The 144179-nt window shown below is 39.5% G+C and overlaps 1 protein-coding gene across 1 annotated transcript; it reads right to left on the bottom strand.

Moving 5' to 3' along the window:
• Positions 1-23106: 23106 nt before the first annotated feature.
• LOC129514554 (neurexophilin-2) lies at positions 23107-134598 on the bottom strand. The gene is made up of 2 exons (XM_055333234.1): positions 134464-134598; positions 23107-25523 (listed from the first exon to the last, which is right to left on the bottom strand). Exons 1-2 carry the CDS (start codon positions 134512-134514, stop codon positions 24780-24782), a joined length of 795 nt encoding a protein of 264 aa, XP_055189209.1. The 5' UTR covers positions 134515-134598; the 3' UTR covers positions 23107-24779.
• Positions 134599-144179: the final 9581 nt, after the last annotated feature.

Raw genomic sequence — 144179 nt, 5'->3', positions numbered from 1 at the left:
CAGGGCCCCGAGATCATGACCTGAGCTGAAATCAAGAGTCAGACGCTTAACCAACTAAGCCACCCAGGTACCCCTCCAACTCAACTTTCAATCCTTGCCTCAGAGCTTCCCTTCAGAGACCACCTAGTGAAAATAGCCCATCATGCCCTATTGCTCTCTAACCCATTTCCTGGTTTCTTTCCTCCCATCTCTCAGCACTATCCCAAATTATCTTTTGCCCTATTGGTTTTCTTACCGTTTTTCTTCTTCCCACTAGAATATAAGGTTCATAGACTCAGGAAATTTGTTTGTGTTTTTATTTGGTATTTCATCGCACCAGTGCCCAGAACAGCATTGGGAACACAGTATTTTCTGTTCATTTTTTAAAAATTGTATTTTAAGGACATATCAATTCACAACCACTTGAAAATTAGAAAAACAAAAAAGTATAAGACGCAAAACTGGACCTTTACCACAGATAGTTTGAGGGTCACTGATCTAATCAGGCTTATTTGTCATTTCCACATATACACAAACTGAGTCCCAGGATCGTTCAGTGACTTGCCTAAAGGCTAACAAGTGGCCGTATCATAGGACTGGCATAAAACCCAGATTCCTGGATCTGAGCCTTGTGTTCTTCACCCCCCTCCTGCTGTGGCATCCCTTGCCTTTAGCAGGATAATGTGTCCTTGAGCTTCTTAGATCCTTCAAGTGTGTGAGTTGTCAGCTTTGGCTCACAGGTGACCAACAGCATGCCCTTACTCTGCATAGTGCCCCCAGACTGCTGCAACAGATGACACCCCAGAAGTTGTGCTGAAACAGCGGGGTTCTATCCCTGACTGGCGAGCAAGGCTCAGAGTTTCATTAGTACTGGATTCGCCTTGCTAAGTAAACATGCTTATTTGGTTTTAATATATTAGGCTTTGCTATTCAGAACTATATTAAACTGTCAATCATCTCCCCCATATTTCATATTGTTTCCTCTGGGCAGGGGCATGTGTGATGTTACACATGTCTCGCCAATAAAACAGCCCTCTGGATTGAAATCTGTTCAGGACTTATAGCAAGATGTCAAATTAATTGTACCGAAATAATGAGTTAGCACCAAATGCTAATTAAATATTGATGAAAGTCATACTTTCAATTATCTTCGTTATGGCCCCATGTTTTATGTAGGCATTAAATGCTTGCAGTACGGCTACGTCTGGTAATTAGCTCTGCACTATTAAAAAAAAAAAAGCCCAAGTTATTGCCCTCCATATTAAAAGCACTTAGAAACCACTTGGAAAATGGTAACTCTGAAAAGAGGCAGTACTTTTTTTTCCTGAAAACGAAATGCTATGAATCCTGTACTTCCTGTTCACAGTAATGGATGCTCTTTTTTTTTTTTTTCCCAACTAAGCGGGTTAAAAGTCAGAGAGTCCCTCAAAGTCCCCACTGAGCTCTGCTGAGTCATGACTTTTTCCACTCTGGTTAACCTCCAGCAGCCTCTCCTTTTAAGCACCCACCCTGCCTTTTACCAGTTTCCTGCCTGCAGGTGCAACGGCTGCCTCTGGCAAATACGACCATTGCTCCCATTTATTGAATTGTGCTTCCAGTGATTCTCGGAGCACAGTCCTTGCACTGCTAGCACTGGAATCACTGGCTTACTATTTAACATATAGACTCCCCGGCCCCCCACAGGTGACCCTGTGGAGAGGAGGAGGAGGAGACCAGGGGCGTGGATGATACAGTTTGACAACTGATACCTCACAGCATTTTGCATCGTGGCTGTAAAGTAGAATAGACCTGGGGTCTTTTAATAATGACTTCACTGATCTAAGGGCCACAGGAAATATGTGTATATGTGAACATATGCACACACACAAGCACCTCGTACGTGATTCTAATGTGTAGTTAGGGGGGAACCAGTCGAATGGGTCTTTAAACAGTATGTATTCTCTGCATCCTTTCTGCTGGGAAAGTTCTTCCCACTTCTATGCTTGAGGATTTCTTTTTCCATTCATTGTTAGTAGTGCACTTCTTTTTTTTCAAAATGCTAACATACTATGTGCTGGTTTGTCATCTGCCAGTTTTCAGATCCATTCCTTCTAATATAAAACACCCTCGGGTGGGGGATTCCAGTGCCACTGGGACATCTTATCACTGAGCCGTGCAAGCAAACCTTGGGCACATTGGGAAATCCTGACTCCACCATCTATTGGCTGTGTGACTTTCCATAAGTTATTTAATTTCTCTGACCCTCAGTAACCAAAGGGAAGTAGTAAAATCCATTTCCTCGGTTGACATGAACACCAAATGAAATGCTGTGCAAGCACATGAGCCAAGTGGTTGATCTCCAGCAAAGGTGTAAATGCAAGGAGGCTTCTATCTGAACCACTTAACACATGTGAAAGGGCCTGGGTGATTCACAGTAAATACTCCATAAATGTCATTTAAAAAAATTATTGGATTCTATGGCTGTTCTTTTTTTTTTAAGATTTTATTTATTTTTATTCATGAGAGACAGAGAGACAGAGAGAGAGAGAGATATAGGAAGAGGGAGAAGCAGGCTCCATGCAGGGAGCCCGATGTGGGACTCGATTCCGTGACTCCAGGATCACACTCTGGGCCGAAAGCAGGCGCTAAACCACTGAGCCATCCAAGGATCCCCTCTACAGCTGTTCTATATTCATTCACGGAGTTGGGGTAGAAATAGAAAAAATAAAATAAAAAGGAGCACTAGAGAGAGCTGGTCCTATTGATGAAGGCTTCTGCTTCTGGCATAGGCTAAAACATTCTGCCCTGGAGAGCACGGCTTTTGTCACTCCCCAGCTCACAGTCCTCCAGCAGCTTCCATGTGAAAGCCAGAGTCCAGCTGTGGTCTCAACTCCTACCAGGCGCCCCTTGTTCATTGATTTCAAGCCACACAGGTCTTTATGCTGGCCCTAGAACCAACCAAAGGCCTCCCAGGGTCTTTATGATTTTCAGTCCCTTCTGCTGGGACCCCTCTTTGCCATCATTGCATTTATGGCTGGCTTCCTCATTGCACTCAGGTCTATGTTTAACTGTCACTTTCCCAGAGAGACTTCTTTGGCCACTCTACAAAAAGCAGTCCCCAGCTCTCCTCATCACCCTGCCTTATTTATCTTCCTAGCATTTGCCTAGAATACCGTCTGCTTATTTTATCATCAGTCTACCCTTCTAGGAAGTAAACCCCATAACAAGGGTTCGCTCATGTGTCTAGAAGCCTGCTTGACAGGTATGGAATGAATTAGTGACTGAAGGCAGGAGGTGAGAAGGGAAAGAACATTTGCTCTGGTGGGCCATGCACCAGGCTTATAATCACTCTTTAGGTTAGTCCTGTTCTCACCATTGCACACATGGGCTCATAAGTGCTGCCACTTGCGAAGTTAAAATGTCCCAAATCACAATTACAATCTTTCCCCTTAGCCTGTCTTGCTCCCAATGGATCTTATCTTAGTGAATGGTGGCAGCATCTTTTAAGCTGCTCAAATTAGAAAGCCAGGAGTCTAAAAACAAAACAAAACAAATAAAAAAAACCCCAAACCAGGATTCTTTCTGGGGGCACTCCTCTCCCTCACTACCTATGCCAAATCCATCAGGAGACATAGTGACTTTGCCTCCTAAATATCTCTCAAGTCCATCTGCTTCTCTCCATCTTTATTAACTCTAGTCCAAGAAATCATTACTCTTTACTTCGATACTGTGGTTCTTACTACCTAGTTGACCCTCTTTTCCATGCTTGCTCTCTAACAACCCATCCTCTTCGCAGAGACCTGAACAATCGTTACAACATTCAGAACTGATTATGCCCTGCTGTCTTTCCCTAGCTTAAATGTTTCAATGATTTCCCATTGTTCTTAGCACCATATTGAGATCCTAGATTTGGCCTACAGTTATGGTACCATCTTGCCCTTGCTTCCCTTCCATGGGTTTCCACTCTGCTCACCGTGTACTGGCCACTCTGGCCTTGGGCCATGTTTCTAAATAATCTAGGGGCCTTCCTGGGTCACCCTGCATACTCTCATCACCCTCCTGCCTTGTCACCTGATTTTGTTTGTTTAATCCTTCATCCTTTAGGTTTCAGCCCAATTATATTTCAGAAATGTTTCCTGATCCCACAGGCTATGGACCAACGTCAACCTTTGCAGAACAAGTAGCTTCTTCATCAGGGAATTTACTACAGTTGTAACCAAGAGATTGTGAACTCATGCCTGTCTTTCCTACTAGGTTATAAACTCCTAGAGGCATTCTATACACTTATCTTGTGGATATTTTTCCATCACTTAGTATAGAGTTGCACATGGAATAAATAAATATTGTTCAATTAATGAGTATTACCTCAGTTTGAGTGGCGGACTTGATGGGGTTAGAACTTGGTTTGAACCTAAGGCTGTCCAACTCTTAACTGCACTAATGTTCTTTCAACCAAGGGGCCGGGGACTAGAGGAGGACTAGAGGTTCTGATGGCCCGGAAGTTCTCATTTACTCATTCATTCTCCAGAGAGGAGAACTGGGACGCACTTACTGTGGGGGCCCTGGGGCTACCGTGTTCTTCTCTGTCCCCATCAGACTCCTAAACGGTTTAGAGTCTCACTCTTAGAGTTTCCCTTTGCTTTTTCACTTTCACTTTTAAAGCCATGACAGGATTTCACCTTTCAGGAGGCACACTGCCTCATTTGGAGCTGTTCAGATAAGGGAAGCGAGAGCTTAATTGATGGAGAGTGACGAGGTAGGCGCTGCTGCATATCTGAAAATGGGGTGTGTGAGCAGAAATTGGATTTGTGGGGATAGTAGCAGCTGAAACAAGGCCATGCTGCTGAAGAGCTGCTAAAATTCCCTCATTTACTCATTCATTCATTCACTCATTCACTCCTTCAGGTAGTGAGAGAGCTCCTATTACTCTCCCCTCCTGCACAACACACACACACACACACACACACACACACACACACACACTGAATTCCTTTCAAGCTGTAACAAAATACAGTTGCCTCCCTCAAAGATGCCACACAATTTCCAGCTACTCACCTTTGAATACACCATCCTGATCTAGCATGAGATATACAACAATGACAAAAAGAGAAAAAAGCAGCTGGTACTGTCTTCATGGATCCTCTATTGTAGTGTGAGAGAGCCAATAAACAAATAAAAATGAAATACATAACAGTGAAACACATAACAGTGTTAGGTGATGATAGGCATTTTGAGGAAAATTAGTGTAATGTAAGAAGATAATAGACAGGGAAATAGGGCTAGGTTAGTTTGGATGAGTAGTCAGAGAAGGCCTCTTGGAGGAGGTGACATTTAAGCAAAGATCTTTTTTTTTTTTTTAAAGATTTTATTTATTTATTCATGAGAGACAGAGAAAGAGAGGCAGAGACACAGACAGAGGGAGAAGCAGCCTCCATGCAAGGAGCCTGATGTGGGACTCAATCCTGGGTCCCCAGGATCACGCCCTGGGCCAAAGGCAGACGCTCAACCACTGAGCCATCCAGGCGTCCCTTAAGCAAAGATCTAATGAAATAGGCCACATGAACACAGAAAGAAGTTTTCAAGCAGAGGAAGTAAGTGACGCAGGAAAAAGTTTGGTTCATGCTTTAGTTAGGGGAGACTAAATGTTTTAACAGATGTTGGAGGAGGTTACTTAATGTATATGAACACTGGATAACCTTGGAACTGGACCCCAACAGTCAGAGACTCCTCACTCCCCTCCCTATCCTTGAAATGTGCATTCTGCTTGCCCCTTCTGGTCCTGGAAACTGTCCCAAGGATCCCGCCTCAAAGCAGTGATGTAGTCCTGAGACTATCTGGATGGTATACACAACGGAACCCAGTTAAGACCTCTATGTAAACTTCTAAGATTTGACAAGTGGATGAAGAGATCTACTTGTCATGTGGCCACCCAAGACAAGCCTCGTAAATAAGTTCCCTTGTTTATTAAACCTGCCACCTATGAATCTGGAGTGGCCTGCCTCTCTCTGCCCTACACGTGGACTGGTTTAAGTTATACCTGGGATGCTCTTGGAAAGATTGGGAACCAAACTAATACCACCTGTGCCCATTATGGAAACTCAGTGGTTTAACACAAAAGATGCTTATTCTCTTTTAAAAAATATTATTTATTTATTTGACACAGAGAGAGAGAGAGCACAAGCAGGGAGAGCTACAGGCAGAGAGAGAGAGAGAGAGAGAGAGAGAGAGAGAGAGAGAGAGAGAGAGAAGCAGACTCCCCACTGAGCAGGGAGCCTGATACAGAGCTTGATCCCAGGACCCGTGGATCATGACCTCAGCTGAAGGCAGCCACTTAACCAACTGAGCCACCCAGAAGCCCCCAAAGGATGCTTATATCTTGCTCATGGCAGAGGCCAGTGTTGATTTAGTGGATGTGCTTCCCCATATTGTTTCAGGGACCCAGGACCCTTCTCCTGGTAACTTTACCACTCTAGCATCCTGAGTCCTCTGTATTCCATTGGCAGATGAGGGAAACATGTTGTGGGGGATTTTAACTGACCAGGTTTGAAAATGGCACATATCACTCATTTTGTTATTTTGTCAGCAAGAACCCAGTCACATGCCACTTCTACTGGCACAGGAGGCTGGGAAATGCAACCTAGCTGTGTGCTTGGGAAGAAGAGGGTCCAGGTTTGGGAAGCAGCTAGCCCATCTCTTGCCAGCATACATAAAGAGCATAGACGAGCCAGACTGCTGCTGAGAGAAGATGAAATTTGAGAGGTGGGGATGTACTAGGGCAGGTAAGGCCTTTAGGTCATAAAATGGACTTTGTATTATTTTCTGAGTATATTGGCATGCTACCGGAGGATTTTAAACAAGTGAGTGATATGCTTGGATTTCAATTTTCAAAAGAACTTGAAAGCTCTTTGGAGTCTACAAAGTAGGGACAAGGGAGGCTATGATGATGATTCACGGGAGACGTGATGATAGCTGGGACTAAGGCATGCCTGTGGTGAAGTGCTGAAGAGTGGTCTGATGGAACATAGTTTTGAAGGAAAAGCAAACAGGAGTTACTGTTAAATTGGACGCAGAGCCTGACAGAAAGTGGAATCAATGAAGTTTGCTAAATTTTTTGTCTGAGAAACTAGGTAAATGGTCCTGACCTTTACTGAGACGGTGGAGACTGGAGAAGGAGGAGGGGACAGAAATGGAGACTTCTCTTCTAGACATTGTGTGTGTAACACCTATTGAATAGCCAAGTGAAGATATCAAGTGGGCAACTGCAGGTGGGAAGCTCACAGGGGGAGGATAGGAAGGATAGGGGCTGGAGGTACAAAATTTGGAGTTGGGCACCTGGGTGGCTCAGTGGTTGAGCATTTGCCTTCAGCTCAGGTTGTGATCCTGGGGATCCTGGGTTTGAGTCCAGCAATGGGCTCCCCTCGGGGAGCCTGCTTCTCCCTCTGCCTGTGTCTCTGCCTCTCTTTCTGTGTTTTTCATGAATAAATAAATAAAATCTTTAAGAAAAAAAATATTTGGGGTTATCAGCATGTTAGTGAATGAAACCGAGAAATTTCAGGAGGTCACTAAAGTCAGTAAAGAATTTTGAGAACCACGTTCAGGAGCATTTCAATATCTAAAGCTCGAATCATAGACTCTGGACTCAGTAATAAAAAAGCTCTAAGAAGTTATTAGGTCAAACCTACTCGCCCTCTGTGGTTCCTCCTCTATTGTCCACTTTCTTCACCTGCAGAACCACTTGCCAAGGCCTCACTGTCACAACTGCCACACGGTGCATGAGAGCTGCCGGTCAGGAGCCAGTGTCGCTCAGTGAACACCCTGCAGCCATGGGGCACAGTGCCCACCTTCACTTCTCTGCCTTTGTCTACCTCTTGGCCCCAAGGCCACTCAGCTTGAACTCAGAGGTGCAGGGGCTCATCAGCTTCTGGCTCTCACCAAAGCCCTGATGACTTTTCAATACTTTCATTAAATAACAAACACTAATGAAAACAGTCCTGTCTCTTCTTGCCTTTATATTTTGTCATAGAGACTCAAGTGTAGTTTTTTGGCTGAATGGGGAGTGATGTCCTTCTGTTCCTGGTTTTCTTTCTCTTTCTTTCTTTCTTTCTTTCTTTCTTTCTTTCTTTCTTTCTTTCTTTCTTTCTTTCTTCTTTCTTTCTTTCTTTCTTTCTTTCTCTTTCTTTCTTCTTTTTCTTTCTTTCTCTCTTTCTCTCTCTCTTTCTTTCTTTTCTTTCTTTCTTTTCTTTCTTTCTTCTATCTTCTTTCTTTTTAAAGATTTTATTTATTTATTCACAAGAGACATAGAGAGAGGCAGAGACATAAGCAGAAGGAGAAGCAGGTTCCTCACAGGGAGCCCAATGTTCGACTCAGTCCCAGGACCCCGGGATCACGCCTAAGCCAAAGGCAGACACTCAACCACTGAGCCACCCAGGCATCCCTGCTTCTGGTTTTTAACTTCCCCCTCAGGTTTTCCCATCCACTCTCCACTCTTATAGCATTCAAATTCTCCTGTCTTTTCTGAATAACAAAATATATGCCAAGTATATTGATGAATGTGAACAGATCCTGGAAGAAAGATGTTGGAGGGACATCTAGTCTAGAGCTTGGCCAATCCCCAGTCAGGTTCCCCATTCCTTGACTTGATGATCTCTTCTGCTTTTAATAATCAAGGGATAGGTGAACAACAGCCCTTAAAGAATGGGCCGGGTAGCTTCTTATAACTGGCGGGGCATTGTGGAACTCTCAAGAGAAACACTCTTCTCCACAGCTGAGCCAGCCATACGTTCACACTAGAACCAGGCTGAATGGAACAACAAAGGCGTGGGGATGGACAGACCATCCTTGGGTCATACTACGATGGTGGTCAGTTTCCATATCTTTTTCACTTAAAACATAGCTCTGCGTGTGTCCTACATTTCAGTTAGGTGGTGAGGTTACAGAGTTGAGTATTTATACTACCACTATTCATAAATCATCCTTTTCCTAAATAATAATTCACTGCCTAGTTTAAGAAATTAAAAAAATGAACAAATGATTGCAAAGCATTGTACTTGGTGAGGTGCCAGGAGTGTGATAGAAAAGTAGAACAAATAGGAGCTGGCAGAGATGAGTGAGAAAACACTTTCAGGACGAGGTCAGGAGCATTAGCCCGTGTTCAATAGAAATAACTAGAACACACACAATATAATAGAATATAAACGGTATACAATAGAAATAAAGTCATTGAGGTGAGAGAGAACTTGACACCTGGAGGCAGGGGGGTTAATTAGCAAGAGTGTTAAGAAACAGCACAACACAGTCATACACTGAGGGTCTGTTGTACAGTAAAAATTGCTACACTCTTCCTGGAGGTAATTCATATTTCAACAGTCTTCACCTGTGACCCATCAATTCTGCCATTATGAATTTATCCTAGGAAAATAATCAGAGAGGTAGAAAAATATGCACAAAAATGTTTACCTCATTATTATTATTATTTTATTATTTTATTTATTTTTTTCATTATTATTATTTTAATAGCTGTTTATAGTAGAGGAATTAAGTGAAATGTTGGGTGTTTCTTTCTCTGTTTCTTTCTGCTCCAGGCTCAGACTCTGATGTGTCTTCATCCTTTTATGGCTTCAGCTCTTATTTAATGTCTTTTTCTGTAGTAGTTCTAACTCACTGGGTCTCTGTAACAGTTTCCTTTCCTTCCCCTTCAGGCCTAGGAATAGTAGGGATTTCCCACAGAGGCTTTCCCTGGGTGCCTCAATATCCCTTGGTACTCCCTTTATTCTTGCAACAGCTCTAAAAATAGTCCCTTTATTAAATTTTCTTCAAAATACTTCTTCAGTGTATCTTGTGTTTCCTGTTAGAATATTGACTATCACCTTAGCTTTTAGAGAATCATTTTGAAAGGTGGACTTTTAATAATTTTATGATTATGGCCCTAAATGGATGGACCCAAAAGGTAGTCTCTCTTATTCTCAATTGAATACCACACAAGTAAGTGAGCATACCAGGAGTCAGGAGCTTTGCTAAGTGATAGGGAAGAACAATGAATGAGAACAACAAAGAAAAGATCAGTGGTCCAAGCAAGTGGGCAGTCTAGTCAAAAGGACACTGTTTTGCTTAATCAAATAATTTATCTGTTCTTTATCATTGCATCCACATTGTATCCTGGCCAGACATCGTGTAACTAAGGCTGCATCTCAAGAGAATATCTATCAACGAGCACATGGCCTCTAGACAAGGCTATACTGCCATAGACTATGTTATATTCATGAGCACCTCATAAGAAAATTAAATAAAAATAATGTTTAATGATTTGTAATTTTATGGACCTGTCCTTGGACTAAAGTGCTAATATTCAGCATGGGACCTTCTATGTTGATACTCAGACAGGATCTACATAGGAGTCAGTAGGGAAGGTTTGGGGATGAAAGAGTTAAAAATTTTCAGTTGGGGTATGCCAGGATATGTTTTGAAATGTCTTCTCCTTCACTTGTTTCTTACATACATTATTGGTGAGTGAGTTAATTGCATTTTGCCTGTTTTCTTCCCGTGTCTCACTGCAGTGAACAGAAAAGTAACCATTCTTTCTTTCTTTCTTTTTTTTTTTTTTAAGATTTACTTATTTATTTTAGAGAGAGAGAGAGAGATCATGCAGGGGGAGGGATAGAGGGAAGGGAGAGAGAGAAAATCTCAAATAGGCTCCATGCTTAGCATGGAGCCTGGCACGGGGGCTCTATTTCACAACCCTGAGATCACGACCTGAGTCAAAATCAAGAGCAGACATCCATCCAATCAGTTGAGCCACCTAGGTGCCCCAAGGTGACTATTTTTTTATTTGCAACCGATGGGATTTTATTATATGGAGTTAGAAAAGACTTGAAACAACTCCTTGATTTTTGCCAGAAAGAAAGGCTATAGTTTCTTTTTTAAAATTTGTTTTAATTTTATTTTTTAAAGATTTTATTTATTTATTCATAAGAGATACACACACACACACACACAGAGAGAGAGAGAGAGAGAGAGAGAGAGACAGGCAGAGGGAGAAGCAGGCTCCATGCAGGGAGCCCCACACGGGACTCTATCCCCAGTCCCCAGGATCACACCCTGGGCTGAGGGCAGTGCTAAAATACTGAGCCACGCGGGTTGCCCTATAGTTTATTTCTTAACTAAAGTTGTTCCTTGTGGTAAATGTCCTCCACGAGTAAGAATGCCTTATTGCAATATATTGAAATATAATAGAGTCACACTGGAACTTTAGGGCCAAAACACATGGAACTTTGGGGCCAAAGCAAATGGAACTATGCGTGTTTAGAATGGGGGAAATATATGAAAATCTGGGGGGTTTGTGTTGATAGTAAACCTGACATGATTCTATGTACATGATTACTAAGAAAACTGGTGTGATCTTAGGTGACAATAACTGAAGGAGAACATCGAAGAATAGGGAGGTAGTTCTTTTGCTGGACTCGTTCCTGGTCCATCCCAACTTGATTGCTGCAGGGAAACTTTTAAAGGAGAAGCACAAATAAATTGTACTGCATTTGGGAAACAGCCTGGGAATGGCTGAGGGGGCCTGAGAGCACATAATATAGGGAACATGCATTTGGCTGCTGCTTCCCTCAGGTCGCTCCTCCTCAGAGTTTCTCCTTGCCTGCCGTGGGAGGTGTTCAGACGTTGTCCACTGTGTGGCAAGTTTTACCTTGGTATGTTTTGGTCGGCTTGTTAAAAGAAGCTAGACCTTATTTCCCCTAGAGTTGATCAGTAGACTTGATGTATGCCAGGGGTTTGTGCTGGTCTTCTGGGGAAGGGGCCTGGTGTGCTAATTTTAGGTGGACCTGCCCTAGTGGAGATGCACCTTCAGGGTGCTGGGGGTGGGGCTTGGTGTAAGTGGCTCCAGCCTCCAGGGTTTTGGGGTGGGGGGGGCTGTGTTGCTCACTGAAGAGGGTCAGTAGGGAATGTGTGAAGGACAAGCAGAAAAGACAAATTAAAGAGAGCAAATAAGAGAGAAGTCTGAGCATCACAAAGGTGGTCATGTCAAAGGCTCTGCAGATTTATAGTGTGGGAAGCAAGTACCATGACCACTGGGTGAGGGCTAAAGATAGGCAGAGAGGTGGGAATAGAAGGATTGTTTGTTGAAAAATAATTTTTTTTTATTTTCCTTGGCATACATTTTGAAAATAGTTCATTTTGTATACTCTTATCAGAAAATAGTACTGCTGAAAGGTGGGCAATTGGTGCCTTATTCAGTTTGTTTGGGGAAGGTCAGCTGTCTGGTTTCCTCTGCCTTAGAATGATTTTCAGGTTCTAACTATTGTAACCATGCTTGTGGAATAAAATATTGAGGATCCCAAAGCTCACCATTTTATGTGCTGTAAAGAATTAAAAATAATCTTTGTAACCTACTGTTCACCTGCCTTTGATGAACTTGTCCCAACAGGATCTTCTTTCATATCATCAGTTTAGATGACTGCACAAAATCCTATTGCATAGATGTGCCTCATTTTTTTTAACCAGGCTTCTGTCTGAAAATCTCAGTTGTTTTAGTGTTTCATATTAGTAATGGTGTTCCAGTGAATATCCTTGTTGCTCAATCTTTGCTCTCATCTTTGACTTGCTCCTAAGCAGTCCGCTAGCAGGGTCAAAGAATAAGCAAGACCATAAAGGCTTTGAAGATATTGCCGAATTGCCTTCAAGAAAGGCAGACGATGCATAATTTTCTTCCTTGTATACTTTTGACTCGAATATCAAAATATTTTTTAAATTTCCAATATGTTATGTGAAAAATACCTTAGTTGTATTATTTTGATTAATGATGAGAAAGAAAACTGTTTTCATATATGTATTAGCCATTTTTCTTCCTAACCTTCCTCCTGCCATCTCTCTTGAACTAAGTTTTTTTCTCCTTCTTCCATCCATCCTCCTTCCTCCCCTCTTTCTTTCCCTCCTATAGTTTCCTGGTCCCTGTTGGCAAGATTACATCATGAGGATTCCATAATAGCCCAAGAGACCTTACCTCCAGATTTGTATTACATGAGAAAAATAAAATCTCTGTGTCCTTAAGACATCATAATTTGGGTTTTCTATTAGGTGCAGCTGATAATATTCTCTTTCCATATTTAATTGTGAAGACCATAATTTGGTTATTGATCTAGAAGAGGTCTTTAAACTTAAAGGGTATGAATGCTTATTTTAAGTATTATCAATCGATAATACTGTAATAGAGCTGTAATGGGACAGATAGTACCTATGCTTGTGGTGAACATAGCATGATGTATAAACTTGTCAAATCACTAAGGTGTACACCTGAAACTATGTATTGTTGTGTATCAACTATACTCCAATTAAAGAAGAAAATATTGTCAAATATTTTCCAGTTTCTAATTTATTTTTATCTTTTTTGTGTAGTCTGTTTCCATATTTAAAAATTGAATTATCAATTTTATTAGTCTTTTGTTCATGGTTTCTGCCTTGGTGTCATATTTGGGAAGACCTTTAGTACATGATCAGTTACTTATATTTTCATTTGAAGCTTTGCTTCATTTTCTGCATTGAAAAACTAGGATGGGGGCAGCCCGGGTGGCTCAGCAGTTTAGCGCCACCTTCATCCCAGGGCATGATCCTGGAGACCCGGGATCGAGTCTCACGTCGGGCTCCCTGAGTGGAGCCTGCTTCTTCCTCTGCCTGTGTCCCTGCCTCTCTCTCTGTGTGTCTCAATATATAAATAAAATTAAAAAAAAAAAAGAAAAACTAGGATGGCACATCCATATTTTCCCCTCCTACACTCATGGCAAACTTTGCTCACTGAATGTCACTCTTCTTTATTAGCCATTTTATTAGTCATTAGACCTATTTAGACCTCTTCTACCAAACAATAAAGTTTTATGAAGCATAAAACTCAGTTGTTATTATTGATTTATAACAGTTCATATATATATATATATATATATATTAAGTCCATTCCTATAAGCCACCTGAAACAATTTCTTGGATAAGATGGAGCATCAATATCTTAAGAGATATAACTACTTGTATATTAGCAATATTGGTCAGGCACCACTAAGAGCAGATGACTGCTGTTAATATTTCATAGACTAGAAAAAATTGAGAAGAAACTTTTTTTTTAATTGGGTAGCTTCCAGTTTAACAAGAAAGCCAGAGCAATTCAAATGATGATATCCCTCAAATGATAAAATCACTCTTCCATCTAAGGGAATCAAAAGCAATTATTTAGACAGATACATTTTCTTTTGGCCTCTTGCTTCTACTATATAAACTAGTGTCTGGGTATTCTAAGTGTTTGTGGAGGACTCCAAACACCTGGGGTATTCAGAACCATGCCAAGCTCATGGGAGGATGTAAAGGGGACATGAGCATTTCTGTATCATAGTTCAGAAATAGGAAGCAGTGATTCATGAATTAGAAACAATAAGTGCAAATCTTTAGGGAGTAGAAAGTTTTTTTAGCAGGATTTGAGAAACTAGCAAAAAGAACATGGTCAGTGGACCCTAGAAGTAAATTATCAGGAGCACCGTGTATTTGAATCCTGGAGATTTTTCTTTATCCTTAATTTTGGCTCATTCCCTTTATTCTTCCTCTTGTAACCCACCAGCCTCCTATTTAACATACAATTGCTGATGTCTACTATGATTTTCCTTCTTGCTTTTCTTTAGAATTGCTAACAAAGGGCAATGCAGTTGTAGATAGACATGAAATTTAAAGGAAATAATTTTTTAAAATATGCATTCTATAGTTATTTTCAAGGTTTAATTTATATTATTGGGTCCTGAGAGGAAATGCCTGGACAACCTCTAAAACCTCCTCTCTAGCTAGTATCTGCCAGTGCTGCTCACTGAAGATGAGTGGCTGGCTGCTCTGATGTTATCGATGGTGATACCACAGCATAAAGTAGGAAGAAATAAATGGGACTGGGCTTCATTGGTTTAACCTCTAGAAGAATCATGGAGCTAAGAAGAGAGGTTGTGGGAGGGGATCAATAGTTGACAAATGAAAAGAGTCTCGGTCAGTTGGAAAGGACATTTATTTTCCCATGACGTAGTAGAATAAATCACTAGTAGAATCTCACATCTTGGGGTTGTCTTTTGCAAAATAATGCTCTCCATTTTTCTTTACCTAAAATCTTTGAGTACTGTAGAATAAAGGTTTTTTTTCTATGTTGCATAATTGGGAAAACAGAAATACACCACCTAAATTGATGCTGGAAGGAAAGCAAATCTATCATCATCATTATTGCCCTAATCAGGTATTTATGTAACATACGAAGTATGTGGAACAATGCTAGGTATCATGTAATCTGCTTAATACAGTATGATTCCTGTTCCCATCAAGTTGTTTTCTTCCAAGAAAGTAGCTTATAGCCTAGTAGTAACATGTGGTCTCTCTGGTCTTTTTTTTATCGAGAGATTTATCTGAAATCATTATGTTTCTCTCACTTATTCTTTATGTAAGTCAAATTTATCTTTCACATTAAGAGAACTCTTGATTGCACATAATATAAATCTATTTGAGCTATGTCTTGGTTTATTCTACACTTGCCATTCCCACTCTCTACCAATCCACTGGCTATATTTTGGCTAGTGATTAGTGTCTGCCGTTGTGTTGCTTTATGTTCCGGGATTCTGAGCCCTGGGGACTCACTCATTCTCTTGGACTGTCTTGTTAATCGACTCCTGGTTGGGTTTGGCAATGTGAGGTGCTGTAGGATATGAATGAGGGCAAGAAGAGAGAGAGATCTGGATGTTCACTTCTTCCCTCTGCACTTCTTTGAGTGGTAGCTGCATTTTTTTGACCACAGCTCCCACCAGCTACATAGTACTTTCTTTACTACTCCAGCATACTCTTTCTTTCCTTACTTTTTTAGCATAATAATGGTAATGGCTTCTAGCTGTTGTACATCTATTGGTGCATCACAGTATTTCTCAGCTTTTAGTGTGTTGTACATCTGTTGGTGCATCACAGTATTTGTCAGCTTTTAATGTGACAAAAAGCAACTGCAAAATTTTAGCAGCTTAAAATGAGAGACCTTTGCTTTTTTCCAACATGAGGGTTCTGGATTAGCAGTGGCTCAGGTCCTGGGTGTCTTCTGATTCTAGATCCCTGGCTGAAAGGATATGTTTTCATGATACAGGGCAGAAAACTCAAGGGAGAACCCAACCCAAACCCCACAATTACATTTAAAGCTTCTGCTTGGATAGGGCAAAGGTCAAGTCTACTCCCATTCAAGTGGCTAAAGCACCATAACTTAACCAAGCCTAAAGTCAAACAATAGGCTCTTCCCACAGGATTCTCCAACTGAGTGATCTCTGTTTTCTGCAGGAACTCGAATAATACAGTTATCTCTAAGGGGAAAAAAACGACATTTATTACAATGAAATATAGAGTAGTCTTACTGAACCCAAAGGCAGAGATTGCAGTCTGCCCTGGAAATAAACCAGAATGAGAGACTTAAGTAGTCTCCGGACTTGCCTTTTCTATTCTCTGTTCCTTTCTGTTTGCTTCTCTCTTTCTCTTTCTGTAGGATAGCTTCATTTGTTTCTTTACCTGTATGTTGGAAAACATCATGGGCAACGGTCTTTAAGTGTAATATTCCATGATGAACTGCCTCTTGATCCTGTCCTAACTCAAATCCCTAGAGAAATCTTCAGACTGGCCCAACACGCAAGAGATGCTTATTCCCAGTGCTGCTGAAACAATCCAACAGGCAAGGTCATATTGTATGAAATAGCTGCTGGAATCTAGCAATGTCACTTGGTTGATTATATGAAAATAAAATCATTAAAAGAGGGAGCTGGCAAGATTACCCACTAGGTGCCCACTATGTCTGGACATCATTTTACTTATAAATTTTCCTTCGTGATGATTATTTTGTTAAATAAAATTTGTTAATTAAGTACAATTGGTTTACTTTTGTTTAGTACAATATCTATTCTCTGCTTAAAAATAAATCTGAGCTTTAGATTATGAATATTATGAAAAGAACTATTTTTTGTTTTTAAAATCTTCTGTTTTCTTTATGCAAGACACCATGTCTACATTTTAAATTTTTATTTAAAAAAAAAAAGAATACTCCTTAAGTAGCCATCTCTCTGAAGACACTTGAGAAGTCCAACTACTGGTCTACCTGTGTATACAGCTTTGAGCTCCATTAATAAGAATGATTTCAGTGGTTTACCAGGTAACTTTAGAGATTGATTTTGAATAAAAAATAATGAAATCTAATTATTTGCACTGACTTTGGTATATCCACAATGCATAAAAGTATGGATAGCAAAAAAATAATAAAAGTCTTGTGCTTTAAGGTTCTTGTCATTCGTTATTGTTTACAATATATGTGATATTTACATTCACCTCAACACCACTATGAGCCAAGTATGTAACTTCATTTTGCAGATAAAAAAAAATCAAGCTCAGAGAGGTTGAGTAATTGGTTCAAGTTCACACAGCTATGTGCAAATTTGCTGGTGGCAAATTCAGGTCATAAATCCAGGTTACATCAACTCTAACCTCTGTGCTCATTTGTAAAGCATCTAGGATGGTACTGGGCCCATAGTAGGCTTCAATGGACAGTAGCTCTCTTTATCTATAAAGACTCTTTTACTCCTATACTTCTGTGCATGGTTCTTTCAGAAAGTGAGTGGAGTGGGATTGGGATAATGATAGGCTCCACTTACCATGTGAGATGTCACAGGGGCTCTGATAGTGAATTGGCTTCCTAGATTCTACTGTGAGTGGGATCCTCTTAAGATTTGTAATATATTTTTTGATACAGCAAGTTCTGCAAAACTATTTTATGTTTCACAGACTAGAATCATTCTACACTCTATTTGTCATAGGATAGATGACAAAACGAGAGAAAGCAGAGGGCATCTCATTACACACATAGTATCAAGGTATCCCATTTTTGAGTTCACACCTAGCCATACACTAATTTCTACATACTTTCTTCAGGAAATGTTCTTAGTGTCTTTTTATTCCAGTCAAGTGTTATATTTATACATGAGATATACTGCTCTATTTATTAATTACCATGCTGTACGTAATTACAACTACATAAAAGCTATGCACATTTATACACATATATCTATATATATGGATAAAGACAAGACAGAAAATATAAGAATAAATAGATTTATCAGTGATGGAATTATGAATGGCATTTTTAATTTTTAGAATTTGGGTATCTGAAAGTGATAAATTAAATTAAAAAAGGAAACAACAAATAAATGCATCATAATGCTTCAGCTAACCAGAATACACACCAAAGGGAGCATGATGGAAAACTGAAGAAAATATTTGTAATCATTTAAAGCACTCCAAAATATATTAATATATCTCTGCCAGTAGACATGAGAAGTATAAACTATGATTTCCTCTTGAGATAGGAAAGGCTTGGCTATAGAAAAGGGGTGGGAAAGAAATCTTGCATTGGATGCTGTGTTGGTAAACTGGGAATTATGAATCTATGTAAGTGGCAAAAAATAAAATAAAAAACAGATACACCTCTTTCCCATCTCAGTAGCTGAAGTGGAATTAGCATGACTCTTAAATTGTGTTTTCATTCTCTTTTAAGAATTCCCATCACTCTTTTATATAGGTCATTCTTAAAACCAATTTTTTAAGTAAATAACTTCCTATGTTATCTTTGAATGCAACTTACCATGTATATACCATTTAAAAGGCAATGGCTTTATCTGGGCATTGTGGGACTTTCAAATTAAGTACAAAATGTAATCTCTGGCTTTCCCAGACAGATTTTCTTTCTAGGACACATGAAGAAGTATAAATAATAAGAGAAGCTAAAAACGTGTGTACAGAATTATTACTGATGCCTAGCATAGACTGGAAGACACAATTTAAACAGATGGAGATCAGAGTGGGCTCAAGTTCACAGAGAAGATTTTATGCAATGTTTGTATTTGTTAGGTCAGGCTGAGGTGCAGCCACAAATCCATCCGAATAATTCAGTGACTTCAAGAGGGATATATTTTTCTTTCTTTCTTTTTCTTTCTTTCTTTCTTTCTTTCTTTCTTTCTTTCTTTCTTTCTTTCTTTCTCTTTCTTTCTTCCTTTAAAGACTTTATTTATTTGAGAGAGAGAGAGAGCACAAGAAAGGGAGATGAGGAGAGAGAGAGAGAAAGAGAGAGAGAGAGAGAGAGAGAGAGAAAAGGATATTTCTTGCTGAGGGAGCCCAATGGGGGGGGGGGGGGCTTGATCTCAGGACTCTGGGATCAGGACCTGAGCTGAAGGCAGACACTCAACTGAGTGAGTCATCCAGGCACCCCTATATTGGTTTCTTTCTTACATAGCACTCCAGGTAAGCTTTTGTTAGCTGGGTGGCTCCCCTCCATGGTTGGAAAGGCACTCAGACTGGCAGTTGCTTTTCCTCCTTCATGGTATTGTATCTCAGGACACTCAGGTCAAGTCTCTGAGACAGGCAAAGGGAAGGGAGCACAGAGATGCTGGAGTGCACTTTTATTGAGTCTACTCCTGGAATGAACACCTGCCTTCCTCTCATATTCCATTAACTGTAGCTCCCTGCAAGAGAGGCAGGGACATGCAATCTAGTTGGCCAGGCACATACTTGACCTTCTATTGCAGTAGGAGGAGGAAGGTCCATTTTGGCAGGCAGCTGACAGTCTCTAGTACGAACGCGGGGAACATCCGTGATTGGGAAAAATAAAAAGAATGAATAGCTTTACCCAGGCAAGAAGAACAATAACAACCATGCTGTTAAACCTCATCAGGCCTCCATTTCTTTATCTAAGAAACAAGACTTACTCCATGTGAGTTTTAAATTGTTTCTAGCTTTTATGTTTGTAGGTTCTGGGAGCTAGCATTCAATGGGTATTGTGTTCAGCTGAAGCAATGTGTTCATGTTGGAAATGGTGCACAATAATTCTTACGGTATATGGGTAGAGTGGGTCTTGATTAACCCTTGTGATTGCACTGGAATTTTTTTAAAAATCAAGTGACAAATATTGGTCAAGTAACCACTCCATACCAGACACTTTGAGCCAGGTGCTGTGCACGACAATTGACTCATTCTTATTGAGAATAGATTATATACTATTTAGGAAAGAGCTGAGCTAGACAATGAAGAGGAAGGATTATAAATGAAATAGAAGAGGTTACATGCCCAGGATTCCAGACCTCACATTTGGGGTAGGAGATGAAGACAAATATGAAATGACTCTTTATCTTCTATAAGATTTTTGTGAAGAAAAATATATCTTATAAGAGTTTGTTTCCCTATGATTTGTCTCTAACTATTGGACATATTACATTTTCATTTATTGAGTGCTTACTTCAGCAGCACATATACATTTCCATTCATTGAAAGTTTTGATTAATTAAGCTGGGGTTAACTAGTTTTACTGCAAGTAAAAATGCATGATTCCATTCTCTATTTTATAGACCAATTAATTTAAGTTTCTTTATAAGATAAAATTGGACTTTCAGGCAATTAAAGTATTCCATACAATTTACCTAATTCTATGAAAATATTTTTTCAGGTGTTATAATCTCTGGAAAATTCTGCCAAATGTGGTGCTTTACTGCTGTTAATTCTTAGCCAGTCATACCTCTAATATATCCCAGGGCTCTCATCTTTGTATATAATTGCTCTGTCCTGACTTTATTTTTCTTTTCTTTTTATTTCTGACTTTATTTTTCTATAGTGGTTAGTTTTTAAAAACTTTATGTTCATAAGGAAATTATAACCCTGAAGGTTTTGGAGAGAGAGCTTTGCCAGTCCTGTTCATGTTCAGTTTGCCTTCTGGATCATGACTTGTTATACACTTACTGCACTTATTTTTGTTCTGTCTTGAATCTCTGTTTCAATTTACTTTCCTTATGTAACACAAAACCTGGGATTAGGAGTCAGGATACCTGCATTTCAATTGGGTTTCCCACTTACTCCTGGGCATATTATGTTCTTTATTGTGATGGTGCTTCAGTCTACTTGTCTGTCAAATGAGGGAGTTGAACCAGAAGATAGGTAGGTTGCACTCTCTTTGAAACATTACTTTTTTTTTTAAGATTTTGTTTATTTATTCATGAGACACACACACACACACACACACAGAGAGAGAGAGAGAGAGAGAGAGAGAGAGAGAGGCAGAGACACAGGCAGAGGGAGAAGTGGGTTCCATGCCCAAAACATTACTCTTCTATATCTTAATATTAGGTTGATCACTTTTTATTTGGTTATCAATCTATTACTTTAAGTTTTGTTGTTAAAACAGTCCTTTATATCTTTTTTGGAAGGTATTTTCAGAAGCTTATTTGAACCAGCATAACCTGGGATGCTTATTAAGATGTAGATTCCTATAGTCAATGATACTGTAACAGCATTGCATGGTGGCAGATGGTAGCTACACTTATGGTGAGCACAACATAACGTAGAGTGAAGTTGAATCACTATGTTGTACATCTGAAACTAATGTAACATTGTGTGTCAACTCTACTTAAATAAAAAAAAATAAAGGTTTTAAAAAAAAGATGTAGATATCCTATAAAAAAGTGTATAATCCCTAGAGCACAGTCACTAAATCAGACTTTCTATGGAAATACTCCTTAGTCATTAAATGTGTGTACAAGTCACATGGGGATCTTGTTATAAAGGAAAACTCCTAATTTGGTATGTCTGGGGCTAGGAACCGAGATTCTGTGTTTCTAATAAGTTTAGAGGTAACACTGCTGATATGCTCACACCCTCTGAATAGCAGGGCTCTGGAAGCCGGGACTGCAGCTCCAAGAGCAGGATCATGTCTTGAATGAAGACAGAATTAACCAGATTGTGGAGTGTTTAAAATGTAGCAATCATGCCTAAAATGTAGCATGTAGCATCTGAGTCATATAAAATAAGGAAGAAAGGTGTTGCAGAATAAAGATTAAGAAGGTAATGCAATATGTATCAGTACTCTTATGGGTGGCCATATCCGAGAACTACACTCTTTGTTGCTGCTATTCTAATCATGAGAATGCATTAAAATTCCAAGTACCAAGCAGTAAGAAGAAAATTGTTCCCTTTTTACTGATTGCTGCTTTGCTGCATGCTGTCCACAGGCTCTTCCTCTCATTTCTTTTCCACAGATCTTAGAGACTCTGTGGCTGGTGTGATCACATTGTTCTTAGTCATGGAAATATATGGCCTCTTTCCTGATTCAGTGTGATGAGTAAAAAGATTGTTTTTGCTGAGGGTGAAAAGGTCTTCAAACTAGTTTGCTTTCTAGTAAGCAGCAAGCCTGGAGAGATGCCTTACAACTCCCTTGTAAGAGGATTAAATTTCTGCTGAATTTTTTTTAACTTAAAGAATTTTTTATTGAAGTATAATTGATATACAACATTATAGTAGTTTCAGGTGTACAATCATTAAATTTTAATTTTTAAAAGGGTCTATAACTTTTGAAGAATTTGTAATTGAGTGTAAAGTTAGCTTCCATGAATGTCCTTTCCCTCAACTGCAATATTCAAAGGCAAAAATGGTTTTGTAGAAATGTATGCATTTGCATGTTTAAATGGAATCTGATTGATATTGTGCCAAGTACCATTACTGACAATTATGTAGTCTTTGAGATGAAATTATGACTTAAAAATGTATGTGGCATATGTTCTACTCCAATTAAAAAATATGCCTAGAGAAACTTTCTTTCTTTTTTTTTAATTCCACAAACCCTGCTAAAATCTAAGAATTGTGTAAACCGATCTCCATTTTTACTCTTTGCATGGATATGTTTATATCACTCAACATTTGAACATCAGAGAGTTTTTAACATATATTTCATGTTGTAATAATAAAAATTAATATCAACCATAATGGAAGCTTACACTTGTAGTGTTCTTACCAGGTGCCATGCTATGTGCCAAATACTATATATGAATTATTCTTTTACTCTACATTAAAATCTTCATAGCCAAGGTGCTTTGTTTAATACGTACATAAGGAAAAACTCGATGCCCACTTGGTGTTACACACATACACAAATCCTCGTGAGAACGAAACCAAGAAGAGTCTTAAAAAAAAAAACAACCCTGAAGTCATGTGACAGATTTAGCAAATTCTTTTTATTTACATAGAAATGTGTACACATACTTTCTCTGTACACAGAAAATTCTAAGTATATATACATATATGGTTCCCACATATTTTACAATAAATAGTATTTTAATCTTGTTTCTAGATGAAAATAAAAAGATGCCTCAAAATATGTCACACCAACCACAAAATTACAAAAGCATCCGATGAACTCAGAGCAAAAATTTCAAGCCTGTACTACCACACACTAATCCTAGTACAATTTTTACAAAAGACAAAATCAAACACTGTACAGAGATCACCAGTAAAAGGAAAGGAATGGAGATGCAAAATAGAGAAAGAGCTGTTGGCTTTTTAAACTATGTAGTAAGAACATTTTTGTTGGTTGGATTTGTCTTCTTTTAATTTAAGGTTTTACTCCCACTGATATTTTACAGATAAAGGGGCAAAAGTGAACACCTGTTGTAAAAACAGTAAGCATTCCATAAGTCTGACAAGTTCTAGGAACCTTATTACTGGCCAGTCAGACCCTCTTTCTGTGCTGACTCAGAGATCATGCAGCTCTACGATGCAGGATGACTGTCCACAGGCCCTCAGAGAAGATGGCAAGGACTCGGACTGTGAAGCCACATTAATTTGGAAGTGATTTCAAAAGCCTGGTGATAAGTCAGGTATCTTGGTTGTTAGCATTTAATAATAACCAGTCATGTTTAAATATGCTCTTTATTTCCACGGAGGATTTGATCCCTCATTCAAATAATTAAATACATGCAAAGAGGACTTAATCTGGGAGGCTAGAAATGATGAATCCATAATCCTGAAATTTTGTCAGTCCACTTCCAATTTTGTTCCCTATTCTTGCCTAGGGAACAATCACTTTCTCTCAATTTTGGAGTTGTTCTAGGCGTGTATATAAAATCACACTATCGAATAGAATGGGGTTATAGGGTGAATACAGATTTTTTTTTTGAATACAGATTTTATAGTATTTTTGGCAATGTCACACCAGTGAATTTAGCAAAAGAATCTAAAAACATCATGATCTTCATTATTGTGGGACTGACTTAAAAATACATCTAGATTAGCTTTCCCAACGTACCAATATGACTACTCGGATGAGAATCCTAAAGATACTGATCAATACAGGGCTAAGTTAAATCACATCCCATCCTAGCTCAGACAATAATGTTTTTAGTTCCACTGTGGCACTGTAACTGCACACATGAGTTTTGAAACAAATTTTACCCCTTCATCTCTCATATCAGTAACAGCACAGATGTGGAGGTAGGGGGGAAGACAGCAATAAAAAAAGAATCTGATGTCAGAAATGTGATTCATCTATCAAATACAATCTTTTCAGTTACTTGACTGAATCTGCTATTTTTAAGGTAACCTTCCAAAACATATTTCAAAGGCAGGCTCATTTCAAGAGCAATGTTTATCACATGCATAATTCGGTTCTTTCTCATTACATGTTGCTACCACGGATGCTTCTTTTAGAGAAACAACAATATTTCTAGGACTTAGCCATCCTATGTGAAAGTGATGGCTTCATACACAGTTTGACTTTTTAGATTAAGGTATGACCAAAACAAACACATTTCACATTTAAAGATGTTTCTTTTTTTTTTTTTTCTTTTTAATTTGAAAACCTAATGGGGAACTAAGGTTCACTGCCAGAAACAGAAGGGATCCTTTACCATGAAGAGCTGAGCTTGGTTCTTGGCCATTCTAATTAAATATATATTCAACCTTCATTTATATCACTGTGGACAGATTCAGCCAGAAGATAAGTATGGAGTCTCACTATGGTAATTGTAGTCAGGACAGACTTTCTGCACAAGTTTATAATCAACACTGTAAAAGGCAATGTAAATGCAAATGACCTTGAAGGGTTTGGAGCACAACCAAGACACATGGCTCTGAGTCTGCTCCTGGTAGCAGATCTTGGATGGGTCAAAATTGCACAGGGCAGTCTTCTTCGCCCGATCTGTTTTCTCGTACTCAATGCGACAATTGAAAGATTTTGATTCCTTGGTCTCCAAGGTAGACTGTGGGGAAACTTCAAATTCCACCACTTTGGAGGGGGGTACCAAACTCACTGAAACATTGCCTAGGCCTGTGGAATTATGTCGGAAATAAACACTGAAGGTTCCATTTCCATGATCAACAATTTTCCCTGTGATGAGGAGGTTGAGTTTAACAGTTTTAATGTTGGAATGGAAGTCACCCCATCCAAACATCTTCTTGAATTTTCCCGTCTTTACTATTGGCCTCCGTTTAGTTCTTGCCAATGGCTCCTGAACCTCCGTGACATTGGCCAGCCAATCCCAAAAGTTTTCCATGCTGTCCCCATAAGCCAGGTGTCCAGACTTTGGGACTGGAGACTGTTTAACAAACAGGCGCAGAGGATTGATGATCCTTGAGTGCACCACATTTCCGACCAAAGTCCCTGGGCCATCTTTGTCTTCCCAGTCCAGCCCCTCTGTGGCATGCACCACCTTCTTACTGTCACAGAATAGCTGTTCGAAAAGAAGAAAGAGAAATACACCTCAGGTTAGGCTTTGAGCACACATACTAAAGCCAAAGCACAGGGGAAGTGCTTTCAGTATTATTTCGATTCTTGATAAATAGCATTTCGACGACACACTTGGGCTCAACAGTGTAACAGGATGAGCATCTATTCGAGCAATGTGAAGTTGTGAGTACAAAATTCAAATTAGGAAGAAAGTATTTCATTTTAATGGGCTGATGTGGTTTTAGTCCTTGCTTCCTAATCTTTATGATATTATCTTTCCAGATTGGAGGAAGCAATATATTTTGGAATCTCCTTTGATAAAAACATTCAATTTGTGAGGTCTTCTCTTTCAGGTGAGGACAACTCTGGAATGCTGAAGGTTTCTACCAAGAAGCTAGAAACCGTCTGAATATAAAATATTGATTAATCTCTTAAGTGTAATATTGGAAATATTAAGAGTATTATTATACTCAAAGGCTTAGGTCAAATAATGTCATAGCTTTTGATATAACTCCATCTCAAACTCTGTAACAAAAAAGGAGTGTGCATAGTAATAGAAAGTTCTACAAAAGCTTCAGTTGAAAAAAAATTTCAAATTTTGTGGTGTTTACAGCAACAGAAACAAACTGAAAATGTCTATTTTGAATTAATAACAGACTATAGATTATCCAAAAAATTTTATTATAACTGAATTATATACCATGAAGGAATTGCTAAGAAAGAATGCAAATGTTTTATGGATTTCACAAAATGTGGTTCAGATCACACTCACTGAAACACAGTACTACATCTGCATCTGATTTTTCTTTTTATTCTTTTTGTAGTGTCAGACTCCCCTTAATTTCTAAAAATCATTTAGTTAAGTCAACATTGATTTTGAGGAACAGAATCATAATATATGAAACTGTTGCCTGGAGTGAATATTTATGGATGAGTTATAAAGTCCGGAAAATAGAGGTTTCTAGTGGAAACACAGATAGCCTCTTATCTCTAATGGCACAAACCACTCTGGTAATGATTCTCCAGAAAACTGTCAGCATGATGAAAAGGATGAGAGAGAAGTGAAGCTGTATTTATGAACTGTTTCCCCAACCCTTTCAAACTTGGCAAAGCACCTGGTAAAACTAGTCTCAGTATTATTACAAAAATTATTGCTTTCAATCCAATTTTGAGGAAAAAAAAAAAGAAGACACAGCTTGGATCATAAATATTGCACTCGACCATATGGTAGAGTTTAATAACATGAGGTTATCTTCTATATATTCATAAAAGTTTAGAAGTTAAAGTTCTAATAGAGCTTCGTGAAAAGTATTTTCACCTACACCTCATCCCCAAGATCACTTTAGAGTTGGAAACTAAGGACTTCAATGGATGTGTGGGTTTTTTCTTTCTGTGTATGTTGGGCAGAGGGTTCATAATATATATTTGCCTTTGATTAAATTCCTGAAGGCTTTTCTTCCTCATGTCTAGTATTTTTAAGAATTCTTTTCCCTTAAATTACTGAGGTTTTGCAGAAGGACAAAGTGACACGAAGCACATTCTTACTGTTTTGAGAACCTAAATCCGTGCCACCTTCTTAGGGGCTTGGATATCCTGAGTTGATATTTCTTTCCTCTGTTGGTGTGAAAGGTGAATATATTCCCCAAGAAAAGAAGAATTCTTACTCTAGATTCCTGGCTCAAGATATTCTGAGTATGTTTGACACTGCAACTAGCTTTCTGATTTTGAACACTCTTAATTATGATGTGCACAAATCTCACTTAAATCCATTGGTACTAGCCCATGGAGTTCAGTGCTGGTTTCCGTTATGACTTGAGTTTCCTGAGAACTGACTGATGCAGCCTGGTCCAACTGACACCACCAGCCTCTTGCCTAGTGAGATGTCCAAGGACACACGGGCAGATAAGAACCCCTTGCTGATCAAGGTCCAATTTCTCTTTTTTTGTGGTTGTGATTCTTGTTGTCCAGGGTTTACTATCTATTTTTCAGCCATTTCCAGTATTGCAAGAGATGTGCCTTTCGTGGTCCATGCTGACAGACACTTTCTACTTGCTGAGAAGCTCGTCCGCAAGAACTTTACCTCCTGATCGCTACTTCCCTACTTGGTACAACTTACAAACTTCTTTCCTCACTCTTGCCTTCCTTCCTATCTCTGATAGGGTAAATCCCTTCTGATATTTTGCCCTTCTAAATTGTTTTTAAAAAATCTCAGTTCTTACCCTTATACATCATGCTGCCGATCAATGCTTTTCTAGAACTAAGACCCATTTTCCATTCGGAAATATTTTTTTGCTCAGAAGTATGAGAACATTCTTTGTTCCCAGCAGCAACATGATCTTTCTTCTTCCCCCCTTAAAAATGTGTGCTTTACATTATACATTTTCCTGAATTTTTTCCACCTGGATCATTTTTCCTCATTTAGTGCCTGACCTGATTTTCTCCTTACTTTTCCATTATTGAAAACCTATAAACAGTGAACCCATCATTCAATGACAAGTAAGTTTGCAAGTTAACTGATATTGGCCTTTTACTCATCATAGACCCCATTATGAAAGATGTCAAGAAATCCTCTTATCTCTAGGACTTCTGCTGTGCTGGTTCTGAGATTAGTCAATGATAATAACAAAAACGGGAATAATACTACTAAATGATCATTTACTGAGTGTTAAAAGAAAATATTTTCTTTGTAGTCATTTCTGCCATGAATAATTTGATCCAAACATATGTGACTAACCCTAAGAAATGAGACTATTAAAACAAAACAAACTTAAATTTATGAAGCAGATAACTTAGATGTAACTAATTGCTTTTAGAAAGGCTCTTCCACTCTTCAGAAAAGATTTTCCACATGAGAATTTAAGATATAATTTGATTTCTAAAAAATATATTTTAATACAATACAGGTTCAAACTGTTCAAGGAGCTTTTGATTGTAAAGTAAGCTCATATAAAAAATAAGAAAATTTAACTAATAGCACAGATCTATAATTGCCTTCTGTTCTCAGGAAAATACTAACAATATTTTAGATAATAGACATTTTCAGATAAAAAGTAGATATATATATATATATATATTAATTTTTTTGCTTTGCCCTAGATCATGTATTTTTAACTTGCTTTGACAACAATATTAAACTAGTTAAGAAAAGCTGTGTATAACTTCATTTGTTTATTACTTTATTTTTTTTAAGATTTTATTTATTTATTTGAGAGAGGCAGGCTATGAGTGGGGAGAGGGGCAGAGGAACAAGCCAATTCCCCGCTAAGCAAGAAGCCCTGGTATGGGGCTCAATCCCAGGACCCTGTGATCCTGACTTGAACCCAAGTCAGGCACTTAACTGACTGAGCCACCCCTGTGCCCCTGTTTATTACTGTAAAATAAATACATGACCATTATCACAAATACTGATTTCCAAATCTAAACGCAAATCTCAAAAGGTTATCAGATAATGAAGTATGGGCAGAAGAGTGTAATTAAATGTATTGCTAATTGTCCTAGAAAGCTGACAATTGTGCTTCCTTTCCCAACTCACTCTCTCTTTGGTATAACTTGTTTGGCCTTCTCCCTGGAATACTTTCTTCTTCTTCTTCTTCTTCTTCTTCTTCTTCTTCTTCTTCTTCTTCTTCTTCTTCTTCTTCTCTTTTTTTTAAAGATTTTATTTATTTATTTAAGAGAGAAAAGCAAGCACAAGCAGGGGGAGTGGCAGGAATAGGGAGGGGGAGAAGCAGGCTCCCTGCTTAGTAGGGAACCCAATGAGGGGCTTGATGTGGGGCTCCATCCCAGGACCCTGGGATCATGACCTGAGCTGAAGGCAGATGCTTAACGCACTGAGGCACCCAGATGCCCTTCCTGAATACTTTCTTAGAATGAACGCATCACTGCTGAGAGGGTACCCTCTCCTAGACCAGGTCTACAGAGATGGTTGTGCAATCTAAGTCCCTAAGCCTCATGCTTAACCTCAAAGATCTAATCAGGGATGCCTAGGGGTTGGATGATCTATAGCCCTGCCCCACACTCATTTATATACTCCCAGTATGGAAGCAGCATGGTGGAAAAAGCCAAGGGATCCGGTGCCGGATGACCTTCTACCTCTCACTTGAGTGTTTAATCTGAAACCATTTTCTCATCTATATCTTCTTTGCTGACTGATTGCAAGGACCAAATAAAAGAATGGATGGAAATTACTGAGCCCAATCTCTGGCAAAAGGCATTCAATGACTGATGGCTCTTACATGGTCCAATGGATAGTACCATGTTTCCTATTCAAGAACTGTCTTCAAAGGGTTGTATGAACTCTCAGGCCTCCAGGAAACTGATTAATGGTTAATCAAGCAACTTGTTCAATGCCATAAGATAAATTAATGATTGAGTAGAGAACACCCTTCTCAACCCCACAACATCAATCAATCATTTCCTCATATTTCCAGTCTCACTGGCATCTGAGTCATAGCCAGATCATAGATCACAGGCACAGGTGAGCTCTCTTTGCCAACAAAATGTGTTTGTGGCTCTTTGATTCTGACCTACCAAATGAGTCAGCAAAAAGACCTGAAAGTACAAAATGTCTGGCAGGCGCCCTCATTCCTGAACAGACAATTTCCATGATACAACATGCTGAGAGACTGTAGGTGGTTCTGAACCTGTTGGCAAACCACTCTGTCCAAGACAACGTTGTTAGATGTTATCTACAAAACACATGGCTGTATCCCCCTGGTTACTTTTGTACTTGCTGGAGCTCTCTATTGGTTTCTGCTGTCTTTTGTCCCATCGTATTACAATAATAATGCAAAAACATTTCACCGCAAGCACAAAATGGAGTTTAAAAACGGCAGAAAAAAGAGGAATTGCTGTGCTTTATCTGTTTGAACATCCCCTGATTTCCACACATTTATCAAAGTTTAAGTAATTTATGTCTTGGCAGGGTGTATCAATTTCACAAAGCACACACATTAGCAAGATACAATGATATCATATTAGCTTTTTCTGCATCTTACGGAGGAGCTCAAAAAGATTAATAAAAGCTCAAACCTTCATCAATTAAATGAAGCAGGTGGAAGGAAGGGAGTAGAGAAAGAAGACTGTATTTCATTCCAGTTCTTTGTTTTTAGAGGGAAAAAAGCTGACAGGTTCAAATCATTCATCATAACAAGCTGGAGTTGAATTTCGCTGATAATTAAATGCATTTTTTTCCCAAGAGGCAAAGAAGCTGCAATGAATTTTATAGTAGCAGATGTGAGAACTGTCACGAATTATGGAAATAATTTATAAACGAAAAAGCATCTTCCTCTGCAAATACTATATCAGAAGATCCTTTTAAAAACTACATCTGTCATATATTTTTCAATAAACATTTTATTTTAGAGTAATTTTAGTTACAGAAAAATTGTGCAATAGAGAGAGTTACTATACACCCTACTCCCCATTTCCTATACTGTTAACATCTTAGAGCACAGTTGTCACAACTAATGAGCCAATACTGACACACGATTATGAACTGAAGTCCATACTTTACTCAGGTTTCCTTTGTTTTTCCTTAATGTTTTTTTTAATCTACCAGAGGATCCCATCTAAAATCCCACACTGTGATCACCATGAATCCTTAGGCTTGTCTTGGCTGTGACAGTTTCTCAGTGTTTCCTTTTTTTGTTTTTGTTTTTATTTTTAAGACTTATTTATTTGATAGAGAAAGAAAGCAGGAGTGGGAGATGGTGGAGGGAGGGAAAGACTCTCAGGCAGACTCCAGGCTGAGCACGTAGCCTGACACAGGGCTCGATCCCATGACCCTGAAATCAGGACCTGAACTGAAACCAAGAGTCTGACGCTTAACTGAGCCACCTGGGAGTCCCAGTCTTTCCTAGTTTCTGATGACATCGAATGTTTTGAAGAGTACTGGTTGGGCATTTCATAGAACGTCCTTCAATTTGAGTTTGTCTGATTTTTGTCTCATGATTATAGTGGGGTTACAGGTCTGGGAAGGAAGACCACGGTGGTGCGTGCCATTTTCATCACTTCTTCTCAAACGCACGTTAGCAACACACTTCAAGACTGTTGATGTTACTCTCTGTATTCTGGCGCAGGGAGAGAAGATCCTCTTTTTAAAGGTTTCCTTTCGGAATTTTCACAAGGCTAGTTCATTTTTGTTATCATAAACTTAATTTAACTTACATTTAATTCGGCTGCACTTGGTTTAGGATTAATTTTTTTTTTTAAGTCGGGAATTCTCAAGCCTTTCAATTTATAGCTATTGCATTACTGAGTTATCTAAAATAACTGCTGAGTTGTTTAGGAAGTCATACATTACTCATAAAGTACTTCAGCAATACTGTACACTATAAATTTGTCTGTTCTCATTATTATTTTTTTATTTAACATCAATTTTTTAAAAACTGGGTCAATTTCCATCACCGGCAGCTCATCAGAAGAGCTTATTCTATCAATATCTTACATAGAATTAGATGCTGACTGTATTAGAGTCAAATGTCCCTTTTCTCAATTTTGGAGTCAGTCCATCACACTTGATTCTACATACCCACTGAGTCAGTATCAACTTGTGGATGGGGTTTTCTTTGCACCTGTTTAGCAAGGGGGAAGGGAGAGCTAATGAAAGAAAGGCCATTCTATAGTCATAGTACTCTGGGTGCTACAGGATCATGAATGCTACTTGCTCTCTCCTGGGCTCGGGGGACAGTGAGACTTTTTCCATAATTATGGGATAAGCCTTTACTAGATGTCCATCATTGTGACAGCTTTGCTTTTTCTCTGAAGCTGCATGCTGTAGGGTTGGGGAGCGAAGAAGAGGGGAGTTTTCTTCATACACAGTGAATAACAGAAATGAATTGATGGGCATTTACAGCTTTGAACTTCTGGGGTTCAAATTCCATTCAATATATGCCATGTCATTATCAGTCCAGGGAGCTCTATCTTATAGCGATTTTAACAGATGGTGTTTTTATTTGAAGAAATGCCAATGGATGAGATACCTCGACCAGCCTTGCTGTCCCAGCCCAGTGTTTAACAATTATAACTGACACGTTTATTGAGCACCCACTGACTCTTCACTTTCGTGACAATAGTGGAGTATGAAAGGCTTGAATTTCTTAAGTAATTGAAGCTCAGCACTTTAAGCTCACTGCCTCTATATATAGTTCTCCTGACTTAGCAAGACCAGACTGGATGGCATTAACACACTTTGTTTAAGAAAGTAGGAAGCCTGAAACAGCTTGGAAATATTTCCCCCCAAATTATTTTGCTTTTGCAGGAGTAAATTTATTGCTTCACTGACTTTTGCCTATACCTGCAATCAGATGAATGTGACTGTACTCCCACATTGCACTTGCAAATGGCTGGACTGGGAGAAAAAATGGGGAGTCCCAAACAAGTGCATGCATTGTAGAAAAGAATCTGTTGACACAGTCTCCAGGGGCTGAATTTACCCAAACAGAAAAACTTGCAAGAGCGATGGAATGAATGAAAGAAGCAGGCAAAATGAACTCAATCAGAATAGGTTAAAAACCGCAGCACAGAAGAAGGAGACATGGAAATAGCAGTGCTTTGATTTGCTGGAAGGAGTTGGGGTCAGAACACTGGGATGGTAATCTGGCACTGCCACTGTGGTCCCATCATCCTAGGAGTCATAACCATTTTCTCAATGGTAAAACAGGGGCGAGGGGCAAGGGGAGGAAAAGGTTAGAGTTCACTTGAGAGAGAAAAAGGAGGTCGCGAGGTAGAAAGTGACTCAGAGTGAGGCAGCTCTGCGGGAGGGACACATGTAATGAGGTGAGTTCTGTAGGCCAGAGGATTGAGGTGACACAGAACATCTTTAGTCACTGACTCAACACCTATTTATTGAATGCCTTCCAGGTTTAGCATTTTTGCTCCAGGGATTGGGAGCACATTTCTCACGGGGCAGATAGAATTCTTGCCTTTGTGGGATTTGTAGGAGAGAAAGGAAAAGAAGCATTAATCACACATAAATATCTCACTTATTTGTAGTTGTCATAAAGGATTGGAAACTTATATCTATATCTACATCTGTACAGATATCTATATCTGCACACATCAGCACAACAGGATGTAGAGAGTGCTAGTCCTAAAGAGGGGGAGCAACAGTGCAGGATGTGAATAGAATGGAGTAATTAATACCTTTATTCTAATGAGAGAAATGAAATCCAAGATTCACTAGTTGACAGTTGATAATGAATGAATCAGTGACAAGGAAAGGAATCGATCTTGGTATTTATACTCCTTTTTTTCCTGTTCCAAATTGTGTATCGATTTGTTTATAATTACTAATGAGAGTGTGATAACATTATAAGACAATAGTTATATTTCTTCTCGTGAAAGGTTAATTTTTTTCTTTTTTCTCCCTGCAGAACTTTACCGAAGTATAATTGACAAACAAAATTGTAATATATTTAAAGTGCCCCACGTGATAATTTGATACATGTTTACGGTGTAAAAGGATCCCTAGCATCCAGTTAATTAACACATCCATCACCTCACAGTTACCTTTTTTGGGGGGAGGTGGGTGAGAACCCTTAAGAAAGGGTTCCTGGCAAATTTCAATTATAGAACACGGTACTATCAATTACAGTCATCAAGCTGTACATTAGACCCAGAGAACTTATTCATCTTATAACTGAAAGTCCACGACTGCTTCTATTAACCATAAGTGGACTCTGACGTTGGTCAGGGCTGAATTCCTGATCAGGAGGTCTGGTGCTCGTAGGTGGCAACCCTAGCAGGCCTGGTCTTTCACCCTTAAGACCTGCGAAGGTTTATAGTACAGTTGACCCTGGAACAACATGGGTTAGAACTCTGCGGGTCCATTTATATGCAGATATTTTTCCATAAATAGCATACAGTACTGTAAATGAATATCCTCTTCCTTATGATTTCCTTAATAATATTTTCTTTTCTCTAGCTTGCTTTATTGTAAGAATACAGTATATAACACATATGATGTACAAAATATGTGTTAATAAACTATTTATGTTATGGCAAGTCTTCCAGTCAATAGGTTATTAGTAGTTCAGTTTGAGAGGAGTTAAAAGTTATATGTGGATTTTTGACTGCATGGGGGTCAGCACCCCTAACTAACTCCCTGTATATATTGTTGGGTTCTGGGAGAGCCAGACCTTTGCCATGATTATGTTACAACCCTTTTCTATCATACTATATGATTAATATGATATATATTAATGCTGATTGATAATGAACTAAGTATGCTCTAGATAAATAACAATATTTTGAAATAATGTAGGTTTGTCTTTATGTTTCTATGTGTGTGAAAAGATGCTAGTAGACAACAAATTTGACTGATATCTATGGTTTTCACAAGAACTAGTGAATGTTTTAAATAAAAGGTAAAATAAAACAAACTAATTTTTTTCATAACCATAGCACTGAAAAGACATCTATACCTCAAGAGGATGTTTTCAGTTTTATGTGTTTAAACTGAATATAAAATATGTACAGCCTATACTGCTTTACCATAAAACAACATAATGTATGTAACACACATTGTACAGATTGAATAGATCACCTACCATTAACAAGGAAGGCCACACCCTTAACTGTTTTTTACTACTGCATTAAAAATATGTAGTCCTCTGTCCACTAAATATATATATATATATATATATATATATATATATATATATATGACTTTCCAGTACTAGACAGAATGAACTGAATGCTCCAGACGTGTGGATTTGTACCAAGCTGGGAGGGCTGGCTTCTTAATAATAGGAGTGGCATGTGCTACAAGAGATAAAGTGATACTGATCTGGACAGATTTTTTTTTTAATTTTTAATTTTTTTTATTTTTTAAAGATTTTATTTATTTATTCATGAGTGACATAGAAAGAGAGGCAGAGACACAGGCAGAGGGAGAAGCAGGCTCCTCTCAAGGAACCCGATGTGGGACTCGATCCCGAGACTCAAGGATCACGCCCTGAGTCAAAGGCAGATGCTCAACTGCTGAGCCACCCAGGCATCCCAGACAGATCTTTTTTAAAGGCAGCTAGTTTGCCCCCCTTGGATATGCTGGAAGCATTCATTAATGTTTGTTGAGAATGACCATCACTGCTAAGTGCCAATTTGGAAGAATAACTGGTGTGTTTAATAGATCTGTTTGTAAGTTGCTCATGATGGAATCCATGTAGCTAGCCAGTAATTATTTTACTGGGGGTATGAGTTTAAGCCAAGAACCCCCAAAGTGACCACTGTTATGTGATCTAGAGGTGGCCTGCAGATCCCATTAGAGCTGAAGAATTACAGAGCCAATAATGAAGGAGGCCTAAAACCTCATTTTTGTTGCCTATATATATAGCTTATATAATTGGATTGCTTAACAATTCTGTCCTGTAGCCTGTAGTTAAAACTAAAATGACAACCTATTCGGCAGAAAAAAAAAAAAAATCCCTGTCATGATCAAACTCAGCATCCCATTAAATTTTTTGCTTGTAAAGGAATCTTGGAAAGCATTTTCTAAGTAGACATTTTACAGATTATCATTGTTGCCGACAAAACAGGATGGACAACACACAATGCTATATTGATGATTAGTAGTACGGCTCACCCTAAAGTCATATTTCTGGGGCTCCATTACTGAACTGTCACAGCAGATTAGAAGAAGAACGACATAAAGGGAATGAAGGATGGTAAAATCAAACATATATCAATATATTAATTGTGCCTATTAATATTTTGTGGCATAATGTGGCATTGTTTCAAAATTCATTTTGCAAGTTGAAAAACAAATGATCGCTTAGCAGAAAAAAGCTACACAGTGGACATCCTTCCTTTCTGCTGAGAGTAGCAAATTCATTTTACCTTCCAGATATCTTTTAATAGCTACCCTTTACATTTTTCTAAATTGATACAGGAACTAACAGGAAACATAAATGTGAAGACAGAAATCTTAGCAGTGAGAGCCAAAAAGCTAGATTGCAATGCTTGGCAGTAGTTTTATTGCTAAGGTTAAATATGGCAATTCCTATTTTATCCTGATGACAGTAATCTGGAAAAGCAATGACACAACCTATGCAAAAAAAAAAAAAAATCACACACAGACACTCTGATACACAGAAATATCATAAGTATAAATACACATGTGCATGCACATACCATAATTTCTGTAAACATTTAGGGGAAATGGTGTGGAAGAAAATTTGGATTCCATTTTGTATTAGCAAGCTGAATAATAGGGGCTCTTAAGCATGAACAGGCTAGAAACAAATGTTGAGGATGCCTTGTGGTAGGGGACTGCTAAGTGTTATGAGATGACCATGTTTCCAGAATGAAACGGGGTCAGATTGCAGTCTCATTTACTGCACGTTTTGCAAAGTCAAACAAGGTAAGGTTTTTTGTTTTGTTTTTGTTTTCTTTTAATAATCGAAGAGAATAAAAAATAGTCCTTTTGTAGTTAGAGACTGTAAGTGGTAAGTGGTATGGTCTGTTTTCACCCTTGTGTCCTTATAAACCCCACCCAAGATTTTAATGAGAGAGAAGAGCTTCACGTGATAGAAACAAATAAATACTTCTCATATAATGCCTGGGAGGAACAACACACATCTGTGTCTTGACCTCTAAAAGTTGGCATTTGAAAAGGGAAGTTACAACAGAGGGAAGAACAGTTGAATGAGTGGAAATGCCAGTTATTGTTATTTCTATGTCAGTTTAGGCAGAGTTTCAACATGGGGTGGGTGTTGCAGACAGAGACAGGAGATGGTGGTTAGGAGGAGGGCATCAAATCCTGGAGGGATTTTCCATCAAATCCATTTGGCATTTCAATCTTCAGGTACCATTAGTCTGGCAATTAGCGTATACTGCCTGTGATGGTTAGTTTTTTAAAGGTCTTATTTATTGTTTGTTTGTTTGTTTGTTTTTTTTTAAGTAATCTCTATACCCAACGTGGGGCTCAAACTTAATGACCTCAAGAGTAAGACTCACATACTCTACCAACTGAGATAGCCAGGTGCCCCGTGATGATTAGTTTTAAGTGTCAACTCAGCTAGGTGATGGTGCTCAGTTATTCCAACACTATTCTAGGTGTTGCGATGAAGGTATATTGTAGATATGGTTAACATTCATAATTAGTTGACTCTCCCTTTTTCAGTTCAGAATGTCAGTATTTATTGGTTAACTTCTTTCGACAGACCTGGCATTTATTCATTTAAAATAAATCTTCAAGTGGTTTTAGATACATAGTATGATATTTCACTTAAATGCAAACATTCGGTCTATTGGGGATTTTTACATGAGTCTATATAAATGTAGGCTATTTATATGACAATTTCCATATGATAAAAGTCCTATTCAATAAAAAACACAAATGCATATACTTGTGCAAGTGAAACTGATAATATTGTTCAAATTATTTTTTGCAATAATTATTCCTAACATTTATACTGAGAATTACAGTCTTCATAAATAACTTAATTTGATTCTTACATCTATTTTGTGAGGTGTGTAGGGCAAGAAATAGCCTTAGAGACTTTAAGAGGGCTTGTCCAAGGTCCAAGTATTGAAAGGCAGCAATAAATCTGGAAATCAGGTCTTTTTTATCAAGTCACTGATTTTTTTCCACACTGATATTCTAATGGATTTGACACCAAAAAGCAACTTGATTAATAGAATACAAATAATAGGATGTAATATAACATAACATATTTACCTTACAAATAAAAAATTTCTTTTCATTACAAAATGAAGTTTATTCTAGAAAATGAAACTAAGAAAACCAAAGAAAATTAAAGTCAGATAACTATGACTATTTTAATGTGCATTTATATTTTCTCTGTTTAATATAAATAATACATCTTTTGTATGTTATTTTTAGTTATTTTTAAGAAAATATATTGTATTCAGGGGCATCTGGGTGGCTCAGCAGTAAAGTGTCTGCCTTTGGCTCCAGGCGTGATCCCTGGTAGAGGATCGAGTCCTGCATTGAGCTCTTTGCAGGAAGCCTGCTTCTCCCTCTGCCTATGTCTCTGCCTCTCTCTCTCTCTCTCTCTGTCTCTCATGAATAAATAAATAAAATCTTAAAAAAAAGAAAATATATTCAGTTGCATAACAGTTTAAATGCTTTAGAAGAAAAAAAAATCTTACTAAGAATGAAATCTAAATTCAAATCCAGGTCAATTTTCTTTAGACTCCTCCCTAAATCTTTGACACTTTGCTGTTCCATCATTTGTCATCCAAGTCCATATCAGAATCATTTGGATCATTTGGGGCAAGAGCAAACACGCTGTCCTCTGGGCTGGCTCCACCCTTGAAGCCCAAGGAGGTCTTGGGGGCTCTGGTCTCCGATCCATGACTCTGCCCTCTTGAGTCTTTCTTCATCTTGTCCTTTCCCTGTACTGTACCTTTCAGTCCAAGCCGGTGACATTTCTGGTGGTATAAATTCCTTAAAACCTCATCAGTCTCCTGTGTCATTCACTGGGGTCCAAGCCATTAACAAGAGTGCCCTCCACATATCTTTTTTGGATAATTCTATCTCTATTCCTGGTTTCTACTGAGATAGTTGATTGGATCCATGAGTCTTACACTCAACGTCTTTAGCAAAAGTTGTCCAGCCACACCTTTGGTGTTTTCTCCACAGCAGATGAGTTTGACTCTAGGTAAAGGAGATTACTTTTCTTGTTGTGGGTGGGCATTATCCAATCAGTTGAAATGTCTTAAAGACAAAGTTGTGTTTGAGGAAGAAGCAATTCTGCCTCAAAACTGAAGCATTAACTCTTGCCTGAAAGTTTCTGGGGCCTGTCCTATGGATATTGGACTTGCCAGCCCCCACAATTGCAAGAAGCCATCCCTTGAAATATGGCTTTTTAGGTTTCCACTTATCTACCCATCTATCCATCCATCTATCTTTTTTTTTTTTTTATCATCTGTCTATCCTATTGATTCGGTATCTCTGGAGAACTCCAATACTGCCTTTTAATTTTAATAATTATGTTCATGTGAGAATATCTTATTTTGATGACTCATTTATGCCTCCCATTTTCTTATATTCTCCATAGGACCTAATAAGGGAGATGCTTGATTGTGATTTCATCATAGGTTCAGATTTAGAGTCAAATGTCTCCATGTTCTTCCAAGAGTAAACTGTGGAAGTTCAAATTGCTTCACTTGTCATGTTGTTTTATTATTATCATTATTATTTATTTTTCACTTGACTCTTCTTCTTGTAAACTCCTTGAAGGCAGCTACTATATCTTGTTCGCCTTCATGTCTCCAGTGCTTATCACTGTGTTTGATTCACAGTAAGTGTCCAATAAAAACTGCGTACATAAATCTGACTGGCAGTGTGTAACATCCTGAACCTTTCACAACTTATTATTTCCTAGGCTCTACTCTTAGGCCACTTTGGAAAATGTTCTAGATCCTAAATAAAATGGAGTCAAAAAAGTAGTCAAGTAGAAAAAAATAGTGGAGATGCGGAAAGAGGAGTCGCATGTTTGTAGAACAGACCTAAATAAGCAGTAATGACAATCCAATAGAGGGATAATGAAAACTAAATAGAAAAAAATTCCAAGATAATATCTGAAAGAGTTAGAAGTAATGATTGAAAAACTTAATTTACAGAGTGTTATAAAGAAAGACTAAATTCCATTACTCTCAAGGGGTATTCATTCCCGTGACTTCCTCTTCCATCTGGAATCTGAGATTAACTTGCTGGTCTTTACTGTTAGCCCCAATTTTACCTGGATTTCAAGATCTATGGATCTAGCTTTCTAGCAGATGAGTTCACTTTAATGGAAGACAGAAGAAAGACAGGCAGGGACAAGGGGCTCCGTCCTAAGAGGAAAAGTATCCTTAAAAAGAAAAAGACCACATCCTGTTGTTTTAGGCTTTACTCAGCACCCCAGAGTTAAGTCTTCCTATTGGGACGACTTCAGACTTGTACGTGACAGAATGGGAGGGAATGGCCTTGGGCGTCCTAACCCAGGCCTGGGGCCAGCTCAACAGCCAGTGGGATTTTTAAACAAAGAGCTTGATCTGGTGGCTTGTGCTGGCCAGCGTGCCCTCGGGCAGTGGCGGCCACTTCCCTCTCGATCCTCAAGGCTAGGAAACACTACCCTGCAAGGAGCCCTCTGCCTTTTCCCATGTGAACATTCCCTGATAGGTAGGACCTGATTGGGTAACAGGTGCATGGAAGATTAATCAGATTAAAACAGCCCATACCACAGAGCCCATAAAAACTCCTGGATTTAAACCCCAAATTGGCAACACTCTCAGATCCCCTCCCTCTTCGGGAGCTTTGCACTCTAAATAAACTTTGCTTCATTCAATAAACCTCGCTTTGCTACCCACCACCCTTTGTCTGGTCTACCTTTCATTCTTTCAAGAGGGGTGACCAAAAACTGCAGGACCTGAAGGAAAAGAGATCCTGCAACAACTTGAACCATGGAAAGCACATAACACTGGTTTCCCAGTTTGTAAAACATGACCTGATTCCTCTGTGACAGTGTAAGTAGCAGTTAAATATGAAGATAGAAGGTTTTTTTTTTTTTAGGGGCGGGGGGGCTGGAGAGCTCTTTGTTACAACTCAAATGATAGCAACATTGCTTCATGTAGTCTCTGCTGGGCTGAGGTAGTGTGCCCATGGCCCCATGGGTTTTTGTGACTTCCTGGCCACTGGCACAGCTACGCATACACCTAGGGAGCTATCTTTCAGTCATCTGATACCAGCTAAGATCTGTCATGGCTTCTTCCTCAGTGTCTGTAATCGTTTGCAAATAAGATCAAGTCAAAGTCTTTTCTGTCTTTCTGCAAACTCTTGAGTAGCCTTCCCTCCGTTCTCTGCCCCCCTTCTTCCAACATGTGGTTCAGAAGTCCTGGGAAAGGTCGAACAGGATTGTCCTGGGATTAGGAACTGGTTCAGGCCCACAGGCAGTGGCCTTGGCTCTTGCAAACATTTCCTGTCAAGCCACACCCATCAGGCATCTGGCCCAGTGCATTTTCTAAGATCTACTGTGACCTGATCATGAGACTTTAAAAAGCTCCCTGTTACCTAGGGCGGTGTTTTCACAATAACAAAGCAATAGAATCTTTTCCCCCCCTAAATGTAAGCTTTCGTAGAATTTTAGTATATATAAGAGACATCAATGCCATTTATTAATGCACGATTTTATGTGAGTTCAAATGTGTAACAATTACTATAAGCTTCATGAATGAGAGCAGTAAGGATCTTAAAACAAATATACAACTTGAAATCAGAGGTAGTAGATGCTTGTTGCAGTTATATCAGCTTCAAAATAGTTCATAGCAACATCCCCATCATGGAGCGTCTTTGATAATCTAGTGGACTTGGTCATTCCCTACCCATTGGTGGGCCCACCATTATACTCCTATAACAGCACCTGAGTTGGTGTCCCTTCACTAGGCTGAATGATTTTAAGATACATTTTCTTATTCTTACAGTTTCAAAGCCCAGCATTTATTTTATGTCCAAATAAAGTACACGTTTAGTAAGTATACAATTATACGCTGCTGAAAAAGTGTAACCCTTCCCATAAAATGCCAACATAATTTCAATATTAAATGACATGGTTAAATTTGCCCAGGAGATTTTACATATTGTAAAATCATTCCTGGGCTATATCCAAATAACCATTTAACATTTTTAAATTATTGGGGATCAAAATCAAAAAGTATAACTGTCTGTGGTTTTGTAGGAAACCTGGAGAGAAAAGCCATACTTGAAATAGGAACAAAATGATATGCTACAATTTCTGATGGGATCCTGGCCACTCTGTGCCTTGGAGAGTCAAGCATAATTCCAGCCTTTGGATTCAGAAGGCAAGGATTGTTGGACTTAGTTCAGGAGTATGGTCAGATTTAGGAAGGGATCTGAAAAAGGGATGTTGTGGCTTACTCTGTTTAAACAGGGAAAGAGAGACTACATGAAGAATGTCCTCCAGTGACAAGGGGAGAATTAGTGCAGCATCCACTGACTTGCTAAGGAGAGAGGATACTTTTCTAGGAGTGCTCATGTCAAAGTAAAGGACCAGGGAAAAAGATATTTAGATATGTTACAGTGTTGTCGAGAGATCTGATTTTTTCAGACTAAAAGTGCTCTGGACCTGAACCACATAGATAATATTCCATTTCTCACTGTACTGCTCTTGGCTTTTGTAGACATCTTTAGCAATCGACTAAGTAAGCCAGAATATTTAATAACCAGTGGACACCTTCCCAATGTGTTATTGGGAAGGAGGAACAATCAGTGATTCACTAGGTCTTTATATACACATAAGTATTAAGACCTAATCAACCTCTTAATTAAACTTTTTCCCTAATATGTCTCCCTCCACCAGTAACTCAACCTGGATCCTTGTGTTATGCTTGAAGCCCTCCCCCATTTTCACTATCTCACATCTAATTCATCCATAATTCTTGTATTCTGTTCCCAAATCTATTCTATTTTATTTTTAGAGAGAGTGCATGCTCGCATGTGGTGCGGGGAGGGGCAGAGGCCAGAGAGAGAGAGAGAGAGAGAGAGAGAATCTCAAGGAGACATCCTGCTAAGCATGGAGTCTGACTTGAGGCTCGATTTCAAGACCCTGAGATTATGACCTGAGCCAAAATCAAGAGTCGACGCTTAACTGACGGAGCTACCCAAGTGCCCCCCACCCCAAATCTATTTTAAATCTGTCTCCCTCTATTCACCTCTACTGTCTCCTCCATCAACAAGCTGGTCTCTCTCCTGGACACCTTCAGGAGAATCCCTTGTGTCTAATCTTGACCATTTACTCACTCTCTACATGGTGACCTTTGTCCTGTGTCCAACCTTGACCTTTTACTTACTCTCTGCATGGTGACTGTTACATGGCCAAGAGATGTCCCTTCACTGCTCAAACTCCTCAGCATGTTCCACTGCATTAAGAATAAAATTCAGCCTCCCCAAATGGTGAGGAAGGTCCTCTGGCTATGGCTCCTTCTGCCTTCCCAAAGTGCACCCTACTTTCTCCTGGGCAGACACCTTCTGTGACCGACCTTCTGTCTATTCCTCTTGAAAACCAACAGAGAACTTGGCTCATGGTTCTTATCTTAAGGCACATTAATATGCTGCCTCATTTTGCCTTCTCTCGCTAGACTGCAAATTTACTTTGTGTCCCTATAACATCCATTCCACACACATTTTAGGAGCACCGTGCATTGCAGGCCCTGGGTTGGGCAACAAGATGCAGTGGTGAGTAAATGGATCCCACTATCTGGAATGTGATGTCTAGTGGGGAAGATGAACAGGAAATGACATTTACAAAACAGATGCAAACTCTGGGGGACTGTGGAGAAGAAAACCAACAGAAGATGCACCAGAGAATGGGGTAGGTCACTTTACAGGGAGTGGCCTTTAAGCTCACGTGGCCAGAATTATAGGGACAGTACAGAAGGAGTGCTGTGGGCAGAGGGGCAGCTTGTGAAAGGCCTCATGACCAGCTAAAACTTGGTGAATTCCAGGAATTATATGAAGGCAGTTTAGTGGCAGGAGAAAGGGCACAAGGTGGTTTTGAAGGAGCGGGCAAGGGTCAGGTCATCTGGGAACAAGTCAAGCATCTTACCTGGAAGTGTTTAATATTTGTTGGGTTTCCATGAGTTGACTAAACACCAACTGCAAAATTCTATAGGTTAAGAGACTGAGGCCCTTAAAATTAAGAAAATCTGGAACTCAGGTCTCCTCATTCCCTGTTGAGAGCCTGGTCCAGTATCAGTATAGACTGTAAAATATAAATGAAGACCCAGAAGTAGTGTGGAGATGTGATGACTCAGCATCTGCAGATGACAATGCCAGCTTCTATCATGCAAAGACTGAATGCGATTGATATGCATTAATCCACAGTTTTTTTTTTTTTTTTATCAGAATGTGTGACAGCTACTGATAGTTTTCCTGAATCTATCCTCATTCTAAAAGCAAATACTACTCTTTGCCTGGATACTCTCTCTTCCCCCAACTGCTTTTGACTCTTTTTTGCCTGTGTTTTCTCTACCAGGGAAACTTTCCCTCACTGTTAGGACCAAGTTATAACTCCCTCATATATGCACTCTTAGAACCTTAGCAGGCAGGTACCAAGTCAAAACATTTAGAGGCTCTGAAATTACAGGGTGAGGGAAAGGAGCCCAGTTGAGTCTAAACTTCCAGCCATCCCTTCCAAGGCCCCATGCCTGTGAGTAAAGCCATCCTGAATGCTTCAGAGCAGTTCAAGTGCCATGGAGTACCTCCAAGTGATCCCAGTAAATGCCACTCAAAGCAAGAGAATCAATCAACTAAGCCCTGTTCAAATCTTGGATCCACAATATCATGAGATATAATAAAATGGCTGTTGCCTTAAGATTTCAAAATTCTGAGGATAGTTTTTAATGCAGTCAATAACTGAATCATGGAGGGTGTGTAAGAGTCTGTGAGGTTAGATTGGAGCAGGAGCCACAAGGTGCAAGTGCTAGAAAAATAATCTAAACTTTGTCCTGTAGATGAGGTTGTCACGCGTGGAGTGACCTGCAGCATTAGCCTGATGATTCAGTCCCTAATCAGTCTGATTTATGGATCCCACACAAAACCCAAAGGCCTTCCTAAATTCTGCCTCCAGGATTTTACAGTCCTTGTTGAGATGGTTCTTGAAAAGTCCAGACTCAACCCCAGTCTCCCATGAACAGGATCCCTTGAGTCCATACTGCTGGGATGACTTCCACAAAACATCTTTGTACCACTAAGGAACCCATGCTAGCTCCTCACGAGCCAGTGCAGAGCTTTGGCCAATTTATATATTTCAGTGATATTCAAGAAATGTGTGATGTTTCTTGCTAAGTAACCATCTCTTCTGTTTTCTTTTGCTTAAGAATTCTTAGCTATCTTGGGTCTTAATCAGGTAACTTTTTGTCCTGAAGAGGATTCTTAAAGGTTAATTCTGAATGGATACATAAATAGAAGAAAATGATGAAGTATGTACTATTAAGCCAGGCCAACAGAAAGTAGGTGAAATTCAGGATTGTTGGTTTTTATTTGTTTAGTATACTCACAAGAGACATCATTTTTATACAGGGCTTATTTGATCTTCAACGTATCTCATTTCTCATCTTGATATGACCTAATTCTAAAAAGTGAGTGTTTCAGAATATTTGGAGATTTGCAATATTTATAAAGGAATCACATCAATAGCAGACAATAGCAGAGGAGAAAACAATTAGAAGAGGTCTGATTTCTTAAGTCAGTTGTCAGAATCTCAAGAAAGCTTTTTTCAAAGAAGTTAGTTTCCTCCCCTCCTTATGCAGTGCATGTAAGTTGTATTTCCATTTCACACATATTCTTTTGAAAAGTCGTTTCAAGCAAGGAATTAATGATTAATAACATTTAACAACCTGCTTGTCTCTTTTCCATAGTATCTCCTTTTTACTGTCTTTGCTTGATTTGCTTTCATGGTTTGCCCTGTGAAGGTACTTATGCTTCTCATGCTTTGTTTCTCAACATAGCTCAAGCACCATCTGATCTAGCCACCATGGTCAAATGAAAAGGTGGCTAAAAAAATAGAAATCCCCTACTTCTTCACCAACTATGCACCTTTAGGAGAGAACTCACTGTTAAAAAAGTGTGGGTGTTTCTCTATTACTGGCTTTTGGCCAGGTTAAAAATGTAAGGTAACGGCCCAATGCCTGGGAGCATGCTGGGTCAGGTATGATAAAGATCAATTCAGATGTTCCAATGTCATGCAAATCAGAAGAATTTGAGATTACTCTCTGAGATAACTGGTGAAGATCAGGAAAAGGATATTCAAAACTCACAAGTTGTATCACCTAGCTTTATTATATACACCTCTGAAGTAACTTCTATAAATTGGTAATGAGTATTTTCCATAGAATTTACAAATTCTTGATTGTGGGCAATTTTTGATTTCTTTCTTTCTTTTTCTTTTTTTTTCATCAAATGTGTGACTATCTCTAAACAGTGAGCTATGAGGTTTTCGTACATCTGAAGGTCTGTCCAATAGAAGCCGGGTGAGATTTACTGTGGTTTACTCTAGGTCAAAGTACAAAGTATGGAGACAAGAGGTAGGCTGACCATGGTTTGGTTAAAGAAAGAGATTCTTGCACTGAGGGGGGCACTTGACGGGATGAGCACTGGGTGTTATTCTGTATGTTGGCAAATCGAACACCAATAAAAAATAAATTTATTATTAAAAATAAATAAATTAAAAAATTAAAAAAATTAAAAAAAAGAAAGATAGAGATTCCTAGCCATGAGGACTGCCCATCAACAGAACAGCCTGCTCCTATAAGAGTGTTATGGGTTGGATTGTGTCCCCTCAAAAAGATATGTTGAAGTCCTAACCTCCAGCATTTGTGAATGGGATCTTACTGGAAACAGGGTCTTTGCAGATATAATCAAGTTAAGATGAGGTCATTACGGTGGGCCCTAATCCAACATGACTAGAGTCTTTATGAGAAGAGAGGAAAAAGCACACAGGTAAAACACCTTGTGAAGACAGAAACACACAGACACAATCTCTCAAGACAGAGGCACAATTGGAGTAATGCTGCCACCAGCTAAGGAACACCTGAAGCTACCAGAAGCTGAAAGAGGCAATGGAGCATCCTTCCACAGAGGCTTCTAAAGGGAGCTCGCTCTTGCCAACACCTTGATTTCAGACTTGTAGGTTACAGAGTGCTACAAAACAAATTTCTATTGTTTTAAGCTACCCAGTTTGTAGTACTTTTTTATGGCAGCCCTAGAAAACCAATACAGACAGTTAATTTCTCTGTCCTTATCACTCCAGATATTAAAGCAGAGTATCTGAGGTTGTAAAGGGAAATTCAAAAATTAACTAAGCATTAACTTAGACAACTTTTACATTTTTTGCAGTCTCAAATTACCTTCATTTTTAATCCACTTTTCTATGATCTGTGAATGATACTGGAGGCTTTGAGATTATAGACCTACTGTTATCATTATTATTTAAAATTGTTGCAGAAGTTCTGACCAATTCAATAAGGCATTAAAAAGATAATTGGAAAAACTCCTGGCAATGAAATGACTACATTACCACTACCTGCTGAAAAAAATAAGTTGCATAAATAGAGAATCCAAGAAAATCAAATGAAAAGAATTCAAAATGGATACTAGTCCAAGAAAGTGGCTAAATAAAAAATCAAGAGCAAAAATAGTTTCCTATATTTTAATGTTAGAAATGTTAGAATGTAATTTGTAAAAGATGCTGTTCACGGTAGCAACATAAAGTTTAACATAGGTAGAAATGGCTTTAAGAAGAAATGTCTAGGATTTCTATGGGTAAATTTATAGAACTCTGCCAAGAGAAATGAGGGAGGTCTGCACTGATTGGACACATAGCACGTGCTTGACTGAGAAGAATGGATTGTGTGAAGGTATCACTTCTGCCAAATGAATATATCCATTTTATGTAATTAGATCTAAAAATCCTAACAAGATTTTTTGGAAAGCATTAAAAAATTATTATAAGTCCATTCTGAAGTAAATATTAAACACCTCTGATATAAAAAACTGGATTGTTGAAGTTAAAATACAAACACAGACTGATAAAACTATTTTGAATAAATACAGTACAAAAGAGATTCATATATAATCATATAAAGAGATTTTTAGATAAAATTAAGAAAAGAGGTAAAAATCTCAATGGAAACACAAAGGATAAAAACATAAATTTCACCAGAAAGGTATACAAATAGCCAATGAATATTAGGATAAACAGATAAATACCCACTTAAAAATAATGATATAATATTTTCTAAAAATTAAGTTGGCAGGGAGTTTTTTAAAGTGACACAATCAATGTTGAAGGTTGGGAACATGTCTGGAAAAATAAATAAGATATAGTCTTTCTAGAGAGAAATTTAGGCATATTAAGCAATAGCCTTAAAAATTGTGATAACTTAGAGCCCAATATTTAATTTTTAGGAACTTACTGTAAGGCAAAATGATGTCCAAAGCAATGGGACAAAATAGCCCTGAAATAAACATATATTAAACACATATATATATATATATATATATATATATATATATATGATTGACTTGCAATAAAAGTGCCAAAGTAATTAAATGGGAAAAGAGTAGTCTTTTCAACAGTGCTGAAATATCTGGATCTCCACATGGAAAAAATGAATCTCTTACACCCAAACAAAATAACTGGATAAATCTAATAATTATTGGATTGAATGGATCTTAGACCTAAATGTGAAAGTTAAAATTATAAGACTTCTAGGGACACCTGGGTGGCTCAGCAGTTGAGCATCTGCCTTTGACACAGGGCATTATCCCGGAGTCCCAGGATCCAGTTCCGCAGCAGGCTCCTTGCATGGAGCCTGCTTCTCCTCCCTCTGCCTGTGGCTCTACCTCTCTCTCCATGTCTCTCATAAATAAATAAATAAAATCTTTTAAAAATTTTTTTAAAAATCAAGAAAATAAGACTATAAGACTTCTAACAACAACAAAAAAAAAAGGAAAACATTTTCAACAATTTGGCACAAGCAAAGGTTTCTTAGGATATAAAAAACAAAAAGTATAAAAGAAAAAAATATTAAATTGTATGTCACCAAAATTCAAGTCTGCTCTTTGAAAGATATTGTTAAGAAAGTGAAAGATAAGCCACAGACTGGGAAAACGTATTCCTAATGCATTTATCTTACAAAGGGTTTGTATTTGAATATAGTAAAGAAGTCATTCAACTCAATAATAAGACAAGCAGTTCAATTTTTAAAAATGGGAAATGGTTGAGCAAAAGAAGATATATTTCACTACAGAGATACAAATGGCCAGTATGCTCATTACAAAATGCTCCACCTCATTTAGTCATTAGGGAAATTACAATGAAATCCACAAGAGAGAGCACTACATACCCACTAAAATGGCCAAAATGAAAAAAACTGACAGTATCTGATGGTAGCATTAGTATTAGATGTGGATTAACTAGAACTCTTGTCCATGGCTGGTGGGAAAGTAAAATGTAAAATGCAACTCTGGAAGGCAATCTGACAGTTTCATATAAAGTCAAAGACATACCTATACCAAGCCTCAGCAATTTTACTCCTAGGTATTTATCCAAGAGAAATGAGTATACAGGCATATCTTGCCTATATCATAGGTTCAGTTCCAAACCACCACAATAAAGTAAATATAGCAATAAAGCAAGTTAAATAATTTTTTTGTTTTCTAGTGCATATAAAAGTTAGGTTTTAAAGAAAAGTTATGTTTGTACTCTACAGTAATCTATTAAGTGTGCAATGCAAAAGCAATATGTCCAGAAAAGTATATACCTTAATTTAAAAATATTTGATTGGCAAAAAATGCTAACCGTCATCTGAACTTCCAGCAAATTGTAATCTTTTTGCTGGTGGAGGGAGGGTTGTGCCTTTGCCTTGATGTTGACAGCTGCTGAATGATCATAGTGGCGGTTGCTGAAGGTTGGGTTGGCTGTGTCCATTTCTTAAAATAAGACAACAGTGAAATTTGCAGTATTGATTGATTATTCCTTTCATGAACAATTTCTCTGTGGCATGCAAGCTGTTTGATAGCATTTTACCCAGTAGAGCTTTTTTCAATATTGGCGTCAATGCTCTCCAACCCTGTCATTGCTTTAGCAACCAAGTTTATATCATATTCTAAATCCTTTGTTGTCATTTCAGCAATTGTCACAGCATCTTTAAAAGGAGTAGGTGCCATCTCAAAAAACCATTTTCTCTGCACATCCATAAGAAGCAATTCCTTACCTGTTAAAGTTTTCTCATGAGATGGCAGCAATTCAAACATCATAATAATGAAAAAGTTTGAAATTTGCAAGAATTATCAAAATGTGACACAGAGACATGAAGTGAGCAAATACTGTTGGAAAAATGGTGCTGAGAGACTTGCTTAACACAGGGTTGCCACAAACCTTCAATTTGTAAAAAATGCAATTATCTGTAAAGCGCAATAAAGTGAAGTGCAGTAAGACGTGGTATGCCTGTATATATCCAGACAAAGACTTTTACACCAATATTTATAGCGGCTTTATTCATAGAGGCAAATCAGACATTGCTGCTGATCAAGGGGTTGGTGGTGGTGCTGACTAAAGGGACTTGCGAGAAGTTTTCAAAGTGATGGAAGAGTTCTATACCTTGATTGTGGTGGTAGTTACACACGTGTACATATCTGTCAAAACTCTTGGAACTGTTTTTTTAAATCTATTATGTGTAAATCATACCTCTTAGAAGTTGATTAAAAAGTTATAAGAAATGATGCACACAATTTATGTACAAGCATATTATTATAGCATTATTCATAATGGCAATAATACACAGCATATACATTTAATGGAAGCATTAAAATATAACTTATATGAGGATCCATTAAAATCATGTAAGTAAATAACATTTAGTAACATGAAAAATGATATACTGCTAAGTGGGAAAAAGTGATACTTTTTTTGAAAAAAAAAAGTTTATATACACATTACAAATTATTGTCAGGACCAAAGAAGACGTTCAGATAGATGGCCAACAGACACATAAAAAGACACCTTAACATCATTAATCATCAGGGAAATGCAAATCAAAACCACCATCAGATATTACCTCACACCTGTCAGAATGGCTAGTATCAAAAAGTCAAGATAGGACAAATGCTAGCATGGATGTAGAGAAAAGGGAACTTTTGTGGACCATTGGTGGGCATGTAAATTGATGGAGCCACTGTGGAAAACAGTATGGCAATTCCTCAAAAAATTAAAAATAGAAATACTACATGAAGGGATCCCTGGGTAGCTCAGTGGTTTGGCACCTGCCTTTGGCCCAGGGTGCGATCCTGGAGTCCTGGGATCAAGTCCCGCGTCAGGCTTCCAGCATGGAGCCTGCTTCTCCCTCCTCCTGTGTCTCTGCCTCTCTCTCTCATAAATAAATAAATAAAAATAAACTTAAAAAAAAGAAATACTATAAGATCCAGTAATTGCACTGCTGTGTATTTAACCAAAGAAAACAAAAATATGAATTCAAAAAGCCATAATGTGCTCCTCTATTCACTGCAGCATTATTTACAATAGCCAAGGTATGAAGGCAACCTAAATGCCCACTGATAGATGAATAGATAAAGAATATGTGGTATATATGTACAATGGAATATTACTTAGCCATTAAAAAAGAACGAAATCTTACCATGCACCACAACACCGATGGACCTAGAAGGTATCATGCTAAGTGACATAAGTCACATAGAGAAAGACAAATACCAAATGACTTCACTTATATATGGGATCCAAAAACAAAACAAATGAACAGGTAATAAAACAGAAATAGATTCATAAATACAAAGAACAAACTGGACGGGGTGGAGGGATGGGTAAAGTAGGTGAGGCGGATTAAGAGGCACAAATGTCTAGCTATAAAATAAGTCATGAGGATGAAATGTACAGCATAGGGAATACAGTCAATATCTAATAACTTTGTATGGTGACAGATGGTAATGCCACTAGTGGTAAGCAGTGAGTAATGTAGGGGATTGTCAATTCACTATATTATACACCTGTAACTAATATTCTATGTCAACTATACTTTAATTTAAAAAAAATTGGCAAGAGTGGAAAAAATATATTGGGACATGTACCGTGACACTAATTGGTTGTCTCAGGATACTGAATTTCTTGGTGTTTCTTCTTTTTTTCAATTTCTACATGAAATTTGTATCACTTTTCTAATTTGAAAACTTAAAAATGCAGGTATTGAAGAAAAATAAAATAAAAATTATAAACTGACCAAGGAATTCTCTTTAGAGTAAGTATAAATGGATAATATTAACATTCAATAAAATATTCAACCTTATTACTAACCAAACAAGTACAAATTAAACAACAGATGCTTTTGTGACTAACAAATTAGCAAATATAAAATGTATGAAAACAAATTATATTTTCAGAATAAAAATATCTACTGCTGGAAAGGATATTTTTCCAACTTTGTTATGGCAATATAAATTAGTACAGCACTTCTGGAAAGCAATTTATATGAGCAAAAAGCCTCAAAATTCCTCATTCCTTTGATGTAATAACTGCACTTCTGAAGTACTAGCCTTAGGAAATTTTTTCAAAATAACAACTGTGATGTATGCACAGTGACGTTCACTACAGTGTTATTTATGCTATGATAAACTAAGCACAAGCAAAACCTCTAAAAATTAATTAAAAAAATTGTTATGTGATTTCGACACATTTACTTAAAAGCTTATTAACTGATATTTAAAATGATGTGGATTTTAATATCATGGGGGAATGCTTACTTCTATAACGTCAGGTTATAATAGCTACATAGTTGCACATGAGGTCTTATTTCAACTACATTGTATATTAAAAATAAATGGAAAGAAGTTAGAATAAATAACCTAAAATATTTATAGTTTACAATTAGAAAGATCACTGATAATTTTCTGCCTATTTTAAATGCGTTTGTATTATTTTGAAAACAGTCAACAATAAGCAGGGATAAATATAATAACGGTTCCCAAGTAAAATTCTGGAGTTAAAATATGCTCAGACCAAGGTTAGCACATTCAGGCAATTTGCCATCAAAGATAGAATCCTTCAGTCTTCTAGTGTCTAGTGAAATGGAAAAGGGTAATAAATTTTGGGAATCAAACTACTTCAGTGCCTGGACAGAAATCCGTAAGGCATTAAACAAATTTAGATTTGTATCTCTGATGCCTAGCATAATATCTAGGACAAGATGGCTAAAGGTGAGTTACAATGAACAGAAATGAAAAAAATATTGAAGATATATATGAAAGTGTATGCACATAAGTACACACACACACATACACGATATAAAGCAATCTCCTAATGAATCAACAGTAGGTAAAAGGTTTCATCCGTATGTGTAGAGAAAATTGGAATGAACACAAACCCCTCCTGCAGTTGTCAATGAAGTGCAAGTTTAATCGTTTGTGGGCAGAAGGATTAAGTGTCTACTGGAACGCAAGCACTGCCCTGGAGCCCTGGGAGGAAGGTGCTTTTCGTCATCCAATCAGCTGGCTCACCAGGGAGCTGCTGAAAATAGAGGAAGTCAAGGAACAATACCACCTGGGTTTCCAGTGCACACCCTGTGAATAGATCTTTAGGAAGAATCATCCTTAAAGGCAGAGAGGGCAAAAATTCCCCTTTTTGCTTTGTGTTTTATCTAATTTAGAAGGGCCTTCCTATTACGGCAGCATCCAGTCTCTGGGATGAGAGCTGGCCTAGAAACATGGCAATGAGAACAGACAAACTGAGTTCCAGATTTAAGTAGGTCAAGGGAGCTTAGCCCAAGGTGGGGCGAGAGTGAGGGCAGACCTTGCCGTGCCCAGCTCCTGAGAGGACAGATGACAGATGATAGATGTCAGCACAAGGGGACACTTCTCTGCAGGGATTTAGACGGAGTCAGAGCTTTGGGTGAGCAAGTGTCTTACCCGATCCCAGATCCCAGCCAGCCTCCTGCTGAGATGCAGAGCACGGCTGTGAAATAGGTTCAACGGCTTATTTTGTTAATAGCAAACTTTATACCAAAATTCCTACAGGAGGCCGAAGTATATTCAATACACCACTGAGGCTTTGGTGTGGATCTCGTCTGTTGGGGTTTTTTTTATTTTTTTTTTGGGGGTTTTTTTTTGGTGCACACGCTAGGCAATAATGCCACACGCTCCATGCGGTGTGGCCAGGCAGTTTGAGTTATTACGGAATCTCTTTTCCTATTTCCTGATAAGCCATGTAGGCAAATGGTAATAGCCTCATTGTGCAGATGATATGATCTCTCATCTCATCTGGCACAGAGAGTTTAAGCAACTCATCCAAGTTCTTTAAGCAAGTGAGCCCTGGAAAACAGAACTCTGCTTCCTCTTATTGCCCCTACAGGGATGCACTCACAGTCCGTTAATCAAAAATTCAAACCATTTTTAACATGGTTTTTAACCCAGTATGGACATTTCTTTTAATTGACTAGGTGGTATAATACGCGAACCCTAGTAAAATACTTATTTACACTATAAACATTTAAACCTTAACATTCAACGATCTGTTCACTTACCTCTGGTTTCCTAATATTTTCTATTTTAGTTGAAACAGTTTATAGTATTGCTAACAATCACTCGGGTACCAGGCTACATAAATATTTAATGATGTCATTATTTCTGAAAGGGAAAAGAACCTTGACATAGCTTAATGAAGAAGGAATTTATTTCCCGATATTTTTGCACTGATATTAATTTGAGGTTCTTGGTTGAAGCCTCAGATCTATGATTGATTAGAATCGACGCCTGCTCTTTAGGTATTTCATTCACCTTTAATATGGGCTTTTCCCCGCCTTGCGCAGCACATAAAAACCCCTAGAACGTTCAACACTCTCAGACCAGGCACCTGCTGACCATCCATCTGGCTGGCGATGGGTCTGGAACGCTGGATCTGAGAGATGTGCGTGGCGGCGTGAACCCGAAGGGTCACCAGGCTTGCCAGGCTGAGCAGCTGAGGAGGTCTGGCTGGGCGGCCTGGGGGGGGCCTGGCCGCCTACCCGCGCCCCCCTGCCTTTGGCCCCAAACAACCACTTGTACGCCTCTGAATACAACTTGTAGTCCCCCCATGCGATCGAATTTCCAGATAGCCTGTTCCCCACGTGCCCCCGAGGGCGCACGCATATATACAGCGTGACATACTGGATGACAAACTGTACAGAGCTATAGGAGGTAGGAACGGGCAAGTACGTATAAGCACTCCCTCTGAGGGGAGGCGACGACAGACACACGACCCCGGCCATCTGCCTTTAATGCTGCTTCTACAGAAAGGCTGCTGCTAGAAAAGGGAAAGGATAAGACAGGTCTTCTGACGCCGCGGAGCTGGGGGAGCAAAGCTCTGGGGTCGGAATCATCCTCCTATCTGACTACACCCCCGAATCGGTGTAGACGTTGAGATGGCGCCGGAGCGCTGACTGCACCTGAAGGGCTGTAGCAATGTAGATTGGATGAGGCTTGTGGTAAGAGCGGGACTGGTGTGATCGGGGAGGTGTGAGCAGGACTGTTATATATTTCCCCCTGCTGGGTTTAGAGGATGGTGCTGAGTTTAGGTTTATGGGAGAACTGACACACCTCCTGAGTGACTGCTGGCAGGTCAGAACACTGGTACGAGAGAGAGCCCTGATTGGGCGCGAATGTGTTAGGCATCACGTCGGCGGCCAACAAACTCCTGCTCGATGCGTCACTGGGGAATTCTGAGTGCCATGGGTCAGACCGGACCATCTGATGAGAGACAAGATCACCAGAGACCCGCCCGCCACGCCCTAGCGCGCGCACCCTGCCGCTGCTGCCCAACTTCTGCCTGCGCCCAGCACCAACACACACTAACTGCGACTGACGCACTGCGATATCCAACTAGCATCTGAACAGAGTGAGAATCTGTATCCCAACAGTAAGAGAAATTGTCAACATACCAATTAACCATTTGTATAGGATGAAAATTCATCCAAAAGAAATTACGATAAGTAATTGGCAAAGACATGTTAAACTATAGGATTAAGCGACATTTAAATAGACTAACAAACCATCCACCAGGCCGCGTGCCGCTGCATTGATATTGGTTTAACAAGCAACTGCTGAGAGGAGTCTGACCCAGAAAAAACTAGAACTAAGTTACAGATTTATAGAGCTTTGAGGTCGCGTCAGATAAACAACACATCCGATAGAGGGGTATCGTCTTTTGCTGCTGCTGAGGCCGCCGGGGACTGCTGGCACTGGGCTGCGGAGAGGAGCGCTGCGAAGGATGGACGCCAATAGGCAGCCACTGGTGCCGGGCCCATTAACTCCGTTTTACCTCGGGGTGCTATACTTGACAGGAGTGACCCGTTTTAAGCGCTGCTGCATCATGATTGCTTAAATTCTGATTACCATTCGTGATTTGACCGCTGGGGATTTGATCTGAGTGCCTATATTAAAATTGCTGGATCGCAATGGACTCTGGGCGCACTGGAACGTGGCCAAACTATAATGCTGCGCGAAGGGACGTGCGTTTCGGCATACTGCCTATGATTTCGTGTGAGCGCACTGGCGCACAAACTGGTTGGCGACCTACTATATTAGTACGCTGGACACAGGAGTACCAAGGCCATAGGTCAAAGCAGGCGCCAGATCGCAGAGTCCCGCCGGGTGCCATGGCCCGCGCCCTGCAATTGCTAAGCCACGCTTGCGCCCGGGTTGTAGAAACTGGATGCACCCCGTACTTTCCTGGGGGCGGGTTAGCTGGGAGGCCGGCCGGGCACTGTGGGGAATAACGACCCCGACAGGTGCAGGTGGCAACCTGGGCCTCTGAGAGACACGGCGGGTGCTCGCAAGTTTCGGTGCAAGTTCTGTGGCTACTTCGTTGGTCAAATTCGCGTATGAGACAAACTGTGAGGCCGTAACTCCTCGACGCGCGGGAGCGGCATGCGTTAAGCGCGGAGGCGGGCCGGTCTGGTGACCTGGTCACTGGGGAGCTGCTTGCTGCTAAGTAGGTTTGGTCCCTCTGCCTGAACGTAGGTCTGTGTCTGGAGCAAAGCCTGAGAGCTAGACGCTGCCGGCGACAGCGTGGGAGCGGCCGAGGGCGCGAATAATGGACGCCGATGGGCCATGAAACGGGGAGTTCTGCTGCGGCAGGGAAGGGATACGGGCCAGACGAGGACGTGAACAGCCCTTCCGGCGCGGGGTCGCATTGGGGTACGGTTTTCTGTAGCTTGTGTGCAGGCGGCTGCACCGATTTCACACCGGAACCGGACAAGGTGCTCGGGACCTCATCTTGCCCTGGGCTTGCGAAGCAATGTTGGACTTCTTAGATCATGACCACCCTCCGACTCGTTTCTTGAAAGCCTGGGAGATTTCACTTTACATTTGCTAAGACTGGTTCATTAAAATACTAATTTTAAACTGTAATTATCTGTTGGTTCATATCTGCGATTGAACCGCAGTGGTGCTATCTACTAACTGCAGGAGAATTTCACATCTGTTCTCATCCCCTGGAGCCTCGAGCAAGAGTTACCTTGGCACTCAAAAAAGGAGGCAGTTTTAAAGAGATGTAGAGAACTGTGTCTTAAGAAAAGCAACAAAGGCAGGCAGGAAGAATGAATTGTAAATATGGTAAATAGACTCAATTGTAAAACTATTCATGATCATACCTTCTGGGGGAGAAAAAAAAAAGCAATCAAATAGGAAGCATAGCAGGTAATAGTCCTGTTGTCAAGTTGGGAAGATTTTAACTGTGCATCAGCTGATCTAACTCCTGGAGGACTTGCAATCTGCCGACCAAAGTGGGTGGGAAGTGTGGGTTATTCCTCATTTTTGGATAAAGGTCAATGATATCTTTACCCTCGAATCCATCACCCAGCCTAGGAAATGCCCACTGGCTGGCAGTACTGAGTGCAATTCTCAGACTTAAGGTATCAAATATGTGAGAGAGGGGCAAAAAAAGGCAAACTAAGGAAAACAGGTTTAAGAAAAGGGACTAGGAATAAAAAGATGGGGGATGACTACAAGGGGAAGAAAAAGCACATCCCGGGTAGTTGCTACAGTATTTTCTGAGCACCCCCTACTTACAACTCACTGGAGGAGTCAGACCAATAAGACGGAACATTTCCTGAATGTTCACTGTGTGCTCTATTAGGGGCTTTGGATTAGATGAGAATTATCTGCATGGTGCAGATGAGAAAACTGAGTCTTGGAGAGATGAGAATCTGGGTTTAAGACCTTGGTTGTCCAACGTCAAACTCTATGCATTTTCCATTACGTGCTGTGGATTTCCAGTTTTCAGAGAGAAAAAAGATAAGATACAAATTCTTCCTTAAAGCCCTCATGGCCTATAGTATATATCTTTTTTTTTTTTTTAAGATTTATTTATTTATTTTAGAGACAGTGAGAGCACACATATGTACATGTGCATGGAGGGGAAGGACACAGGAAGAGAGAGAGAATCTCAAGCAGCCTCCATGCTGAGCACAGAACCCAACGAGGGGCTCAATCCCAGGACCCCCTATAGATCATGACCTGAGCTGAAATCAAGAGCTGGATGTTCATCCGGCTAAGCTCCCCAGGCCCCTCTCTAGTAGACAGGGAAAAGCAGTGTCATCCATATACTACAGAGACTCACCTCACCCAGCTGAGGGCTCTCGCCTGCTTATAGCACCCAGGCTTTCGGCATTTAGGGACATTGACTCGATAACATTTAATATCTGTGTAAATGCCCCCACACAGGCATGCACAGAGCTAGCTTTGGTAGGGAGCAGGTCCTGCCGGTTGCCCATCACAGGAGAGGAGAGGTCTGTTACTCTGGTTCAGGGCAAAGCTAGTATGCAGAAATACTGAGCGAATTCTCTGCAACACAAAGGTTACTTTATGATTTTTCAGAGGCAGTTTCTTTATCTGTTAATATATTCCAGTCTCAGGTCCTGACTTGAGTAAAGTCATAAATTTGGCCTGGCATCATATCGTCTCGTGGCTCCTACCCACAGTATCTACTTCCAGAAGAATTACAGATGATTCCAAAATTTTCTTGAGTTTCCTTCCTACTTCATCCCCACCCACCCCCAAATAACCTGAATAAATTAACTCAAGGAGAGAAAACTCATGATGGAAGCACAGTAACGATGGGGCCAGAGGGACAGGCTACTCTCACAGAGAATATTCAAGGCTTCGAGTACAGTGTAAAATGCTGTTGCCTTTGTCCACATATGAGGAGTAAGTTGCCGGGTGCCAAGAACAAGAAACGTGAAAGATCTTTGCACAAACCACTGGGAGCTTTAACAATGGCCAACTAAAGGTGGGATGGAGAAGCCTCGGAGGGCAAAAGAACCTCTTTCCTGTGAGTATGGAAGGTTAAGCAAATGAAACCTAAATCAGGCTTAATGGGTGCTAAATCAAGGGATGTTCTATTGACAAACTAATTTGGAAATCATTGAAGAAAAATTGTGCCTCGGCTCTTATTTATATCTGCTGGAAAGAACGGGCCATGTTTTCTCCCCTGTGTTAAATAACAAGTATTTAACCTAGGAACTAAAAGTCCATTTTTCTTTTATATCTCCAGGACCCAGGGACTAGGCTGTTAATAATTTAGCTAATTGAGTAAAACTTAATGCTTCGAATCTTGAAGCAGGGAAATAAAAATTCAAGATTTCCTGTAGATATGGGATGCATAATATTTAATGCTTCAGAGATCATTAGTAAAAGAAAATATTACAGCCATACACACCCTCTGAGAGTCTAACTAATGAATGTCTCCCAGCTGCTGTTGAAAAATCAGCAGCAGCATCGGTACCAATTTCAAGACAAAGCACAGCTGACAGATGTTTGAAGGGATAAATCAGGCTGTACAAGGATTAAAATAGTAAGTCCCCAGTGCCTTTTAAAGGCAGAGGTGCCACAGCAAACTATTCCCAGCCGCTTGAGTACAACCGAAAGACAGGTCCTGGGAGTCACTGTCTAGCAACCTGGTAGGTGTGTGAGCAGGATTATTACTAAAACCTAGTATAGGTTCTAACCACACCATGTTTTAAGAAAGAACAGCTTTTACTGTTACCTCTATTGTAAGGAAGTCTCAAGGATTTTACCCCAGTTACAATGTTTGGGATCTGACGTGGCAAATGTGAGCAGGGCCAGTATCACAAAACACAAATGACAGCGATCCTTCATATACATTGTAATGGTGCTTAGCATGGCGATGCAGCTGTTGTAAAAAGGTGGCAAACAACCTCCTAACCGAGGAACATGCACTCACTGGGGATCTATTATGTGTCTATTCCTGCTTATCATTTAACAAGGTGGCTTAGGGAGACTTTTGAAATAATACCAATGGTTAGGCTTCATTCCAAACTTATTAGAACCCTTGGGAGCTATGGGCCTCTCCTACACCACCACCCTGGATATGGCTTCATTGCAACACATACTAAATTGTGTTGCAATGGTTTGAATGCCTGCTAGCGACATTCCCCTCGCTCATACCCCCATGAACTCACTGCATAAAACCTGATCTGAGTCACCTTATGCCCCTCAGAGCCTTAAATGATGCGCGTGATACAGTGTATTGAATAAAAGGCTAGCATTTTCCAATGTGTCATCATGTGATGGATAATTTTGTGGTCAACTTGACTGAGCCACAAGGAGCTTAGATATATGGTCAAACATTCTGGACATTTCTGTAAGAGCGTTTTTGGATAGGATTAGCACTTAAGTGAGTAGACTGAGTAAAGCAGATTTCTCTCCCCAATGTGAGTGGGCCTCACCCAATCCACTGAAGGGCTGGTTAAAGCAAAAAAGACTGACCCTTTCATGAGTAAGAGAGAATTCTTTCTGCCTGATACCCTTTGAACTAGAACACTGGGTTTTTTCCTGCCTTCAGACTCTCACTGGAATGTTGGCTCTTGCTGGGTCTCTAGGGCGCTGGCCTTTGGACTGGAACTACACCATTGGCTCTCCTGGGCCTCCAGCTTGCCGACTCACCCTGCAGACACTGAGGCTTGCCAGCATCCATAACCATGTGAGCCAATTCCTTATAATAAACAGTCGTGACTAAAAAATGTCTTTGGGCTATTGAAGTGTAAAACACAAGTCAATACATAAGAAGTTACATGGGAAGCAATGACTGGCAGACAAGGCAGGCTCTCTAAATCTGTGGTTCCTTGCTCCACCTTTGGTGAGAATCAGCTCTTAAAGTATGATCCACAATCTGTTACCAGTCCAAGATAAATACTTCTGTGTTTAGAAACTTTCAGAGCAATTTGACATTGTCACAACATTCAGTCATATGGTGCAGCCACATGTGATGGGAAGATATTTTTCCAGTCCATATAGATGAGCTTTAAAGGGATTCTAACTTGGAAATTTATAGGTACCCAGGGGCCATAAGGTGGAATAAAACTTCATTACAGAATGGAGTGAAGATATACTGGGGCTCAAACGATATCCCTCAAAATGTGAACTGTCCAGAGTTAAAGACTGCCATCTGCAGCTACTGTGTCTTGTCTCCTGATACCAAAATAAAGGGATGTCTATGCTTTTAGATTTCTATATTCTGACATCTGCAACTCTGTCAAGTGGATCTTATTCAACAGAGTAGGACCCATCATATTTTACAAAGAAAGCATTACTAAACAGTATCAAACTTATGTATTTCTTTTCAGATTTGTAAGTCATTTTAAATTCATATAACAAATTCACTTAACATACCTTCATCTAGTGGAGATGTAAAATGATCCTATTCCAGGAAATAATTATTGTTAATAATATTAATAAAATTTGTGTTTCTTTGTTTCTTTTGCTTTGATTTTTGGTAAGGAATCCTCATCCTGGAGGAGAATATGTATATGCGTGGACTCATACACATGTATGTACACAAATATGTATGTATGTTCTTAGTTGTATTTCTGGTATCTTGACACAAAAATCATTCTTTTGAAGAGAAGTTGGTTTTTTAAAATTAGGATGAAACAATGACATTTGGGACTGCCCTTCTTTTGGCAATGTTTTGCGAGAGGAATGTCTTCGGTCTAATTCTTTTTAGTAGATTGGCCCGAGTTACTGATTTTCTGGTATCGCCATTAGGGTTTGAGAAATTATCATCATCTACTTGGATTTCCCATACTAGCCTGAATTTGTTCTATACCATCACTGCCATGTTGGTCATCCCACCTATTTTGAACATGTCCAGGGACAGGCATCTCCCAGAGGGCCTGTGTCATCTTTAAATTCTCTATTAAAGTTCATGCTGGTATGAGCTGAAATTTGTCTGCCTATAATATTAATTGGTGATCTGTGTGTTCTCTCTCTCTCTCTCTCTCTGTCTCTCTCTGGAGTCCTAGAGAAGAGGTTCAGTGAATCTTCCTTGAAATAGATACTCCAATAGCTGAAGATATTTGTGAATCACCCCCTTTTTAGACTAAATGCTTCCACTTGGTCAATCATAAGCCATCCTTTGATTCTCATCCCCATCATGGTGCCTTCCCTCTGATTATGATCCTGTTTCACAGTACGCTGACTGCTCACCCGTAGTAGGCTCTCTTCTGGTACCCACCTATTTTTCTTGAGTTGTATGTGAGACAGCTATTTGTCTCCATCTTGTTTATGCCAGTTAAAGTGGTCATTTTAATCATGTACTTTAATATAAAATATTATATAAGCTGGTGAAATATGAGTGAGAAAAGAAAATTTCTTATGTAAAAATTAAGTTGGATGCTTGGAGAAACTTTTTTGCAGATGGGTCTCTTAAAACATTGTTGTTAAAATAAATGAGAGCAAGAGAACTATAAAAGGGAAAAATGCAAAAATTGTAGAATGATTTGGATTGATTAAAAGATGTCTTTTAAATACATGCTCCATTAAAAGAAAGCAGCAGCTAGAAATTTTAGATAATCCATTAAGGATGGGATTTACTTAAATGAGAAAGTGAGAACTCCAGTCAGGGGATCCATATTTAAAGGGATGATATTGCAAATATTGTTATAACCAACGAGAACCTACACCAAGCACATGAGAATGGGAGTCAGCCACCAACCACAGGTACGGTCATAGCAGTGTGCACTGGCTGAAGGTAAGCTCCACCCTCAAAGGAAAAGGTTTGACCTTACACCAAAAAAAATGTATGAAAGAATGAACATTCACAGTTTAAGTTAAAAAGTTTAGTGTACGTTTGACATTTTTATGAATCGCTCCCAAAGAGCTTCTACTACACCGTGAGCCGGAGATGGGATCTGAAAAACGGTTGTCTGATCCCAAAGAGCATTTGCCTGACATCTGTGTATATTGCCTGCAAATGCTTTATGCTATCGCTGTTCTCTTACTAAATACCATAGTCTATTAATATAGTCTAGGATTGCATAAGCATTCTGGAAAGCTCATGCACATTTAAAAAGCGTTCCCCATATTGATGACTCATAACTTTAGTTATTTCAACTAAAACTTTTCCATCCATACTTGCCATCCATATATCCTTATTCCTCTGGTGGTGGTTCTTTCTGTATCCAAGTACCAAACTTCAAAATGATCCCTTTTAACTTTCTTCTTTGTGGATTGGACCCATCATTCTAGTCTGCTGAGATCCTTTTGAATCCTGTCAGCCAACACATCCCCTCTCTCTCTCTGAGCCTCATGTCATCAACTAATTTAATAAGTAAGACTTGTGTCTGCCCTTTTAAAATCTGACCTTGTCAGAAGGCTCCCTGGGCAGTCAAGCTGATTACTATAGATATTTCCTCCATTTCTTCCTCACTGGAATAATTTGTGATTACAGTCACAACTCTGGCTGTCCCAGGATGCCAGGGCTGTCTTCCGGCAGAGCCTCATATGTGGCACTGTGCTTGTCTCGTCCGCAAGTGCATTTAGTCTAAACACCTGGCATATAGTACGTGTGTTTAAATCAGATAATTTAACTCTTTTTTTCTGGCACAGGATGACAAGGAGGGCCTATTTGGAAAAAAAACAAAAAACAAAAAGAAAAACAAAAACAGCTGCTACCTTCCCCAGCTGTCATACACACAAACCACTTTGCGACGATCACCAAAGCCATGAACCTAAACTCGAGAGAAGAATGAGCGTAGACTAATTAAGATGTTTTAACAAGTATCTGAACACGCAATCGAGCCAGCGCTATTTCTTACACTATGACTTGAATATTGTAGAAGACTCTATTGATTGCTTAAATCTAAAAATAATTTCATTAATGGAGGCAGATGTAATATGATTTAATATGCAAATTAGTGCTGCACTCACTGAAAAATACTAAATCACCCCATTTAGCAATTCGACTGAAATTAACTAATAAAATTCGAGACAACTGTTTTCCTTCACAGTCTTACTGAAAACTCTTGAAAGACAATCACTGTCTTTGAGTTCTGAATATCCTACACAGCGGTCTAGAAATAGGCCCAAACTAACGTGAGATACAGTGCTCATTACTCTTTGAATGTTGTTCTAAATTAAGGAGACAAGTTGTAGAAAAGTTAACTGCTGTGAACTGGAAAACCTCCAATTAAGTGGTTGGATTCCAACCTCTCCTTGACTTAAAGGCTGGAGGACATTTTTCAAGGCACAAGGAAATCGAGACTGAAAACAAGGGCTGGTTTAGATAACAAAAAGCCCTGACTCACTCTCTCCATGTTGACAAAATATATCCTATGCCCACAAACCTAGGCTGTGTCCACGCACCCACAAACCAATTTGAAACAAAAACAAGTGAGTATTTAAATTTAGACCAATTATGACAGCAAAAGCTGTGTTCTCTGGCATTCTACCAAACAAAAGCTGCAGAAACCAGCACTTCCAATATTCCCCTGGTCCCCATGTGTATTCTAGTAGCAGGGACTGGCAGTGGAGCTAATTGCAATCAACAATGAAGCTATTTAGACCCCACAGGACTGACTCTAGGAGCCACTGGGGGGAAGCTGGAATGTGGGCTGGTGGTTCCCATTGGGGGTTACGTGGGGCAGAAGGTGTCTCCCATACTGTCAGGCAATAGGGTTAACTGTGGGGCCCGGTGAGGAGGGGTGCTCAGGAACCGGCAGGCTCAAGCTGCATTTTCTCTCTCACTCTTCAGTCTACAAGCAGCCTTTGCAACTTCTCTTAAAAAAAAAAAAAAAAAAGTCTTTAAATTGTGGTAAAATATACATAACATAAAATTCACCATTTTAATGATTTTTAAGTGTACATAGTTTAGTTGCATTAAGTATGTTCATGTTGTTGGGCATGCATCTGTCACCAGTACATCCAAAACTTCTTCTCACGCCAAAGAGAAACGCTGCAATCATCAAGCAATAAATCTATTCATCCCAACGCCCCGGTAACCTACTTTCTGGCTCAAAGAATTTGCCTCTTTTAGATATTTTTTTTTTCTAAGTGGACTCATGTTTGTCCTTTTGGCCCTGGCTTCTTTTACTTAGCATAATGTTTTCAAGATTCACCCATGTGGTAGCATACACTGGAACTTTACTCATTTTTATGGCCGAAGAACATTCAGTCATACCTACGTACCATGTGTTGTTTACCCATTCATCTGTCAGTGGACACTTGGGTTATTTCTACCCTTGGCTACCATGAATACATTTTTCAATGAACATTGGCATACAAGTATCTGTTTGAGTTCCTGTTTTCAATTCTTTTCAATTTTCTTGTTTTTCAATATCTAGAAGTGGAATGCTGGGTCACGTGGCAATCCTATGTTTAGCTGTCTGAGGAACCGCCAAACTGTTTTCCACCGAGTATGCACCATGTCACATTCTCACTAGCGATGTGTGAGAGTTCCAATGTGCTGCTTATCTTGAGACCCAAGCAGGGTGGTTAGTTCACCCGCTGCAGGTTACTCTGAAGTTACCTGGCATCCTTACTCCACCTCGGATTCTGTAAGATACATTTTACTCTAAGTTATTATAGTTTACCAGCCCCAGATGCACCCCTCACCCCTCCACAGGCTTTACTGGACCTCTCTTGGACCACTTGGTGCTTCTGGCTGCTACCTCCCTGCTCCTTGGTTCCGAGCATCTTGCCGCGCTCTTCCCAGAGCCAGCTCCTCACTAAAATGAGGTGAGATGCCCCTTTTGTCTCTGATACTGCACCATGCTGTCTTATGAACTGGCGTAATTCTATTTGAAAATCTTAGCCTGAGAAAGGAGGCTGACTAACAAGCACTTCGAGAGGAGTTTCCTTTATGTTTCTTCCAGCACCTAGACTTTCCTTTCAGTCATCCATGTGCTTCCATCGTACTTCAGGCCACAGTCACCTCATGACGACATCTTCCGAACGCGTCCAAACTTGTCACTTGGCCTCTAAACTGCACCTCTGTCGGATACACATGACCTGAGCTCACGGAATTGGTGCGTTGTGTGTACGTCTGTGTGCTTCAGAATGTCAACACATGAGTTAATTCAGTTTAATCCATCTTGTTGAGTACAATCATAGCGTATCTCTTACGGCACCAATTCTTTTACTCAGACTCTTCAATTGTTCCTTATTCCTACTCGGTATGATTCAAACCCCGGATTCAGTCCCCCACAGCAGTCCAACCCACCCTTTCCCACACCAGCTCCGACTCTTTCCTAGTAGCTCCTGTCTGCAGAGACCGTGCATATCCCTCTGCATCTGACTCATGAGTTGGTCTTTGGGTTCCCGTTCGCCAAAGCCCTCTGCTTAATGAACCTCTACACTTGTTCAAGGGTAGAGTTTCCATGGTAGTTCCAGTTAGAAGAATGTTTACCCTTTGCTGGTCTCATGTAGTTTGTGCATTTGGTTTATGTTTTAGCTTGATCTGAAAAGCATCCAGTGAGCTTGGGGCAACACCACAAGAGGGCAGATGGCAGCCTGCCAAATGGTCTCAATCAGGTCACCTTGGGGTATTCACCAATGTCAGGTTCTAATCCTTAGTGTGGAAGGGGAGGAACCTGACTTTGAACTGTGCATACCGGGCAGAACTGTTTCTTAGGAATGGATGCACATTGCCTAAGCTCTTGAAACTGGTGTGTGTGTGTATGTGCGTTGCAGAAGGCTACTACGGTATAACCTACATGGATAGAAGCCCGTATGTTACATGAGTAGAAGATTCTCTCCCTGACAGACAGACTTAAACCAGAAGCCAGTTTATAATCAGAATATTAAGTGAGTATAGAATCAAAACACGGTGCTAACTCATTGAGGGGATTCATTCGTCTGTCCCAGGGTCTGACCTGTTCATCTTTGGCTGGTGAGCGAGCACTGGATTTTGGAGTTCTTTCCTCTCTGGGCTGACCACTTTCTCTTGATTCAGTTTTACTCTCAACAGCCTAAATACAACTCGCCACAATATTACCCTCCCTGTCCTCCTCCCACCCTCCACCTTCCATCCTTGAGACATTCAGAGGCATCTGTGAATCTAGTTTTACTTTTCCCCAAATCTGCAGCAGCATACTATCTTTGGTTTATCCTCAAATCATGTTCAGCCTTGTGAATGCGGCTAAGTGTATCTTCCTAGTTGAACTCTGAGAAAGCCAAGGTCATATCCCCCTTTATGTTCTTAGCTACTACTTTACCGTACTGCCGTCCACCGACTACTATGTGCCACTGAGCCGAAAATCCACTGCACTATAAGTACTTGGGCTCAGCCTTATTTCCATGTGTGAATGGAAAACTCCTTGAAGATTGGGCCAATGTCTCATATATCTTTCTACACCCTCCACAGCCTACCACACAGCAGGTATCCAGCCAGTACTATGGAGTAAAGGAACAACCAGAGATCATAAGAGTAAACACTCTGTGATGAATTCCTTCTAATTCTTCCTTCTCTCAGCTATGTCTACCATTACTAATTGCTTTGAGATAGTTTTAAATGTTGGTTGTTCACAAAAATGCTCTGAATGAAAAAAAATTAAATAAATTATCTAATGCTTTCAAGCCTTACACAGTTGACTGTGGAGAAACAACAGTTGCTAATTCCAAAGGGGTTTTCTGCTGGGAGAAAACTGGATTGGGAGGCCACTCAGGATTTGCCTACATCCTGCAAAGGTGGCTCTTCCTTGGAGCTGCTGCTGACCTTCACTGCTACCCTTTTGTTTGTTTTTAAGATTTTACTTACTTATTTATTTAAGACAGAAACTGAGAATGCAAGCAGGTTGGGGAGCAGAGGGAGAGGGATAAGAAGACTCTGTGATGCAGGGTTTGATCCCATGACCCTGAGATTATGACCTGAGCCTCTGGAATCGAGAGTGGGACACCCAAACGACTGAGGCCCCCAGGGGCCCTAACTGCTGCCCTTCTGATTCGGGTCTGACCTGCCTCAATTCAAGTAGGAAGCCTCAGAAAGTCATAGCAGAGCATGCTGAATTTTCTTGGCTCTTTGGCTGACCCATGTCTGAAGAGGAATGCTTATCCACTGGGAGTAACAGATTTATTCTCCTTCTGCCATCTTTAGAAGCCTCCAAATGAAGAGAGACAAAATAAAAATGGAACGAACTCTGGTCACAGCTTTGCTGCCTAGTGCTGGGTGATGCGGTGTGCTTAGTGTTCATCTCCTGATTTCAGTGAGGGAAACGGAATGAATAGGAAATGAGAACATGAGAAATATAAAACCCTTTCTAAAGACTGGATTAACTCTGCTTAAAGTCAATTGTAGAAACCTTTTTTTTTTAATAGCAAAATCAGGAGCACCTGGGTGGCTCAGTGGTTGAGGGTCTGCCTTTGGCTCAGGTTGTGATTCCAGGGTTCCAGGATTGAGTCCCACATTTGGCTCCCTGCAGGGAGCCTGCTTCTCCCTCTGTCTGTGTCTCTGCTTCTCTCTGTGTCTCTCATGAATAAATAAATACAATCTTTAAAAAAAAGGCAAAATCAATGCAAGCAAAATTTCCATTTGCCCAGGATCCCAAGAGAAATGGCGTCATGACATGTGTTCTGTGATGAGGCCGTGGGCCCGGACAATAGGACTGGGACTGGACGGTGGGCACAAGGGATCCTCCCCAGCCTTTTGTTTCACACAGACTCACAATGTACCCACCAGGGGAATCCTATGTGTTTCTTATCAAAGCTTTCTGTTTTCAGTGTGAATTACCAAACAATCCTCCAGATACTGATTTTTATCTCCTCACAAGATAAATTTTAGTTCCTACTGGCACATTCCTAGTCAGTACACCACTCTCAAATTATGTAAAAACAAAACAGAACAAAACAAAAAAGCTACAGTCGGCAGAACAAAATAGGCCAAAAAAAAAAAATCAGCGAGAAGAGCTTCTTTCTTTTTTTGTATTGTTATAAAAGTATAGAAGCTTAAATACATGTCCTAACGCATTAGGTCACTCATTTGGACTATAATTACTGGTTATTTCTAGCCTCAAAATTCACACTGGAATAAATTAAATTTATTTTCTATCCCTGCTGCCCTCTCTTGCTGAGTGTGTATGTATGTATGTGATGGGATGGGGGCATATTAAATAAAAGAACCAATAAAGGAGCAAATAAAATCTCACCATGGGAATCATTACTAGTAGGCTAGTTTTGTATTATTGGATCCCTATTTTAAAAGATTCATTCATTCATTTTTTTCTTTCATTCAACAAATAATAAATATTAAGTGCCTGTCATGTATCCCCACTCCATGCTGGATATACTCTCATCCAGCTGAAATTCATATTCTGAATTTCCTTGAATTCCTAGAAATAGAGCAACCCTTCTCATATCAATATAAGACTTCTTTATTTCCCAGCACCTCAGGAAGAAACTCGGAATCTTTTTGAAGATGATGTGCTAGAGAACGCTGGACTCTTCTAAACGCAGAGGCAGGAAGCAGGCTGTGTTCGCATCCCCACAAATTAGAAATGACACACTTTGCTGTTAATGGCCTGATTAAACAATAACAGGTGAGGTACTGAAGAACTAGGTCCACCTCTGAGATAGTGGTGTTAAGTCATTTGGATTACTTTACTTCCACCATGTGCAAAATAGCACAAGGACAAAAGTCTAGCACCTGAAAGAAATTAGAGCATGTACTAGAACAACCTGACTTCACACCACATCATAACATCTAAAGGCATATGCATATACAATATAGATAGATACAAAGGCGGATGCTGATATTTTTTTCTTTTCAAACTGTTGATGTCCATTAGCATGACCTCTATGGTTTTTTTAACCAGAGAAACACAGAAAATCAGAGGAAACATTACATATGTGCCGTAAAGTTACTTGCAAAGTTAGTTAAAAGGCTTATTAGCACATTTTTGTCACACTTTTTAATGGAAATCCATAAAACTCTGTGGCCAAACAAAGTAATTTGGGAATTAATTAGAGATGTTAGAAAAAAATGTTAAACTGATAGAAAAGAGATCAGAAAGTTATTTTCACTATATTAATATGATAATCAGCTGATTACAATTTATCCTAATCACCAAAACAGTCTTCCTTGCTGTGCCCATTTACTTTTGATACAATCATGCTTGGCTCCCCAGAGCACTGCTGAAAATATTTCATAAAGATAACTGCTTTCAGCAATATGGTGGAACATAATTGTTGGGAGGGACCCTCCTGCTGTAGAAAGGACTCCAGTTGGGGAATGCTTCCCGGTGGTCTCAAAACCCCAAACCACAAGCTGTTCAGGAGTAGGAGGGGCAAGGAGGGACAGGGTTGCCCTGAGGTTTTATGCATAAATTAGATCATGAGTCTTGGGCCAATACCACAGACAAATTGAGCCTGAGAATCCTGCTTTGAACTCTGACTCTCAGAGGGACTAAATGGTCCCAGGTTGGAGCAGACCCTTAGTTCACAGCAGAAGCAGATACAGGCACTCTCCTTGGGAAAGCATCCTCACAGGATCCCAACAGAGGAAGAACAAACAAAAATCTTAAAATCAAAGAGCAACAAGCACAAGAAAAGGCAAGCTCCAGGAATGAGAGTCAGAGCAAACTAAAAGGAAAGAGGTGACCCTCAAGGATTGCAGAGGCCGGATTCAGATATAGAATGCAAAAGAGTTACATGTGAACAATTTAAAGAAATGATATAGGAATTTTTTTTTTTAAAGAAGGAATTACCAGGAATGACCTGGTAGACCTGTTAAGGAATCAAACAGAAACTCTAAAAATGGCAAGCATTTTTGGGAAGAAAAAGGCAAAAGTGCCATTTGGATGAAGCTAAAGAAAGAAAGAGATAGCTAAGAAAACATCAGCATAGAGAAAAGATGGAAATATAAAAGAAATGTTTAAAAATATGAAGTGAATGAAAAGTTCTAGTCTATATCTAGTTAGAATCTCAGAAAGGGAGAAAAAATGGAAAAGAAGAAATATTTGCACAGGCAAAGCCTGAGAATTTCCCAGACCAGATGAAAGACACTAATTTACAGATAGTAATCCAAACAAATGAGTAAAACAATTCCATGAATAGACATATCATAGTGGAATCCCCAAACACCAATGACAAAGAAGTGGAATTTGAAGCAAAATATAGGTTATTCATCAGTGATGGAGATAAGGCTGTTCAATCAAGTCTAGGTACACTCATCCAAAAATGCTGAAAAGAATACTACATCGTAGGTCCACCAGAGGCACTTTGTTTTTAACTAGAATCTCTGTATATTGATTATAGTTAACTATAAGCTAATAGTTCTCTTGGCACAAAAATACTTTTCTAGTAAGTAGATTTAGAATCTGATTTTTCACTCTAAACTCAATTTCAAAAAAGCAGAGGTCATTTTATACTAAACACAGCAACTATCCCATTCAGTTGTTTAGAGCAGGGTTTCTCAATCCTGGATACAACTCAGAATTATCTGAGGAGCTTTTATGAGGTAAAATATATTGCACAATTTTTTTGTGTGTGTGCACAGTTGGATGACTTGTAACAAAGAGACACACTCCTGGTGCAGGCTGGCTTACCAAATGCTTTCTGAATGGGAGGGTAAAATTCACCTATGACACTGTTCAGGCATTCTGACAAGGCTGGCTTCCTAGTAGGGCCTGCCGGCTTGGAGCAGGCAGGAGACTGGGAATCCCACTATAGTCAAGGAAGAATGGCCTTATTCTGATGGTTAAAGGGCTTTCCTGTTTTTTACTGATTGGCAGAGCTGCTTCCTTTATATTTCCCCTGGCTCTCTGAAGTAGACAGACATGTAGGGTTACCTAAACCTCCATTTCTTTTCTCAGGTCTAGTACATGTACTAAGACCCTTCCCCAATCTCATCAACCACTTGTTCATTCGAGAATAGGGCTTCAGTCTATGGCCAGGCCATCCTGAACACACCCAATCTCATCTGATCTTGGAAGCTAAGCAGGGTCGAGTCTGGTTAGTACTTGGATGAGATGTCTTCAATACTAAAGGCAAAATTTCCTATGCCAGCTCTGAAGTAGCTTCTGTATATTGTGGTAGGGTGAGAGCTAGGAAGGCAGCTGAGCTGGCTGTTTTAAATTTAGTTCTTAACTTAAAAATCTTGGTGTTTGCCTGATGAACTACTCTTGCCTTTGTCCTAACTAACTTTGTACTTGGGAGTTTCCTTGAAAGCTACCTTGAGAATTACTTTCTTCTCTTGTGTTTCTAGCTATAGGTTTTCATATCCTGCTTTCTTTCTCCAAAATTTCCTTAAATTTTCTAGTCTATAGCTAATTCCACTTTTATTTTGCTTTGCTTTATTTTCATATCATTGTTGCATTGTCTTCATATGCATACATCTGTTTCATTATTTCTGTGAGGCTATGGGGAATGGGAAATGGGTATTTAGTCCTTTCCAGGCACTGATTCATGATATCTTGAATAGCCCCTGATGATCAAGATGATTACCTGACATATCTATAGTCCCTGCTTATAGAACACAGTGAGAGAAGTGTTAGACAGTGGAAGAAATACTGGACCAAATGTCATCAGGTGATGGTTCTGTTCCCCACACCAGGATAAATTTGCTACGTACCTTTTTTTAAATCACTTCACCTTTCTGGAGCTGTTTCCTCATGTTTGTTATTTTTTTTTTAATTTTTAAAAAAGACTTATTTATTTATTTGAGAGAGAGAGAGAGCATGGTAGGGGAGAGGGGTGGAAGGAGAGGGAGACAGGCTCTTAAGCAGACTCCTTGCTGAGTGCAGAGCCTGATGCAGGGCTCAATCTCATGACCTTAAGATCACTCCCTGAGCTGAAACCAAGAGTCGGATGCTTAACCAACTGTGCCACATAAGCACCCGTTTCCTCATATTTAAAACTGAAAGGTAAGTTGTTGATACTTACCAAAATTAAAAATACATTTCTTTTAATATAGATTCTGTCCTTAGGGGATGATTTTGCAGATAGAACTGCACATGTACGAAATGTCAAATAGATAAGATTATTCATTACAGCTTTAAAATAGAGGAAAGAATTCCTTGCTCTAATATTTGAAATAACTCGAGTGCTTCAAGTCAATAGGGAAATAATTAAGTAACTATGGTGCATCCACACAATGGAATACAATGAAGCTTTAAAAAAAAAAAGAGGGATTTTTCCATACATTGATAAGGAAAAATCTGCAGGACATATTATTAGATGAAAGAAGACAAAGTGAAGATGTACAAAATCTTATACCCACCCTGTTAGCTGGCATAGATAATCCTATGTCTACATGCCAAATGAGAATTAACTGAAGAGCTCTTACACTATAGATGGCATGGCATCTCAGGACAACCTGTACGATTTGCAAGTATGAGCAGACAGCAGATCAGCAGAAATGTGGGGAAACAAAATAGACCCAAAATGTCCCTAAAAATTCTAAGTATTATCCTTAGAAAAACGAGTGAGGCTACTGTATCTGTGAAACAAGAAAGAATTTTTAGAAATTAAAATATGACAGCTGAAATTTTGAAATCAATGGGCCACCATATTCTAATGGAGTTAAAAACCATATTTTTGATTTGGAAGCTCAAGCAAAGAAATTTTCAACAACCTAAAACAACAAACAAACAAAAAAGACACAAGAAATAAAATTAAAATTTTAAAGATATGAGGAATGGGTCCAACAAGCTCAATAGTTGACGAAAAGGAGTTCCAAGAGAAGACAGAAAGAGGAGAGATAGTGAAAGATTATAATGAAATAAAAATATTCCCAGACTGCAGAAGCATAAGATCCCTCATATGGAAAGTCTCACTAAGATGAGGTAGACAGAAAAAAGATCTATGCTTAAACATGCTCTGTTGAAATCTCTGGAAAGAAAATTTTAAGAATTTCTAGAGAGAGAGAGAGAGAAAAAAAAAAAGGAAAACTCCCCAAAAGCATTACTCAGTAAGGTGCTCCAGAAGATCAAACAAAAGAGTAATGTAATAATTTAAAAAGAGTATGTCATGAGCCACAAGGGTAGCAGCTGACGTGACTTAGGCTGAAAAAAAACAAAACAAAACCGCTAAGAGAAACTAGTGGACTTTCAGATTTGGGGCACTGTCCTATGAGCAGCTGGTGATTAGTGTCTTAATACTATATTTCTTTCTCTCTAAATCCAACAGTATTACTTGTTATGTAGTAAACATTGATAGGAGAATAATCTCATTAACGCCTCTTAAATCTGAGTTAAACACTTTGCATTGACAGACTAAACAAATAATACATAATCATGGTCATAGAACAGCAGATGTAGGGAAGTGGGGGAGGCGGGAGATGGAGCAGCAACTCACAAGATGGTAGTTTCTGTATCAGGAAGGCAATAGCTACATTCTAAAGTCAAAGCACAACAAACAAACAAACAAAAACAAAAAGCAAAAAAAAAAAAAAGAGAGGAAAATGTCATTTAAGCTGTAATGGTAACTTTAGAACTACAACACAGATCCATTTTTTGTTTATTCCTGGGGAAGAATGTTGGAAACAGAGTCAGAGGAAACTTGACTTTTCATTTTTGTTCCTTCTGTATGATTTCACTTCATTTTAAGATTTATTTATTTACTTTAGAGAGAGAGCGAGAGAGCACACAAGCAGGGGGAGGGGCTGAGGGAGAGGGAAAGAATGGCAGGCAGACTCCCTGCTGAGTGCAGAGCCTGATGCAGGGCTTGATCACCACCCTGAGATCATGACCTGAGCCAAAATCAAGAGTTGGCTCCTTAACGGACTGAGCCAACTAGGTGCCTCTGTATAATTTGACTTCCAATAATATATTAAAGACATTCTTATCAATAAAGGACAGCTTAAATAAATTGAAGTTAGAATGATATAATGGAATACTGTGTGCAGCCTTTGGTAAAATTGAGCTATATCAATATATATTTTTGTAGAAGATCGCCCACATGATACATTTAATATGCATAATAATTTGTAAAATAAAATAATATCCTCATTAAAGTAAAAAAACAAACAAAGCAAACTGTCCCTCTGCATATGTATATATAAATGCACATAAAAATATCATGGAGGAGAAATATAAACCAAGGGTACTGTAAACAGGAAGGAGTCTTTTAGTATTTACTTTTATAATCTAAATTGTTTTAATGTTAGGAACATGTAATACATACTATGCAATATGTGAACATCACTTTTATTTTATTTTTTTAAATATTTTATTTATTTATTCACGAGAGACACACAGAGAGAGAGAAAGAGAGAGAGGCAGAGACACAGGCAGAGGGAGAAGCAGGCTCCATGCAGGGAGCCCGACGCGGGACTCGATCCCGGGTCTCCAGGATCATGCCCTGGGCTGAAGGTGGCGCTGAACCGCTGAGCCACCCGGGCTGCCCTGAACATCATTTTTTAAATAAATTCTAGTTCTTTTAAATTACAAAGGTAATATGTGTTGTAACAAGTCAAAAATGTAAATTTATAAATAAATGTATAGTGCTATCCTTCCTTTCTTTGTTAAAACTTTGAATGTTTAAGTATATTATTAAAATTCAAACTTTTTTTGATTTTGATAACCAAATAATGCCAATTATTTATTAAACAAACTCTCTATTTCTCCTGGAATGGAAACGCTCTCATTATCATATAGTAACTTCCCACATTTACTTACATATGTTTCTCGATTTGATTCTATTCCACTGCTCTATTTGCTTTTTCTTGTGTAAATAGCATTTTTTTTTATTACTTTAGCTTTAAAGTAAATTCCAATATCTGGTACTACGTGAACCCCCTCATTATTCTCTCTCCCTCTTACATTCTTGAGAATTCTTGCATTTATTTTTCCATATGAACTTTTAAATCATCTAGTCCCATACAAAAAAGAAACCTATTGAATTTTGGGGGGATTACATGAAACAGGCATTATCACTGTTATAAAAAATATTTAAATAAAAAAAAGCAGTATGTTTAAATCAACAGAGGCCATTTGAAAACATAATGCAAAGCAGGTCTGCTGCTCATTGTATGAAGAGCACCAGCAATAAGTATTAGAGAACCCCATCTTCGTACATAAAACAAAATCCTCAGTTACAGAAAGAAGTATGCCTATGGACTTCCTCAGAGGCAGACGGGAGCAAACATGAGTGTTCATGGGTGGCTGTGGTCATAGACGTGTGCTCCTCACAAACTGAATGAACAAACTTCTATGAAGTGTGAGCATTTGTTTGCTTTGAATGGGTGGTGAGGGACAAGGCCACACAGTCCAGATGAGGGCTGACTGCCCCAAAGCTGTTGGTGTTCAGACGTAATTCCTTGTCACGGTCTTTTTCACAGATAATTAATCCTATTTATGCAACTGCAAAATTGATGACCCAGGCTACTGAGGCACTGTAGCTACAAGGAGAACGAGAAGGCTGTGCCAGGAAGGGACCTGCAGTCTTAGCAGGAGATGCGATCACAGGAGCAGACACGTGGCACCCAGCACAGCGGAAAGATGACACACACTGGTGTCGTGGCAAGAAAGTGTGGCTCGGATCCCTGCCCTCCCCTTGTTTAGTCATGGGGTCTTGGGCTCTCTCAGCTGTACTTCCTTTATCTGTAACATGGGCTAAACGCAATATATGCATTTATATATATATTATATATATATAAAATATATGGTTGGACACTGCCTGACGTGTAGCGGGCTCTCAATAGACGCCGGTGTTAATGACTGGCAGACAGAAATCAGGCAGAGAAAGCAGTGTTGGAGTGTCTAGTGTAGAAAAGTGTTTGTGACATTGCATAATGTATGCAGGGCCCTATAAATACTTTTGTTGTAAAATTAAAAGTTGCCAGAGGGTGCAAGCCTGGGCAGAGGTCTGTGAGGGGCACAGGATTTCAATCAGAAAGGACCTCATATGCTAGTATGTTAGGTCAAGGCATCATGATTGTAGGTTATAGCAGAGTTTTTTTCTTTTTCAAAATGGGTTAAGTAATAAGATTCGGGTCTTATAAAGACCCTCCCGGCAACAGTACAGAAGATGTGCTGGAGGGATTTGGAGGTAGGGCTTTTTGGCATTGTTGCAGGCAGAAGGATCATTTTATTTCAAAAGAAGCATTTAGACCTGTTCTTTTTTCTTTTCTTTCTTTCTTTATGTTGCAATGGGAGAAATATGACATTTACAGGAAAAAAGACCCTATAAAAAGAGTATGCCGGACAGCTAGAGAGCTGACACAGGCTCTGGGAACTAAGGAATCCTGTGTTATGCTCAGTCTTGTTCTTTTACCCTTCTTTCCTCTCCTGCAAACCTAAGGCTGACAAAGGCTTCAACTTTCCTAGGCTGAGTAACCTTGTCAGTAACTGGATAACACTGTACATTTGCAGGATTTAGATGCAGCAGGTAGATACAAAAGCGTGGTGCACTTTGAGCATCCCGTCTCTAGTGAATGTGCAGAGCCACAAGAGCAATGGATGGAGCACGGCTATTTTTGCTTCAAAGTCCACTGCTACCAAAAAAAAAAAAAAAAAAGTCCGCTGCTTGATGTAGCAAAGAGTACACAGGCCACTGAGACTGCCAGGCTGGAGGACCACATACACTATGGGTAAGTTCATCTCTCTCAAATGTAATCTCATTTGTTGGCATCTCTCGTGAAATTTATATAATAGTGGATGCAGATGAACATCAATAAAATAAGTGTATATCAAAGCTGATGGGTGTAGTAAAGAAGAACGAAGCAGCACAAGGGGAAAGAGAGTAACAGAGAACTGCCTTCTGCGTAAGGTGGTCAACGAAGGCATCCTTCGATCAGGGCCCCCCCTGAGCACATGCATGGAGGAAGTGAAGAAGTGAGTTCTGAAGGTATTTGGGAGAAAGGGACTTCTGGGCCTAGAAAACAACAGGTGCAAAGGCCCTGGTGTGGAAGCGAGCTGGGCACGGGGGCAGGGACCTGAGGAGGTGTGTTTGATCCGAATAGAGAGCCGTGAAGGTGGGAGCAAGCAGATGGGATGCGTGGGCCTCGTGGAGGCTCAGCCACACAGCACAGAGAGGCGTCCAGCCAGCACCCCTCAGAGGGGTCTGAGATATAGAAGACCCCCGGAGCAGAGGCAGAGGCATCATCTGACTTGCATGAGCATCACGAGGCTGCTGTGCTGAGGACTCCAGGCATGTGGGGAGAGAGAACGTTCCGACCATGAGAGTTGTGATGAGCCGCACAACAAAGAGGAGAGCAGGACGTGGAAGGGTGGTAGAGTGGTTGTATTCTGGTTTTTTTAGAAGGTGGTCCTGCCAGGATTTGCTGCTGGATGGTCAAGGTGTGATCTTTGGCTCAAGGAGTTTTGGCTGGTATTAGGAGAATAAAACAAAGTAAAAAAAAAAAACCCTAAAATTTGATAGTTGCTCAAAAATTCAAGTTCACTCCCATCTTCTTTTGAGGCTCTCTAGCCTCTCCAGCTGTTTATCTGCTGAACATTGTCAAGAGTGGCACAAGGGGGAGAGGGGAGGGATGAAAGGATAGAGAGAAACCCCATGTCAATCAGATCTCTGTTTGGTTTTTCACCAGAAGTTCTCTCCTCATCAGTGGATGCCCAAATTAAAAATGACACAGAGAAAGAATAAAATAAAGGGGTGGGGGAGGGGCAGAGTGCCAAATGTTGCTTCTTCAGCTATTACCTACTGTCTCCTGTGTCCTTGACTGCTTGTTTTCTGGGTGAAGAAAAATGAGGAGGTTAAACACCGCATTATTTAATATCTAACACCGGGGCAAGCAGAGACAAGAACTGCTTGAGACGAGATATTTTCTTTCTCAGAACAACACTGAGGAAATTCATTGCAGGCTTTCACATTAAAGCACAGCCAAGCCAAGCAAACAGCGTTTCTCGAGGCTCAAATCCTTAATCCAAGTAGCTTTAATGAAGCCTTGGAAAGCAACAATTGACAGTGGTGGTGGATTTTGTTCCAGAAGGAATCAATGAGAAAAAGAAACTCATTGAACATTATAAATACTGGAAAATGGATGGAAAGGCCACGGTTAAGTACTTGGCAGAGTTCCTGGTATTCAAAAAGAAATCAAACTATTTGGCTGAAACCTGTCCCTAAAATCGAGTTTTCAGTGATTAAACTGTAAGGCCTCTCTTCTCCGAGTGAGGCTTTTATGTGAAGCCACGTGTTAGGGGCACAGCCTTGGTATTCCTTAGTATCCTAGCTTTTCCTAGCTGGAGCTCCTTGGAAAACACTGAACCTGGCCCTTTCATAAGGCCTTTTCGTAAGTTTTACATCAAAAGAAAAAAAAAAAAAAAAAAAGGAAAGCTGCATTTCCTGGGCATCTGCCTTCTGTGAGGTCCTTGGCATCCAGCTCTGCTCTCACAGTGCTGCTCTAGGCTGACGATCACTATCCCCTTTTTTCAGAGATGGTACTTGAGACTCGCCCCAAGCCTCGCAGCTGTCACACCACGAAGCTGCAGTGTGGCTGAGCCAACACGTGGCCCAAAGCCTCTCCTCTCTGGCCTCAGATGTCCTCCCTCCCACCGGGTAGTATTGACATTCCCGGAGCCCCTGGATTCTTTCACCACTCATTACTCCTAAACCAACATTTCATGGTTTGCTAATATTTTTATCAGGCACGACTTCAGGTACATAAGGCATTTTATCAACTTCAGGGGATGCTGCATCACACTTAGCACAGCCGCGTTCCTTTATGTCTTCAGGTTCCAGTGCATGACAAGGCTACGGCAAGTCGTGCACTCGTGTGGGACCTAACTTCACCAAACCACTGTTGTCCCATGGGATGAGTGTGTGTGTGTACTTATGGCAAAGTGTATGGCTCGGTGGTGCAGAGCTCAGCAGATCATTGCTCGCTGTTGGATACCTGTCCTTTCCACGGTGATTGTTTCTCCCCCTTACGTATTTATTATTTCTACCTTCAAGAAAAGCACAGCCTCACCAGAGAAAGTGGGGGGATACACTGAGTGGTTCATAATGTATGACTGCTTCAATACTAAAGGGATTTGATGAAACGAGAAAACTCTGCTACTGATAATTGTGTGTGTGTGTGTGTTTCTTGCCCAAATTAATCCGTTGGTGGCTCAAGAAGATGAATATTATAACTTATTAATTAAACAAACAGCAATGGAGTGCTTATTAGGCAGCAGGCATTATGCTACATGCTCCCTTAGAACCAGGCGCTGATCACAATAGGATTACACAGAGTTGAGAATCAGTCTGTGAATGGAAGAAGCTACACCAAGGACAGCGGTTGCCATGCCTGTTCTCGCTACTCCTAAGCCCTCCCTGCTGGTGTTCCACATTGTATAGGCTTCACTATTTTTTGTGCTAACAAGTGGTAACAAGTGAAAGACGAACTAAGACACAGTGTGGTTAAAATACAATTGCTATTTGCTTTGCAAATGTAGGCTGAAAGATAAACACGGATTATGTCTATTCCATAACAAAAGAGTTGAGAGGACAGTTAATTATTGAATATTTTATCCGGCTGATTAAAACCTCTGCAAGTTGTTAAATGTGCAGGTATTTGAGGCAAGGCATTACAAATATTTACTAAGTGGCTGCTTTTTAAATTTTTCATCTGATGCTGTGTTAAACAGATTCTGCATCCCCAAATAGATGAGACTAACTCACGTATCTACCCATCCTCTGTACTTAGATTTTACTGTAGTTTGCTAGTGTTCCCATCCAAGGTAGACATGAGGTTTGTGGGAGAGGATAGAGAAAGGAGATAAACCCAAAAAGCTAGGATTTCTCAACTGAGGGTCCGAGTCAGTAAATGCATGTTGAATTGAAGGCAAATATAATTATTAATAGATGTTAAATTGTGACTCTTTGTTTAGGTAAATTTCATGAAAGCAAGCTTTTTTTATAGATAATTTTCATTCAAGATTGAGGCAAAAGGATATTCTAGGCTTATGTTACATAATATTTGGCATTGTAGAGACACTGCTTTCCGTTCTTAAATTTATCCCACATTTGTCCCACCAAGCGATGTATATAGTCACTCTTTGTATTTCAAAATAGTCTTTTGAAAATGATTTGTATTTTCTAGCTTCAATGATCAGTGGCTTTCTCTGACAGTCTCTGTGCTTTTTTTTTATTTTCTTGCATTAAAAAACCCATTTACTGTGTGTAAAGAATTTTCAAACACACAGGTATTGTTCCACTATGCCTGCTTCTGGTATTTACTGCCATTCATATTATCTACATTTACATTCTTTCATGCATGTATGAGTTTGTCTCATCTATGCCACAATTTCTTGACTATATCTTGATATTGTAACTATTTGCATATTGACTTTTTCTCTTCAGCACCATTCATAACATCTCCCAAGGTATGGCCAACTGAGAGTTTAATTAACATAATGTTGATATATTTCCCCCTAGATTATTAACCTAGATACAGAAATTGTGTTGCTGAAATGGACTATTATTATTACTGCTATACATTCCTTAGGATTTCTGGAGATTAAAATTATTCAATCCATACTGAAGTTAAGTTGCTTTATTTGCATCAATTTGAAAAAATAAAAAAGAAACACACAAAATATTTCCAACACAGAATGAAAGACCAAATTTACTAGTTGCGTACATAACACATATTTTCATGTTATTTGACCTATATGAATTTCTGCCAATTGCATTGCTTCTAATTTTTGTGTACCTGCCAAGGTTTCTGGAAGACAGAGACAGATGTTACTATATAAGGCAAACTGAGTGAAAATGTAAAATAGAGCTCTATAGTCAGACTGCCTGGGTTCTAAATCTCCCGTATTTGTTGGGTACGTGATCTTGCATGAGTTTCTTAATATCTCTGTTATGGACTGTACTGTGTTCTTAAAAAAACTCCTATGTGAAGCCCTAACCTTCGATGTGATTATATTTGGAGACAGGGTTTTTAAAGAGGCAATTAATATTAAGTGAAGTCATCAGAATGAAGCTCTACTATGAGAAGACTGCTGTCCTTACAAGAGGAAAAGATTCCAGAGCTCTCTCTACGCTCAGCCTCTGAGGAGAGACCATGTGAGGACAGAGAGAGAAGATGGCCATCTGCAAGGCAGGAAGAGAGGTCTCCACAGAAACCAATCTTTTGATCTAAGACTTCCAGCCTCTAGAGCTGTGAGAAATTAATTTCTGTGGTTTAAACCACCCTGTTTGTGGTATTTCCTTATAGTGGCCCTAACAGACTAACATAATCTGTAAAAACGGAATTTTTAATTCTCTGGATACAAAAATAGCATATAACCTGATAAGAAGTATTTGGATGAAAAAGAAAGTCATACTACCTGACATATAGAAAGATCTCAGTAAATATTAGCTATTTTTATTTTTATTTTTTTTAAAGATTTTTTTTATTTATTAGAGACAAACACAAAGAGAGAGAGAGAGAGAGAGAGAGAGAGAGAGAGGAGGCAGAGACACAGGCAGAGGAAGAAGCAGGCTCCATGCAGGGAGCCCTATGGGGGACTCGATTATGGGTCTCCAGGATCACACCCTGGGCTGAAGGCAGTGCTTACCGCTAAGCCACCAGGGCTGCCCTCTATTATTATTTTTTAATAAGCAGGTGCTTAATCAGGTCAAACAGAAGTCTTTTAACCAAAATGCATTTTTCCTTAACACAAAAATAATGCTTATAAACATAAAATATGAATAAAAATTCCTATATGAAAATACTGTTCTAACAACAATGTAGACAGAGTTATTCTCTCATAAAAAATGTTTGCTATTATCTAGACATCAAGCTATGCATAGTGAACAAAGCTAAAATTACAGATTAAAATGGAAAAAAATCAGTAAAAAATCCGACGTGGCTTTTTAAAACATTTTAATCACTTATGTTTTCATTTTTCAGTCTAAGTGTTGGGAGTCATGTAGACCCAAAGTTTTGCTAAAGGGTTTAAGCCATTTCCTGGTAGTTATTATTAAGGTATCCTATGACTCTAATTAGTTTTCTAGGGTTAAATAGATCAGAACTTTACTTATAATTATTTTTTATATTTGCTTTCATGCATATTGGCCCAAATATTATACTAAATTACCTGCTTTCCAAAGAGAGCCATAGACTGTGTCTGGGTCCAATCTTCTCCCGATGTTCAGAAATCTCCTTATGTTTTGCTAAATATTTCATAACAGAACAGGTGGTACCTATTGTTCTTAAGAAGAAAACAGGTCATTTCCTTTTTTTAAAAAAATGAGATTGATACTGAATTCTGTTTAGAGTTCTATTCTTTTATCGATGTATAGAGAGTTCTAATACATTCCGATTATTTTCTTAGACAAACTAGATTTACCTGCTTCTTAAGAAGGTGGTATTCCTTCTTTTATAAAGTGAGGCTGATTTTTAAAAATATTTTATTTATTTATTTATTTATTTATTTATTTATTTATTTATTTGAAAGAGACAGAGAGAACATGAGCAAAGAGAGGGGCAGAGAGAGAAGCAGATTGCCTGCTGAGCAAGGAGCCTGGATGTGGGGCTCTATCCCGGGACCCTGAGATTATGATCTGAGCTGAAGGCAGACATTTAACTGACTGAGCCATCCAGGTACCCGAGACTAATATTTTTGAACAGGTCTAATCTTTGATTATTATTTTTTAATTAAAAGCACAGATTTTAGTATATACTTACATACTTGGAGGCCCCTTTCAACTGGAGTTTGGGGCGGGCAGAGTGCTTGGAAGCTGGAGGTGACATGTGTCTTGGGTAGTTCCAACTAATTTCTTTCTACTCTACTTTTGTTAAAAGGAGATATGTGAATAAAATTAGGGGAAATTTTTCACTTCTGGATTATTGTTTCAGGGGATATTTGCTAAATTTCATTTGAAGAAAATTCAAAAGATGCTTTAGGTGTCCAAAACAAAGCCTTTGATTCACATTCATCTTCCTATCTGATCTATCTCGTTTTTCCCATCCCAGTAAATAGTGTCCTTAGTTTCTCAGTGTCTTAGTGTCTTAGTGTCTCTCTCTGGAAATCTGGTAGTGAGCCTTCAGTTCCCAACAAACTCACATTTAGTTCTTCATCAAGTCTTGCCAGTTTTACCTTCAAACCTTATTTTGTACCTATCTGTCCCTCTCTATTTTCACCACCAGTACCTTCCTCCAAGCCAACAACTTTGTTCCCCTGGACCCCTACGTTCACATAGTAATCAGTCACTTTGCTTCCAGTTGTCCTCTTACTCACAGCTGTGTTAGTGCTTTTTAAAAATATAAATCAAAACATCATTCTCTGGATTAACCTTCTAAAATCCTGCTGCACTTAGAACACCATCTGAAATCTTTGCTGGGCCAAAAAAAAAAAAAAAATCCTCCAATACTTGATCCCTGCCTACCTTCTGACATTGCTTCTTCCGACGTGATGCCTTGCCCACCATGTTCAAGCCACACTGGCCTTTAGGTCCTCCAACTGCCAAGCTCCTTCCAAAACATTGCAGTTTAAAACACTGCCGCTTATCTTTCAACATCCCCGTCATGAAGAAGTGAGTGGCTCAGTGGTTGAGCGTCTGCCTTTTGGGTCAAGGCAAGATCCTGGGGTCCTGAAATCGAGTCTGCATCAGGCTCCCTCTGGGAAGCCTGTGTCTCTGCATCTCTGTCTCCCATGAATAAATAAAATCCCTCTACCTGTGTCTCTGCATCTCTCTCTGTGAGATCTCCCATGAATAAATCTCTGCATCTCATCCTGTGTCTCTCATGAATAAATAAAACCAATTTTCTTTAAAGAAGTAATGCTATGCAATGTATCAGTTTGCTAAGACTAGCATAAACAAATACCATAGACTGGGTGGCTTAACCAACAGAAATTTATTTCCTTGCAGTTCTGGAGGCAGGAAGTCTAAGATCAAGGTGCTGGCAGGGTTGGTTTCCTCTGAGGCCTCTCTCCTTGGCTTGTAGACAGACATCGTTTCACTGTGTCCTCACATGGTCGTCCCTTGCTCTGTGTCCCTTGTCTGTGTACCAATTCCCCCTCATAAGGATACCATTCATAGTGTAAGGGCCCACTCATATGATCTCATTTACCTTAATTACCTCTTTAAAAGCTTTATCTCCAAATACAGTCTCTGAATTCTGCTTAGCATTAGTGGAGCACAGGACTTTAGTATAAGAATTTGGAGGGACATCCATCAGCCCATAACACTCCAGCGGCCAGGATGTCAAAGGTTAGGCATCATCTATTGTTCACTCTGAGGTCCTATGCAACTGTGTAAGAAATATGACTATCCCGGGGCACCATACTGTGTGGAAGTCCCTAAGCCACTAGACAAGCCAGATGTAGATGCTTGGGTTCATGGCCCCACCTCTGCTGAGTGTTGGAGTTGTGCTAGCACAAGAGCCAGAGGTGGGAGCGAAGTCCTGATAACTCCTGCTGGTTGCAGCCCCTAGCCATCCAAGTCACCCAGAAATTTTAGTCTTCCCAGATGAGGTCCCATACTTTGTGAAGCAAGGACAAGCTATCTTGGCTGCAGCCTACCCAAATTCCTGATCCCCAGGACCTGTGAACACAGTAAAAATTGGTTGTTTTATGCCATTATTTGAGGTGGTTTGTTACACAATAGATAATGGTGACATCATACCGGGGCTTCACGTATGTTCTTTTCTCTCCCTGGAACGCTCTTCCCTCTGTTCTTGGTCATCATCCTCTGTCTCACCTTAAACATCACCTCCTTAGCGAGTCTCTTCTGACAGCCAGTGTAAAGTGTTTCCCCTTTCATTTGTCTTAGAGTTCCTATTCTCCTTCAGAGCATCCATAAACACTTAAATGGCATTTAATCATTTATTTTTATTATTCAGTTTCTGCCTCCTTTATGATGCTACTCGCTTTTTAAGAGAAAGGACCACTTTCCACTTGTTTGCCTGGATCAGCTATGTTCATAATGAGAGGCTGTGGAATACTTGTTGAATAGATAGATGACTCAGTTCAGCATTACTCTGTTCTTGTTGGGAAAAAAATAATTGAAAGTAAACTGATGGGCTTTAGGAAGAGGCTTAGTTAAATTTAAGCAGTGTTCTTTGATTGAGTACCAGTTCTTGCAAGCTCTAATCTAGGAGCTGATGATGCAATGACAACCACGGAAACCCAAATGCCAAATAAATCCACCAGTGGATAGCACTGTGGCAACTCACAAATAGTCTGCTCTTTGACACAGTCTCCTGGAACTTTGGCAACTTAACATGGGAGTTAAAGTGATGAGAGTACTGGCTAAAAAATGCCCATGACAGTCTGCCCTTGGTAGGTGAGGCTGTTTCCAAGATCTTCCATAAATACTAGCCTGAGCATTTAGAAGTCTGTGGACACTAAACATGAAAAGTTTAAGCAAACTTGTGGGTAGATCTTTTAGAAATCATGGAGGTCAACCCAAGGAGAGGGTGAGAGAGTGGCACCATTAAACCATCACAAGGAGGAGGCAGTAGCACAGTCTTGACAAGCCCTGCTTCACAATTCCTAAAACTCACTTCTTCTTGTAGTAGTACCTCTTTCTTTATTGTTTTTGCCCAAAAGTTTTGCAGTTGTTTCTAGTTATGCCTCTCAGTTCTCATGATTTATATATTGCCTCAACCTATGATCTGTGTGTATGCACCTCTGCCAAAATCTGAAAATGATATCTGCGTAGGCTGTTGTGAGGAGGCAGGTGTGGATGGATATGTAGATAAAGAGGAAACAGAAATAAGAAAAATGTGACTAATGTGGCAAAGAAGGTTAAGGAACTAGCTGATTGTTCTCAGACATCTTGGTTTACATCCAAAGAATGTCAAATTAGAAATAAGAAATCATGGACTACATTGCTTCCCAAGTTTGCTGATCTCACACATGCTGTGTTAGAAGGGGGGCTCGGTGATTAGGGGTACAATCATCCCGGCCAATCAAAAATGTTTTTAGAACTCTGTAGAGCAATTTGGCCCATGAAAAGTCCTAGAGAAGAGGAGGTTGGAAAGCTCCCTAGGTGACCTGTCATATATGTGGCTGGAGGAGAGTATGATGTATATAACTGGACCTTTTAAAAGGCATCCGCTTGGTTAGGTAAAGGAGAAAAAGTTGAAAACTTAACTCTGTTAAACTGTAAGGGCAGGAACTCCTTTTAGGAGAAGGTCTCCTCTAAAGTTCTGTCGATGTCAGACCTGAGGATATGGACTTTTTTCTAATGCGGGGAGATCCGCAGGTATGCTGGCCCAGCTTTTGGAGACCTACACCTCAAAGCTTCACTACACAGGCCCTGCCTTTCCCGTCTTGTCACATTGCCTTCATGAGCCTGTGCTGTGATCCCTTTGACCTGTCTTTCTGAGTCCAGGGTCTTCTAAATGTTCCTTCTCCTGGTATTCTGGTTTTAGTTTGTGCCCTCAATCTTTTATTTGAGTCCTAATAACTGGCTCTTCAAAATTCCGAATAATGTGGCCCTTCTTAGTTCCATTGCTTATTCTTTTTATTCCACTTTTAGAGGTTTGCTCACTGTCAGTCATTATATACATCATGGCATATTTGACATAAAGCCAAAACATCCATATTAAATGGAAAAAAACCCAAAGCAAATCACAAATATTTGGTATCATGCAAAACAGACTTTCAAGCAATTGATTACATTTTCTCCTTTTCAAAATGCAGCTTCTGTGTTCTTAAATCATCTCTTGTCCTGTTTAAAATGCACAAATCCTTCAAATACCTTGCATGACTTGTTTCTTTTCTTTTTTTTTAAGAATTTGAGAAAAGTGAATTTATTGAAGTAAGCTGTGTTGTATGTTCTAAAAATTGTTTCACATTCCCTGTATCAACATGATTTATAATGAAATGAAGTTGAAATTCCCTTAAAGATGATTTTTCTACTGAAAAATTTCTATGAGAATGTTTAGTATGAGAGGTCCAGTGATAAGTGTATTTAAAGAAATCAAGCAAACAGAAGGCCATTTTGTTAACTGAGGGTAGCTTAGAAAGAAAGAATGGAAACTTATAAAGACTTAGAGAGAATATCTGACTTTTTTTTTTTTGAGAATATCTGACTTAAAACAAGGGTTGAAGACATATTTAGATACCAAGAGGGAAACCATTTATCAAGTCTAGGTGACTCCAAGCTAGAAGAGATTATTAATATGTTAGATTACAGAATCAAGAATCAAAAAGATCTTGAAAGTAAAAAAAAAGAATATGAAATTAATGGAGAGAAATGTGAAATCTTAAACTTGGAAAATATTTCTGTGGAAATTTTTATTTCATGTGAAAAAAAAATATCTGTAGGTTAGTTGTCCTCTAGCCACACTTACACAGGGGATATAACTTCTAAGAAAACTCTCCCAACTTTTGGCTACATTATAGAAGCAGATCATATGGAGTGATTGAAGGAGGTTACTGTACCCATGGGTCTCAGATCACACCTTGATATTCATACGTGGTTCCAAAAGGGACATTAAGTAATGAGCTGTCTCCAGAAAAGGGTGACCAGGATCTGGAAGTTTCCAGAACATAGAGTCAGGGGTAGTAGAGGGATTTGCAGTTATATATCAGGAAGCAAGAAGATTTTAGACAATCAGAATGCTGTTGGTAAATATTAAAAGAAATGTCAAAAAAAGAAGGAGACATTTTGGGTAGTTTTAAAGGGTAGGTCTAGAAGAATGCACGGAAGTTACTGAGAAGCAAAACTCAGTTTGGAGATATTCAATTTAATAAAAGCTTAACTACCTATTATGTTCTGAGTATTGGGAATACAAAGATCAATAGGACTCAATCTCTGTTCTCAACTTTATATTTTAGAAGGGTGGCAGAGGTCTGAGCACCCAATTTCAATGTGTGTGGGGCTGTTTTCTCCCCACCAACAAGCAATGCTCTGGTACCAGCTGGTGTCTTACAATTTAACTTGAATCTGACAGTATTGTGGAATTATATAAAACTTGGGGGCATGAGAGACTCCATTTTGAGAAAAGCTCCATTTCTTTTCTAAAATAAATAACTTGTGAACTGGGCAAAAAGACCTTGGACTGGGCCAGAAGCAGTATTTTCAAACAATTGTTTATAAAATCAACAGGACAATGGACATTTTGGTCCTAAGACTGTGGGTTGTGGACTTTTTAAAGACATAATAGCTAAATTAATTAATGTACACCAGGAGTAGTTCCATTGTTAACACCAATAGGATAGTTGATCAATGTGTAACCAAAAGCAGCTTTGCCTGTTAGTACCAGTTGATAATGTTTTTCCCTCTTTTATTCAAGTCATTAATCATTCCCCTTCCTTTTTCTTTTACATAAAACCCCTTGCTTTTACCTTGTAGGCAGGATACTTTTCTGGTTACTGCTGGAATCTGTGCTCCCTGAATTACAATTCGAAGACCCCAAATAAATGCCTTTGTTCTTTTTCAGTTTTGCCTCCTTTATGGGTTGACACTATCTATCCAGAGATAGCATCACCTCTCACAGGTCAAAGGGTCAGTCCAATAAGATGGCCCCCTCTCCCCAGTGCCAGGTGCAAGTCCAGGGCATGGTCTGTGCTTCTGACCAACTGCAGATTGGTGGTTCCAATGACCTTTTTTGAGATCAATTGATTTGCTAGAATGGTTCACAGAACTGAGAGAAACATTTTACTTACAAGATCACTGGTTTACTATAAAAGAATATAACTCAGGAATGGTCAGAATGAAGAGTTACTTAGGGAAAGGTATGATGAAGAGGTATAGAGCTTCCATGCCCTCTCCAAGCATGCCACTCTCCCCAAATCTCTATATGCTCACCCAACCTGGAAGTTCTCTGAATCTCTTCCTTTTGGGTTTTTATGGAGGCTTCATTACATAGGCATGATTCACTAAATCACTGGCCACTGGTGACTGATTCAATCTCTAGTTCCTCTCTACTCTCTAGAGGTCAGGGGCATGGGACTGAAATTTCTAACCCTCTAATCACAGGGCTGGTTCCCCTGGCAACGAGCCCCCATTTCGAGGTGTTATACAAAAGCCACCTCATTACCATAAACCCAGTTGTGGTGCAAAGGGGCTTGTTATGAGCAGTGAGACACCCATTATTCCTGTATGGCTCTGAAGTGATTTTTGGAACTGAGGACAAGAGATCAAATAGTATAACAAAAGATGCTTCCACTGCTTTTATTGTTCAAGAACCTCTAAGAGTTTGGGGTGTTGTGAGTCAAGAACCAAAAGATATGTATGAGATACATATTTTGGTTATCTGAATGACCAAATTACATACTCCTTATAACTCACAATATCACCAGGAGGCAATGAGATAAACAAAGTAACTATTCAATGTCAATAATGGCAGAGAGGAAGAAATGTCCAAGTTAGGGAAAGCTTTATGAACACCATTGTGTTCTTAAAGTGAATGTGTGCTTGTAAAAAAGATAGAATACGGAATAGAGGGAGGGAATGCCAGTTAGAAATGTGGCAGTAAAAAGCCAGAGGGTTGGGATGCCCGGGTGGCTCAACAGTTGAGCATCTGCCTTGGGCTCAGGGTGCGACCCTGGAGTCCCAGATCGAGTCCCACATCGGGCTCCCTGCAGGGAGCCTGCTTCTCCCTCTGCCTCTGTCTCCGCCTCTCTCTGTGTGTCTCTCATGAATAAATAAAATCTTAAAAAAAATAAAATAAAAGCCAGAGGGTAATGCCAGAAGTGGTGGGAGATTTGGACATGGAAGAATGAAGAGGCCCTAGCGCTGATGGGGGTGGGTAGGGGAGGTGAAGAAGTGCAACCAGGATGATTCTGGGGATTTGTATTTGGATGCTAGGATGGCTGATGGTACCATGAAGAGAGGCAATATGGTGAGCAGGGGATGTTCAGGGACAAGAAGAGAAAACAGGGAATTCGATGTTGGATAAATGGAGCTTGTGGTGGCTCAGAGGCATCTTGATAAAAATGTAGAATCAAGAGATGACAATTGGAAAAGTGGTCAAGGTCAGAGGTGTAGATCTAGGAATCCTCAGTTTATAAGTGGTAATCAGTCTTGATAGAGGGTGGTATTATCTGGAATTTGACGGAGAAGATTTTACTAAGTGAAAAAGCCAAGAATAAAATCTTGAAGAAGTCAGTAGTTTGAGGTCAGGTGGAAAGGAGTTTGTGGCAGGCAAGAAGCTGTGCTTAAACATAAATATGGTGCTATCCTGAAAAATCCATGGTATTAGATGCCTGAACTTAGAGATGTTGGTTTTTATTGACCTAAAAGGTCATAAATCTCCTATGTACTCTGCACACCAAAAAAGCTGATGGTTGAGACTGATTTTTGTAGGAGGTTTTAGAGTTAGGATCCCATGGTGGTATCCTTGTTTCTTACTTTCCCATGCCACCAATCCCCACAGTTTACTACGAATTTCAGAGCCAATCTGTCTCTGGAATGTCTCAGCCTTCCTGGGACTTGTCTCTCAAGTTAAGAGCAATGTGTTGGAATTAGTGAGAACTGGATGCCCCCTCTAGCCCTTGAAATTGCTGGTATCCTAATCAGTATCTAAAATACACAACTTTCAGGCAACTAATAAGGAGAGTGCTTCTCTGAATCATTATGTAGCGTGTCAACCTCTGAAGACATTTCCAGTCTAATTTGTAGTTAATAATCCAATGATTGACACAAGGAGCTATTCTACTATCTGGTTAAAGTGAACATCTTCATTCTCATCTGTAGACACAGTCCAGTGTAGTAGAAAGAAAACAAAGTTTGGAGTATGTTTTGGATTCCAAACCCACTTTATCACTTTCTAAAACTTATTTTCTTGGGCAGCCTGGGTGGCTCAGTGGTTTAGCACCATCTTCAGCCCAGGGCTTGATCCTGGGGTCCTGGGATCAAGTCCCACATCAGGCTCCCTGCATGGGGCCTGCTTCTCCCTCTGCCTGTGTCTTGCCTCTCTCTCTCTCTCTCTACCTCTCTCTCTCTCTGCCTCTCATGAATAAACAAATAAAATCTTAAAAAAAAACTTATTTTCTGCCTCTCTCTCTCTCTCTCATGAATAAATAAATAAAATCTTAAAAAAAACTTATTTTCTTTATCTGTAAAATGGTAATAATATGGGGCTTATGGGGTTGTTCTTATAATTAAATAAAATGAAGAAAAAACATGTGGAATAGTGCATGACACTTAATGGACTCACCCCCAAATGGTAATCACTATTCCTAATTTTATTTTGGAAAACATATTTTTCTCTTCCTTCATTGTGTGCAAAAATCTTTATCTAATCTTTAGAGATATACCTATTACCTCAGTCTAAAAGGATAAAAGACTTTAAAGAAAAAAAACAACACTGGTTATTCAAAGGATTTTCATGGCACTGATAAATGGGTCTTTTGTTCAATATAGATTTCCTCGATCACTTCAGTGCTCATTATAGAAGCACCTCTGTTCTATTCTCTTTTACAGTTTTGTTCCTACAACAAAAGAAATCAAAGTACCCAAGTTCGATGCAATGCAGTACAATCCTAATCTAACTTCACTGAAACAAAGAGTCAGAACCGAGGGAACTGTCTGAATTTGCTCCCCTTGCTCTGCCTGGTTAGTGCTGCTTGTGGGAAATGTGTTATCACACATGCCACATGTGCTGCAGCATCAAAGGGCCAGAATCAGGTGAACTGGGAATTTTGTCTCTCATCAGCTTCTTCGGGGATGGAACACCCCTATAATACCATCCTCAAAGATCTTAGCGGCCTGCAACCTACACTCCCAGGACAAGGAAGCCAGAAATTCCTCAAAGACATCTAGGCTTCAAAAATTAACAAAATCTTGGGAAACATGGTCTAAACTTTTAAGAGGAAAAATTTCTCAAAACAATAAAGTTTACAGTGGATATAGGATGGTGAGTAAGTTAACAATTATTGCTTCCATGGGCAATGTTTTATTGCCCAAGGAACAGAAACTACAAAGCACTGTGTAGGCATACCTCATTTTATTGCATTTTGCAGATATTGTCTTTTTTTTTTTTTTTAACAAATTGAAGATCTGTGGCACCTTGCACCAAACAAATCTATTGATGCCATTTTTCCGACAGCATTTGCTCATGTTGTATCTGTGTCACACTTTGGTAGTTCTTGTAATACCTCAAACTTTTTCATTATTATTGTATTTGTTATGGTGATCTGTGATCAGTGATCTTGGGTGTTACCATAGTAATTGGTTATGAGGCATCATCAACCATGCCCACATAAGACAGGAAACTTAATTTAGAAATTTTATGTGTGTTTTGACTGTTCCACAAACCAGTCATTCCCCTTTCTCTCTCTTTCTTTTTGGGCCTCTCTACTCCCTGAGCCATAATAATATTGAAATTAGGCCAGTCAATAACCATACAATGGCCTTTAAGTGTTCAAGTGAAAGGAAGAGTCACAGCCTTCTCATTTTAAATCAAAAGCTAGAAATGATGAAGCTCAGTGAGGAAGGCATGGTTGAAAACCGAAGACAGGCTGAAAGTGAGACCTCTTGTGCAAAACAGTCAAATTGCAAAAGAGAAGTTCTTGAAGGAAATTAAAAGTGTTATTCCAGTTAACACACAAACGATAATAAAGGGAAACAACCTTATTACTGAAATGGAGGTTTCCTTGGTTTGGATGGAAGATCAAACCAACCACAATATTCCCTTAAAAAAAGCTTAATCCACAGCAAGGTCCTAACTCTCCTCATTTCTATGAAGGCTAAGAGAGGTAAAGAAGCTGCAGAAGACTAGTTTGAAGCTAGCAGAGTTTGGATCATCAAGTTTAAGGAAAGAAACCATTTCCATAATATAAAAGGAGAAGGTGAAGCAGAAAGTGCTGATGTAGAAGCTGTAGTACATTATCCAGAAGATCTAGCTAAGATAATGAATGAAGTGGCTATACTAAACAACAGATTTTCAATTTAGTCATAACAGCTTTCTTTTTTTTTAATATTTTCTTTATTTATTCATGGGAGACACAGAGAGAGACAGAGAACAGAAACACAGGCTGAGAGAGAAGCAGGCTCCATGCAGGGACCCCAACGCGGAACTCAATCGCAGTACTCCAGGATCATACCCTCAGCCGAAGGCAGATGCTCACCCACTGAGCCACCCAGGTGTCCCAGTCATAACAGATTTCTATTGAAAGATACCAACCCAGACTTTCATAGCTAAAAAGGAGAAGTCAATGCTTGGCTTGTAAGCTTCAAAGAATAGGCTGACTCTCTTGTTAGGGGTGAATACAGCTGGGTGACTTTAAGTCAATGCTCTTGACTTTGAGTTTTAGTCAAAACCAATGCTTACCATTCTAAAAACTCCAGGACCTTTACAAATTATGTCAAATCTACTCTGCTTGTAGTCTATAAATGGAACAACAAAGCCTGGATAACAGCACATTTGTTTACAACATGGCTTACTGAATATTGTAAGCCCATTGTTGAGAGACCTACCACTCAGGAAAAAATACTCCTTTCAAAATATTACTGCTCAGTGACAATGCACCTGGTGACTCAAGCACTCTGAAGGACATGGACAATGAAGTTAAGATTGTTTCCATGTCTGTTAACATGACATCTATTCTGGAACCCACTGATTAGGGAGTAATTTTGACTTTCAATTCTTATTATTTAAAAAATATATTTTGCAGAGCTATGGCTGCCATAGGTAATGATTCCTCTGATGGATCTGGACAAAGTTAACTGAAAACCTTCTGAAAAGGATTTACCTTCCCTTATGCCATGAAGAACATTCATGATTCTTGGGAAGAGGTAAAAATATCAGCATCCAAGGGTTTGGAAAACGTTCATTCCAACCCTCCTGGATGACTTTGAGGGGTTCAAGACTTCAGTGGAAGAAGTGACTGCAGATGGGGTGGAAACAGCAAGAGAACTAAAATTAGAAGTAGAGCCTAAAGATGTGACTGAGTTGCTGTGATCTCATGAGAAAAACTTTCACGGATGAGGGATTGCTTCTTATGGATATGCAAAGAAAGTGGTTTCTTGAGATGGAATCTATTCCTGGTAAAGATGCTGTGAAGGTTGTTGAGATGACAACAAAGGATTTAGAATATTACATAAACTGAGTTGATAAAACAGTGCCAGGGTTTCAGAAGATTGACTCCAATTTTAAAAGAAGTTCTATTGTGGGTGAAATGCTATCAAACAGTGTCACATGCTACGGAGAAATTCTTCATGAAAGGAAGAGTCAATCAATGTGGCAAACTTCTCTGTTGTCTTATTTTAAGAAATTGCCACAACCGTTCCAACTTTCAGCAACTACCTCCCTGATCAGTGAGCAGCCATCAACATCTTGCTAAAAGTTCAGATGATGGTTGGCATTTTTTACCAATAAAGTATTGCTTAGTTAAGGTGTGTACATTTTTTTAAACATAACGTGAGTGCACAATCAACAGACCACAGTATAGTGTAAACATAACTTTTTTTGTTTGTTTGTTTAAGATTTTAGAGTCATTTCTACCCCAATGTGGGGCTTGAACTCAACAAGAGTTGCAAGCTCCACTGACTGAGCCGGCCAGGTGCTCCTACACATAGATACTGGAAAACTAACAAACCATTTGACTCACTTTAATATGATACTTGCTTTACTGCAGTGGTCTGGAACCAAACCGGATCTCCCAGGTATGTCTATGTCAATGATAAAAACAAAATAGCAACAATAATAAGCATAACCACAACCACCGTCATAATAGTGCGCTTCCATTTATGCAACAACTAATCATTGAATGACATCTTAGGTTCCAGATTTGATTGCCATACTGGGAGGCACTGGAGAGAGGAGGAGGGCCACCACCCCTGGGTAAATGAAATTAGTAGACATAAACAAACATTCACAATATTTGCCACCAAAATTTTACACACACACACACATTCAGAAGAGGGAGAAATAAATATTGACTCTGATGATCAGAAAAGGCTTCATATGGTAAACAGCAATGAAATGTGGTGAGGAGCTACTGTGGAAACAGAATATGGAAAGAGCTCAGGTATGCAAGACACAAAGGAGGAAGAAGGGAGTGGCCGAGGGAGGAAAGGGCACAAAGTTCCAAGTGCCTGCCACCCCCAGTGGGGTCACATTAGGGAAGGCCAGAGGAATATGGTGGGAGCAGGTTACAGAGGGACATGAAAACCAAGGTTGAAGAATTGTGATTTTCCCTCTGCAGTTTAGCTGATGAAAAGCCATCTGCTCTCAAGTAGGGAAATGACATATGATCAAAGATGCAGTGCAAGATTAACCTAGCAGTAGTGAATCTGCCTCAGGAATGAGGCAGGAACTGTACATATGCATAAAGAAACAAAAAATATTATAAATAAAATATTATATATGTGTGTGTGTGTATATATATATATATATATATATATATATATATATATATATATAAAATGGCACTGTATGGAATAGCTTCTACTTTAAAACCCAAAATTCCTCATCCCCCCCCCCCTCCTTTCTCCTTACTTCCTCTATTTCCTCATACTAAATACTCCAAAAAATTCACTACCAAATCTAATAAATACCTATATTCAACAAACCACCCCACAAAACAACACCCAAAAATATCATTCACCAATCCATTAAAAAAACACCCTTCTTTTCACTACCATTCCAACAATTTTCCGAAATCACTTAAACAACTTATCATTATCCTCCATCCTATTTCACTCCAACCATCTACTCCCCTTTCTTTCATACTTCTTCTTAACTAAAACTTAATTAACCAACCTTCCTCTATCTACAACTCTCTCTACAATCCCCCAAATATACATTCACCTTAACCTCTCATCTTACCCCACAACAAAAACCAAACATTTCCCTTACAATTATACATAAAAAAAACACCCCAGCCCACTTACATCATAAAATCCCAAATAATAAATCAATCCAAAATCTCACACCCTATATCATCTTTTAAACCTAAATCCTCCACTCACACAACCAAAACAATTTACACATTCAAATACAAATAACACCTCCCAACACTCAACCCACCACATAACACAAAAAAACAACCTATAACCCCAAAACATCCTTCCAAATCTTAACACATCACCCCTCTGTCCCCACCAAAAATTATATTTTCTATACCAACACCACTATACCACCCAAAAAAACCCCCAAAAAATATATAATATATATATAAAACACACAAAAAAAAAAACCCCCCCATAATAAAATATTATAAACCCCCAATATATATATTTTTTTTTATATATAATTTTATCATCCAAAATTTTAATTCTTATTGCATTATAAAGTTTAGAGTCTCTTGCTTGCTTTATAGATCACAGTAAGAATTAGTTCACAATGGGGCTTATGGGGGAAAGAGATGCTTTGTCACAGATCTGAAATGATGAGCATGAAGCCATGCTGCAAGTTCGCTAAAGCAGTGTCAGAAACAAGTGCTGGTGCCTCCTGTCCTTTCGAACAGCCAATATAAAGAGAGATGTGAGTGGGGGTTGGGTGGGGAAAAAATACGTCTTGAAATAGATCCTTAGAGTGAAGAGCCACGTTGGGACAATCCCCTTGCTTCCCACTTCCCCCTCCACATTTTCCTGGCAAGTAACAAGCGTCATATCAACTCCTGGTGAAAAAGACTTATTTTAAAATATAACAAAACAGAAATGCACTTAACAGATCTGAGAACAGGAATGAAAACACCTTTGTTTGACAACTTGGCCTGATTCTCCGTGAAGGCTGTTGACGGTTCAGCTTTGTTGTGGATGGGAACGCGTGAAGCTTGCACGGGGAATCGGTCCATGGTAGCATGATGTTCAGAGACGGTTACCGTCTCCAGCCAAGATAAAGTTGGCAGAGCTGCAAACACCATTGGCCCAAGGGATGGATGGCCTGCACAGCCGTGCACACATTCATTCATGCAGCTACTCAGACAGGCATGAGCACTGGAGAGCTCAGAAATAATGAAATGCTAGGTCAGGGTCCCTGAGAGCTACCTTTGCTTACCTTCTCTTTGAAGTGGTTTTTGAGAATGCTAGAAAAATGAGAAACCATCCCCCCACTTTTTGGGTTCAAAATTTTCACTATCGAAGTTCTAAAATTGTATGATCCAAATCCCAGTGGCTTCTGGAAGAGATAAACGAATAACCTAATTTCTCAATTGAGGATGGCACCTCTTGTCATTTAACTAATTCTGCTATGTGCAGAAGTTGTACCACTCAGAATTTACTTGGAGTCCTGAAATGAAAGAACCTAGACACAAATATCTTAATTTAACAAGAAAAAATCTAGGCTAAAGCAACGAAAGTAGCAAAAATTGATGTGAAAGCAAGGTATTTAGTGTATTATGTACTTTCTGTAGTGGTTACATCTAATTCCTTTCTGGATTGCTACTAGAAATGTTTGGATATCAAGTATATTTACTTCCGTTTCCTTCCAGCTCTTATATAATTACCTAGATGCAGAACAGAGAGAAGCAGAGGATCCCCAAAGCAGAAGAAAGCCCTGTATTGCACTCGATTTGAGCATTAAAGGGTAGAATGTTACCATGGTAAAATGCACTATTGCTAATTCATGGTTACACGTTCCACAGAAGCTAGCATATTGCTCTCTATTTATGAGCCTGAAAAGTCAATCCCATGCCATCATTAGCCCCTAATTCCAGCCAACTGTCAGCATTCCAAATGAAAGAGAGCAACACAAAATTTGGCTCGAATCGAACCGGTTCATTACTAAGGTATTAATCCCAGGAATAATGAGTCTTGGGCTCAGAATTCAGATTGTTTTATTTATCCTCCACAATTTCAGAGCTGGGTGTCTCACAGCCTCGCAGATGTGAGATGCCTCTGAGCTAACATTTGAATCCATCTTCAAGTGCTCCTCTGGGAAGGGGGACTGGAGCCCTGAAGAAGTGAATTTTTTCTGGAACTTACATGGATTAAAATACTGAGGAATGCTAGGATAAAATGAGTGCTTTCTAATAGAGCACAGTGGAAAAAAAAAACAGTGGATGATGATAATGAAGAGATGAATTTGGACCTTATGGAAAAGTATCAATACATTTTGACAGGGATTTTCTCGCTAATATTTTTGCTGAATATTCATTTCAAAAAAATAACAAAACTCTGGTATGGTATTATAGTAGCAGTGTACAGTGACAGATGGTAACTACGCTTGTGGTGAGTTTTACATAGCACCACCCATAAAGTTGTCAAATTACTATGTTGTATACCTGAAATTAGTGTAACATTAAATTTTTAAAAATCTCTGGTATTATTATAGAGTCATATAAAATGAGATTAAAGGTTTCTTTCTAAGACTCCCAAAACATCATTAAGTGTCTGCTTGACAACAGTGGATGCCACCATGGATGAACGTAACAAGAGTGTGTGTAAGACACCAGAAGGACACACCAACGAGCAATGCAAATCTCTCACTTGGCTGAAACGGTATCCACTCCCAGCAAGCAGGCACCTCCAACCATGGTTGGGCCTAGGGCAAGTCAGTTTTATTCTATGAACCCAACCATGGTTGGGCCTAGAGCAAGTCGGTTTTATTCTATGAACTCAAAGGGACTCAAATAGTGACTTAATTTAAATCTCAATTCAAGTACTGCAGTGTCCACAAAGTGGTTTTGAAGCTCAGGTTCCAGAGGTATCCAGAAGGTATACAGACTAACTTGGGACAGAAGGGTCTACTACATATCAATAGAGAACAGAGATATGGCAGTAATTAAAAGTAACAAATATTGTTTGACCTTGACTATGGCAGACATTAATAGCAACAATACTTTTATCATGCATTTTCACTTCTAAATCAATGTGTTTTGGTCCATGAGATCGTTTCTTATTTGCAAGACTATTTCTCTGGTAAATGGTAATTCACATTTCAAAGAACTGGACAAAAGAAAGCACTCTCAAACAGATTTCAAGAGAGTTATCATAATGTCAAAGTAGTTCTTTTGGTTGCTTGTGACTAAGGCAGTTAGTCTGCACCCAGTGCAGAGAGAACTGGATTTACACATGCCATGAGGTATCTCTTTGAGGTTATGGTCATCCGGGTAGGATCCACTTCTAGTTGAAAAAGACAAACTAATGTTCATTGACTGATGAACAAATAAGCAAATTGTGGTACATCTACATGATGGAATATTATTCAGTCATCCAAAGGGATGAAGTGCTGATACTTGCTCTAACATGGATGAACCTTGAAAACACTATGCTAAGTGAAAAAAGCCAGTCATAAATGACCAGATGTTATGTGATTCCATTTGTAGAAAATGGCCAGAATGGGCACTCTCTAAAGAAGTAACTTGGGGGGATCCCTGGGTGGCGCAGCGGTTTAGCGCTTGCCTTTGGCCCAGGGCGCGATCCTGGGTCGAATCCCACGTCGGGCTCCCGGTGCATGGAGCCTGCTTCTCCCTCTGCCTGTGTCTCTGCCTCTCCCTCTCTCTCTCTCTCTCTCTCTGTGTGTGTTTGACTATCATAAAAAAAAAAAAAGAAGTAACTTGGGTCGTCTAGGGCTAAAGGGAGTGGGGGATAGAGAGTGATCCCCTGTTAATGGGTGAAGGATATCTTTTGGGGTAATTAAAATGTTCTACAACTAGATAATGATGGTTGCACAACTTTGTGAAAATACTAAAGACCACAAAACCATACATTTTTGAAGGTGAAGGTTATGGTCTGTGAATTATAACTTAATGAAACTATTATAAAAATGACTACAGCTAGGGGTGCCTGGGGGCTCAGTTGGTTGGGCATTTGGCTCTTGATTCTGGCTTAGGTCATGATCTCAGAATTGTGGGATCAAGCCCTACAGCAGGCCGCAAGCTCAGCAGGGAGTCTGCTGGAGTCTCTCTCTCTGCCTCTGCCCCTCTCCCTGCTCGTACTAAATAAATAAATAAATAAATAAATAAATAAATAAATAAATAAATAAATAAATAAATATCTTTCTAAAGAAATGACTGAAGTTACCCTGTTATTTTGATTTATTTTTTAAATCATACCTTTATCTTACTCTTTATGACCATTACTAGTAGAGGAGTGGCTTGGCCATAAAAAAAAAAAAAGAAAGAAAACTATGTTTTCAGTAGGCATGATGTTTTGGATTTGCTCTGACTATCAGAATACACTGTTTTAAGAATTTTGTCTCTGTGTATAAAACATATGACAGCATTTCCCCCCCTAACTGGTATAGACAAATAACCTGTGAATTGATGACTGGCTTAATAATGGACATCTTTTCGGTCAAAAGAAAAAAAATGAAAAAAATTAAAAGAAAAAAGAAAGGCTGTCTCAGAGGGAGGGAGGAGAGTAATCTATTGTTATCTTTGAACTGGTCCTAATATTTCACATTCATCTTATAGGCCTGTAGAAACAGGTAGCTCTACCGGTGTCTACCACCACCTCTTAGACTAAGCTTCGCTCCGATTAGCTCAATGTTTTGGCATTGGGTATGTGTCCATCTGATCCTCCCTGCAGTTACTGAGGCCTTCAATATGCTCCTCCCTACCATCATCTTCCCTAGGCCTCCCTCCTTCTGGTGTCCAGACCTCCTTCATCTTTGTAAGCCTCCCATCCTTTATGGACCAGCTTGACCATGCTTCCTAGTTACTCTCTCGGGCACAATTCTGGCCCTTTCGGTCTGGCATTTCCCACTGTGTGAAGGGAAGAGTTCTTCCTGGCTCTAGCCCCACCGACCATGTGAGGACCAACAAGCCAGGCTCATTCTTCCCAGGTTGGGTGGGGATCTCTGAACGCAGACTGCTGCTTCCAGAGACATCCTGCCATCTCCATGTCCTTATACACTGGACAATTAAGTGGTCAGCTGTTCCTCAAGGGTCCAGGACTGTCAGTCATGCAACCTCTAGGGTGCAAATGCAGAAATGTGCATCCCGCTGTCACTTTTCCATGTGTGGTTGGCAAAGCTATGGAAACAGCTGATCAATGCTATGATGCCTCTCCTTTCCCCAGTTTTCACTTACTGTCTTCCTCTATCCTGACTTACACTTGATTTTACCTCCACACTGCTAGCTCTTATTCCTCTCACCCCCGGAACCTCCTTTCTCCTTTCACTGTTTCCAGGTGATGTTAACAGCCTCCCTCTGACATGATTTTTGGGGTTAGGTGATTTGGTTTGGAATCTGGTGCCATGGATTTCATGTAGTAGGCTTTGATATTTACCAGGGCAAGTTACCTCATGAATTCATTCATCCAGTGTTGCAGGGATGCTGGTGAGTGCCTGCTACCATGCCAGGTTCTAGTGACACTGCAGTGTGTCAGGAGGAAGAGGAATGATGAACAATCACTTTGTTTAACCTCACCAGCCTGTTTCCTCCTTTGTGACACAGGAACAAGATGGTTCTATCAATCTCAGAGGACTACTGTGAAGACTGCCAGAAAGTTCTTACTTAGCTTACTGTCTCAGAGTGAGCGCTCATTAAAAGTTAGCTCAGTGTCATCATTTATACTGTTTACAGGTCTGTACTACATGAATATCCAGTTGCCCAAGGGGGCCGCTCCCAGCACCACCTTCTCATCATGGTCCAATCGCTAGACAAGAATGATAGAACAAACAACAAAAAGGCAGGCAGATGTTATGGTGCCAGCTAGGGAGATTTATTACTAAAACGGATAGAGATAAGCTGGAAATGGAAAATGCCTGCATTTGAGATGTACACACATACATGCATGCACACACACACGATAATATACTGTGGAAAATGTATTTATTAGGAGAGGAAGAAGAAATTGCCATATCTAATAATGGAAATGAAACTTCTACTTACTATTCGCTTAGCTTTTAGAAATCAAAGATGGCATGTTATTGCAACCCTAAGAATAAGGGGAGTCAATATCCAAAACAGAGTACCTGGAAAATGGCAGGTTTTTTTTTTTTTTTTTTTTTTTTTTAAGAAAAGTATGCTTCTTGGTCAGCACGTTTAAGGACTCCTCTGTGCAATAAAATGGAATAAAAGAAACGGTTTTGGGCAGCCCCAGTGGCCCACTGGTTTAGCGCCACCTTTGGCCCAGGGTCTGATCCTGAAGCCCCGGGATCGAGTCCCACGTCGGGCTCCCTGCATGGAGCCTGCTTCTCCCTCTGCCTGTGTCTCTGCCTCTCTCGTTCTCTGTCTCTCATGAATAAATTTTAAAAAAATTTTTTAAAAGGAAAGTTTTGCATTCTTGCTTCTATTTCTTTTACCAAAGGGCTGAAATATATGACTTAGTTTACTCAGCCCTGAATTTTCAGATTTGATTTAGTAAAATTATTATTAATGACAATACCTTACATGTTCCTTTCTTTTTATCAAATTACTTTCATATACTTTGTCTTATCAATATGTTTTTGAATTTTCTAATGATAAATCCTGAACATATATTCAAATAAATGTTTTCTATTAAGAAAACAGAAAATTGGGGATCCCTGGGTGGCGCAGCGGTTTAGTGCCTGCCTTTGGCCCAGGGCGCGATCCTGGAGACCCGGGATCGAGTCCCACGTCGGGCTCCCGGTGCATGGAGCCTGCTTCTCCCTCTGCCTGTGTCTCTGCCTCTCTCTCTCTCTCTCACTGTGTGCCTATCATAAATTAAAAAAAAATAAAATAAAAAAATAAAAAAAAGAAAACAGAAAATTTAAGACAAATTCAAGAATTAGACATTTCCCTACACCTTACCTTTCATCTGCCTCTTTACCTCAAGTTAATTCTTAGTTTAAAAATAAAACAGCAAAAATATTCAAAGTTTTGAGGACAGTTGTTTAAACTACAAAGGGAAAAAAGTGACAATTTTAGGTCACAAATAGTTAAGAGTACAGTTTATAATGTTAGGATGAAATAATAAATTTCACCGACATGAACTATTTCTCTTATGAAAACACCACATTTAAGTTTTGTTCCTCATAAGGATGAAACATTCCTCTCCCAACGTAATTTAAGACCAGTGTAATTTAAGACCTAGTATTTTAAATCAAACCAATAGCAGGGATCGTGTTGCTTCTATAAAGGACTTATTTTGTTTTTCATTTCAAAAGATGTGGCTCAGAGGTTGAGGGGTTGAGCATCTGCCTTCGGCTCAGGTCGTGATCCCAGGATCCTGAGTCCCACATTGGGCTCCCTGCAGGGAGCCTGCTTCTCCCTCTGCCTAGGTCTCTGCTCTCTTTGTGTCTCTCATGAATAAATAAATAAAATCTTTTTAAAAATATGCTTACACACCAGGTTGAAGCAAAAAACCTAGGGGACAGGTGTCCATTCCCTTTGAATGGAGAACAGTAGGCATTTCATTGGTTAGGAGGCATGGTTAGGAGGCATTTCAGTTCAAACATTTTTTTCCTTTTGGTCTTAAACAGAAAACATACAAGTGATACACACACAATGACATTCAGGGTGATGTGAGGTTCCTACAGGATGAAAATAATAATGCAATCTTTTGTTGCATCAAAATGCAGGTCTTATTTTATTCTTCTCTATGGTGATGATAAAAATGATGTTTCTTTTTATAGTTCATCATTTACTATGTTCAAAAGAAACATTTTGTGAATGTGAAAGTCATCCATGTATTCTGTTTTTAGTATCTCCCATGGAATAAAAACTTAAAAAACCCCAAACTTGGAGTGCATGAAAATGATTTGATTCTGAACACTAATATACAGTCCAAATTCATCCAATGATATTAGCAAATGAAGAATTAAATAATTTGATTTGGGCATGAAAATAAAAGAAGCTGGTGAAATAAGAAAAAAATCAATTTAGAACATATTCTAGATATCACCAACATCAGCGATCTAGCCCAGGGGCAGAGCTATAATTGGGTAGCAGTGGAGTGGAGACGCATCCACCTGTCCATTCATTCATTCACCAAATATTTATTGAGGACTGCTCAATAGGACAGGACAGGAACTATGCTTATGGACTGGTGACACAAAGGTGAGTAAGAAGCAGTCTTTACCCATGAAGGTCTTTCAGACAAGTGAATGAATAGATAGTGTCCCAAAAATCTATCAGGCAATCTTATGACTTCACAAATGAAATAAAAAGGAAAAAGATGTATACATAGCCCCAACAACTTCAAGACAACCAAAATTAAAAATCTAAATGTTACAAGCTATAGAAAAATCAGAAGTGTTGAGGCCTTCATTCCAAGTTACAGACAATCGTGCTTTCTATTGCCATTGGCTATTTTATGGCTTTTCACAGGGTGTGGTATAGGACAGATCTTTTGGCTGAAGGACCTGGCAAGATTGACTCAATGAGAACATTCTGTGACAAAATGCACCCCCTGAGTATGAGCGCACAGTTTTAGGTTCTTTAACAGCATACAGAAGAAACTAACCAAGAGTTAGTGGACTGTACTGAGTTAAATTACACAAAGAATTGATTTTATTCAATGTTTTCTAACAAATTCTCTGTTACTTTAAAAAGTATAAAATAAACGCCCATGGGAAACACTTGGCCTAAGGTTTAGAACTGCAATAAGTTTGGGAATATATTTACTTGGCGAATGGTGTGTGACATAACCTTAAAGTAATGACATAAAGCTCTTTAGTTCCCGGAAATATGCTTCAAAATCCGCGGTCCTAAGCCTCTTGCTAGATAAGGCAAGAGGACCTCATTAAATACTTCTTTCTGCTAACACTTAAAACCCTTCTATTGGCCACTTGCAGATTATTTTCCTCATTTTACCCTTTAGTTCAGAGATAACTCCTTGAACGTAAGTGAAAAAGTATAATTAAAATGACCATACATTTTGGTTTTTACAATGGTAGGCCTATCAATTTAGTGGACTTCTTCAATACTGCATTTCAGTATTATTCGTAGCTTTTAAAAAATTTATTTTTAATAAGCAGCAAATTTATGTCTCTTGATCCAATATTTTTTTTAGAAGAAGCAAGCCTGTACCCATTATAATCTTCTTCATCTTAGGGAAAAATATTCCAAGAAAAATGTAAGTCTATTTATATCTTTCAAGGACACAGTCTCCTGTTTTATTAAACTTCTCTTTCAAAAGCATTGTAATAACACTACCATCATGGGAAGCAAAAAAGGCTTCCTGCTGAACCAGACAATGTTAAAGGGTGCAATGCCAGACTGGGCCTAAGCATCCTTCATTTCACATCTATATTCTACTATTTCAATGTTGTTGTAACTCAACTTATTAATGCCTAAAATGGGCAAAATAGGCATCACTGCATCTTCTATTCCCTCTTTCTGAGAACAGATTCTCTTTCCTCAGGTATTCCCATGTCTGGCTTCTTTATTTCTCTCTGCCCTCAGCTCTAATGCTAAGTCAGGGAGGCCTTTTCTTACTATCCTCTATAAAACTTTGTCGCCTGCTCAATCCTACATGTGGCCCCACTGCCACCCTGCCAAACCACCCCTGTTTTTTTTTTCTTGCATAGCACCTTTTACTGTCTGACCATCTCCTAATAGCTTATTTACTTTCTTTCTTCTGTCTCTCTCACTAGAACATCTGCTCATGAGAGCAGGTGTCTGTTGTCAAATGAACCAGGATATCTTGGGACATAGAAGGTAGTCAGAAAGAAGTATTTGTGCAAGAAATCAATGAGTAGTACAGATCACATGTTAGAGAATGTAGCATGCTCTCTCTGAGACCCAGCTACTCACAGAAACCCGGATGAGAAAGATAGTATTTAGAGAAGATAATTTAGGAACAGGCTATGTATATACCACTCTTACTCATCTAACATATTCTCAAAGTGAATTAGAATTTGGAAACTTCTGACAATATACACTGACTACATTACAATATGATCTCAAATAACTGTATGCATTGAATTGCCTTTTATTGTTATGACTTCAATCTTTTAGTCAATTTTTATGAGAAACAACTGTATAAATTTTGTTTTCATAATGGCCGTGAAATTATTATGAACAATTCTTTTATTTTACCCCCTCAAAATACCCTAAATAATAAATTCTTTCAGAATCTGAAACAAGGGAAAGTTTTGCTTCTCTAAGTATCTGATATGTTCCCTCCTCAAAGGATACATATAATTTAATCACATTTCCTTGTTTTTCTTGGCCACCAGATAAAATAGTGGCAGCTTTCATGATGAATTTTAACAACTCTATTAACTTTTATGGTTAAAGTATTTGTTTATCCCCTCACAACTCTGTTTAGATTTTTCTTAAATTGATTTTACTATATTCTTCTTTCTAGAGTAACTTCAATTCTTATTTGAAAGGTTGTGAGGAATATTGAATTTAAATTGTAATGCTAAATATTAAATTTAATACTCAGCACTAAATACTCGATACTAAATTGAGTGACAGACATCATTGAGATTATGGGGAGATAACTTTAGGAATATCTGAGATACCTAAATTACTTTGAGTTTGGTCTCAAAGATACATTAATGAAATGGGGGCCTGGAGGGATTAAAAAATAAATTTTGAGAATAGAGCAATAAAGAATGATTTAATTCTAGCTAACAACATGGCTTTAAAAGCTTCCTGTATCTAACAGTGTGAAAAGGAAATGTAAAGCGACAAAAACCCACATATGATTTCTTTTCCACCCAAATCTTATTTGTTAGAGATAGAATTCTGACAAGCCCCTCATTTTCTCTCAGCATCAGCCTCCTTATTCATAGATCTGAAGAAAAACACTGTCCCCGAGGAGTTGTGGTGGGGCTGAATGAAATAACACAAGTCAGGCACCTAGTGGAATTCCTCGTCCTGAATTAATGGTAGAGCTTTCAGGAGAAGGCCCCTAATCTGATGAAATTAGGACTGGCCTGCAGCCCATTTAAAAGAGATGTATACATTACACTTTAAACATTTTTTAAGTAAACTTTTTATTTTATAAGTTTTTAATTTACAGGAAATTAGGAAGATAGTAGAGCATTCCCATTTACCCTGTACCTAACTTCCCCTATTATTAACATCTTCCAATCAGTATGATATATTCATTGTAATTAATAAACAAATATTAGTATATTATTATTAACTAAAGCCCATACTTTGTTCAGATTTCCTTAGTCTTTCCCTAATGTCCTTTGCCTACTCTAAGATTTCATCCAGGATACGTGGTATTTTTTAGTCATCATGTCTTAGGCTCCTCTTCACTGTGAGTTCTCAGGCTTTGTTTTTGATAGCCTTAGTTTTGAGGAGTACTGGGCAGGTATTTTGTGGAATGTCCCTCTATTCAGATTTGTCAGATGTTTTTCTCAGGATTAGAGTGTTTTTAGGAGGAAGACGATACAGCTAAAGTGCCATATTCATCCCATGGTATCAAGAAAATATACTATCAACGTGACATCCATGTTGGTTTTATCTGGCTGAGGTAGTGTTTGTCAGCTTTCTCCACAAATTAGTTTTGCCCCTTTCCATACAGTACTTCTTAGAAGGAAGTCACTATGCACAGACCAACCTTAGGAGTGTAGCTACACTTCATCCCTCCTTGAGGGTAGAGTATCTATATAAATCATTTGGAACCCTTCTGCATGGGAGATTTGTTTATTCAGTAATTTGTGTCAATGAAGACTCATTTATTTTAAACCTTGGGTTATAATCCAATATTAATTTACCTTGCTACTCACATTATCCAGCTTTGACCACTGGAGGCTCTTTCCTTTGGCTCTTGTGTCCTTTTGACATATATTATTGTTGAGGATTTTTTTTTTTTGAGCACTTTGTTATTCTCGGGCACTACGAGATGTTCCAGATGTGAACTGTATATTTCCTGCCATAGTTCTAGAACTTGTTTGCCTATGGAGCCCTGGTTCCTTTTACTGAAAAAATGGTATGAGAAACTAAGATGTGGTTGATATGTGTACTCATTGCTACTGAGGTGTTGTTGCTGCTGGGTCCTCTCAGCTGGCAGAGCAAGGAAATACATTTGTGTGTACTAACTTGTGTATAAACACACATCTATAAATATTTCTAAGAGCAACCATCTATATTTATACTAAACATGAGCTCATACTGATGACTGCAATTCTAATCCATTACCACATGGATCATTCTAGCCTCCTCCTCTTTCTTATTTGTAGATTCCAGCTCCAAAGTAAGAAATCTAGCTCCTACATGCACCATACACTTACTTAAGTGATTCCAGTGTACATGTATAGTGATGTAAGGACAACTGACTTGGACCTCCAGGGGAAACAATTTTATCAACTAGAGTACAGTGCCTTTAGTTTTACAGACCCCATTTCATCTGTCGTTACTTAGGTCAGTAACTCCCCCTAACTCCTATCCTCTTCAGTGAGGCCATTTCATTCATTTGTAATGCAGTTAGATTGTTTTATCATATTCTGCATTCCGTCCCAGAATTTTTCCTAATTTTTTTTAATGCATGAAGATCCACTCTTTGTGCCGCAAAATTGTATGTACTTTAACAAATGCCTGGTGTCATACTACCATTATGGTATCATATAGAATAGCTTCAGTGCCCTAAAATGTCTATGCTTTGCCATCTGTAGCTCCTCTACCCCCTAACCCCTTGCCAATCACTAATCTGTTTACAGTCTCTATAGTTTTGCCTTTTCCAGACTGTCACGCAACCATAAAGTGTGTGGCCATTTAGCTAGGCTTCTTTCACTTAGCAATATGCATTTAAGATTCATCCATATTTTTCCTAGCTTGACCACACATGTTTTCTATTACTGAATAATATCCTATTATACATATGTACCATTATCTGTTTATCTGCTCACCTATTTAAGGACATCTTGTGTGCTTCCAGTTTTTGGTGATTATGAATAAAGATGCCCTAAACATTTGCATGCAGGGGTTTGTGTATAAAAAGTTTTTTAATTCTATTGTGTAACTATGTAGAAGCTCAGTTGCTGAATCCTATGATAAAACTATGTGTAGCTTTGTAAGGAACTGCCAAAATGTTTTTCCAAAGTGTCTATACCATTTTGCATTCTCATTAGCAAAGACTGAATTCCTGTTGGTCTGCATCCTTGCCAGCAATTGGCATTGGAAGTTATTTGTAGTTTAGGTATTTTAACAGGTGTGTAGTGGTATCTCATAATTGTTTTAATGCGAAATTTCGTATGACAAATGATATTGAGCATCTTTCCACATGCATATTTGCCATTGCCATTTGTATATCTTCTATGATGAGATTAAGATTTTCTGCCCATTTTTAAATCATTTTTATTACTGCGTTTTAAGAATTCCTTGTATATTCTGGATATAAGTCCCTTATCAGATACGCACTCAGCATATATTTTTTCAGTCTGTGGTTTTTCTTTTCATGCTTTTATTAGTGCTTTCACCACCAGGAAGTTGTCAATTTTTAATAAAGACCAAATTATCAATTTTTCCTTTCCTGGATTGTGCTTTTGGTTTTCTATTTAAAAATTCATCAACAGACCCAAGGTCACCCAGATTTTCTCCTATGTTTTCTTCTAGAAGTTTTATTGTTTTGCATTTTATATTTAGGTTTATAATTTTGAGTTAGTTTTTGTGAAAGATGTAAACTCTGTGTCAAGTTACATATTTTGCATATGCATATCCAATTGTTCCAGCACCATTTGTTGAAAAGACTGTCCTCTCTCTGTTGAATTGCATTTGCTCCTTTTTTAAAGATTAGCTCACTATATTTGTGCAGGTCTATCTCTGGGCCCTCTATTCTGTTCTGTTGATCTATGTGTCTATTCTTTTATCAATTCTACACGTTCTTGATTACTATGGCCTAATATTAGAGTCCTAATTAGTCCTAAAATTAGGGTAGTTCTAAAATGAGGGTAGTGTGAGTCTTCCAACTTTGTTCTTCTTCTTCAGGGCTATACTGGTTTTCTGGGTCTTTGTCTTTCCACATAAACTTTAGGACTAGTTTGTCAATATCTATGAAATGGCTTGCTGGATTTTTTCAATGGTATTGCATTACTCTGTAGATCAAGTTGGTAAGAAATGATTTCTTAACAATACTGAGACTTCCAAACAATGAACACAGTATATCTCTCCATTTATTTAGCTCTTCTTTGTTTTTTCATCCGTGTCTTACAGTTTTTTACAGATAGATCCTGACATACTTTGATTTTTTTACTTAAGTACATCCTTAACTTTCATGGTGTTGTAATGATATTATTTTTTTAAATTTCAAAGTCCAATTGAAAATAAAACAAAGTCCAATTGTTATGTGCTGGTATATAGGACAGTAATTGACTTCTATATACTAACTGTATATTCTGAAACTTTGTTAAACTCACTTATTAGTTCTAGGATTTTTTGCTGTTTTTGATTTTGGGGGGTTTTCTAGTTATACAATCATATTACCTATTTTATTCATCCTTTTATAATATGAACACTACTTATTTTCCTTGTGCTAATGTACTAGCAAGGACTTCTTATATAAAAATTTTTTAAATTTTGATAAAAATGTATAAACATGCCAATCTTTCACTGTTAATAATATTATCACTGGGTTCTTGCCTATCTAGAACTCTTCTCTGAGAATTGGCCTATGATGGGAGTTACATGTCATATTTCTTATTAAAAAAACACACGCTCTCTAAGACTTATAGTACTGATTCATTTAAGTACTTCCAAAATGAACATACTTGCAAAGTAATCTGGATGTAGAATCTGCCCAGAGTTTTAGAAAAATGTTGCCTTTTATTCCAGTTACCTTGCCCATGCCTAATTTTTTACCAATTAGGAAAAATAATTAGCCCTTATTTACTTTTCAATGATACTTAACTAAAGTTTTATAAATGAAATTACATTTCTCTTCAGAAACAATTTTTATCAATTCACAATAATAAGTTACAGAATCACAATAACAATTAAGGGTGGAATGAATAAGCTGGGTGCAAAAGAAAACTGACTTGACAAAAGAAACTCTGCTATACTAAGAAAGAGCTCAGAAAGGTATCTAATGGATTCAAACTCTCACTGTTCCACAGGATTTGTTAGTATGACAGAGAGAGTTAAAGCCACTAGTTTGGCTGGCAAACCAGGTAAGTGAGTTATAAGGTAATTTATTAAATTATAGCCTTAATTTTGGATCGATGAATAATGAACAATGTATGTGTTTACACACAAATATGTCTGGAAGTATACATGTGTATGCATACATGTGTATGTATATCTATCTATCAATCGATCTATCTAATCTATCATTTATCCACCTATCTAATCTTCCATTGGTTCTGCTTGCCTAGCTGAACCCTGACTAATGCACACACCAATGAACTTTCTCTCAGAGTCTTATTTCTGAGTGAAAAGAGTGGTAGTCCAAGGAATACCACTGTTTTGATGTAGTTTTCAACAAGCTGTGTGATAAGAGGCTGAATCAAAGATGACTCTCAGATTCATGTTTTAAAGTAAATTTCTATCTCCTATATTCCATAGACTAGATCTTAAAAAAGAGGCCAAAACCCTTTTAAGATAGAGAACTCCAGACAAATGCAAAATCATAGTTGAATAAGATTGCACTTCTTTTGAAAAAAACTGGCAACAATTTTTAATATTATCACCTGGGTTCTTGCAATAATAACATTAAATACTATTGCCAAGGAGCTATTCAGGCACCTAAGACGCCTGTGCTTAAAATCTGCTCTCACCCGAAGGAACTGATCCCTATCCTTGTGAAATTACTATAGAATCATAGAATTTTAGGTCTGAGCATAACTTTAACGTTCATATAATATTTTCAGGGAAAAACACTGAGGTTGAGTGATACCATGACTTGCTCAGAGTCACACAGCTAGTCAACAAGAAGTATTTAATTTTCAAGTTCAAATTCCTGCCCCCAATCCAGAGTTCCTTACACAATACCATTTCTATGCTTGACTCATGTCTCTACCTGATTGAGCCCTGTGAACTCCTTCATAAGCGTTCTGGCTCAAACATGCCCTGCCTCACTATGAAACATCTCAAGTTTGTTAAATCACATGCTTGTCTTTCCAAATTCCAGTTCTCAAAGTTGAAAGACTCATAATCAGATGCAGCCTTGTAGTTGTTTCTCTGACTGGTTTACCAAGTCTGGAAAATTCTTATGTACTCAAATTTTGTTTACACCAATTGTACATCACCAAGAACATCAGCAAAAATTCACTGAAAAGTTGTTCTGAAACATTCCATTGTCTGTTGCCGATTCTGAGGGGATAAGAGCTAGTCCAGTTCTTACATCACAATATATTCATGTCATGAAAGTGTTTCCTCTGGATAGTTTATAAGATACAGAACTCACCATCTCAGGTCCTGAGACATTTCATGGCTACTACCTGAAGTTACAAAGCAATTTGCCACCACATAGGCTGTAAGAGAAACAGACTGTCATTCGAAACTCCTTGTAATTCCTTTTGAATCTCATCAGGCTCTGGTGCATGGTTTGTAAGGACATTTTTCTTTCTTCTTTTCTTTTTAACTAAGGTGTCCTGTTCATAATGGTTCATAACTATCTTTGATAATGGGTATTTTCATTTTTAAAAAAATTTTAAAAAAAATTTACTTATTTATTTGAGAGAAAGGCGGGGGGCACACAAATGAGAGGCCAGGCAGAGGGAGAAAGAGAAGCCAGCTCCCCACTGAGCAGGGATCCCAACACAGGGCTCTATCCCAGGACCCAAAGATCATGACCTGAGCTGAAGTCGGATCCTTAACTGACTGAGCCACCCGGAGGCCCTGATAATGGGTATTTTTATTAAGGTGGAAAACTTCATGGAATGTTTTAGTATTCTGTAGCAATTAGGACAATATGTGGCTTAAACAGGCAGGTACTCAAGAAACAAGAAGTCCCGAGACAAATGGGCAAGGGCTGATCCAGATGCTCCACAAAGCCTTAGGAGACCAGGCTTTGTCATCATTCCTCTCTGCTGTTCAAGATGTAGCTCTCTGCCCACGCTTGCTGCCTCATGTTCACAGGATGGCTGCTGCACCCCCTAGTTACAATTCTATAATCCAAGGGAAAGGAGGCAAAGTGCCAAAGGGCAAAAGGCATTCCAACCAAATTTATCCTTATTTTAATCAAAAAAGCAAAAGTTTTCCTGGAAGTAGCGCTCAGCAAATTTTTGCTTGTATGCCATTGACCATAGCTACGTCTTCTAAGAATTGTAAGAATTCTACAATTCTACTTGTGTCAGAATTTTACAAAGAACAAACACATTGTAGATGGTGATTATGATACTATATTTTAATAGTGTTGGTCACAGACTCTTATGCCACTATTCTTCTATTAAGTGTTTAAATTAACAATCATTCTGAAAAAGGCTTCGAAATCGTAACCCATTCTGAACTTTTTCTTTTTTTCCAAATCAGTAAGTTAAAACCCACCTGCAATTTGTTCATTGTCAAAGACAGGTGAGAAAAATTAACAAATCCAACCCTACATTGGATAGATACCGTATGTCTAAGAGACAGAACAGTAAAATAAATGGACCACCAGCTAGCTCCTCAACTACTAGTGAATGATAATAAACCCATCTGCAAGCCACTCTCCTTTTTGTTCTGTTGCATATTTGGAGTCTGTCCACATACTCAATATCTGCTTAAGTATCAAGATGACTCAGCCTGACCCTTCAAAAAAGAAAGGACTAGGTGTTAGAAATGTACTTACCAATGGTGAAACCTAGGATGGTATAATGAGTATAGGGAGCCACACATCTCATCCCCTGCAGAAGGTCCCTGCTTTGGAGGACAAATTCTATCAGGATCCTAAGTTATTAATGTCCCTAGAGCAGGAGAAGCAGCTCCCCTTAGGCTACTGTTTCTCTAATTGTCTCTAAAACATGCATTAGAAACCCTTTAAGCACTGCTTAAAATTCAGGCTCCTGGGCCCCACCTTATACACCTGATACCAATCTCCTCGAGCAGCAGCCAAGTACCTGCAGTTTCCAGGTGGTTGCAAATTAAAAGTTGAGAACCATTCTCTTAGATTAATATGCCAGACTCAGGGACTGGGTGGACAGGCTGGCAGGGTTCTCCATCAGACCAGACATGGGCCTTCCTTCTGAAGTTAGTGCTAGAAGAACAATAATTCACTTTTTTTTTTTTTTTTTTTTTTTTACAGGAACCAGACTGAGGATAAAAGCCTGAGCTCCCTTTGCTAAGCAAATACCCTCGGCTAGGGCAGCCACAGACTAAACCAGGCTGAGGCACGTACAAGGCTCCAACCAATTAACACTGCCGCCAAGTAAACATCCACCCTAAGGAGATTTTCAGAGTGCTGGAGCTAGCTCTACCTGAAGCTCAGAGACCGATAATGGGCCAAAGCCTCTGTCCTCATGCCTGACCTACTGCCACTACTTGCCCCAACCTTCCCCTCCATTTGAGCCTTCCAGCTCATTCCAGTCTTCCCTGCCTATACTCTGCGTATCCTCAGTCATTTCACCAGTCTCTAAACCATTCCCTGGCCACCTCTGGCTAACCCCCATGCCACACATTTTTCACCTATGGCTGTCCATTGTTCTAGCAATGGGACAACCTTCACAGCCAGTTTCTTGGCCAGGTCCTCAACAGTCAGGGGCCACAGCACACTCCCAAGCACATTTATACATTGGAGCCTTCCAATGGCATGTGCCTCTATTTCTTCATAGTTTTGTAATTTCTGTGACTTACTAATACATCTGCTGTGCCTCCTGTTGGCTCTCAGCAAGAAGCCGAAGCGTGTTCTGTGGCACAGAAATGAGTGCTATTCTGAGAGAGCATGCTGGAAATCTGAAGGGGGTTTCCTGTGCCATTTGAAGCTGAGAAAGGAGGATCCTGGCTTGGGCTTTAGTACCCAAGTACATCTTCCTCCACCCCCAAAGTTCACTAAAATAAAGTTGGGAAAGTGGTTTTCTGGCCGCTTGCAGATACAAGAACATTTAACTTTCAAAGATTCTGATTGAAGTACATATCTAAAGCAAAATACGTTTCGTCGTGTACATTCAAATATATGGATTATCTGAAGATAAAAAAGAAGGTTGGCAGATTCACCTTAAGAGAAACCTAGCAGCTCTGAGATTTAGAAAATTAAAAGCCGGGCATCTGAAGCTAACCATTTAAGATGCTTGTAGGTGTTCAAGACGGTGACATGGGAGTATAGTGCTAACATATAAAACATCATCCCATTTCAGCGCATAGGGTTACAAAGGTTGAAATCCTGTATTAGGCTTGTTAAAATCCAGAGTACCACACAGGTAGGCACAATTGGAATTTAGAGAGTTTTTTTTTTTTAACTAAGTTAGAGAATTATGGTATATACAGAATTGGGAAATAGCCAAAACCACATGAATCCCCAGAGAAAGATCTTAGCAGAAGGTTCTATTAGAGTGCATATAAAGTAGATTCAAAGCTGGGTATATGTGAGGCAAGAGAAGGCAACATACGTAAAGAGAAAAAGCATGACTTTTGCTTCTTTTATAGCACACCCTATAACCTCTCTCTGACATATGTGGAGATGAGATCCTTGAACCACACTGTATTATGACATCAACAAGGTCAACTCGAGATAACAGAAATCCACAAGTTATGACATGTATTACATCACTAAAGGAACCAGATTTCACACCAACACTGGCACATCTCTCCCAATGATTCACACTTTACCCAGAAACCTCTAGCACCTCAGAATTCTTAATAAAAGCTTTAAATCTCTCATTAATAACACTGAAAAATGACAGCTTTTGCTCACTGCAGGCACTCAGAAAATACTGTTCTTTTACTGCAAGCACGTCATTTAATAACAACCTGGATACATTTGATTTGGTTCTACATCTTCCCAATATAAACCTAAAGACAAAGCAAAACCAAATATTATAAAAGGAATTTGCTTAAGGATTTGGTCACGTGCCTTTGCTGTGTCACTTTTGATGTGTTACTTAAATGTTGTACAACATATAAAAAGGGTTTCTTATACCATAATATTTTTTGTTGTTTAGAGCCCAGAAGAAAAGCTGTTCCTGAATGAAAATGCAAGAATCTTCCGACAGTTATATGGGAATGCTGTGGATAAACAGAGGATCCCTTTATCACACGTAGCTTGTGAGCTGTGTCCTGCTTAAACCATAACTGTCTACAAATAATACTCTTCAACTGAAAGTAGATATGCTCCCTTATCTGCTAGAAATACTCTTGTTCAGTATAATAAGAAGAGGCACCATTCCCTACAGAGTCTACAGAGTCATGCTTGGCTCCTCAGGTCAGGCCATGCTTACTTATATGTGCCATTATGTCATACTACATTTACTTAAACATAAGATGAGAGAATTGGGACATCTCATTGTTACAAGAAGGTCACAGTGTGCACTTACAGGTAAAGTGATGATTGTTAAAACCGTATGTGGTCCTAGAAATTTTTAAAAATCTGAATCACGAAATAATCACCTTAACACTAAACAAAAATCTGATACATGGTGATTCCAATTTGAAAAGAGGGTAAATGAAGCTATAGTAAGAAAATGGCCTTAGTATATAAATGTCAGCAAATTAAACCTATTATCTCATGAAATAACAGACAAATTAAATAAAGAGATTTATGTAGAAAAGCACTCAAATATCAGAATTAAAAATCAGTTCAGAAATCTTGATCATAAATTTAAAATTGTTGAATGTTTCAATCCTTATTTTCATGACACTTTCTAACGATTGACTCTAAACTTTAGAAATAAAATTTTTCCTGTATTATATATTTCTCTAATTATATAAATGTCAATATATTAAAAAGAACAACAGCAAAGCATATTTTACTAAAAACATGAGTCAATGATAATGATAGGAAGAGATTATATAGCATTGTAAAGTCCATATTTGCGAATGAACATCAAATTTTAATTGTGCCTATCCATATTTACTTCTAAAAGAGTAAACAATGGAACTAATCAGTTCCTCGGCTATTGAGAATATCCTTTCTTTGTTCTAATAGAAGATAACAGACAGCAAATAAATCCATTTTTGTATGGTGCTGTAACGTAGATGTAAAAGTTTTATCCCAAAGGATCCTTACGATAATATCATTAAGAAAAGTAAAGGGCCTCTTCCTATATAAATCCACACAAGGGGTTCAGGTATACTTTGAAGGTCAGTGACACTGGCATCTAAGGGCTTAGGTTTAATTTGCCACTCAAATTTCTTCCTTGTGATATGTCACAGATGGTTTTCCGTTGGCTTTGTGGCACAGCTTATCAGGGGGGTTACTGAGTGGTTTCTCTCAATAGTTCACTCACTCAGTCACTTGAGCATTTGCCAGATGCTTACTGGGGGGTTGGCTGTGGTGTTAGAAACTGACATCCACATTCTCTGTTTGTGGACAGCACTTGAGTCAGGTGGAATATACAAAGATGAGCATCCATAAATACCAAACCATAACACAAATGCTCCAATGGAGGTGTGCACGGAGGGTAGGAGCCCCGAGAGAAGCACATACCATGGCTCTGATGGAAATGTCTGCAAAAGCTGGGAAAACCCCTGCTGTGAGACCCAAGTGGGTCTCCTTCCTGTGACGGTGTAATCAGGAGGTCCAAAGCTCCTTCCCTAGGGGCTGTATTATATTCCACCCACCTGGGGCCAGGGCTCCAACAGCATCATAAATTCATAAAGCCAAAGAACATCTAAGAGACCATCTGGTCTAGGGGTTCCCAAATCTGGCTGGGCCCCAGAAACACCTGGTGCCTTGGCCCCAACCCAGAGACACTGATGTAACATGCCTGAAGGCTCTGAACAAGCTCTCTTACTGTGGCTGCTGCAGCGGCATACGTGCACCAGCACTTGGGAATCACTGAATCCGACCACCTAAATTTTCAGAAGGAAAATTTTTAAGGAAATTCATACCTACAGAAGTGAAAAGACTCCATCAAATTTCAGGAACATGAGAACAGCAATGGAGAAACATCTGGGAAAGAAACTTTTAGCACAAATACTTTTGAAAAGTATTTTCATGGCACATGACATAAGCTATATAGAATAGGACCACAGGGTCAAGAACTATATAGTGGGAGAGAAAAACTTCGAGAAAATTGGGTTTAGTAAAGGTACTGAGCTGTAAATTAGCTGTCCTCTTCCCGGTAGAAAAAATTAATAGAAACACTGACTTGAAAACTCTCATACTTTTGTCCTTAGGAACATATTTTATGGAAAATTTTGGCTTACTATGATGCCTACAGTAGACACTTAAATTTGTGAATGAAGCAATGAATGAAAACATGAATATACGTGTTACCAAAAAAATGTTTTTCTTTGGTTATTTCCTACGTTAACCTTTGATGGAAGCTAAGAGTGTATCAGTAAATAATGGCTTGTTCAGGCATTTGTGGGGAGTGACATTAGCACAATATAAGCAGGTCTGTAACTTCCAAGGTAGAGACAAAGCATTCTCCTGCTAATGAAAACATATCATTTTTGATGTAAGTTCAGTAAGAAAGTGTTGTCTGTGTGCATATGTGTGTTTATATAACGGCAGAAGTAAGAATGTACTGGGCCACCCAGGGTGTCCACAACACACTCACTGCAGAAGCTACAGGAGCCTAGGAAGAGGCTCATCCAACATAGATACAATGGCATAATGCTGTAGTCCGCTGTGGTTCTGAGATTTTATCCCCATATAAAGTCATTATTTATATATAGCTATAATTTCACAAAAATATACTGTATTTCAAATTTTAACACCAGCAGGGATTCTGTTTACTTATTTATTACCATGTTTATCTCTGGGGGAGAAGACACAACTTCTATAGTATATCTTCATAGATATATTTTTTTAAAAAAAGAGAATTGCCTTAAAGGAGAAATTTAATTAAAAATGCATTCCAATGTAGAAGAAACTGATTCATACCACTTATAAAAATAGAGTAACTCAGAGTTTGCATTTCAATAAATTTGAAAATTCCCAATTTTTCAATAAAAAGGAAATGCATTCTAACTCCTAAGAGCTGAATTTAATAGTGTTAAGCTACTTTTTAAAATCTCAAAATACAGTGGATCAAATTTCCCATTCAAAAGTGTTACTCTCCAGGTTTGGTTGATTTTTTCTTATAAGATTTTTATTTACTTATTCATGAGAGACAGAGAGAGAGAGGCAGAGACATAGGCTCCTATGGGGAGCCCCATACAGGACTCAATCCTGGACCCTGGGATCACGACCTGAGCCAAAGGCAGATGCTCAACCACTGAGCCACCCAGGTGCCCTACTCTCCAGTTTTAATATGCATATTATAATGTGGGTTTGTGATAGACTCTTTGAAGAATGTAATCCCACTTATATTTTAATCGTAACAAATACATGCATCCAGTGTGATTTAGTTCATATTTGTATTAACCAACTATTATTTGTGATCATCATTTTCAGTTTTATTTGCTGTCTTCTATCTTCTACGAAGTATTTTTTTCTTTTCACTGCGTTTTAAAATATGGAAATTCAAAGGCTTTACTAAAATTCTCTGAGCCAGCCCTCACAACTGGTTAAGAGCTGTACCTGAGGCAAAATAAAATGTGTGAACTTCTGTTAAAGAGGGAAATCATATCCAGGAGAGCAATATCAGAGGGATCACTCTTCCATTTCCCTTAAAAAGGAGAATTTGTTAAATAGAGATGTGTACCCTGGGCAGAATGCCTAATAGAGCTGACACTCAAAAATATTATTTGAACTGAACTGAACTGAAGGAGACTGAGCTGAGGGAAACTGAGATGGAGGGAAAAAAGTGTTAAGAAACTAGGTCTTTGTAAAATGCTGACCCCTTCCCAACAGTGCAAAGACAAAGTATTTCATTGGAAGAGGCCAAAGTGGTCACTTGGTTCAGCTTCTCATAGCCAGGAATCTTCTACAGTGGTGAGCCTCAGTCTGGTATGTTTTGCTCCCCAGGGCACATGTGTCAATGTCTGGAGACACTTTTGGTTGTCACAATTGAGAGTCTGATACTGGCATCTAGTGGGTAGAGGACAGGGATGCTGCTGAACATCCTACAATGCACAGGACAACCCCTTTCTCCCTACCCCTAACCCCTCACACAAGTAATTACTTGGGCCAAAATGTCAGTAGTGCTGAGTTTGGGAAACTCTGCCCCACTGCATGACCCAAGAGATTGCCTCTGATTACCCTTTTTTTTTCAAATCACTTTATTGAGGGATGATTGACACACAAAAGGTTATACACATTTATAATGGATGTACTTGAAGATAAGTATACACTCATGAAACCATAACCTCAATCTGTGCCATTAACAGTCGTCACATCCCAGTGAAGGCACACTCATGACCTCACAAGCATGCCTTTACACCTGCTGGGAAGCTCCCACCCTTAAAAGTCCTCCCTTATTTTGAAATTCATAGAGTGATAATATTTGTCAAAAGCACTACACAAAAAGAAGTACACATACAAAATCACATTTGAAGGTCAAAAGCCATCTCCAGATGTTACTACTAAAATTATTATTCTCATCTGTTGAATATGACAGAAAAAATAAATTTACACACTGAATTTTTGTTGGTGGTATCATTTTTAATTCTGCTATTATTTGGTAGCTTTTAGGACTTTAAGTCCATTTCTTAATTTATTAACATGAGACAGCTTCTCTTCACTTCTTACTATGAAAGATAAAGAAACTGTCATGCTTGCCTATCTTCACCTGTGCATTCCTTTTACTCTCCAATTTTAATTATATTCTATTACTTTAGTACATTAACATTCATTGTGGTTACGTTCCGTTCTTAAACTACATTCAAATCATTCATGCTTTGTGTATCAATCCATTCTAAACACAGTAAGCTAATAAACAGCATTTATAAAACTGAGAGGGTTGAAATGGAATTCCCCATAAAGCCACAGTGTAACTAGGCGGCAGAAAAGGAAAAAGAACTTCCTACTTTTCCCAAGTCAGAGGCTAACGGATCTTCATGTCTTCTGAGTCATCCTCAGACACTACTGTATCCCATATCATCTCTCTGTTCTCTATTTCTTGCTTGGCTGAGGTATGTCTTTAAAGATCCTTCCATATGGAATGAATGGTACCTCCCCTGAGATCCTTGCATGCCCCATTTTTTTGTTTTCTCTGATTTTCTCTTCTTCTTCCCTCTCCTTCCTTCATATTCAATAATTTGGCTGTTGATTCAATATCGCTTTCCCCTTAGAACTAACTATGTAGGCATTATTCCATTGCTTCTAATATCTAGTGTGGTTAATGAGGTGTGTGTGTGTGTGCACGTGTGTGTCAGTAATCTCTTGTTTCTATGAAAACTCTTCAGATTTTCTTATTTTTCCTTTTGAGTTTAGAAATTTCACTAATTTTTTTTAAATCAGCACCTTCAACATTTTTTTTTTCTAGGTTCCCTCCTCTCATAGTCTCTGTTTCTGGGGCACCTCACTGGATTTTCTGAATTTGTCCTCTATGTCTCTTTACTATTCACTCCCATTTCCTATTTTGGTTTTTTGGTTCTGTCTTGGCAGACTTCCTCTTAGAGTTCACCAGCATGAATGTTAGCCCTGTTCTTTTTAATCTTCTCCTCAACTTTCTAATTTTGTCATTTATATATTTCATTTCCAAAGCAGCCTGTTCTTATTTTCAGGATGCAATATCCTCTTGAGTTTCTGAGATTACTAATTAGGAATCCTTAAAATTGAAACCCATCCCTTATATTAATTGTTTCCTCCAGGGTAGCTCCTCCTCCTCCTCCTCCTCCTCCTCCTCCTCCTCCTCGTCCTCCTCCTTCTAGCCAATGATTTCTCTTAAATGTCTGGTGATCTTTGGTTGTCTATGTCTATGAGTGAAAAATCACACCAATTAAGGTGAAGAGCTGGAGGTGTTTGTGTCTCTTTCTCTAATAGAGTTCTTTCTTTAGTGGGAGTTCTAATCACAAGTTCTCTAATGGGAACATAGAGTGTTGATTCCCTAGTACATGTAGAACTGCTGATCAAAGTATCCCACCTTTTTCAAGTCAACCAGACTCTCTCAACCAGAACATGACATCTTAAATGAAGCAAAACAAGAACTGAAGAAAAAAAAAGTTGGCATGTATTCATCATCTTGCCTAATTGATTCTTTCCTGACACCCAGACCCTTGATTCTGCTCTATACATGCCTGGTTCTCCAACATTTCCAGTGAGTCGCTCCATTCTCATGAATTTCTTCTCTGCTTAAGTTTGTCAGAGTCAGCTTCTGTTGCTTGCATAGCAAGAAATTAAGGTGTTGCAGATGGGAAGGAACACTCATCTTTGTTAAGCTAATGCTAAGTACTAGGCATTTTACATGTTTGTATATAATCATCACAACCCTATGAAATAGCTATAAATGACATTATCTTATGAAGAAACTGAAATTGAGTAGATCTATTGGCTTGTCCAAGATGCCAAAGAAAGCACTGGAACCCAAGTCAATCTGATATCAAAACCCATGCTTTTCCTCTACTCTGAAGTATTCATGGAGTATTAAGGATACAAACCTGGCTGCAGTTAATAGTATATGATGAATATTGGACGAGAGATTTAAGGCTGGAAAACCAGGGGAAAAAATTTAGACACGGTATGTTAAGAAAAAGGGAATCACAATCTTATTCTTAAAAGTTGAGTGACATAGTAAATCAAAAGAGGATTTAAAACAGATGATTCTATGGCATGTGGAATGAATTTACAAGGCTTGTTTTGGAATAAAGTAGACCAGCTAGGAGGCTGCTGTAGCGATGAAATGGCAGCAGGTGGAGAGGAAGAGACAGTTTACAGAAGGATTTGGAAGGAAATTTCATAGGATTTTGTGACTGAATGGATAGTGTAAGGGCTGAAGAAAAATGAGCCAAAAGACTAAAAGATTTCCAGTTGCAATGGGGAAAGCTGAGTGAATGTATTTACCTTGCCTCCCTCCCAAATTTCCAATGACATGAACTAGGAATGCAAAAACAAGAATGAATGCATTGCGGTGCTAGAAAGAGGAAAGGATGCCAAAAGCCTGCAAGATTTGAGAACCTCTAGAGGGAGGAAAGAAGAGTGAATCAGAACGATGCAAAAGCCAGATGTGCGGAGCAGCCTGTAACCAAACAAAGGCAAAGGAGAACAGTGCCACTGAGTACCCTCTTCCCACCACCAAGCTCAGCCCAGGAGGAGCTGGGAGTGCACCAAGGCACCAGGGCAGCACCCTGGAGGCTGCAACGTCCTCCAGTGAGCAGAAAGAGGGCTGAGGCTCTGGATGCTCGCTCTTAATGTGAGGCTTCATTCACCTTGGACAGCTTACAGAACGAACTGCACAATCTGCCACAGAAGGCTTCTAGTTACAGCCATTGATCTAGAAAGGAGGAAGGCAGGCCCCCTGTTTGGGGGGCTGCTACTACTACTACTACTACTACTGCTTCAAAACATACAAACTTGGGGGGGGGACATGGAGTAAATTCACAGGTGTGGAGTAAATTTTTTTAAATTAAAGTAAGGGCATATATAATTTTATGCTAAATAAATTTGAAGGTACACAAAAATGCACACTTTTAAAATTAATAAAAGAGAGGGCAGTCCCAGTGGCTTAGAGGTTTAGCGCCGCCCTCAGCCTGGGGTATGTTCCTGGAGTCCCGGGATCGGGTCCCATGTCAGGCTCCCTGCATGGAGCCTGCTTCTCCCTCTGTCTGTGTCTCTGCCTCTCTCTCTCTCTCTCTCTGTGTGTGTGTTTCTCATGAATAAATAAATAAAATCTTTAAAAAGAAAAAAAAAGGCAGATCATTTACCTTGGCTTAAACAGCTTAATATTGGGAAAATATTAGGAAAATCTGGGGATCCCTGGGTGGCGCAGCAGTTTGGCGCCTGCCTTTGGCCCAGGGCGCGATCCTGGAGACCCGGGATCAAATCCCACATCGGGCTCCCGGTGCATGGAGCCTGCTTCTCCCTCTGCCTGTGTCTCTGCCTCTCTCTCTCTCTCTCTCTGTGACTATCATAAATAAATAAAAATTTAAAAAAATTAAAAAAATATTAGGAAAATTAGGTTTCATAAATAAATATAAAAAGATTAGCATTTTAGAAATATATGATCATTTTGAAGGATGCTAAAACCATATCTAAAATTGACTTCTGCGACCAGCAAATTTATTTTAATGTGGAATATAAAAGTATATTTCTAACTTGATAGATTATCAGAAGCTAAAAGTAAGCATCATATTTAGTAAAGTTTCCATTACAGTTGGAAATATGAAAACCCCAACTTTCCCAATGTTTGTCAACACTATTCTGAAGGTTTTACTCAGTACACTAGAATCAATTTTAATTCAAGAGGCATTAATGTTTAATAGAAAGGGCCTAATACAAGATTATTTAGAGATAATATAATTATCTATACATAAAATCCAGGAGAATAAAATTAAAAATAATCTAGTACAGAAATAGAACTCATATGAACATAAATATGCTAAAATAAATATCTTTCCTTGTATGCCAGCAAAAAAAAATCTAAAATGTCAGGCATAGAAACAGTATCTACAACAACTCCCATGATGTAAAAAAATTCAGGAATAATAAAATAAACAATTGTGCAAGAGCAATATAAAAAAAAGTATAGAAGTTTAAAGCAATAGAATAAAAGAGTAATATAAGAATAAGAAATACAAATGATTAAATATGAAAACACACTTTACCTTCCTAATAAGCAATGAGGTGTCTTCCTTTAATAGCGTGGCAAAGTTATAAAAAGGAAAAACACTGTCCACAAAGGGGCATAGATATGCGAAAACACTATGTATGGTACTATATTTTGGCATAGTCCATTAGGGGAAAATGTATATTTATCAAAAATCTTAAAAAAAAAATCTTATTGTACATTCCCAGCATTGAACCAGTATTTACAATTCTAGGAATTCATTTTAAATATTCACAAATATATTTTAAAAATCCAAAAGAGTCAAAATATTCATAAGGAATGATCAAACACATTATGGTATGTCAATGCTATGAAACACTATGAATCCTCAAAAACATAAGTTGTTTTATATCGCATAAAAATGGCCACAATATATTATTGCATTAAAAATGTTAGAGAACATTATGCTGTGTTATTATAATTATGATAAAAGCATGCATATCCATAATTTCTGCAAAAATACACATTAAATTATTCATAGTGATTATCTCTTACTGTGAGATGACAGAAAGCAGACGGGGTGAGAATGGCTATCATAAAAATTCCTGAATATTAAAAAAAAATTTAAACAGAAATCTTAGGTTGGTTTCCCCAGAAGCAGACCCTGAGACAAGTGTTGGAATGCAAGTGATTCCTAAAGAAGCGGTTCCAGGGAAGTCGGGTAAGGGAGTGGGGCTGCAGGTCAGAGAGTGGAAGACAGCCATGCAGGTGTGTGATCTCAAGCAAAATCCACTTGAGGTGGTTTCAGTCTGCTGCCTCCAAGGGAACTCTGGAACATTCTGCCAAATCTCGGAGTGAGAGAACATGGCTTTCCATACCCTGGTACCTGTGAGTCATCTGTTAAGAGCTGGCTGAAGGGGGAGAAAAGGGAACAGGAGGACATTCTGATCATGAGTGCTTTCTGACAAGATGCATCCAACACCAACACCAGGGGGTACTTCCCAAAGGAGATTTATAGTTGTCCAGTGTTAGAATAGAAACCAAAAAGTGGAGGGGATGGGGGGGGTGTTGTCCATAGACATGTTAAAAAGAGATCCAAAGAGGTCTGGGTGGAAGAGCCAACAAAATCCACTATGATATAGCATCTTTACAAATGTAAGAAAGGGATGAGAGAAGAAGAGGAAGCTTGCTACTGCTAAAGCACAACTATGCTCACAGTTCTGCACAAGCATAAGCACCTACTAGGTAGCCTGGCCCCATCCCCCAGGCTTCTCACATTCCTACCGCCCCTTAGACAACCAGGATTAAGTGGCCCTTAACAGAAATCAAGACCTTTCACTCTCTTCCTGTTCATCTTTTCAGTCTTGAAGAAGTGCAGGTTGAGATCTTGAGAAATTAGAGGAACTCTCAAACCTCTCTTGATCCCAACTAGAACTACATTTACTGGGCCAACAAAAACCCTAAAGTTACATAAAAGCCAAAGCGCTTGGCAAACTAAACTCTGTGAGACTAAATTGTAAATGCAACTCTTGATTAAGGGACATAATCCGGTAATGCGTTTGTTGTATTTACCTTCTTTGACTCTAACACAAACTTGTTTAAAACATTTCTAAAATGAGTGAGTTGAGGTTTCTATCTCAGCATGGACACTGAACAGAATGAGATGTTATCCAGAAATGTTCCTCAAGCCTGTCACTCTGGATGTCAAAGACAGATCTCACAACCTCCTGCTATAAAGGGAGGCTGCCCTGAGCTAACAGCTGGGCTGGGTAGACAATGCAAGTTTTATCTTTTCTGGTCTACAATCCATCTCTGAAAACTTCAAAGCTTTTGCTTCTTCATCTGTAAAGTGGATGCAATAACTGTTGCTCTGCTTACCTTTCAGAGCTGATGTGAAGATAAAATATGGGATCACATATGTGAAAGAATCTAATAAACCACGTAGTGCTTTATATCAAGTCACCTGTCTGAACACAAGGACACCATACATTAAAAAGGGGGAGCCACCTCCCCCTTCAAGACTTCAAGATCTGAACCCATGAATATTGGAAAGCACTTATTCAGGAAAGATGTGCATGGCTTTGAACATGTTGAGTGTGAGTTGGTAGTAAAATATCCAAGTCAAAATGAACAGTAAACTATGGAGATATGGTCTTAGAGCCTGAAAGGTAGGGTAAGAAGTGACGTACAAATTTGGGAGTCATCGACACGGGATTCGCAGATGAATTTATGATTTTGGAAAACACACCTTTGAAAACTTCACCTCCTTTTTTATCTCCATAGCAATATTCCTTATACTGACCCCAATTGTTGTCTGTTTGGAGTACCAAAATGCAAAACTTTGTTAATAAAAATTATTGTTATCATTACTACAAAATGTTAAATAGTTCTTTAGAGCCTCTATTCTCTTATTGTATACATTATCCATTCAAAATATCGTGCAGATTGTCATAGTCCATCAACCATTTTCACTGGCTAAGTCCGCACACAAATAAGAGCTAGAAACCTGGACTGGAAATTACATGGACTTCGTATAACCACATAAATTAAACATGTGGTCTCTCCCTGCGAATAACTTCTTAAGTTATTGTTTTGAATGAGTAAATATACATGCTAGGTAACTTAAGGTAAAACTGATAAAATTTTAAAATTGTCAGTATTATATCACGATGCTTGAAAATCACAATCTTACATATTCTTGCATGAAGAGATTTAAACAAGTGCTTCTGTGATCCTAGAATTACTTTATTTGGCCCCGAACAGCAATAGCACAAAGTCAGGGTTCATTTTTCAAGACATTTACATTGTTTAAAGTGTAATTGGACTGAACCCCAGGACGAGTCAGTCTATTTCAGATGGCTTGTTTCCTAATGTTAAAACCACTGACATTTTCTCCATCTTTGATAGGGTCTCACATGTGAGTTCTTTGTTTTCTTTTAAAAATTCCATACCATTTACATCTGAACTCCTGAAACCTCTGGAGTTAAAAGTATTTCTGATTTAAAGAGGCTGGATTCTACTGAAGAGCACAGAAGTCCCATGATCATTTTCTGGTTGAAGTACAGTATTACTCTGTTATGTTGTTTATCTTAATAATTAGATTTTAACTGAGAGTCAATTTACTTTTTATTTAAATTAAAGCAATGACTAGATGTTGGTAGTTTTCAATTCAAAAATAGTATGGAGGAGAAAAAGCTTGACTATACCATTTTAATTTAAATTTTATTGATTTTGTTGATTATATGGGTTAAATAAATGCACATCAATTCCCTTTGCCTACTTTCACTAATTTTCTCTTCCCATAAGCAGGGATAACATTTACTTAATCTTGCAATGTTTTAAATCTACTTCTAAATATACATATCATTTGTGATGTGGTTACACAGCATAAACTCCATGTAAAATTTATATTTAAAACAATTATGTCTGTATGTAACACATACTTTCTACAATAATGGAAGATATAATTCATGAAAAGAAAAATCCTGAGACACTGTTACCATATAACAAAAAAAGGAAAGTAATGCTAGAAATCACTTTCCATCCACTTTATCACTAATGACTTCATTTACAGATGAGAGATTGAGGTTGCTAAGTGACTTGCCCAAGACACATATACACACGTGTGTGCACGCGCATTCACACACTCACACTCTCAGATCAGTCCTATTTTGTTTACTCCTATGTCCTCAACATCTGCTATGGTCTCAGTGCATAGTCTGGGTCAAAATAGTCAATATTTGTTGAATGTGCTATTTATTTAGAAATGAAACACCAAATGCATTGTTCATTCCAATATACAAGTGGGAACATTTAAAATGTCCTTCTCAATCTTATAGTTTTATTGGGAGACAAGAAAGCCACAAACTGTGTGAAAGAAACTTGAAAATACTAAGGATATGCAACTCTTAAGACAACACTATTATTGTAGTTTAAGTATACAAAACGTCCCTTGTCCCTTACCCCTACATCCATAAATCTCGGAGGGACAAAATTTCTAAGAACGGTAAGTTTAAAGACACTATTTTAATTTCTTGAATGATCTGACTAGGAAAAAGGAAAACATATTCTGTAGCTTTCAGGTTTCAATAGTGAAATTTTAATTTTTAATAGTCGTTCTACAAAGAAATGGCCTTCCTTATTATATATTGATCTTGCAGCACAATGAACCAGTTTTTGAAGGTTTTTATCTAGATTTTCATAAATTAAAAATAACATAAAATGGAAGTTTTCAATCATATCTTAGAATTCCTTCTATAATATGAAAATCTATGCTGTAAGTTGCTTTAGATTCTTTTTTTACTGAACAACATTTTGAAATAAAAAATGGAGTTGTCATTAACACCGCTGGTTATTTCAAAAGTAGTAAAAAATTCAAGTAGATTGTTAGCAAATGAAGATTCATAAAAATAATTATTAGGGCATCTGAATTTGGCACAACTAAAACCACTTATGATGAAATAACGTTTCAAAGTCTCACAATGGTGCAATATATAGGTTAATTGGGAAAGGATTATTTTAAAATAATTTAAACATTATGACCTCTGTGCCAGAATAATAGAGAAATTAGTTTGTTAAACCATCATCTTGCACACTATACGAATAACAAGAGAATAACCTCACATGGATGAGTGCTCACAATCATTTGGGCCAATTTTTTAAAGCAGCTTTAAAATAATTGACTCCCAAATCAAGATATTAAATGCCAACTTCTTACCAGCAATAATGCTTATGGCTAAGATAGAAATGAGATTCTTTACAGAATCGCTGACACAGCCCTAACTGTAGGCACTTGAGTGTGCAGCTATAATTCTTTTTTCAAATCTTACCCAGCAATGCTTCAGGTAAAGGAGTCTGCAGAATATGTAAACAGTAAGAGACAGTCTTAGAGCTTTTACAAAAGCACAAACCTGTGACACATTTATATTCACCTTTGATTGCTACTACTAAATGTCTAAATCATCCAAAGTGTATTGATTAGCTCTTTAATAGGTAAAAGGTGGGCAACGCATTATAAAATCAACATTTCTTAATTCACTCGATTTGCAAGAGCTACACATTTTAAGCTGACAATGTAAAACCTCTAAAAGGTTTTTCAAAAAGCCTTCTGAAAAAAAAAAAGAAAAAAAAAGCCTTCTGCCTTTTTTAGCATTTTGATCATTAATCAAAAACAATAAAAAAATATTAAAAAAAACACCACAAAGATTAAGAAAGCTTTTCTTTTCCTTTTGGAAATCTATTAAGCTATAAAATAAGTTCCCAAAAGGAGTCAGTTTCCTAGGTGGATAGCATTTAAAACAGAACCAAATAACATAAATCTCAGAATAGGCCAAGGGGACGCAACTTACACGGGGAGGTGAGTGTCTAGAATGGAGGACTTGGCTGTTTAATCCTAATTCTCATTTTTAAGAATGCCTAATATAATGATGCTTTTAATGAGGAACTAATTTTAATGTCCGGCCAACTCTAAGTTGTAACCAATATATGGTGGTACTTTTACTCCTGTGCATTGTCATCTGGCCAACAAACTATCGATCCTACACTAGAAAACACTGTTTTGATGTTTATGGATCAGAACTGCATGAGGGAAATTGTGACTTCTGAATGGAAGAGTCATGAGTTACCACCTTTTGTAATTACGGAGCTGAGAATAAATACATGATATGAATATCTTACTAAACAAATATTAAAATTATTAATTTGTTAAAGATAAACAAAATACCCTTAATAAGTTCAAGTGGGATGATACTATACAATGAGGATGACCTTAAAATTGTAACACCTTGTATCACAAGTATTCTGATTTTATATAATTCTAAAAACTCGCTAACTTACATCACTTCTAATTTATATTTTACTTTATAAAATCATTATATCACAGAAAAACAAGTTGAAATGCATAACAAACTTATTTTAAAAATCATCACTGAATTTTATCTTAAACTCAAGCTAATAATCCATTTAAATTCAAATTTAATCTTTTTACAATCTGCATTTTACTTAAAGGCAAAAATCACACTTATTATGAGTTCCAAATTATCATATAAATCTTGAAGAAGTTGTCATCTGGCAAAGTCTTTACTTTGTATCATGTCAGGAAATAACACTCATTATATTATAATATTAATTTCAAATGCTAATTTTCTCATCATTAGATGGCAGAAAAGAAATAATGTGCTATTAATACTGTAATAAAGGATGTGTTGCTGAATAAGGATTTTGGAGAAAATAATACTTTCAGGATTGATATTTAAATTTTGCAACGGCCCTAGTAATCCTATCTATTAGGTAAAGCAACCTATCAGTTAAAACACTGGACACAGGCAAGGAGAACTGGGCGAGGGCAGGTAACATACACACGTAGTTCATAGACTTCCTGCAATATTTATCAATTCGGATGACTGTTTTCTTAAAAATTTCAAGTATTACAAAAACAACTAAAACATTCTCATTATTGTACCAAGATCATGTGGCTAGTGACTTATTTGGACTCAACGCTTTGCGATTGTTTTTGATGAAACAGACAGTTTTCTTAAAGTTAAATTTCAAAATCCCCAAATGAATCTACTACTCATTTAAAATACTTGGCATTTTTTAAAAAGTATATTCTTCGGGTTGCCAGGGTGGATGAAGAAATAAAATCCAATTCCAACAATAACCCAAAACTTGCCCCTGCCCCCCGCCCCTTCCTGGCCCCTTCCTGGCCCCATGGCAGATCTACTAAATACGTATGTCTCTAGTTCCTGGAAAAGTAGAAGACTAGTTTTCAAATCTAGAAAACATTTTATCCACTTGCTGTTGGGACTCAGCAAGTAAGTTCGGTATCAGCTGAAAAGAAGGTAGAATAAAACAGTGAACCTTCCAAAGGGCCAAATTATGACCTGCCCTCCTTGATACCTGCCAGGGTACATGGTGGGATTGGGGAATGTTTTCATTTAGGTCCACCCTCCTCAGCCACTTTGTTTTCCTTCCACATCCTAACCCTCTTGTGTTATATGACTGGAAACCGCTCTAAGAATGTGGAGAATGTAAACAGCCTTTTATTGTCCAAAAGGATGGCAGTATAAGGAATGTGAGCTTATCACACAGCTGCAGCTCCCACCTCACTTACCATGATAAAGTGCTCCAGGAAAAAAACATTACAACCCAAGCACAATCCAAAAACGGATTAGAATTTGACATAAGCTTCCTTAAAAATGAATCAATCAATCCATGCTGTAATATTAGAATCTAGCTCTTAAGGAGGCTACATAATCCCTTCAAGATGTATTTCCTATTTCCTATTGACTATGGTGGTGTGAAAAAGAAAAAAAAGTAACATTTCCAATACGGTAGCTGATAGGAGAACTTTTTCCCAACATATGCCCAAATATATTTCCTCATCTTTAAGAGTCTAACTCAGTGGAACAGATACACAGTTCATGATCACTGAATGCAAAATTAAATTCACTGTGAGATTCATGAAGATACCCTGAAGATCTTACCTAAGTACCTGATTTCTGCAGGCTTCTGGAGTTTTACTCACACACACCCCACAGATGCTGCTGGTTAGCCCATCTTTTATCGGAATCCAGCTTAAACATTTTAAAAAGCAAGTGACCCTAAAGTCTAAGGTGGCATATACGTTGCATGCACATTACCTTAGTCGTAACATTTATTTTAACATGCAGTATTACATGTAGGCAGTACGTGAAGGCTCACTGAAGGACATCTGGGAACATCACTGCATTTTCGTCCTGATGCCACTGAAGAATTTCTTACTCAATGCTGTGCAAGTGAAGCTAATCTCTGTTGTAAGCAGAATGGACGGGCCTCTCCCTGGGATCTGTCCCCTTCACTAACACCTTTTAGAACGCCTTTCACCCTCAATATTTGCACAGTACCTCTGCATCGACAGCATCATACGTCTCGCAGGGAAACTTTTTTGTAAGTTACTTCATCTTTCCCTCTAAAAGCAAACAACAGAAGAGAAGAAGAGAAGAGAAGGAAAGAAAAGGGAAAGGGAGAGATAATCCTTCCCTAAGGGGCTTGGCTTCTTTAACCTTGTTTGAACAGCCCAGAGCTGTAACTTAAGCAAAATCTTTAGTATAGTAAGGACCAAAGAAGCCGGTGGAGCCCGGAGAAAGCCCTGGTGACAGCGCCTTAGCTAGGTAAGCGCCTGGAGAGCAGGAGAAACGCATCGCACGGGCGACAGCAGTGCCCTCCTCTCATTCTCCTTTCCAAGTTGTCTTCTGGAAGGTCTTAGTCGGGATCTCCCTGAAATGTGACTCACGGGCAATGCACAGGGCACGGAGGCGCGCTCGGAAGGAGGCGAGCGCCGCGCGGCGCGGGAGGAGCGGGACCCGCGGAGGTCCCGGGCAGGGGCCGCCCGCCCGCCCGCCCGCCGCTGCCCCCCGCCGCCCCCCGCCGCCCTCCGCCGCCCTCCTCGGGCCCCTCGGGCCGCCCCGCCGGGGAGGTTCCCGAGGCGGCTCCGGCGTGCAGCTGCGCGAGCAAGTCCCCTGCGGCGGCCCCCGGGCGCCAAGCGTCTCCCCGGGGGTCCCGGCGCCGGGCGGCGAGCGCAGAGCGCAGAGCGCAGAGCGATGCACCTGCCCCGCAGCCTCCCCGCTCCGGGTCGCCCGAGGTGTCCCCCGGCGGGGAGCCGCGGAGTGACCCCGAGGACAGGGATGCGCGACGGCCTCAAAGTGCCCGCGGGCCTCCCGGCAAAATCCCGGCTGGGACCTACACACCGCCGGGCCCCCTCGGAACCGAGCCCTGCAGAGCCTCCAGCTCGGACCCCCCCCCCCCCCCCCGCCCCGCGCACCTTCCTCCCGGCCACCTCGCGCCCTACTTTACCCCAGCCCGCGAGTCGGTGCCCCTCGCACTCCTCGCACTCCGCGCCCCCGGCCCGCGCCCGGCGAACCCCCCGGCGCCCCGAGCGCTCCCGGCCCCGACGCGCCCCGCCGAGGACTCACTCACCAGCTGCAGCAGCCCGGGGACCACGACGAGGGGCAGCGGCCGCAGGCGCATGGTGCCGGTGCCGGTGCCGGGGCCGGGGCCGGGCCGGGCCGGGCCGGGGCCGGTGGCGGCGTCTCACGAGCTGCGCGCCCTCGCCTGCCGCTCGCGCATCTCCACTCGAGGGCAGCGCTGGGCACGCGGGGCACCGCGCCGCTCTGGTCCCCGAGTCCGCGCGCAGCGCCGCGCCGGCCGGTGGGCGGGGAGGGGAGGGGCGGGAGGGGGAGGGCGCTCCGGGCCCCTGCGCCCCTCCTCGGAGCGGCCCGCGGGGAGCGTGCGGGGCGCCCGCGGCTGGAGGCGGCGGCTCGGGCGCCGGGGGCGGGTTCCCGCGCCAGGCCGAGCGCGCCCCGGAGCCCGGGAGCCGCCGGGGCCCCGCTCGCCCGCCCGCCCGCCCGCTCGGGTCTCCCCGGGAGGTCCGCGGGCGCGGCGCGGGGCGGGGAGCTCTCCCTCCGCGGCGGCCTGGAAGAGGCCCGCGGGAGGAGACCCAGGGCGGTCTGGGCGGGGCCCGGGGGAGCGCCCCACTCCGCGGCAGCCGGGGGCGCGGAGGGTCTCGAGCGGCGGGAAGGGCTTCTGCAAGCGGGGAGTCGTGGGAGCCCACCTGCACCTGGGGCGGGGGGGGTGCTGAGGGAGCGAGCGAGCGAGGTGTGCGGGCTGCGCTTGCTGGGGGGTGAGGGCGGCGAGGTCACCGAGGGGCACAGGACCCCGGAGAGGATGGAGGACACCCCGCCGCAGAGCCGCCCCCTCGGGAAATCTTGGAGCCCTGGCTGCAGCCTCCGAGCCTCGCCCCGATGCTCACAACTTGCCGTTGGAGGAGGGGGTGCTTAACCTGCAGCCACCCCCGGGCTGGGCCCTCGAGGGGAAAAGAGTCAGAGGGCAGTGGGGCTCAGAGTTCCACCGCTTACGGTGGGTGGGGATTTAACCATCGTTCATCGGCCCTTGTATGTTATTTTTAACAGGTGGGAAATTTGAGTTCCAGAGAGGTAATCCAGGGATGAGCCCCTAGGCAGCTGCTAAAACGAGAAATGAGCACAACGAGGTTATTTCCTACATCCAGAAACATCCAGAAAGCTCTCATTTACGGAAGAAAAACACGTTGAGGCAAGGGAGAAGAATCGCGATGGATTTCCAGTCTTGCACAACAAAAAGTGAAACTTGGGCTGAAATTTTAGGGGAGATTCCTAGGGGAATGTTAGGACAGCCATTCTCCTCCTCTTACTACCCACCTCTACCCTAAAATCGAAATGAAAGGGGAGTCCCTAAGTCTTTAAATGGGCCAGGACCACCTGTGAAGCAGAGCCAAGGATAGGAGGATGGACTTGGGCATGGCAAGGTCCAGGGATCCCGGTGTGACTTTGAAAGCATCTTGTCCCTGAGGCTGCAGGTGGGGCATCTCTCTAGGACAGCTCCATTCTGTGTAGGGGGGGGGGGGGAGGTAAGTGAGGGCCCAAGCCTGACTGGGAGTCCCGGGACCCTGTAGCAAAGGATGCACCAGCCCTGCCCCACTTCTGCTTGTCCTCAGACAATCTTAACTATTCCTTGCAGCAGACTCTTAGACATAATCACTATTTGCATATCTAAATCTATAATTCACCTCCCCTCAGGTCCATAAAAATTCTCTCTTTACCAAGGCTTAGAGACCACTTCTAGAAGGTTATTCTATCTTAGAAGCATAAATAAGATCATTTCAAAAATTGGAAGACATTTCTATGGGTCCGTCTCCTTGTCTAACTTTAGGTCCCTGGGATAAGGCTGCAAATTATTTACAATCTTTGGGAAAAAAGAAGGACTAAATGGGGAAGGGTTTGGCAGACATAGAGGAACCTCTTTTTGGAGAGGTGCTGCTGGGAGAGGAAGAGGAGGGCAGGGGACTTTGCAATATTTTCTTTTTTTTTCATATTTTATTTATTTATTCATGAGAGACACACACACAGAGAGAGAGAGAGGTGGAATCATAGGCAGAGGGAGAAGCAGGCTCCCTGTGGGTCCTCTATCCCAGGACCCCCGGGATCACGACCTGAGCCAAGGGCAGATGCTCAAGCACTGAGACACCCAGGCGTCCCAGGACTTTGCAAGATTTAGACTCATTTAGACTTGGTGTCTGAGCCTCGGCTGACTCATCTATAAAACCAGAAGGTGGGCTCCCCTCCTGATAAAGTAGTTTCTAATTCTGTTACCACTGTTTAAATGCTGAGTGCATGACTTAACACACTATTGAAATAAATAATTAAGTGATTTAATTACTGGCATGCTTAACTCTTTAAAGTTGTTCATATGTCTTAGATCATTACTTTTGGGACAAAGACATAAAATTTTAAAGGGACCCAAACTTGGACGTGTCCGAGTAGTACAAAGTATTCTTGCAAAGGAACGTGCTGTAAGGTTTTGAATTCCAAGCTAAAAGCTAAGAGACATGACCAAACTTTTTGTGTTCCATTGATAAGGCTGAGTAAGAGAGAAGTACCAACAGTCTTATTGATTAAGGTGTGGTATTACTGTGTGTGTGTGTGTATTTTTTTAATAAGGTTACTACCAAGAGTTTACTGTTTTCTCCAATTTCTTGCAGTACATACTGTGGGAAAGTAGGAGGAAGGAAGGAAGGAAGGAAGGAAGGAAGGAAGGAAGGAAGGAAGGAAGGAGATGAAGATAATATGTTGCTTTGTCCTTCAGAATCAGCAAACATGCAATAAACAAAACACAGTAGACATTACAGGAAAGTCTAAGTTCAATTCGAGGGAAGAAAGACCATTGTAATCCAGTATGAAGGCTTCGTGGCAGCGATGACATGGGAGGGGGCTCAGTTTCCAAGAATGGCCACGATGAGTCTATGTGGGAGAAAATGGGAAGAGCCTTTCCACATGGGAGGAAAAGCAGGGGGAAAGGCAAAGTGGAGGGACTTCATAGGATATAACTGAAGGATGGATGGACAATAAGTGGAAGAAACGTGTTGAGAAAAAGTGAGAGGAAAGTTAGATTATGGGCTAGAAAGTAGAGATCTGAGAATGCCAGGCTAAATAGTTTAGCTTGATCTGCAGGAAATAAGGAGTCTTACAACTTTTTGGAGGAGGAAAGTCACACACCAAGTGATATATATATATATATATATATATATATATACACACACACACACACACACACACACACACACAGGGTGGTCTTGAGGAGGAGGCCGCATGATGAGATGGTCATGGGAGTTGGAAGGACAAGAATGGAGAGACGTGGGTACAGGAGCTGTTATAAAGGAACAGCGAACTGAACTTGGGGTTGGAGTATTTTTAAACTTTCCTGGCATACTGGAAGAATTTTTTTTTCCACTTTAAACATCACCACTTTCTCTTATAGGCAATTTAACAGCTAGAGAATCAGATCATTGCCTTTTCATTTTGCAAGGGTGGTTTTCACAGTGTGAGGGGAGTGAAAATAGTCTTTTCATATAGACAAGTGGCAGAAAGTGGAACCTAACAAATTTTACTGCCATAGGACTCCATTGTGGTCTTTATAAAAAGCAACTTAAAGGGATGTCAATGCTTTGAGAGCAAATCTGTCAACTTGTGGCTCATCTGGACCGCTAGTTTTGTTCTTTTGCTTCTCCTCTGGACTTAACTTTTCTCACTCTCCTGTTCATTAGCATCATCACCGGCATGTGCATAAAAACATTCTATGCAGTACATAGCATTTCAGAGCCAGAGTATACAGTAGACATTAACCAACTTTCTCACTTTATGTTTAAGGAAACAGAAACTCAAAGTGTCATGTGCTTGCTGCAGGTCATCGGAGACATGTGGGCAAATCTGAAACTTGATTCAAGGCCTTCAGCTTCCCGCTGCAGCACACTTTCCAATTCATCACTCTGCCTCAGGTAGTTTTCAACTGGCCGGCAGTTAGAAAAGTTTTGATGTAGTGAATGAATGAACCTTTAGCTAATAAGAGTTGTAGGAATGATCTATGGATGATAAAAGCCCCAGAGTCTATCTTATTATTAGGAAAAGATGTTAGACTGGACTGAGCCTGAAGCTTTGATCTGGTAATAATTTTAGAAGAGTGAGACATGAGGAGAATTGCATGGCGTGGGGCTAATCTGCAGCTCTCGGGGATGTGGGAATCAGGACTCAGGAATATGGCACTACTTACCCCAAGGAAAGAGGGAATTCTCAGGGAGCCTTTGGAACTCTTAGACCTCTGTCATAAGCTGGCGGGCTTTTAGTAGCAATTCTTAACAACTAAAATCCTTTTTAGTTGCCGCTCTTGTTGAGTAATTGAATATCACTGAGTCACTATTTAATAAAATATGATGCCGTATTACATTGACTTTAAACCCTGACTGTGCATGGAATGACTAGGGAATTTAACATCTCTAAAAGTGGGCTTGAGCACCATCATTTTCATCCAGGAGTTTTCACTATACAGTCATGGTTGAGAACTACTGCTCTACCAGAAACCTTTCTTTTTTTCCTTCCCCCCTTCCTCCCTTCTGTCCTTCTTCCCCTCCTTCCTATTTTCCCCTACAGAATTGTAGCCACCCCGCTTTTGGAATGCACTGAAGTTTATTTATTTATTTTTTAAGATTTTATTTATTTATTTGAGAGAGAGAGAGAGACAGAGACAGAGATAGTGAGAGAGCACAAGCTGGGAGGAGAGGGAGAAACAGGCTCCCTGCCAAGCAGAGAGTCCAATCTGGGGCTTGATCCCAGGACCCTTGGATCATGACCTGAGCCCCAAGGCAGATTGCTTCACTGACTGAGCCACCCAGGCACCCATGAAATGCACTGAGATTTTAATGGAGTATCACTTGAACCTATTTGCCTTCTTAGTTATGTTATATAGGACAGATCAGGAGAAAGCTAGAGATTCTCTGTAGATATTGGGGCCACGACTGGGGGATTTATAAAGTTTTATTACATAAACATATCAGTGGCTCCTGGTTCTGACACAAGTCAAAGGATTCCTCTGTAGCAAAGCGGTTTTTCTCCACTGTTGGTGAACAGTACATCCATCTCGTCCTTGGATGTCAGAAGGTGCTACCAAGGGTGTGTTGCTATTTGATGCCACTGTCAGCCACCGAGAGGAGAGGCTAGAAGGAGAGGGGTGGCCTGGGGTTCCCAGCAGGTCCTGTGATGAGAGGGCTACTGGGTAAAGAGAACATCTCTCAAGACGGACCAGGCAGGAAAGAGCTTCTCCCTGAGGGCTAATACTACGTCTCTACAAACCAGACTGATTTGTTTTATAAAACTTTCATTTTTTCCATGTAAGTTTCCATGCATTGTTCATATATGTGTGATTATTTGCCTGAATAACCGCTTTTCCTACTTATACATCAAATATGATGGGTGTCACAACTAGGAAATCATTTAACCTGCTTTGCATGTTGCTTCCTAGATGGAGTGAAGGCAGAAGAACAGAGCATAGAATGTTAGAACTATGACATCTTGCTTAACCCCTAAGTTTATAGTTGAAGAAACTGAGGCTCAGAGAGGGAAAGTGATATTCCTAAGGTCACACAGCCAGGCCACAGCCAGAGAACATCAGACTCCAGATCGGTTGCTCTTTTGACTTCAGTTGTTCTGGGCTTATTCCGGGGTGAGATGGAGTGCCTACTGCCAATCCGCAAGGCAGTTAAGAAAGGCACAGCAGAGGAAAAACACACTGACACAACACTAGCTTGGGTAATCAAATGGAAATTTTCCAATTTGAATCAAATGCTTAGGTTTCAGAAATCTGGGACGCAAAAAATTTGAATAGGACTCTCCCCACCCCCCAATATTAACAAGGTACTGTTGGTTACTAGCGCCCAAACAGGGGCTCAAATCAAACAGTGACAACAGGATCATATAATGGCTCCCATGAATAGGAAGTTCAAAGGCTGAAGGTAGTTTCAGGCAATTTGAGGTTAGATTAAGAAATTTTTGAGCAGAGTATTGGGTTGGCCATCCTGAGTGTGTAAGTGCCTTAAAGTGGGGCTGGGGCCTACAGTTGCAGGAAGCTTGTGGTTAAAACTCATCCTCCCAGGAGCTCATTTTTGTGATAGCCTGACACCTCCAACCACCTCCAATTTTCTGCAGAAGGAGGTCGACGTTGTTTCTTTAGTTCTCTCACTGATTCTTTTTCAGATGTCTTTTTTTCTTAACATTGTCTTTTCTTGCTCAAAAGTGCTGCCAGTTTTCTTAGATAGGTATTTGAATGACTCGCATCTAACTGCTCACACTCCCGGTTTTCTGTATCTGCCTCAGCACCCATCACCTTGTTTATTAACACAGACCCACACCTACTGTATCAGTTGAACTGGGGGAGCAAATGTGGAAGAAGGTGCCAAATCACAGGAGCAGCTGGCTTCACCACTTCCTACCTCGACAGAACAAGAGCTCCTCCTTAGGCACAATGGAAGCCGTCACTTACCAAGACATAACAGCAGCTACAAGTACTGGTAGGTTTAACCACACCAAGGCACCGTCCACCAGCTTCCAGCAATTATGACTCATTTTTTTGTTTACAGCCAGGTTCTTACTTACCCAGACATTGCATTCGGAAATACATGTCGCTTGTGAACTGTGCTCTTTATCCGGATTCTACTACAAGGTGTTGCATTTTGAATCTTTTTGTGAAATGCAGCTGCTGTATTCCACTTTGTGGTCCCTCTGGACCTCAGCATTACTCTTCAAGTGCTGCTTTCCTGTTTTATTTCAAACTGTTATCAAATGAATGGTAGTTTCCTTGCCTTCAAACGGAGATCGTCTTAGGAAACAAGTGGTCTACCATTATTTTATTAAAAAGTACAGATTTACATTAAAAGGCTACTGGGATTTGGTGCAAAAATCCCAATTTCGAAGCATTTGGAGGCATCTATTTTGCCCCTCCACTGCTCTAAAATGAACTTGTCTAATGTTTCCCTGGCAGTGTAACAATCGCACCAAGATCCCTTGTCTTCATTTATTGAAACATCTTGAGTGCTATCTACTGGCCAAATGTGGCATTGCCTCCTACAACCTGAGCTTCTGGTTAACTGTCCTGATTCTTTTAAGTACAGCTTTGTCTAGGGACCAAGTACATACCATATGCTTTAGCACATACTGACACATACTGAGGACCTGTATTCTTGAATGATATCACTTCTAGGGCTCACTTATTGTCTTCTAGATCAGAGGACCCTCCAATTAGGAGTCATGCAGTTGTAATATAAGTGAAATGTAACAGGTGGGCGCCAGCCTGCTTGTCCCTCCTTTAAATGGATGACTATCAATAGCTTAAATCTGACTCTCACTTTTCTGAGTAATGTGAATGGATAAAAATAAGCCATTCATTTAAAATGAGGTATACAGAGTCAATCAATATTCCCATGTCTTCATGTGTTTAAAAAGAAGAACAGGGAAGTTAATACAAAAATCCTTTCCAGGTAACTTGCACTATTACTAGTAAAAAGCACATGCCGATACTAATAGTATTGATCAGAATGCTGGAAAGCTCACAGAGAGCCAATATTTTGTGTGAGTTAAAATTTATCTGGTTTATACTAACCATACCATAGTTTCTGTCCGAGGTCTTTCCTTTTTAAGAATCTTAGCAGTTGTCTGGAGAAGTACATCATGCTTTAATCAGGATTGCAGAAAAGAGTGTACCATGAAGAAATGAAAAACAGTGAACCAGTGAAAGTCAATGCCATGTGATTTGGGAGACACCGCCAAAGAGCCATGGGATCTTACATGCTGTGGCAAAACGAAGGATTGTCCCATTTAGGACAAATAGCTATAAAGGAAGAACCAAGGACAGGAGATCGCTACTGATTATAAAGAAATAATAAAGAGAAAGCCCTAATGGGTTGACATTAACTTAGGCAAAGGTCCAGATTATGAAGCTGTAGTTAGCAGGAAGTCCATGCAGACATATAGATTTAACAATTTACAGGGCAATAAAATGTCCTGTCTTAATTTTTAAGTTATTAAAATACAACTTGTGTGGACTTTAACTTAATTATTTTCAATTGTTGATTCAGTAATTTGGAGTTGTTTATGTCAGTTGATACCTCTGTATTCTACTTCAAATTTTAAGTTAGAAATTGAATATTCTGGATTCTGGGACTTTATGATATATGTAGTATATTCAGTTATCTGTATGTTATGAGGTAATACATATTGATGATATGTATTACCTCATTTGATTGATAGCAAAAAAGGGAACATATGTTAAAAATACATAACTATAATTTAAAACCATTCTGTTTCAGCAATTGAATATTTAAAAAATTATATTTATAGGCACAAGCAGGAATTTCACTAATACTTATTTTTCTTCATTCCTAAATTGGACTTTCTATTTTTTTAACCCCAGGTGCTGTACATATATTATCACATATAATTATTACAACCCTGTAAGGCGGGTAGTACCTAAAATTTGCAACGATGAGGCTGAGGAATAGAGGAATTAAGTATTTTGCCCAAGATCACTTAACTCTTATATGACAGAAGATAGGATTTAGACCCAGACACTCTGGAGCTTTCTCTTCTAACCATCATGCAACATTAATTATCTACTGTTGTTTACATCTTTTGGTAAAGCTCCAGATCCATCTAAATTCTTCATTTTTTTCGTTGTGACCAACAGAAATGGAGAAAGGTAGAATATAGACTGATACTACTGAAAAAGTTATACGTACGTGTGTGCATGTGTGTGTCAATATCTGCCACAATATCTGACATTGAGTGGGAATCCCCCAAAACCTGTTAAATTTGAATCATGTAAATGTTGTCAACCGGAAAGGGGAAGTCCTACTTTTTTCATTTCAGTAATAACCCCTGAACCCCCTACATCCTCATCCACATTTGACAACTGTCAGATTTTTAAATTTTAAACAATTTTAAAGGTGTGTAGTAAATTCTCATTGTGTTCTTAATTTGCATTTCTCTAAAAACATCTCTAATGATGATGGGGATGCTTTCATATTTTTCTTTGTTATCCATCTATCTTCTTTGGAAGAGTTAGGAACCACAATTCCCAGTGCCCTTTCCGCTATGTTGTGTGTTAGAGCTGGCCAGAGATCTGTCTGCATGAGACCTAGACGGCCACAGCCATTCCTCTCTCAAGGTCTTCAGCTTTTAACAGAGGGACCCAGATTGGACCCAAGAGTCCTAGCCTGGTCTCTCTCTCCTCTGTCATATCCAGCTCTTCTTTCCAAAGGCTGTGCCTGCTGGCCAGTCCCTGCCGCAGGCCCCTGTCTAGGTGCTCACACAGACATCTTCCCCTAGATCACCCTATGGATTCCCCTTCATGATCCTGCTTGGCTTCTCAGAATTTCCTGACTGAATATTTTCTCTCTTTTTTCTTTTTTAAGATTTTATTTTTAAGTAATCTCTACACCTGATGTGGCGCTCAAATTTACAACCTTGAGATAAGATTTGCATGCCCTACAGACTGAGAGAGCCAAGCAGCCCTTCTTTGACTGAACCTTGATTGACATCGCCTTTCAGTTTGATCCTTTTCAAATTTACCCAGCTGAAAATTGGCCGCAATAGTCACATCTGGTCAATAAGCACTGAGGCCCTCAGTTTCCTTAATGTTGATTGCCTGATTACTTATTGCAAAAAAAGTCTTTCTCAGGGAATACTATGCTCCTCTTTTAGCATTTAATGGAATAAATATTACTACTGAATATTTCCTGGCTTTTCCCTCCTCTGCCTGCTAAGGAGGGTTCTGCT

This window comes from Nyctereutes procyonoides, unplaced genomic scaffold (assembly GCF_905146905.1).
Source record: "Nyctereutes procyonoides isolate TBG_1078 unplaced genomic scaffold, NYPRO_anot_genome, whole genome shotgun sequence".
Lineage (NCBI taxonomy): Eukaryota > Metazoa > Chordata > Mammalia > Carnivora > Canidae > Nyctereutes > Nyctereutes procyonoides.
This window is presented reverse-complemented; position numbering and strand designations above follow the sequence as displayed.

Excerpts from the sequence above, each read along its gene's own strand:
- LOC129514554 (XM_055333234.1), bottom strand. The coding sequence starts at position 134,514 with ATGCGCCTGCGGCCGCTGCCCCTCGTCGTGGTCCCCGGGCTGCTGCAG. Across the intron at positions 25,524-134,463 it reads TCCCCGGGCTGCTGCAGCTG|CTATTCTGTGACAGTAAGAA; the intron begins GTGAGTGAGTCC and ends CTTTTCGAACAG.